General features: G+C 42.4%; 1 protein-coding gene across 1 annotated transcript; it reads right to left on the bottom strand.

The window, feature by feature from the left end:
• Positions 1–69666: 69666 nt before the first annotated feature.
• LOC147455422 (putative chromo domain-containing protein LHP1) lies at positions 69667–134239 on the bottom strand. The gene is made up of 6 exons (XM_086514200.1): positions 133795–134239; positions 105563–105588; positions 105388–105474; positions 104395–105309; positions 70153–70213; positions 69667–70025 (listed from the first exon to the last, which is right to left on the bottom strand). Exons 1-6 carry the CDS (start codon positions 134128–134130, stop codon positions 69966–69968), a joined length of 1485 nt encoding a protein of 494 aa, XP_086370326.1. The 5' UTR covers positions 134131–134239; the 3' UTR covers positions 69667–69965.
• Between the last annotated feature and the right edge of the window lie 9940 nt (positions 134240–144179).

Here is a 144179-nt window from a genome sequence, read left to right as displayed (position 1 = left end):
CACTTTGTATGTCAATTGTCAGGGTGATGTATTTCTCATAATGGTTCTATATGTAGATGATTTGCTGATTACTAGTCCGAATGTGACACGCATTGTTGAATTCAAGGGTGATTTGAGTGCTACTTTCAAGATAAAAGACGTGGGGCTTTTGCATCATTACTTGGGTATACAATTTGAGCAATGTAATGGAGGTATTTCCTTGTGTCAAACAAGCTACATAGTTACTATGTAAGTTTTGTCTTGAAGACTGCGAACCTATTGCTACTCAAATGGAAATTAAGTCTTCTTAAGCGTTGGTAGGCTGTTAAGAGGATCTTTCGCTACTTGAGTGGCGCTTTACATCTTGGTTGTTATACCCCAAGGGGAGATCATTGCCACTAGATTCACATTCTTTTTCAGACTCAGATTGGGTTGATTATTATGACACGCATAACAAGCGGTTGTTATAACATGCGAGTGTCCACAAGTGGTTTTTGTTACATGCTCTATAGTTCATGTATATCATGGTTGAGCAAGAAGCAACATATTGTGGCCACTTCCAATTGTGAAGCTGAGTATATGGTAGTCTTCATAGCTGCGGTTGATTGTGTATGGCTCAGATGCCTTATGGTTGATTTGGGTGTTGGATAGGACATTGGCAACATCATCTACACTGACAGTCAGAGCGCATTGGCAGTTGCAAGAAACTCACTTTCTCATGCTCGCACAAAGCACATTGAGGTGCATTATCACTATGTTAGAGAGAGACTCTCAGCAAGAGAGGTCAGCTTGGCTTATGTGCCAACACAGGACAACCTTGTAGACCTATTCACAAAGGCATTGCCTCATGAGAAGTGAGAAACTTTCTACAAAGTTTTGGTCTTGCTTCCCTTTGTGGATTGATCATGTCCTTAGGGCATGGCACTTCCCTATACACTATGTGCCAACTCTCCTTCACCACAACACTCCCAGGGGGGACTTGTTACAATATATGTGGTAGTGTTTGTGAGGGGAACACACTTAGGACCACCATTGCATTTTTCCCCTCAATAGGAGGTTTTTTTCCGTGTGCATTGTATATACGCCCATCATTCTAGGGCTAACTTATCTTTTTTATTGTGCACTAAGCAATACACTCTTTGTTGTGTGCCTTGAGCTTCTTCATCTTCGCCAAGCTATGTGTGTTTCCTTGCAACCCCTAATTCCAACCTTTGTAGAAGGGACATGTAAGGCTTTACATGTAGGAAGCATAATGGGTCAAGTGTGATTGACTATATGATACTTTCAGAAACCATCATGGATACCATTGTGACTTTCACAGTTTCAATTTTGAACAATGAAAGCCAGAATCAAATCTCTCTACATTATGTATATTGACTTTGTTTGGGAAGAGAAGCATGTAAATTGCAACAATAATGTGAAAAATCTTTTTTGTTTTGATTTTAAACAAGCATCTACCTATGATTTGTAACAATTAATGCACTAGTAACTTGTGTGGAGCGGAAATTGATAACATAGTGAGCATTTCATTAAGAACAAGTTCCTAATGAGCATAGAGAGAGTACTTAATTTGAGAAAGCAACATAGCAATTTACACCTAGCTAATTTGGCATTGAAAATACTTGAAAAGAGAGAGAAATAGAACAATTGACAACAATTGATGACCGAATTTACATGGAGACGGTCCCCCCTCCATAAACGCTTTGTATTATAGCTTCTCCCATCAAAGGAGACTTTTGTACAATACACAAAACTAGTTGGTACAATGAAGATGGAAGCTTCATGTACCAAATTATACTTGAAAAACACACCTAGTATCCCTAGCCTCAGTCCCAACACCTCACACACCTTCAAAAATGGTGAGAGCTAGCAGGGAATGAGGATAGGTTGAGAGGATGAAAATGTATCTTACAAGAAAGACGTATTCTCCTCACATAATCACTCTAATAGCATAGCTTAGCTTAGTAATTACAATGGTAGAGGAGATGAGCATGCCATTGAAGCTTGGCTCTTGGTTGGATTTGCATTCCATAGCCAAGAGTTGTTGGTGTAGGCCTAAACTTCTCAATGTTTGGAGAAGGAGATGCAGTTTTTCTTGCACACATGAGTTGTGTGTGTGTGTAGCATTGCGTTAGACTAAAATGCAGCCCTCTCTCTCATCTTGGTTGACCCCTCTTGCTATTTTCTCATGCTTGATTAGACTAAAGTTACTCTAGCCTAATTCTCATTGGTCTACCTCTATGGCCATCCAATAAGATTTGAGGGGAGATTGGGAGCAACTGGGCTAGGAGACTGACATGTGTCTAGTATTCCCTTTGTGCAAAGGTGGAGCTTTGGAGCGTGTGTGTGTGTGTGTGTGTGTGTGTGTGTGTGTGTGTGTTTCTCTCTCATCCCCTACAATAAGGGCTCGCCCCCTCCTTCCTAGGGATGTGGGAAGACTTTTAGTCTTCGCATGACCATCCAATATTTCCCCTACTTTGGCCTTTGGACAATACAATTAAAATTAGGAACTTTAGCCTATGCTTAATGGGGTTGAACCTTAGGTCTTTTAAGTCCCATTGAAGCACATTGATCTTTTGCAAATTGTGCCCCTTTGGATCCCTATTTTTGCTCCTTTGGATCTTTGACAAATGGCAGCCTTACCAATATTCTAGCTTTTACTTCCTTGGTACTTCCCCATATTAAATGATCACTTTAACATGAGAAAATCATTTGGGAGTATTAGATATTAGTTTTTATGACATATTTTATGGTTGCACAAATGTTATAGAAGACAACCGTCACCATGATGCACGAGTAGGTTGGTTAAATTTTGGACATGGCTTGATTAATGGGTACCTAACAAGATGCCCCTTCAATTACATTCGAAATGAAAAGGAAAGAGAAATGCAAGGTGTTCCAAGTGGAAACGTTGTGGACACTTGGCAAAGAAGCAAGAGACGGTAGTGCCAAGCAACACATGAAGTAATAGGTGCCGTCGCGTGGTGCACAAGTGGGAGGGAAAGATCTGTACAATTATGGGAGAGCGTGCAATCAAGACCAGCAAGGGCACATGGAGCAACTCTTTTATGGGAGAACTTCCCAAGGAGCAGGCAATCGCATGCACTGAACCAACTAATGCCAATGCACACTCTCTCATAATCATGGGGCAAATGAAGATCATGGGTAGCTAGCCAGTGCAAGAGCTCTAGACTGTCATGGTTGTCACACTACAACTATAGACCACATTGGTCACCGGCACCATGTTGAACCATGGGTTGTTGATCGTGAAAAAAATGACACCTATTTGAAAAAAAACATGCTAAATTCAATCCTATGTGATATTTGAAAAAATATAAATGCACCCCTATTTTGGCTATGTAAGGCATGGGTTGCCCCCCTAAAATAGATCTACCGACTTTGTGAGCTTGATTGATGCTAAGGTGATGGATGGAGGGTAGAAAGTAGAAATCCTAGCAACTTAGACTAATAGAATAGAAACAAGTGATGGTAATTTAGAAGTGGGACAAGCCTATCCTCTTCTCTCTTGATAGTCCCTAAGAGAAAATCACAAGTATCTGTGAAAATACTAGATCTCATTCTCATTCCCAAGCTTTCCTTATTTTGACTATAACAACATTTCCAAACTTTAAATGTGTAGCTGCTTTGTGCTTGTGTCCACTATTTTATCACCAAGGTAACAGGGTGTCGTGTATTCCTCTTTATGAGATGTAATCCAATGGTCTAGGTTTTCCACCCATCATCCGTACAAAAAATGTTTGTTAATGCACCCTAAATAAAAATCACTGAAAGCATAGTCAATGTGGAGCTTTAATAGCCTATAAAAATGCGCATCAATGCACATAATGTACAAAAATGTACATTTGATAGAGGAAAGGGAAAGATTGGACTCCGAGCCTTGTTCCTTTGTGCAAGAACCGGGGCATTGAGCATGGGACATCTCAAAACAGATGCTTCCTATTCTCTGCCTTCATCTCTGACATCAAGATTGTCCAATCCTTCGTCTCCATCCTCTTGCCATGGAAGCATTGAACCGCCCTTTGCAGAGTTTTTGTCTGCTATAATTGTACCCGCAAATGCAAAATGGACAAGGAAAGAGAGAAGAAGCCCCTTGTTTGAAGCCAAGCAAACACTTTACGGTCTTCAAGTCCCCGCCTAGGTGCCACTCCATATCAAAGCTACCAAAACCCTCAACCTCCAACTTCTCACTTGCAAGTTGGGAGTGTATTACTTCTATGATCTATGGAGTTCTCTCAAAAATCCACGAAAGTAATCCATGAATTTCTTTAGACATGAACAAACTAAAGACTTTATAGAACATTTTGTCTATGAGGGCACCTCAATAGCACCCAGCCACCAAATGTCTTTTTCTGATTGCACACTAAAATACGGGGTTGGAGATGGCTTGACTGAATCCCTTTGCTTGGTGTGCAACATGGATTCATTCATTAGAGTGACACTTAGCCTCTCTAACCTTTGACATTTCACTATTTGACACTCATCAAGTTTTAGCACAAAAGCAACCTTTGTGCCAAGCACTACAAAACAAGTAGAGGCAAGACCTTAGACTTCAAAGTCTATGATAAGAACACAACCAGAAGAAAGAAGTATATTGTGTCACCTTCTTGAGGTAACTCGTAGAATCTAAGCATAGCTTGTTGAAGCCTTCTGAGGTCCACAAAAATATTGTTCCACATTGTGTAAGGGAAGCCCTTCTCCAAAGGTCTTATGGAATTTTGTCTACCTTTTTCCGTTGCCTTTGGTGTTGTAACGTCTCCAAACCCGCCGACACCAAAAGCGGGATGGAACCGTTGACAGGTCTCTAAGCCTACTAAAGTCGAAGTCTTTAACAAGAAAAATTCCAGGGAATTCACCCTTACCATTGGCAATGGTTTAGGTTTATAGCCCTAGAAGAGACCTAGTCCTGTCTCGCAATGGAAACGGGACCCAAAACAAAAATTTCCGGCCCTAAATCTTCATCCTTTAGATTAAGGTCTCCTTAGTCAACGCTTTTTTCCCTCTAACATATGTGAGGGCACAGCCGCTGGTGGATTCCTCATCCAAGTGAAGTTTCTACACGTTTTAGTGCACGGGAATGGATAGTTACCTGACTAATCAGGTCCACCCGTCCATGATTGACAACCCGAGTCAATCCCCACTTACCACCCCGCACTCACACATGATTTTTTTTTGTTGTTTACTTACTACCACATTCTTTCCACACTTAAAATAATGATTCCTTTTTAAATTTTTTTTTTCAACTGCATTTCCTTAAATCAACCCTTTTAAAACAGCATTGAAGACATTCTTTCAGAAAACAGACATCTTTATACGTAAGACAAGGTACTGTCATTTTAAGGTATCACTGACCAGTACTAACTTGTCTCAAGACCACCTATACAAGGGTGAAAAACGGCACCCATTCCTTATTTATATAACCGGGGTGGAAAAAGTCTTCACCCAAAGTCCGGGCACCCATACGCCAAAACCAGTTGCCCATACAACCGGGCGGTTCCTCTAGGATAAACTTAAAAGTACTATCCATAAACATAAACAAGCACGGGGTAAAGACTCCACACGTGCAGAGGTAACCGACTCCTCCATGATGGTATCTCCATCGTTACTCATTACCTGGAGTAAAAATATTTCCAAGGAATCAGAGGTGTCTTGAGACAAGCTGTCTTAAGGATGGTCAAACATTTCCTTCCTATTTCAACCAGTAATAACCCAATCATTTCTTTCCTAATTACAATCATTGATCGTGGTTTTCGTGGAAGTTACCTTCCTTTTTCAGCCAGTGTTTTCCTTCCTAACCCTTCGTATGCAGTGCTTAACTTAAAATGAAATCTAAAAGCTTATTAATGGCATAATTGAAAACCACCTGGGACTGGTCGTCCATCTGTTGTGGGCCAGGTGCCCGTAAACTCTCCTCTGTGGGCCTATGGCTAGGCCCTGCTTCATGGTCGTTAGTGGCTTTGTTGCGTTTGTTACTAGTGAGGCGGTCCGGGGCGGGCAACAAGAAGAGCAACCTCTAGACACCCTTCAAGGCTCCCGTGCCGCTCAATGGGGCTGGGGCACAACACAACACAAACCAAAACAACGAACCCACAGCCAAATCCCAACTACACAAGGGGCACCACCTAGTTTAAGAGCGAACTAGGACGCAAAAGAGGAGAATCGTTAGAGCAACCCACAAACAAGCAAGGAATTTACACTAACCCTAACACCAATGGAACACTCTCACACACTAAAACACGAGAGAGAGAGAGAGAGAGAGAGAGAGAGAGAGAGAGAGAGAGAGAGAGAGAGAGAGAGAGAGAGAGAGAGATGGTGTACAACTTAGCTTCAACTTTATATTTTGCACAAAAAGGAACTTAGAGCTTGCGGAATCAAGTGACAAGATTTGGTTATAGCATCACTAGCACATTGTCTTAGGGTTATGGGAGCCCTCTCACCATCCACCCTCTTACAATGGTAGCCAAACAATAGCCAATGAATCACAAGCAACAAAACAAAAACCTTCAATGAAACAAGTCACCTTATGAAGCTGAATGAGTTTGCCAAGCCAAATTGGAGGAGAAGCGTGAGCCTTTGGACATGAATTGCACCAAAAACTACCAATTCATTGATGTTGGGGTAGATACAACAATGGTAGGAAGAATATCTTCTACTCGCACTCACTCAAACTAGCTCAAGCTTTTCTATGCACCAAGGTGATGGTGTATAGAAAGCTTACTCTCTCTTTACAACCAAGATAGAACTGGCGTGTGGTACGCTCAATCTAGTGTGCAATGGTATAGTGCTGTCTTTTACAAGGAGGAATGGGTTCTATTTATAGGTTTTAGAAGCCTTGATTAGGATTAAGCCTAATCAATTTTATTAGGAAAGATCAAGGATTATGAATTTTTATGAATTTCAAATGAGAATGGGGTCTCTCTTTTCTCTTGAGTCACATGGATGTGGGCTCAAGTAAGAGAATTATTGATGTGGTGAAAGGAGAGAAACTTCCATGGGAGTGAGTGAATTTGTTTTACTTGTGCGGTTGCCTACTCCATATGTTGATAGTGTGGGTGCATTTTTACAAGAGAAGTTAGTTGTTAGTGGTAATAATCACTAGAATTGTTAGTGATACATTTACAATGGGTAGGATGAGTTGATTTGATGAAAGAAGAGGGGTGAATTAAAAGAGAATCATTGAGATGGTGAAGCTTTGAAGAAGCTTGAACTCACCCTTGTGTAGATTGTGGAAAAAATGACCGCTGGTCTTCTTCTTCTTCTTCGCTTCTTTACGCCGCCGCCACGGTTGACCACCACGATGAAAAGAGGATTTGTTGATGAAAAATCCTCAATTTGCAGAAGTTATCATGGTTAAGATGCTGAATTTTAGATATTTTTAGGAGAGGTAAATGAAATTGTAACATAGAAGCAATAGAGAGAGACATGGAGAGGGTGTATGTATGTAGAGGTTCATAAAAGAACTATAGGGATGAGAGAGAAGGGTAATGGTGAAGAGGGTGGGAGAAGCCATGGAAATTGCAGGTTTGAGTGAGGGAAGGAGAGGGAGGGATGTGTAAGAGTGAGTAGGTGTGTGGAAGGGTGAGAGAAGACTAAGGGCTACTTGTGAGAAAAGTGGGCAGATTGGGGTCCACTCAAAAAATCATAGCTCACCGCTGGTAGCTCCAAAAATCATGAAAAAATTTGAGGTGATTATTCAAAGCGTGGGCTACATTTTCTCTTTTGACCACTGCTCCAAATTCGGAGTGGAGATAGGTGCCAAAATTCTCACCAAAAAGCCTGTTTTTTATGCCTGCAAAAGTCTTTTAGTGGCCCCCTCCTTTGTTGAATTCGTACAATGCATCCAAGAGTGAGCCCCTCCTTTGTCATATTATAATACAAAGCATCCAAGTTGCCCTTGACCCATGCATGGAGGAGGATTATTGGTGAATAAAGAAATATATACATGGTGGGACTAGTTTATGGACTATTCATAGACTTTAGCTCAATGAGCACATGGTGTTAGAATAATGAGTAAAAATAATAATAAAAATATGGAGGAGTTATGGATATGGAAAGATATTGGAATCATATGATATGGTCCCTCCTTGAATTATTTTGGGTGAAAGAGGAAAAGGTATGCAAGTAAATAATATAATAAAAGTAACCAATGAGTAGAAATCAATTTTTTGTTTTCACGAGGGTGAGGGTGAAAATGTGGGAGTGATTTGTATAAAGGAAAAATATGAGGTTAGAGTATGTACATATTGACAAAAAATATAATTATGGTGTAAGAGAATGAAAGAAGGTGTACATAGGTTTAATAAAACACACACCTAAGTAGAAATATTTACATAAAATACCAAAATAATTATAAAAAATCCCTATATTTAGGCCATATATACAATGAAATATTTACACACAAAGAGGTCATAATATACTTTTATTTTTTTGATTTTATTTATTTTTTTGGCTCAACTAACCCAGTGACTAGCTAGCTGAGGGTTTTTAAGAAGATATGGGAAAAGTCCCCTAACTCACACACGCCTATGTACAGTGAAATGGTAGGGATAGCCATAGCGTTTGGGTGAATTTGGTAGGGTGAGGTAGCTTACTATGGCAATTATGGAAAGCCGGAAAACGGCTATCACTAGTATCTTCATCTTCCGTCATAGGGTTTCCCCTGGTTCTCTTGGGGGCCATTTCGACAGCCTTATAAAAAGACTTAATCCATTAGAGGATTTATTGAATAAAATTTATTTTTCCTTGTTTACCCAAAAATAAGGGTTTTGGACCTCGGTTAATTCTTTGGTACTTAGATAATTTTATTTCTTCAGTTTTCTTATCCATTATATACAAAATTGGTTACTTTTGACCAAAATATGTACCTAAACTATTTCTCTAAGGTTAGGATAATTATAATAGATTTTCCAAGGTCTATTCCTTCTCTGATATTGATATCAAAGGTTTTCTATTTACTTTACTATATTTCCCTTTTTTATTTTTTCCAAAATTGGAGTAATTTTACTGGGCTATATAATTAAACTAATTTCCTAGAGCTAGCATAATTATCACAGGTTCCTTGAGGTCTAATAAACCTTTGACAAAGTTCTCAATTCAATTTAAATCTATTTACTAATTTCCCCTATTTAAATTTCTCAAAAAATAGGGTATTTTAGCTAAAATAATTAGCTAAATTAACTTCATGAACTTCTCCTAATTATCACGGGTTATGGAACACTTTATTAACCACTGATAAGCATTTGAATTCTATTTACTAATTTCTCCTATTAAAATTATTCAAAAAACAGAGTAATTTAGCTAAATTAATTATCTAACTTAACTTTCTGAACTTCTCTTATTTATCACAGGTACTTAAATACTTAATTGATCACTGATAATTATATGGACGCATTTGTATTTCATTTACTAATTTCCCCTATTAAAATTACTCAAAAAATAGGGTATTTTAGCTAAGATAATTAGCTAAATTAACTTTATGAACTTCTCCTAATTATCATGGTTTTTTGATCATCTAATTGACCACTAATAATTATGTGGAAGCATTTGTATTTCATATACTAATTTCCCCTATTAAAATTACTCAAAAAACAGGGTATTTTAGCTAAGATAATTAGCTAAATTAATTTTTTGGACTTCTCCTAATTATCACGGGTTATGGATAATCCAGTTAACCACTGATAATTATATGGAAGTATTTTTATTTCATTTACTAATTTCCCCTATTAACATTACTCAACAAGTAGGGTATTATAGCTAAGATAAATAGCTAAATTACCTTTCTGAACTTCTCCTAATTATCACGGGTTATTGACCATCTAATCAACCATTGATAATTATATGGAAGCATTTAAATTTCATTTACTAATTTCCCCTATTAAAATTACTCAAAAAATAGGGTATTTTAGCTAAGATAATTAGCTAAACTATCTTTCTGAACTTCTCCTAATTATCACGGGGTACTGATCATCTAATTAACCACTGATAATTATATGGAAGCATTTGTATTTCATTTACTAATTTCCCCTATTAAAATTACTCCAAAAACAGGGAATTTTAGCTAAAATAATTAGCTAAATTATCTTTCTAAACTTATCCTAATTATCACGGGTCGTTGATCACCTAATTAACCACTGATAATTATATGGAAGCATTTAATTTACTAATTTTCCCTATTAAAATTTCTCAAAAAACAGAGTAATTAGGCTTAATTAATTAGAAAAACTTCTCAAAAAATTATAGGATAATTTTCTTAGATTAATAACTGTCTAAAGTATCTCTGATAAATAATTCAACTTGATCTAATCCTAATTAATATTTTTACCATTAATTCATGGCTAAATTGGCTAATTCCAGCCCTAATATGAGAGGATAAATAATTAGCTTAGTATTTCTAAGCTTAATTATAATAATCAGCAGAGATTTTTTAATTTAAAGAGGTTTAAGAAGCATATATAGGCCTAATCTTTGATTAATTCATCATTTATCCTAATCTAACCTTACTAATTGAGAAGGATTAGGTTAATTACCGTTAGGATTAATCAATTAGAGGTTTAACTCTAATGATTTCTGCGTAGTGTTTCTCCCTAGATGAGAGAGAAATTCTCAAGGCTCCGAGTCTAACAAGATATGAAGAGAATGGTCCTATTTATAGGTTTTTCTGAGCATCTGGCAGCTTTTGGCAGCTTTCCACTAGTCCAAGCAGCCCCCCAGCTTAAAATTGGCACATTTTTCAGCCATCACTACTTCTGGCCAGTTTCCACAGCTTCCATACTCACCCCATACCTTCCAGAATTTGCCTGTTTGATTTTTGCAGATTTTCCATGATGAAATTTGGAATTTCCTATTTAACTCTAGAACCTTAGTGTAAAGAAGTCTTTTGCTAATGATTAAAATGAAACCATTCAATTTTTGTTATTAATTAAATTTCCATGGTAATTTTCTAGGTCCCGTAACTGTTCCTGTTTTTATCGAAATCAGATTCTGAAAATTTCTAGACATAGTAAAGCTCTGCTTATAAATCCAAAAATACCAAAGTAATTAGTGTTTGGAGTCCTGCAATAGCATTTTCCATTAAGTTTTTCAAGCTTAGTACAGTTTTGAAGGTTTCAGAAACTGGAAACCTTACAGGTGTGCATGAAGCATAAAGAGAAGCTGGCATTGTGTCCTCCATGTGTAGGTATGCACCAATGCGAGAGAATACATCTTTGTTTGCCTTCTTTGCAAGGTTGACCTTGTGCGAAACGGAAAATAGGTTCTCCACAATGCCACGCTCTTTGAGGACATCCTTTAGGAGTTGAAAATAGCATTGTAGGCTTTGGTGATGATCCCAACCTTATCACAAGCTTGTTGCACGTCACCTTCACTAACCACATTTCTCAATTTGTGCATAAGGTCCTTGGTGACTGCATCCCTAATGTGCTTCCCCCCAGGTGATTGTAAAATAGAATTCACATCATGGGTAGTGAGATAACTAGCGAGAAGGTTGACTCAGTCATCTTGGCTTGTTCCATCGCATGCCTCCTGGATGAAGTTTCTAGCAACCAATAAAATAAATGTTAGCAAATAGTGTGAAGTAAAAATGTATCTTGTAAGTGAAGAACAAATCACCTTGTGGCTGTCACTCTTCATTTGCGTGCTCCACCTGAATGTGCAAGGGTTTCAATGGATGAAAACATGTGCTTGTGCTCCCTTGCACCAAGGGGTGTTTCTTTCAAATATGTGATGGTGTTAGCAAGCTTCAATTATGTGGACATCCTTTTTCTCCATTTGTTGTTGGAGAGTTTCAACCTCCCCCTTGAAGTACCTGCACCCATACACAACCGCTTGCAGTCTAACAAGCCTACTTCTCCCCTCCCAAGATATTGAAGAAACGTTGAAAGGCTAGTAAAGGATGGATGGAAGTGGCTTATAGGATCGTAAAGGTACAAATGGCCATCCACCCAAATGTTAACATTCGTCTCACCGGTGGCACGACGTTCTTGTGATGACCTTTGCTCACCCTTACGTGCGTTCTTCGGTGCAAACTCCGTGGGCAATCAAATATATACACTTTTGGTGTGCGGAGTATGTGGTGGTGGAGGCACACAATTTGTGATGTCCATGAGCACCATGGCAGCTGTTGCGTGAGGAAGCAAAGGATGAAAAGAGAGAGGGGGGGAGGGAGATGGGAGGAGAGAAGGGGGCAGGGGGGAGAGGGAGAGAGAGAGGAGGAGGAGGAGAGAAGGGGGTAGGGAGGGAGAGAGAGGAGGGAAGAGGAGGAGAGAACAAAGGTATTTTTTTTGGTACGGAGAGATTTGAAATAGTGGACTTTCATTGCTTGTAGGTAAAAAGGTCAAAAAAATGATTTTTTAATATGTCAAAAATAAGTAAAAACGATTTTTTTTTGAAAAAAGTCAAATTTTGGCCCTTAGTGACCCACGTTTTTGCTAATGTGGTCACTCCCCTTTACTCCCTTCACTTTCAAAAAGCTAGAGAGAGAAAGTGACCTCCTAGGTCCACATCCTACATGTGCCTTAAAAAAAGGCTAGAAAAGACTACTTAAAACTAACTTCTTGAATACCCTTGTCCCCTTAACCCTACACAAAATTAGCCTTAATCCCTAAAAATTAAGATTCCTTATTACAAGGCCCATGCAAAGCCATATCTTTCCTAACGATACAGGATTCTGCGCTGGCATCCTACAATGGTGCTAGGAGTCCAAGGTGACAATAGTCTAGCCTTGTTGGACGATGTATTGCTATCATGGAGAGACCTGGAAAATGGACTAGAGGGAGCATTTGCTACCACATGGCAATGCGCTCTTGTCATTTGGGTGAGCATTTTGACAATCTACCTGTTTACACACTCAACCAAACCATTGCACTGTGGATGATAAGGAGAAGAAAACCTATGTTGAATGCCCAACTTCGCCACTAATGCACGTACGAACTTGCTCCAAAATCCTTGACCACGATCATAAATGAGCACCCAAGGCACTCCAAACCGGCAAAAAATACTATCAAAGACAAACTGAGCAACCGTGTGAGCATTTACCTCTTTGGCTGCTTTAGCTTCAACCCACATGGTCAGATAATCAATGGCCACCACTATGTACTTCTTATCGCTTTCCAACTTGGGTAACCGATTGATAGCATCCAAACTCCACCTTTTGAATGCATCTTTAGCTATGATATCCCCTTGTGGCTTGGCTACGAGTTTTCTTTCACCCATGGTTTGACACTCATGGCATGTCTTGCACTGATAGTGTACATCTCATACAATAGAAGGTTACCAAAACCCAACTCTAAACACCCAAAAAAGTACCTAATTTTTTCCTTGATGTCCACTCTCTTCATGACACTGTTGCAAAACCATGCCAATGTCTTCTTTGTAGAGGACCCTCTGTAGCACTCCACCTCGACCATAAGTCATCAAGTCCTTGCACACTAAAGTGAACTTGCAAGCCTTTTGAACAATTCTTCCTTTTTGAAGCTTTGCAAGCCTTTCGAACATTGACATGTTCTCAAAAAATCATCAATCTTTTTTAAGGTTTCTCTACCTACATACGTGGTGGGTTCCACATATAATTTTGATAGATTTTCAACCCTGAAATTGTAACAACCGATATCATCCATTAAAAACTCTGATGAACTTACCCAGTTATGGCCCGAACACCTTATTCATCTAATCTTGAAACATCGCATACACATTCACCAATCCAAAAGGCATATTGCGGTAGGAAAAGCATCCCCATGGTGAAATAAAGTAATCTTCAATGTATCCTCTAAAGCAATACCAATTAGGAAATGCACTAAAAAGGCATCGATAATTGAACACCACTCATGCCCTGCTACCTGGTTCAAGATCTCATCCTAAAATGACAGAGGATAATGATTCCGATTTTTAGCAGTATTCAATGGCTTATAATCTATGCATAATTTCCACTTACCATTCTTCTTGGGTGTGGGCCGCTTGGGCCCCGTGTGAACATATCCTTACGGGCCACAACGAGTCATCACAGTGTGCCATTAACGCTGCCGCCGATGGTCAAAATTCGCCACCACCAACAAGACAACCATGCTACCATCGAACCACCATGCACAATGCCACAAATGTCCGTGGGCAATGGGAGGGGAGAGAGGTCATTGAAGCTCTCTCTGTCTCTGATTATGGGAGGGCCACGATGCTATATAAAAAGTCCGCCTGCCTAGGTACTACTTCCCCATGTGGGACAAACTTAAACCACGTGGTAGGCTCACAAGCCTTGCCACCTTTGAGCCACCAAACTTTCCCTCCTCATGCCACCCAGAAACTGCCTTGAGTATCGATTTTTATCTGTCATATCTTTGCTCCGGAGTTGGATGCCCCTCTTGTAAAGCCCATGCAGTAGCTCACCTTGCCATATCCGAATTCAGAGAACCCTGCTGAATTTTAACTCCCCCAAGACTACAAACCGACAACCCCAAATTGGGAGAAAACCACCTGACACCGCCCCCATGGCAACTGTTCCAAACTTCAATCGATCCTATCTTGCCTCTTTGAACTCCAATTGATGTCATGTAACCTCTTTTGCCTTCTCATGCCACATAGTACCTATGAAAACCCTTGAAAGCTTCAAAAGACCCTGATATCACACCTACCAAGGCGACCAACCTAGCACATAATTGGCCGCCGGTGAAAATTTCACTGTCCATAACTTGGCCTTTGAACTCTTGTTAACCCTCACGGCTCACAGACACCCCATCACCTACGACGGACGTGTATTATGTATTTGGTAGAGTCAAGAACCGGGCTTGTCGGACCAATAGGAAAAGGGTAAGAGTGATCGCCGATGAGAGGCGCACTCTAACTGGGACATTCAAGGGATTAGTTGGCTAAGCATGGGCGCCCAAGTGTGAATGGGGTGAGCTCATATAAAAGCCAACTAAACCTAAAATTCATTCATTCTCTCATTTGTGCAATAGAAGAGTGCTCTTGCTCCATCTCCATCTCCATCTCCATCTTCTTCTTCTTCACCTCCTTGTGTGTGTGTGTGTATGTGTGTGTGTGTGTGTGTGTGTGTGTGTGTGTGTGTGTGTGTGTGTGTGTGTGTGTGAGAGAGAGAGAGAGAGAGAGAGAGAGAGAGTGCGATCGAGCATTGTGGCAGCACGATGGCGATGAAGCGGTTGAGCGCGACGTAGCGGCGTCTCCTTCTTCTTCGCGGCGAGGAATCCTCCACGGCAGGAGCATAGAGCGGTGAGTGACACACCATGGCCCTCTTTTGAGCTTACTAGCTAAGCTAGTTGTGTGCTTGGAGCTGTCTATGGCTCGCACACAGTGTTAGGCAAGGCCCTTGCTTCGACAGTGCGGCAAGGAGTGCACATTTTTAGCGCCGCTGCCGGGGAATTGCCCTGCACTAAGCCCAAGAGGCACTTTGTGCTTCTTCTATGAGTTGTTTGTAGTAGGAAAGAAGAGGAAGAGGAAGAGGAAGAGGATGAATAAGTCTTTGCACAATTAGTAGTTGTTAGCTTGTTTGCAGTGAATGAATAAGTAGGAAGGCAGTTAGCAATTTCTGTTTGCACACAGTCTGTACAAAGTTTTCTGTCAAGGTTTGCCTGCACACAGTCTTTGCACAGTAAGGTAGTGAGAGAGGAAGTAGGTGGACAGTTAGCTCACTGTCAGTAAGCAGTTAACAGATTAGTTAGCAGTTAGCAGCACTGTTAGTAAGTAGATAAGGTAGTGAGATGTCTGTGAGCTGTTGACTGAGAGGTTAGGTAGGTGTGGACAGTGTGTGTGGCCAAGAAAGGGTCACCTAAACCGCGCGCGGTCGTCGCCTCAAAAAAAAAAAAAACCGAAAATATTTAAGCGTGAGTGACTGGGGGGCTACACTAAAATTTTGATCGGGATCATTTCCCCAGGCCCAGGCCCAAGCCCAAGCCCAGGCCCATGCCCATGCCTCAGTCCTCAGTCTTATGATATAGACTAAACTCACTCTTATATATATACCCTACCCCCTCAAGAGGGAATGAGAGCATGTGGGGCAAGTCCTCCACTCTCCTCCTTTCTCTTCCCACTTACACCCTTAGACTTTCTAATTTGGGCCTAGTTCCCTACTAGAAATTGACGGTTTTAGGGATTTCGAGGGCATAAAGTGACCAAACGGAGGGCTGTAAAGCACGGCACGTCCCTCTGACCGAGACGCTCGTTTTGAGCTATCATACGTTCTATTCTATAGCTGGGTCAGAAAAAAAGGACCAAAAAATCAAAAAATAAATAAATAAGAAAAGATGTGGGTTGCAAAACACCCAAAATTACTAGGTGAGCAGCCTTCACGGGCACTCACTGACACTTCTAGGGGATCCAAGTCATATAAACCTACACTCTGGACGAGTGTTAGAGCACGAGCATATTGGTAGTGCCTCCATTTACGTGGGCACCCATTATTCCTCCACCCTAGGTTCTGGACCTTCGGCCGGGACTCAAGGTAGCGCAACCCAAGATCCTCATATCGCGTCTAGTGATTCTTCCTCTGACTACGAAGTCATGGAGGGGTATCCTACACCAAACCCTGATAGTTCAAGTCAAGACATGCATGCCATGGGCCCACGGCCCGGGTCCAGCATGTTTAGCCGCTTAAAAGAGACCCTTAGTAGAGCTACTCGCTCCGAACATGCGGTTAATGAAATAAATGAAGGGAGTGGGGAAGTAAATTTGTAATTCATGCCTAAAATAGACCCTATGCTTCTTGAGAGTGTGCATGTGAATGTTCCATCCACTGCACCTCCTGATCCTTTAGGACTATCTCCCTCTGAGGTTTTACTACCCGATGGTAGGAGTCTTGCCGAAGTACAAGAGATCGAACGCTATATGCAAGCAACAAGGGAGAGGGAAATTGAGAACCTACGAAGGCTAGAACAAAGTTGAGCACTGAAAGCAAAGACAACAATCATGCCAGCCAAGCAACCGAGTGCTCCCAAGGTAGCAGTCACGGAGGGGCAAGCGATGGGGAGCAATAATGCTTCCACTTCGAGGGAAACCTCTAGCATGCCAGGCCTAGATGGGATATTCCTAAACGAAAATTGGGAGTATGACCTACAAGCAGAAGCTTTAACTGATCGGTACACAGGACACACCTATCATGTGGGTTGGTTAGATGTTCTACAATCCACGTCGGGTGCTACTAGCATAGATGAGCAACAACAGAAAGTCTGTGATGTCCTCCATAGGATTGTCGAGTTAGAAAGAGAGAACACAGGGATCAATATGCCTTCAACATGCCTAATGAGATTCTTGGATATATGAAAGGCCAACCAACCAACCCTATCACAAATGGAGACTCCCTCAGTGAGCCCCATTGATCCTCCATATGTTGTTTCGCCAGGAGCCTCAGTACAATCTGAGCCCACAAGTGGCAGCTTTACCTTCCCATATCTAGCTCATCTTTCTCTTAATGACACTACGGCTACCATGCATATCCCAGTGGTGAGCATGACAAGAAGTACACCATGGAGTTCATTTGTTAACACTGCGCCGATGCCTAGTAGCACAGTGCCCCCAACTATACCTACATGTATGTATCAATCGTGTGCACCTGTCGTACCTCAGCCTCATGTAGCTCCTACACCTCCGATTATTCCAAGAGCTTACAATCCACAATGGAATTATCCAAGCTCTTATACAAGTGGAGCCATGCCATTTAATAATAACATGCCATATCAGGCACCCCCTATGCCTAGGGCCACGCCTGTAAACTTTGGACCACCGTCTGGTACACCACCATAAGAAATATGGGACCCAAGAGCCGCGCGTATGCCAAGGCCAAGGCCAAGGCCAACTCCCATCTCACATGTGGTTCCAGGAGCACATCCACCCATTATACCTGCTCAAATAGGAGATTTGGCAGCATTTTCTCAAACTATCGGTCGCTCTATTGCGGAAAACATGCGTAGTGCACGTGATAGAGAGCCTAGGAGCAAGGCAGTTCAAGTAGCTAAGCTCACACAGAAATTCAGTGGAGACGGAGATGCTAGAAAGCATATGGAAGTCTTTGAACATGTGTGCGATTCCTTGGAAGAGCACAATGAGCTACATAAGTGTAAGGCTTTGAGTTTGACCCTAAGCGGAAAGGCAAGAGATTGGTATAGAACCTTAAGATTAGAAGAGAAAACGATCTACTCTACTCTTAGGAGATTGTTCTTAAAAGAATACATACGAGAGGGAGTACTTTGGGGCGTAGCCTCTCAGCTCCAGAAAGCCCAACGAGAAGAAGGTGAATCCGTGAGAGACTTCATTAGTCGCCTAAAGAATTTGAATTCTCGATGCAATCCAAATGAGCGATTCAACAACAACCAATTGCTCGATAGATTCATTAGGGGACTACGACATGAAAGTATTTATAATGGCCTAGTCATTAGAGGTATCACTACTTGGGAAGCAGTCACCATGAATGCAATCCAATTGGAGGATAATTTAATGATTGCAGGAGAAAGAGGGTCTCCCGAGCCGAAGTCTAGTAGCTCGCAAGCATCAGGGCATGAGCCAATGAAGATAAAGCCAATCGTGAAAGAGCAAACGATATCTGAGATGACTTTGGCAGATCTCACCAAGGCCATCCAAGAAAGCCTTAGGGGTAATCGTGCTCCACAAAACACTCATATGTATCCAAGAAGGGAGCAACAATGGTGCTCAATCTGCTTGGGCCCACATACTACGAGTGAATGCCCTACTTTCAGAGTAAAGTTTAACGGGACTTGTAACGCGTGTGGTAGGTATGGCCATCAAGTGAAGGATTGCCTAATGCTTAAACGCATCATGGAAAATAGACCGCCTATAGCTTGGGCAAACTCACCTCGAGTTCCTGCATTGATGCCTACCCCACCCATGGAGCAACAGTTGCCATTACAGCACATGGTCCCTAGAACCCAAAATGTTGTTCAAACCACACCGTTGCCACCTCCAGTGCTAGGACCGCAACCCCCTCATCCAAGAGTTACACCTATGAACCAAATAGGTTGCGAGTCATCTAGCACTTATGTAGATTGCGAAGAGGACATAGACTCTAGTATCACCTATGGAGTCGACATGCTTGAGGAGTGTCCCATGTACTATATGGAAGACCATTGGGGACAAATCAAACCGGTATATCAAGCTACTGCGCTAGCAGCAAGAGGCCAAAACATTAATAGTTTTGCCAGGAGACCACCTCTTCAGTGCTACGAATGTGGTGGACCACATCGAGTAGCTGAGTGCCCCATCAGAATGCAAAAGAATGTTGCACTAATGCAAACAAGTCAAGGGAGTGCATTGGCAATGCCAATACTCACTTGTAATCATTGTGGCATAGATCATTTGATCGCACAGTGTCCTAACAATCCAAACGCATAGAAAATCACACCATTGAACATAATAGAGATTGTTAATGGGACACCACCAACTATAAACATAGCACCAGTGAATGCACTCACATGGTCGATGCTCCAAAAACAAAATTACATCCTCGAAGAGAGAGATGCTGCATCCATTGGCCGAGCGAGAAAGAAGAAAACACGAAGAAAGAAATCCCTTAATGCTTCTAGCTCAAAACCTAGTTCAAAGACTAACATAGGGACAGGAGAGGATCCCGTGTATATGAATGACCCTGAGGATGACTCAGATTCGATAGAGACCACGGAGACCAAAACTATTACTACAAAGGAAAAAGCCAGTGAGGAGGATCACGAGAGGGAATTACGACGAACACCAAAAGAGTATTCAAAGTTAAACCACCCAGTTGCAAATCCCCAAGATAAGCCACGAGAGACAAAAAATGAGGATTGCAAGAGAAAGATTGGAACCTATCCAAACCCAACAGTGGAAATTGAACGAGTCCAACAACTAAGGGGTTTGGTGGAAGAAACTCAACGAACATTAGAACCTGAACCCAAACATATCCAGATGTCGGACACAGTGTTTCCCACACAAGTTCAACCTCACAAGAACTACAGGCCGTTAGCTATACCCAGTATCATTCGGGAAGAGAGTGAGGGTAGGACATCTGAAAGTGGACACACACCTTTTCTACTAGAGAGAATGTTCAATGAGGGAATGCCCGACCCCCTTGAGGAAGTGGAGATTCCATCTTCACCATTCTCTTGTCAGGGTCCTACGTCCCACAAGATGCCATTAAATGTTGCCAAATTGATGGATTTCATGTCTTCAGAAGTTAGAACCACCATCATGTCCAAACTATATAAAGACCCCGAGCTAGTCTCAGCTCTTCGAGCCTTCCTCAATGGAGAATTACAGGCCGGATTACCACAGTTTGCACATATGAACAAACCTGACTCGGTAATGAATGATGAGGAACATTTAGCACCACCATCTGACCTAGCGGGACATGAATGTGTAATTGAAGTACCCGTTAACAAGTTGGGGCAATACTTTGAAGGTGATGAATCTAATGCTACTCTACCAATCACTACTAAAGGATTAACTGTAAAGGGGGTCCTTGACGATGGTGCGGGAGTCAGCATGGTGACAAAGAGTTGTTGGGAGTCTATGGGGCAACCTCACCTTGAAGCCACAAGCGTAGTGGTAAAAATGGCTAATGGATTTATTGTTACGCCTATTGGAATGCTAAAGGATCTCAGGATCAAGGTCTTGGGACACAAGGTAAGGCAGACTTTCATTGTTATGGATTTTTCCAAGCATCCTATGTCATTTGAGATGATCTTAGGGCGTCCATTCATGAGGGAAGCAAAAATGGTGCATGACTGGTCCAAAAACCACGTCTACTTATAGTTCCAAGACTCTGTCATTCGAGTTGATCTTTTAAGTGGTCGAACGCATCCTCTAGGAAATAAATTCATCATTGATAATCGATCAGACACAACAATTCACTCAGCTCCATTACAATATTGTTACACGTGTAACGAAGACACGGATATTGGGGAGAACTCTCCTTATATGGATATCCTACCCGGAATGGCTGAGTCAGACAATGTCGATTGGGTACACCTAGCGGCAACTATAGATACATGGGGAGCTAGAGGAACAACCTGGGTAACACCAGATGGGGAAGAGATACCACACATTGCACCAGTAAACATGTTAGGTGTAGCGCATGTAACATCTGATGATAAGAAAGAGGGCACACCTTCCTGAGAGTAAAACCGTGGATTCCCCAAAGGCTTAAGCCAAATACAATCCGGAAACGGAATCCAGGGAAGAAATGGATTCAGAACCTGAGGAACATCGAGTGAACCAAGTATAGAAACTGAACACTCAAGGCCTAGTACGACCATCTATGGTAATTTATATGAGAGTGAAGAAGATACAAGCGAAGACCTACCAGGCGAGTCGAGTTCAAACATTTACCAAAATCAAAACCTTAACAAGAAACAAAGGTCATATAAAAGACGACGATATCGAGCAAATGTGAGAGCTAGGATAAACAAGGAAAGATCTACTGCAGAATGGCTTAGCTATCTAGGGTCATGTGATGCTCATCAAAAGCTAGTAGACAATTGGGGTGAACATTTCCGGAGTGTCATGTGGTGCAGTCCGTGACCCATTGACATCGCTCAATTGGAGGTTACAGAGCCAAAATTGAGTCGAACTATAAGAAGACGTCAAAACCGAGAGTTAGCACAACAACAAAAGGAGGCATAACTAAAAGAAAGGTCTCTGTCAGGACAAGAGCCTGCTGACTTACATACGGCTCCTGAACATTTTAAATCTTATACCACGGGGGAGCGAAAGGTTGTGTATGCCAAAGCCCAACGAATACCTACCAATGGAAGCAGTGGAGTCTATGATGGTCCAGCGGTAGTTAAAGAGATAGAATTAGCAGAACCAGGTGAGGAGTCTAAACTAGTCTTTATTGCTCAAGACCTTACCGAAATTGAAGACGATGTACTTAAGGAGCTCCTCAAGGAATACAAGGATATCTTTGCTTGGACATATCATGACATGAAGGGCGTTCCACCTTCTATGGTGCAACATACAATTCCCATGATCAACACTACTAAACCCATCCAGCAACGACCCTATCTAATGAATCCTAAGTACGCCAAAATTGTACAAGAGGAGATTGAAAAACTTATCCAATGTGGATTCATATACCCTATTGAGCACTCAAAATGGGTTTCTCCAATAGTCATTGTGCCAAAAAAGAATGGGAAACTAAGAGTGTGCGTGGACCTCAAGAAAGTTAATGCAGCTACTAGGAGAGATCGTTATCCCTTGCCATATTCAGAACATGTGCTTGAAAGAGTTGCGGGCAAGGAAGCTTATAGCTTTTTAGATGGGTACTCTGGTTACAATCAAATCACAATTGCATTAGAGGACCAAGCTAAAACTACTTTTATCACAGAGTTTGGAGTGTTTGCATTTCGTGTTATGGCTTTTGGCTTAACAAATGCCTCTGCTACATTCCAACGATTAATAAACACTGCGTTTAAAGAATTTCTAAGGGATTTTTGTGAAGCTTTCCTAGACGACCTTTGTGTTTATTCTTCTTGGGAGAAGCATTTGTTATATCTACGAAAAATATTTGAAAGGTGCAGATTTTATCGCATCTCATTGAACCCTTTCAAATGCCAATTTTGGGTTAAGCATGGAGTCATTCTAGGGCATATAGTGTCCAAGAACGGGATATCCACAGATGAGAGTAAGATTAAAGCCATTGCCGATTTGCCACCACCTACGAACTATAAAGGAGTTCAAAGATTTATGGGCCATGTTGGTTATTATCGAAGGTTTATTTTAAACTTTGCCGAGATAGCGCGTCCATTGTACGAGCTTCTTATCGAGTTTCACTGGACGGAAGAATGTCATCAATCTTATGAGTTATTAAAGAAGGCCCTAACAAGTGCTCCAATCCTGCGAACACCTGATTGGAATGTACCTTTTCATGTGTATATTGATGCATCAAATTTTGCTATTGGGTGTGTTCTAACTCAACCAGGAGAACATAAATTGGACTACCCTATTAGCTTTGCAAGTCGCCAATTAATTGATGCCGAGATGAACTACACTACTATAGAGCGCGAAGGTCTAGCTATGATTTACGCAGTAAAGAAATTTCGCTATTACCTTCTTGCTACCAAGTTTGTGTTTTATGTTGATCATCAAGCATTGCTATATTTGGTAAACAAGCCGTGTTCCACAGGTCGAATTACATGATGGTTGTTAATTCTTCTTGAGTTTGACTTCACCGTTGTTGTGAGGTCTGGGAGGAAACATGTCATGGTGGATCATTTATCTCGTATCCCTAATGGCGAAGCTCCTACGGGGGTTGATGATGAATTGCCTGATACTCCTTTGTTCATTGTTGAGACAATGCCTGAACGGAGTGAAAAGATTGTTAACTTCTTAGTTAATGTTTTTCCACCCAAAGAGCTGCGAAAAGATATAGCTTGAAAATTAATCAAGGAATGCGAACCCTATTGCTTACTGGCTGGAACTCTCTATAAGAGAGGAAAAGATGATGTTCTTAGATGCTGTGCCCGCGAGGATGAGTATTTATATATTCTACAAGAGGCACACATGGGCGTAGCTGGTGGTCACTCTGTTTAAGGATGCATCACTTTTTGCAAAGGGATGTGATGAATGCCAACGCTTCAACAAGCCACAAAGAAGGGATAGGATGCCTCTACATCCCATCAAGGTAACCCAACCATTTGAAAAGTGGGACTTAGACTTTGTAGGACCGATTAGTCCGGCTGCACGTAACACGCAATCACGATATATCATTGTGGCTACCGACTATGTAACCAAATGGGCTGAAGCAAAAGAAACACGAAAGGCGGATGCAAAAACAACAACTAAGTTCCTCTTTGAGAACATTATCACACGTTTTGGATGCCCCTTTGAACTTGTGAGTGACAATGGAACTCATTTTATAAATGAAGTAATAAAAGAACTCACATCAAACTTCATGATATCTCACCACAAATCTACACCCTATTATCCCCAAGCAAATGGCCAAGCTGAGAGTACCAACAAAACTCTCATCTCCATTTTGACAAAGACAATTGAGGCTCATCGCACTGATTGGGACCTAAAGCTTACATCAGCTTTATGGGCTTATCATACTGCGTATAAAGTTGCTATTAATTGCACACCGTTTAAGATGGTGTATGGCCAAGAAGCAGTTATGCCATGGGAGTTTGTCATTCCTAGTCTTCGAGTAGCTTCTCAAGAAGGTTGGGATGGTAACCCCTTAGTGAAGCGATTATATATCCTGGAAAGGCTAGATGAAGAGAGGCAATTAGCTATGCGAAATGCTCTAGTGGAGAAGGATAGGAGAAAGAAGTGGTTTGATAGCCATTTAAAGGATAAAGACATCAAGGTTGGTGATAAAGTTCTTATGTACGGGGTACGTAATGAAAAGAAGAAATTGAAATACGCTGGTAAGGGACCATATCGAGTGTGTGAAATTACCCCGCAAGGTACCATTCGTGTGGAGACTCTAGATGGAGTTGAAACCATTGGATTCCTTAATGGGAGTAAATTCAAAAGATATTATGATCCTCTAAGCCAGGAAGATTTGCAAGCCATCCATCAAAAGAAGGCTGCCAAGGAACAAGCAGAGCTTAAAAAAATCCAAGCAAGAGTTGAGGCTCGAGAACGACAACAACGTCTTAGACGCCAACGAGAGGCTAATCTAGGAATCACGCAAGCATTTTTCGAGGACACAGATGACAACTCATTAGAATCTGAGCCACCCCTACGATACCCAATTGAGCTAAATAGCCCCTATGGGAAAGTACTATACAATGCCTTATTAGATACGGGAGCTAAACACAATTTGTTATCCTATGGAGTTTGGTGTCAATTAGGGAAACCGACCCTATCCCCGAGTACGATGCAAGTCAAGGGCATTAATAAAAAGAAAACTGCTATTCTTGGAGTCCTTCAGACCCCTGTTGTCTATGACAATGGAAGCATAGTGCAGAGGTTTCTAGTCATGCCCGCGGGAGCTATGGAAGGCAACGTAAACCTGGGACGCACGTGGATGTTAGCAACCAAATGCCCTATTGATTGGGATACTGGTAGTGTCACGAGGCGACCACCGACTCTTACCCCTATCATTCAAGCAAAGTCACCTACGTTGCAAACTCTAGCAAAGTTGAAGGATAGCCAACATTCACAAGCCAAGGTGGTTAACTCGTCTTTGCCGGCTACCCATGAACATAGCACTTCAACACTTCTAGTTGTAGCAAGCAGTAATATTGCAAGTACTCAACCTACACGACCTAAGAGTACATATCAATGGGTCCCCAAGGCCTTACTTCCAACTACCTCAACCCTCCCATCCATTCCAAGAAAAAATTTCCCTGGAAAACCAAGAGCGCGTCCTAGGAGAGTCAAGACCAAATCACGATGGATTCCAAAACAACTATTAGAAGCCCAAGGCTACTATGATGGAAATGAGCAAATTTGGGTACCTAAACGTAAAATGTGTCCTTCCCTATCGACAACAAACCCATATGAGTCAAACAGTGTAACGCTAAAGCCAATGGCAGACCGTGGGAAGGGAAAGATCACAGAATGCTACACACCTAGTCCAGAGCTAGTTTGGGCTCCAAGGCAAAACCAATTTATTCCACCTATCTCAAGAAGGGGGGAGTTCCATGAAGCTTCTAGCTCCTCATGTAATACATCCATAGAGGTAAAAGCTTCTACGCAGCCTCCATCTATATTAGTGGACCTCCATGAAGCTACAAAAGAATCCACACCTCCCAGTGTTCAAGAATCACCTGATGAACCACTTCAAGTTCGATCCTGGGAGAGTACCTTACCACCCTTGCAACTTGACGAGGCACCTAAGGTAATAGAAAACTACTGGAAAAAATCCTCACCTATTACCAACTGGAACAATTGGTTTCAAAGGGTGACGAGCTCATTTTAAACGGTATGATCTACCCAAGGAAGGGGGGAGTGTTTGCTGACAATCATCACTCACTCACTTTCCTCTCAACCTTTCCCCCTGACCCCTTAATCTCCAATCTTAGGGAATGTATATATAAAGCCTTATACTCACAAAAACAAGATAAAAAAGTAAAAGAGCAAGAGCCATAACACAAAATCATAAAAACAAATTATGCACAAGAACACGACCCTTGTAATATTTGCACTCTAACCATCATCTATTTGCGTGTACAGATATGGCTAGTACGCTAGAGTCATCCACTCTTGCCTTGGGTGAGAGGTACCCTCGTTACTTTTCACAAATATTTCACATGGTCTTTCCAGTGCTTGCATGTGAATGGGATTTGATAGGTACGCTAGCATGTGAGAGGAATTTTGAGGAGTTAGAATGGTTGGTACGTCTCTTGACCACGTCTGATCCATACTTAGTAGAGAGCGTTTCTCCCATTGCACAAGCCTACCCTTTTGACCAAGATGACTATAGGCGTCTAGTGACCTTCTTAGTAAACATGGGCATCTATGATGAAGAAGAAAATTTACAGGACTACACGGATGGCACATATGGTCTCATGGATGATGACTTTGTTTATCTCGACGACGAGGATAGGGGTTTAGCCTTAGGGTTTCCCCCCAACCTCTACAATATCCTATTCCCTTGATTCTCTAGAGGAGTGCAAATAATTAGGTTAGGGTTCCTTATGTTTTTTGTTGTGTTCAATAAGTGTTGGTACCTTTTCCCACTAATGTGTCTCCTGGAGGTATTCCTTTTGTTTCCTAGTGTGTACAGGAGCGTGTTGCTATTGATAGGATTTGGACCTTCATGGAATCTTTATCTCGACTCACTCTTCAAATCAAGCGCAACCATCGACACAAACAGGTGTTTCTTGTCCATTAGCATTGCCCCTTATCTTTTTTGCATCTATGATTGTCTGCTTTAATTGTGATTGGTAGCCTAATATTCACCGCATTTGCTTAGTATCAAACATTTAATTCAATGTAATTTTTTGTCATAATCACTTGTCTAGGTTTAAAAATCAAGCAGTCCGACTAAGCTAGTTTGACCAAGTTAGGTGTTAGAGATCTTCTCTTAATACCATGGGGAATGCCTTCCTAATAATCAATGGTTACTTAAGTTCTTAATCCGATTTAGGCAGCATTGTGTGAAATGTACTAGGGCTTTCTAGTGGGCTTGACCCTATTGACCTTTAGCTTAAGTATTATAAAGGGAGTTTACTAGTGTGATGAGCCTGAAGAGGTGTATCAGTGTTATATGACCCCCCAAAGTTACAAAATTAAAATGCTGAAAATGAACAAACAAAAAATCAAAGTGCCACACTGTAAATCTTAAGCTGGAAGAGAAATCTTAGCTTGATTTGGTACTTCACTCACATGTATTGCCTATGGTACTAGAGCCCTAGAGGTTCCCAATATGGAAAAGCAAAAAACCCAAGGCATACAAAATAAGCACACACATCAAAATTGAATCACTGTGAAAAGAATTTGGGGGGTCAAAGAAAAAGTAATCAGTCAGGCGATGATTTCATGAGCAATTCCTTTTATGATAGCTTAACTACAAGGTCTTCTCTTTATAGCCTCTAGTCAGCCCTCGAACATGAATACTTGGCTCTCGCGATTAAACAACTTAATTGACCACAGAAAATTAAGAAGCTTACCCATGGTATTAATATTCGATCTCTAGTGCCTTTCGACCGTCAAATTAGCGACCCCAGACTTGTTTAATTTTTTACCTTTAGATCTGTTTATGCATTTGATTACATTGCAATTTAATGTTCACTGCTGACAAATTGTTTGAAATTCTTTTACCAATCAATTTGTCTACCTAAAACTGCATATGCTTTTTAATCACTTATGAGAATGCAATTACTGTGCCAATGTTGTTTGATTTTGCAGTGACTGAAGAAGGCTAAGGACATTCATCTCAAATGCTCTTCCACCTCGACGAACGAGCTTCAACTCAATAGCTTCCGAGGACGGAATCTACATCAGGAAGGGGGGCATGTTAACCCTCACGACTCACGGACACCCCATCACCTACGACGGACGTGTATTATGTATTTGGTAGATTCAGGTACCGGGCTTGTCGGACCAATAGGAAAAGGGTAAGAGTGATCGCCGATGAGAGGTGCACTCTAACTGGGACATTCAAGGGATTAGTTGGCTAAGCATGGGCGCCCAAGTGTGAATGGGGTGAGCTCATATAAAAGCCAACTAAACCTAAAATTCATTCATTCTCTCATTTGTGCAATAGAAGAGTGCTCTTGCTCCATCTCCATCTCCATCTTCTTCTTCTTCACCTCCTTGTGTGTGTGTGTATGTGTGTGTGTGTGTGTGTGTGTGTGTGTGTGTGTGTGTGTGTGTGTGTGAGAGAGAGAGAGAGAGAGAGAGAGAGAGTGTGCGATCGAGCATTGCGGCGGCACGACGGCGGTGAAGCGGTTGAGCGCAATGTAGCGGCGTCTCCTTCTTCTTCGCGGCGAGGAATCCTCCACGGCAGGATCATAGAGCGGTGAGTGACACACCATTGCCCTCTTTTGAGCTTACTAGTTAAGCTAGTTGTGTGCTTGGAACCGTCTATGGCTCGCACACAGTGTTAGGCAAGGCCCTTGCTTCGACAGTGCGGCAAGGAGTGCATAACTCTGATTGCCGATTTGGAAAGACCAACATGCACCATAAGTTGAGCATGTCAGGTCCAAGCATTGATATCTAGCTTGACCGACTATGTGCTACTGCTCAGTCCGGCAATGATCTGCAAATCACCATAATTTTCAAGCCGCCATAACTTGCACTCTGTGGCTCCGATTGAGGAACCGTCTGGATCGGCTTGTAAATCACATTGAGTGCCACCTTTGGCACTTCTATTCGTGCACTTTTCACGCTTTAACGAGCCACATGTGATAAGTACCTTGACAAGGAATACTGCCCCAAAAAACCTCATGAAGCATACACATCTAGTGCCCTTTGTTTTCCCTTAATCTTAACATCTGCTTGACTGCTTTGTCATGCCCCTGTGAGCACACCTAGCCCTACATTGGACTCCTCATAGCATCGCCCAACTTCAGATGCACCAACGTTACACACTTATCCTATCCAAAACCACCCGTTAAAAAATAACAAAAGTATATACTCCTTTTCAACACACACATACATTTATTCTCACAATGAAGGTGAATAAAGGGTCAATTGTTAACATTGCGTGTGTGTGTGTGTGTGTGTGTTTTGTGGAAGAATAAAAGAACCAAGATTTGAAATGTAGTTCTTAAAGATGCCCATGATAACATTGTCTCCTATATCCATTCTATTCTACTTTGTGCATGTGCACGCGCACGTGTGTGTGTGTGTGTGTGTGTGTGTGTGTGTGAGAGAGAGAGAGAGAGAGAGAGAGTTTTTCTATGATATTCACAAAATAGCTATGCATGTCAAAAGAGATGAATCACGTATGTTTTATAATTATAATGTTGCAATTTTATTATTTAGTGTTGCTCAAACTTTTGATTTGCTCAAGAAAGCTTGTTCGATTTTTGGGAATCCTCCTAGATGATTGCGTCTTTCCCACATAAGTGGATGGTGTAATTGTTAGAGGCGATGCAGAGAGAACTGATCTTTATTATTGGTGAGTGATCTTTCTTAGCAAACTCTTTTCTTGGTGGACACTCGTCCACTGCTTTTTGCATGCTCGCATAGAAACCACTCCTTTTTGGACAGACCCCCCCCCCCCCCCCCTCTCTCTCTCTCTCTCTCTCTCTCTCTCTCTCTCTCTCTCTCTCTCTCTCTCTCATAGACATGAAACCACCCTTGCCAAGGCAATGTTGGCACCGTCGTTGGGGGGGTGTGAACCCTCTCTCAAAAAATATATGGGGGCCGCTTGGGCCCCGTGTGAATATATCCTTTTGGACCACAACAAGTCATCACCGCATGCCATCAACGCTACCACCGACTGGCAAAATCTGCCACCACCAACAAGACAACCAGGCTGCCATCAGACCGTCATACATAGCACCACGAATGCTGGAATGCAATAGGAGGGGAGAGAGGTCATTGAATCTCTCTCTGTCTCTCCTTTCCTTTGCTTATGGGAGGGCTGCAATTCTATATAAATAGTCCACCCCCTTGTTACTACTTCCCCATGTGGTAGGCTCACAAGCCTTGCCACCTTTGAGCCACCAAAATTTCCCTCCTCATCCCACCCAAAAGACTCCCTCAAGTACCGATTTTGATTTGTCATATCTTTGTGCTCCAAAGTTGGATGCCCATCTTGTAAAGCCCATGCCGACAACCCCAAATTGGGAGAAACCACATGACACCACCCCCATGCCAATTGTTTCAAACTTCAATCGGTGGTATCTCACCACTCTAAACTCCGATAGATACCGTGTAACTTCCTTTCACCTTCTCATGCCACGTAGTACCCATGCAAACCGTTGAAGGCTTCAAAAAAACCATGATGACACACCTACCAAGGCGATCAAACCAGCACATAATTGGTCCCTGGTGAAACTTTCACTGCCCATAAGTTGGCCCTTTGAACTTTGATTGCCAATTTGGAAAGACCTACCTGCACCATAAGTTGAGCACATCAGGTCCAGGCATTGATATCTAGCTTGACGAACTATCTGCTACTACTACTCATTCCGACAAAGATCTACAAATCACCTTAATTTTCAAGCCTCCATAAGTTCCACTCATGGCTCCGATTGAGGAACCGTTTGGATCGGCTTGTAAAACACGTTGAGTGCCGCCTTTGGAACTTCCAGATGTGCAATTTTCACGCTTTAACCAACCACATTTGATGAGTAACTTGACAAGGAATACCGACCCAAAAAACCTCATGAAGCATACACATCCCATGCCCTTTGCTTGCCCTTTACGTTAAGATCTTCTTGACTACTTTGGCATGCCCCTCTGAGCACACATAGCCCTACATTGCACTCCTCATAGCATCGACCAACGTTACACACTTATTCTATCCAAAACCATGTGTTAAAAAGAACAAAAGTATATACTACTTTTTGACACACACATAAATTTATTCTCACAATGTAGTTGAAGTAAAGGGTCAATTGTGTATGTGTGTGTGTGTGTGTGTGAGAGAGAGAGAGAGAGAGAGAGAGAGAGAGAGAGAGAGAGAGAGAGAGAGAGAGAGTTTCTATGACATTCACAAAATAGCTATGCATGTTAAAAGAGATGAATCACCTAGTGTTTTGTAATTATGATGTTACAATTTTACTATTTAGTGTTGTTCAAACTCTTGATTTGCTCAAGAAATCTTGTTTGGTTTTTGGAAATCCTACTGGATGATTGTGTCTTTCCCACAGAAATGGATGGTGTAATTGTTAGAGGTGATGCAGAGAGAAGTGATATTTTTTGTCGATAACTGATCTTTTTTAGCAATCTCTTTTCTTGGTGGATACTTGTCCACTTGTTTTTTTCATGCTCCCATAGAAACCACTCCTTTTTGGACCGACCCCCCCCCCCCCCCCCCCCCCCCCTCTCTCTCTCTCTCTCTCTCTCTCTCACACACACACACACACACACACACACACACACACACACACATTCATAGACATGAAACCATCCTTGCCAAGGCAAAAATGGCACCATCGTTGGGAGGTGTGAACCCTCTCTCAATAAAATATATGGGGGTCGCTTGGACCGCCTGTGAACATATCCTTACGGGCCACAACGAGTCATCACCGCGTGCCAACTTCCATTGCCCATAACTTGGTCATTTGAACTTTGATTGCCAATTTGGAACAACCAAAATTCACCATAAGTTGAGCAATTCAGGTCCATGCATTGATATCTAGCTTGACCAACTATATGCTATTGCTCAGTCCAACAAGATCTACAAATTACCTTGATTTCAAGATGCCATAACTTGCACTCTATGGCTTCGATTGAGGAACCATCTAGACCGACTTGGAAAACACATTGAGAACCACCTTTGGCACTTCCATTCATGTAGTTTTCACGCTTTGACCAACCATGATTGATGAGTACCTTGACAAGGAGTATTGGCCCAAAAAACCTCATGAAGCATACACATCCGGTGCCCTTTGCCTACCCTTGACCTTCAGATCTACTTAACTGCTTTGGCATGCCCTTGTGAGCACACATAGCCCTACATTGCAATCCTCATAGCATTGCCCAACTTTAGTTTCAACAACATTACACACTTATTCTATCCAAAACCACATGTTACAAATAACAAAAATATATACTACTTTTCAACACACACATACATTTATTCTCACAATGCAGTTGAAGTAAAGGGTCAATTGTTAACATTGTGTGTGTGTTTTCACATGATAATTTCTAGATACTTCATCCTTGATTGTATTGGCTTCACCTAGCAATGGCCATCATACTTTTGTTCCATTCCAAGTATTATTTGAAACACCATCTCGTACTAGATTCATCTCGTAGATGCAATTACCATTATATTCTTGTGGAACTTCGACCACCCTTTTCTTGATTGAGCAACTTAAAAGAATTATTCTCAAATTGGGGAATTGATGGCTATTTAGCACTATGCACTCGAGAGTACTTTGTGTTTTCAACCTAGAATGTGAACTTACAGGAATGCTGCTATCATTTTTTCTTTCTTTGATCCAAACTTCTTCCACAAAAGTTTCACGTACTGAAGTAGAATCCCTTTTTTTTTTGGTCAAAAAGACCAACAAAACCTTCTTTTTCTTCAAACAAACTATAGGATAACTCTACCATAGCTATGTTTGGACTTGTGGACATATCTCTATCCACAGTGCTAGTTGATCCCTTATTTAAAACCAAGAAAAATCTTGTAGACAAGGATGATTCCAATATGAAATGGAACTGATACCCAAATGACACACCATCTTTCACTTGGGTTTGAATATCTCCATTTGGGTAGACAAAATCGCATACATTTTGCTATTACTACAACCCCTAAAATGTATAGGATTGACCAACTACAAACATTGCAAAACAATAAAGGAATATTGGTTCAACACAAACAATATCCAAAAACAAACCAACCTTTCAGGATGAGGAAGAAGCCATGGCTCCAAGAGAGATGGTTAGGGTAAAGTTTTGTATGGCTAGATGAAATTTGAATTCTATGAAGGTATATTTATAGACAATTCAGAAAGCTATTATCTCCCTTAGGCCTATCTTTGTCCATCTATCTCTCTCTCTCCCGCTCTGTCTCTCACTAACTCTCCCTACCTCTCTCCAATCTCATTTTAGTTTTAAGTCTCTCTCTCTCTCTCTCTCTCTCTCTCTCTCTCTCTCTCTCTCTCTCTCTCTCTCTACCACTTTGGTTCTTTCGTGTAGTAATCTTTGAGAATATTTTTTGAATGTAATTTACTTTTTAGTCTATCTATCAAACGAGAGTGAAGGCAATATCGAAGCTCAGCTAGACTTAGTGCATTCAAAAACTTGTCTAAAAATCTAGAGTGAATTCGACAACTTCGTCACTCTTTAATCTCCAAGGAAGTCTACGTGGAAAAAAAATTCTTTGATGAAGATTCTAACAAGCTAAAAGTGACTCCTTCACTCAAATTAAGTGTGCCAATTTGATTGTTCTATCTAGCACCATGTATATGTGTGACAAAGTCTATATTAATACATTTGCACTTCATTTTTGAGATGTCTAGAGATTGCAACTTCCCAAGGAAGTTTAGTCTTTGTGCTTTAGTCTATCAAAAAACTAAGAAATAGGTTTCATGTGTGAATATGGATCATTAAAGTGTTGGCCAAAAGAAACTCTTTTTTGGACAGATTTAGCATCTACTCTAAGGATGTAGAGCATGAGCGTGCTAGAAAAGTCTATAAACTTCTTTGAGAGCATTAAATAGCTGTCAAAAAGAGTAACTACACCACCTTTGAAAAGTAGATTGACTATCTTGGATTCATTGTCTCTAATGAGGGAATATATGTGGATTGAGCTAAGGTTGAAATATATAGTGAATTGGCCATAAGCAAAGAATGTTAGGGAAATTCGTGAATTTCTTGAGATCATTGAATGACATGATGTCTTCATCAAGGACTATGCCAAGATTGCTACACTCCTATCTAAGTTTCTTGAAAAGAGCAACAAGATACTTTGGGTAAAGAGAAAAGCCATAGCTTTAAGAAGCTTGTGGTAACCTCAACAACTTCAGTCACTTTGAATTGGAAATTACGATGTTCATAAATGCAACTTGCTTAGTAATTGGAGGTGTACTCTAGCAAGAAGAAATATCTATAGATTATACCTTTGAAAATCTAGAAAATTTGTTACCATGTATTTGTTAGTAATATGTATGAACACACTTAGGACCATCATGGCATTTTGTCCCTCATTAGGAGGTTTTTCCCCCTGTGCATTGCATATATGACCATCACTCTAGAGCTAAATTATCTTTCCATTTGCACACTAAGTAATACACTCTCAATTGTGTGACTTGATCTTCTTCATCTTCTCCAAGTTGTGTGTGCATCCCTTCAAGCTTAATTCTAATAATGGGTATCAAAGAAGGTTGTGTCCTCCCAAGCATAGTCGCAAGCATCCCCAACACCCCCTATTAACTTTCTTTGAATTGAGTGGGATTTGGTGAGCATCAGTAGGTTGATTAATACTTCAAGACAACTCATAGAGGCAATGTGCTCATAATTTTGATTCAAAATCATTTTGACCTCAATTTCCACTATAGGCAGTACTTTAGAAGTCTTTTTGTGCAAATTTTTTATCAATGCAATTTTTTGCAAAAGAGGTCATTTATAATTCTATTCAGGTTTTTCTATTTAGAATTTGTTAGTTCTACTTCATTTTTCCTCTTTTGGAGCAGTTTTCACATCAAGTGTAGTCACTTGCGATGGCTCACAACAATAATATAATTTTTTTCAAGATGTTTGCTGCTGAGGAAAAACTAGATGGGGATAACTACCTAATGTGGGATTACATGATGAAAAATTTCTTGTGTCAAAGGAGATTTGGAATGTTATATAGGGCATTGTTGTACAATGAATACAGACTCTATTGAGGATGTTGTAGGTTTTGTTGGTAGAGTTGTTTGCCCTATAGCTGCGCAATCTTGTTGGGATGTTAGAGATATGCAAGGTCACACATTAATTGCATTATCTATGAAGCGCACTATTACTCCTCACATTTTCTCAATAATATCAACAAAACATGGTTGGGATACTCTGTCTAGTCTTTATGCAAGTTGCAATGAATCAAAGATTGCATTTCTACGTAAAGATCTAGAGTTGAAGATTATGCAAGAGGGAGATGACATGGACACCATTTTTTGTTGGCATCAAGGATATGAATGAAAAACTCATCTCTACAGGTGAAGTTATTTATAATAGCTCACTTGTGCAAAGTGCTCTCGATGCATTGCCAGACTCTTATCAAACTTTTAGTAATACTTAAATACTTATGACCCAAGGAAACTCTCAAGCTATCAAGTTTGATGCATTATGCACATTGCTATTACATGTGTCACTTTCAAGAAAGAACAGGGCTAGAAAGCATACAGTTGAATACGCTTTTCTTGCTACTCAAATAAAAGGTGGTAATAGCAAGTAGCCACTTCTCACAGCTTTTCAGTGAGTAGCACATTGCCTATGTCTATTGCTTCTACTAGTAGTAACTCACCTGGGAATTCTGGTGAAAAAGGCAAGAAGAAGTTCGTTTCCATTATTGCAAGGCTAATGATAACTTGCTAAAGCAATATCCAAAGTTCTAGACAAAAGATACATTGCCATTATTGCAAGGCTAATGATCACTTGCTAACGCAATGTTCAAAGTTGAAGGCAAAATAATCCAAGAAGAAAGAGTTTGATCTACCACTAGTGCATCTAGTGATGTTGATGTAGATGTAGAGTGGGAATTTAGTGTGCAAAGTGTACTTATGATCCTTCAGTCCATGATGCATGTATGTCAATTGTTGCACAATCATGTGTTTGATACTTTGATAGTGGTGCTACAAAGCACATTACTTCATATCGTGACTTGTTTCCATCTCTCAAGATTGTCCCTCATGGGAATACGGTCACTTGTGCCAACAATACCTCTTATTTGGTCAAGAGAGCTGGAAAGATTCTGCTAACTACTTTGAATGGAAGTTATTTCACACTTGTTGATGCATTGTATGTATGAGGGATTGAAAAAAACCTTTTCTTTTTGTATTTGCACTTGCAAGACTTGTTCTTGTTGTCAAATTTGTGGATAATAGATGTAGATTTCATGATCTCAGTTTTGGTGATGAAATTGTTGCATTTGACATTTTATGTTGTGGTATGTATAAGCTCACTTTGTAGTGTGGGGAAAATTTTGCAAATCCAATTGTGGATTGAAAGACTATTTCAGATACCAAATTTTGGCATGTATGTTTTGGGAATCTTAATTTTGCCAGTTTGCTGCGTTTACAAAAATCTAATATGGTTGGTTCTTTGTGGCCTCTACAAGAGGGTGCTAAGCATGTTTATGAAGGTTGTATTTTGGGTAAGATGTAGCGTTCAAAGTTTCCAAAGGGTGGTTCAATAAGAGCTACATGTAGGTTTCTTTTTGTGCATAGTGATGTTTGTGAGCCTATGCAAACACCATTCTTGGGTAACTACTTATACTTCATGACTTTCATTGATGATTAATCCAGGCATGCATGGGTGTATCCAGTTAAAGCTAAGTCCAAAGTGTTCATGTGTCTCAAGAAATTTTTGGTTATGGTTTAAAATGTTTTTAAATGTACTATGGGCACCCTCTTTTTGATCAAGGGAGGGAGTATACGTCTCATAAATTTAATGCATTTCTGGCTAGTTATGGAATAAAACACCAATATACACCATCATATACACCTCAACAAAATGGTGCTATTGAAAGAAAAAATAGGCTTTATGATGTATGGTCAAGAATCAAGATTTGTCACATTTGTTTTGGCTTGAGGCTTATATACTTAACATTTGTCCTACCAAAGTCTTGAAGTCTACTGTTGGAATTAGGGTTGCAGAGAAACACACACAACTTGGAGAAGACAAAGGAAGATCAAGGCACAAAATAGAGTGTGTGTTACTTAGTGTGCAATGGAAAGATAGGTAGCCCTAGAGTGATGGGCGTATATACAATGCACGGGGGAAAAAACCTCCTAAAGAGGGAAAAAATGCCCCAGTGGTCCTAGTGTGCTCACACACATCACTACCACATGTATATGGTAACAAATCCCCCCTAAAGTGATGCGGTGAACGAGAGCTGGCACATGAGTAAAGGGAAGTGCCATGCCCTGAGGACAGGATCAGTCCACAACGGGGAGTAAGCCCAAAGCTTTGCCGAAAGCTTCAAGCTTCTCATGAGACAATGCCTTTGTGAAAAGATCTGCAAGGTTGTCCTGTGTTGGCACATAAGCCAAGCTGATCTCTCCTGCTAAGAGCCTCTCCCTGACATAGTGGTAATGCACCTCAATGTGCTTTGTGCGAGCATGAAAAACTGGGTTCCTCGCAACTGCCAATGCGCTCTGACTGTCAGTGTAGATAGTGTTGGCAGTGTCCTGTCCAACACCCAAATCAGCCATAAGGCGTCTGAGCCATACACACTCAACCGTAGCTGTGAAGACTGCCCTGTACTCAGCCTCACAACTCGAAGTGGCCACAGTAGGTTGCTTCTTGCTCAACCATGATATACATGAACTGCCAAGCATGAAACAAAAACCACTTGTGGACACTCGTGTGTCAAAACAACCAGCCCAATTTGAGTCCGAAAAAGCATGTAAGTCTGGCGGCAATGATCCCCCCTTGGGATAAAACAAGCCAAGATGTAAAGTGCCACTAAGGTAGCGAAAAATCCTCTTGACAGCCTGCCAATTCTTAGACCCTAGGCTATGCATAAATCTGCTGACTTGTGAGACTGCAAACTGAATATCCGGCCTCGTGTTGCATACATAAATGAGGCAGCCAGCAGCAGTTTGGTAAAGAGTGACATCAACAAGATCACTAGCATCATATAGACTCAACTTCAAACCTATTTCCATGGGAGTGGCAATAGGTTTGCAATCCTCAAGTCCAAACTTACATAACAAATTCTCTATGTAACTTTTCTGACACAAGGCAATACCACCATCACACTGCTTAAATTGTATACCCAAATAATGATGCAACAGCCCCAAATCTTTCATCTTGAAAGTAGCATTCAAATCAGCCTTAAATTCAGCAATATGTCTCTCATTTGGTCCAGTGATCAGCAAATCATCAACATAAAGAACCACAATGAAAACTACATCACCCTCACGCTTTACATACAATGTGCTTTCTGTTGGACTATTACGAAAGCCTTGTTTGACCAAATGAGTGTTAGCTTTCTCATACCAAGCACGAGGAGATTGCTTCAACCCATACAAAGCCTTGTTAGATTTGCACACTTTGTCCTCTTGTCCTTTTATGACAAAACCGCGAGGCTGGGTTACATTAACTTCCTCAAATATGTCACCATTCAAGAAAGAAGTAACAATGTCTGATTGATGTACATCCCAACCAAAATGAGCTACCAATGCACATAGAAAACGCACAGTAGTCATACGACAAGTGGGAGCAAAAGTCTCTTCATAATCTATGCCTTTTTGCTGTGCATAACCCTTTGCAACAAGTCGAGCCTTATGGCGATCGATCTCACCATTTGGCTTGCGTTTCAACTTGTAAACCCATTTCGTACCAATGGCCTTTTTGCCAGGAGGCAAATCACATAAAGTCCATGTGTCATTTTCTATAAGTGCATCATATTCTGATTGCATGGCAGCCATCCAATTTTTTGAATTTTGTGCTTCATCAAAAGAAAGAGGCTCCTCAACATCATGTAAGCTAGACACAGCCAAAGCATAACAATCTGATGCATAAGATGCATGGCGAGAGCCTGAACGAGTACGACTAGACAAAGGTGCATCCAATTTACTGTCACGCAAAGTGTGCACCAGCCATTTTGGCATACCTCTAGCCTGCTCATTTTCAGCCCTTTCCTCATCAAGTACATCATGTACATCTACATCAGTAATAGGCTGATCTAGAAGATTTTCAGAACCCCCATAGGCTGTACATTTGCCTCATTGGAACTTACATTCGTATTTCCACCACTGAAAAGAGGCAACAAAGTGTCATAAATGTCCTGTGAGCTTACATTACTGTCTCTAGTACATGACAACAAGGGCTGAACAAAATCTTCCACAAACACTACATCCCGAGAAACCAGAATACGTTTTGTTTGAGGATGATACAACCTGTAACCTTTGCTTTCAGCACTATAACCAACAAAAATACATTTGACAGCCTTATCATCCAATTTTCTGCGCTGCACTTGTGGCACCAAAGCATATGCCAAACAACCAAAAATACGCATGTGCTCAATAGAAGGTTTTCTATCATGCCATGCTTCATATGGAGTAATAGACTGCAAAGCTTTCGTAGGACACCTGTTAAGTACATAAATGGCACACATAATGGCCTCAAGCCAAAAAGAATGCGGCAAAGCTTGACTTTTGACCATACATCGTGCCATTTTCGTCAGTGACCTGTTTTTCCTCTCCGCAACACCATTTTGCTGAGGCGTATAAGGCACTGTACATTGGTGTTTTATCCCACGACTAGCCGGAAATGCATTAAATTCATGAGACATATACTCCCCCCCTCGATCGGAACGGAGGGTGCCCATAGTACATTTCGAGACATTTTCAGCCATAGCTAGAAATTGTTTGAAGCACATAAAATCTTCGGACTTCGCTTTAAGCGGAAATACCCATGCATGCCTGGAGTAATCATCTATGAAAGTCACGAAGTATAGGTAATTGCCCAAGGATAGAGTTTGCATGGGCCCACAAACATCACTATGTACAAGCTGCAACCTGCATGTGGCCCGAACTGAACCATCCTTTGGAAATTTAGAATGCTGCATCTTACCCAAAATACAGCCTTCACAAACATGTTTGATAGGTGCTTCAAGAGGCGGAAAAGAAGCAACCATATCAGATTTCTGGAAACGCAGCAAACTGGCAAAATTCAGATGACCAAAACGTGCATGCCAAAGTTTTGCATTTGAAATAGCCCTTGAATTTGCAATAGCATTTGCAAAATTTTGTCCACACTTGTCATACAAAGTGAGCTTATACAGCCCACGGCACAAAAGGCCAGATGCAACAATTTCATCACCAAAACTGAGATCATGAACTGTACATCTGTCATCCACAAATTTGACTACAAGTCCAAGTCTAGCAACTGCGGATACAGACAAGAGATTCTTCTTGATCCCAGGTACATAAAGTGCATCAACAAGTGTGAAAGAACTGCCATTAGCAGCAGTAATCACAATCTTTCCAACTCCCTGAACTGAATAAGAGGCGTTGTTGGCACAAGTGATTGAATTCCCATGAGGGACAGACTCGAGAGAGGTAAACAATTCACGATGTGAGGTAATGTGCTTTGTAGCACCACTGTCGAAATACCACACATGTGAATCTGCAGCAACTGACAAGCATGCATCATGGACAGCAGGATTGTAAGTGCACTCTGCACTAAAGGCCCATTCTGCATCAACATCAACAAATTTTTTCCACTCGCAGCAAAACCATAAGAATTTTTTGCATTACTGTTACCACCCTTTCTTTGAGAAGCAATAAAAGCCTGTTCAACTGCACGCTGCCTAGTCCTGTTTTTTCTGGAAAGTCACTCTTGCAACAGCAATGTGCATAATGCATCAAACTTGACAACTTCAGGATTTCCTTGGGTCATAAGTCTCCAAGTACTAGCAAAAGTCTGGTAGGAATCTGGTAAGGCATCAAGAACAGTCTGCACAAGGGAACTATCTGAAATGACTTCACTTGCAGAAATAAGCTGCTCATTGATATCCTTGACACTAGCAAGGAAAGTGTCCATATCATCTTCCTCATGCATAATCTTCGACTCCAGCTCTTTACGCAGCAAAGCAATTTTAGCCTCATTGTGGCTTGCATAAAGACCTGCTAAAATATCCCAAGCCTGTTTTGCAGATTTTGCTGAACGGATGTGAGGAACAATGGTGCGCTTCACAGACAATGCAATCAATGCATGAGCCTACGCATCCTTTACATCCCAACGAGCTTGTTCCGCCAAAGGCAAAACAACTCTAACAGCTCCAATCCTTGCAGCAAGACCTGGAACATCCTCAACATCGCCTACATCCTCAGAACCGGGACGTACATCAATGCCCTGCACAATGTTCCAGACACCCTTTGACACAAGAACATGTTGCATCATATAAGCCCACATAGGGTAGTTGTCCCCATCCAACGTGTCCTCAGCAGCAAACATCTTGAACACATCTGTGTTGTTGTTGTCAGCCATGGTAAATGTTGCACCTGATGTGAAAACTGCCCGAAAATAGGAGAAATGGAGCAGGAACAACCTGTGCTATATAGCACAAACCGTAGAAGAGTATAAGGCACCTGTTATGCAGAAAACAGCACTGACATAAATTCAGCACAAAATGACGAAATAGCCTGTGCAGTACTGTCTGTAGTGGAAACAGAGGCCGAAATGAGCCGAAATCGAAAATCTGAGCAGACCAAGCTCTTCGAGCTTACCCAAAATTTTTGTTGACCTGTGAACGCTCGCCAAAGCTCACTGAAATCGGAGAAAGTGAGCAGGCGTGTGCTGGAGCAGCTGGCGACTAAGCCCGGGAGGACATGACCTGCTATGATACCAATTGTTGGAATTAGGGTTGCAGAGAAACACACACAGCTTGGAGAAGACGAAGGAAGCTCAAGGCACACAATAGAGAGTGTGTTACTTAGTGTGCAATGGAAAGATAGGTAGCCCTAGAGTGATGGGCGTATATACAATGCACGGGGGGAAAAACCTCCCAAAGAGGGAAAAAATGCCCCGGCGGTCCTAGTGTGTTCACACACATCACTACCACATGTATATGGTAACATCTATGAGTCCTTATGAAGCATGGCATGATAAGGAGCCGTCTATTGATCACATGTATGTTATTTGTTGTTTAGCTCATGCTTTGGTGCTGCAAATGCAACAAAAAAAATTGGATGATAAGGCTATCAAATGCATTTTTTTGTTGTTACAATTTGAAAGCAAAGGTTATAGGTTATACCATCTTCAAACTAAAAATATCTTGATATCACAAGATGTTGTATTTGTAGAAGATTATGTTTAGCCTTTAATATCATGTACCGCAAATAGTAATGTAAGATCATAAGACATTAATGACACTTTGTTCCCTCTTTTTGCTGGTGAAAACTTGAATCTAAGTTTTGATGAGGTACATATACAACCTATGGGGGTTTCTGCAAATGTTACAGATCACCCTATTACTAATGCAGATGTACATGATATACTTGATGTGGAAAGGGATGAGAAAAAAGAGGCTAGGGGTATGCCAAAATGGTTGGTGCATACTTTGGATGAGAAGAAATTGGATGCACCTATGTCTAGTCGTACTCATTTAGTTTCTCACCATGCGTCATATGCATCAAGTTGTTATGCTTTGGTTGTTTCTAGTTTATGTGATGAGGAGGAACCTCTTTCTTTTGATGAAGCACAAAATTTAAGAAAATCGGATGGTCGCAATGCAATCAAAATATGATGCACTTATGGAGAATGAAACATGGACTTTATGTGACAATGCTAGACTTGTTGCAAAAGGTTATGCACAACAGAAAGGCATTGACTTATGAAGAGACTTTTGCTTCCACTTGTCATATGACTATTGTGTTGGAATTAGGGTTGCAAAGAAACACACACAGCTTGGAGAAGACGAAGGAAGCTCAAGGCACACAGTAGAGAGTGTATTACTTAGTGTGCAATGGAAAGATAGATAGCCCTAGAGTGATGGGCGTATATATAATGCACGGGGGGAAAAACCTCCTAAAGAGGGGAAAAATGCCTCGACGGTCCTAGTGTGTTCACACACATCACTACCACGTGTATATGGTAACAAATCCCCCCTGGAGTGATGCGATGAACGAGAGCTGGCACATGAGTAAAGGGAAGTGCCATGCCCTGAGGACATGATCAGTCCACAAAGGGGAGTAAGCCCAAAGCTTTGCGGAAATCTTCGAGCTTCTCACGAGACAAAGCCTTTGTGAAAAGATCTGCAAGGTTGTCCTGTGTTGGAACATAAGCCAAGCTGATCTCTCCTGCTGAGAGCCTCTCCCTGACATAGTGGTAATGCACCTCAATGTGCTTTCTGTGAGAATGAAAAACTGGGTTCCTTGCAACTGCCAATGCGCTCTGACTGTCAGTGTAGATAGTGTTGGCAGTGTCCTATCCAACACGCAAATCAGCCATAAGGCATCTGAGCCATACACACTCAACCGTAGCTGTGAAGACTGCCCCGTACTCAGCCTCACAACTCACAGTGGCCACAATAGGTTTCTTCTTTCTCAACCATGATATATATGAACTACCAAGCATGAAACAAAAACCACTTGTGGACACTCACATGTCAAAACAACCATCCCAATCTGAGTCCCAAAAATCATGTAAGTATGGCGGCAATGATTCCCCCTTGGGATAAAACAAGCCAAGATGTAAAGTGCTACTAAGGTAGCAAAAAATCCTCTTGACAGCCTGCCAATGCTTAGACCCTGGGCTATGCCTAAATTTGCTGACCTGTGAGACTGCAAACTGAATATCCGGCCTCGTGTTGCATACATAAATAAGGTAGCCAACAGCAGTTTGGTAAAGAGTGACATCAACAGGATCACCAGCATCATGTAGACTCAACTTCAAACCTGTTTCCATGGGAGTGGCAATAGGTTTGCAATCCTCAAGTCCAAACTTACATAACAATGTCTCTATGTAACTTTTCTGACACAAGGCAATACCACCATCACACTGCTTAAACTGTATGCCCAAGTAATGATGCAACAGTCCCAAATCTTTCATCTTGAAAGTAGCATTCAAATCAGCCTTAAATTCAGCAATATGTCTCTCATTTGGTCCAATGATCAGCAAATCATCGACATAAAGAACCACGATGAGAAGTACATCACCCTCACGCCATACAATGTGCTTTCTGTTGGACTGTTACGAAAGCCTTGTTTGACCAAATTAGTGTCAACTTTCTCATACCAAGCACGAGGAGATTGCTTCGACCCATACAAAGCCTTCTGACATTTGCACACTTTGTCCTCTTGTCCTTTCTTAACAAATCCGCGAGGCTGCATTACATAAACTTCCTCAAATATGTCACCATTCAAGAAAGCAGTAACAATGTTTGATTAATGTGCATCCCAATCAAAATGAGCTGGTGGGAACAAAAATCTCTTCATAATCTATGCCTTTTTGTTGTGCATAATCCTTTGCAACAAGTCGAGCCTTATGGTGATCGATCTCACCATCCGGCTTGCGTTTCAACTTGTAAACCCACTTCGTACCAATGGACTTTTTTCTAGGAGGCAAATCACATAAAGTCCATGTGTCATTTTGTTTTGTTACCATATACATGTTGTAGTGATGTGTGTGAACACACTAGGACCGCCGGGCCATTTTTTCCCTCTTTACGAGGTTTTTTCCCCTGAGCATTGTATATACGCCCATCACTCTAGGGCTATCTTTCCATTGCACACTAAGTAACACACTCCCTATTGTGTGCCTTGATCTTCCTTCGTCTTCTCCAAGCTGTGTGCATTTCTCTGCAACCCTAATTCCAACAATTGGTATCAGAGCAGGTTATGTCCTCTCGGGCTTAGTCGCCAGCTGCCCCAGCACACGCAAGCTCACTTTCTCCGATTACAGTGAGGTTTGGCGAGCGTTCGCAGGTCGAAAAATATTTTGGGTAAGCTCGTAAAGCTTAGTCTGCTCATATTTCTGATTGGGACTCATTTCGCCCACCGTTTCTACTACAAGCAGGTCTGCACATGCAGTTTTGTCATTTTGTGCAGAATTTCTATTAGTGCCGATTTTTGCATAACAGGTGCCTTACAGTCTTCTACGGTTTGTGCTATATAGCACTATTGTTCCCGCTCCGTTACTCCTATTTTCGGGTAGTTTTCACATCAGGTGCAACATTTACCATGGCTGACAACAACACAGATGTCTTCAAGATGTTTGCTGCTGAGGACAGGTTGGATGGGGACAATTACGCTCAGTGGGCTCATATGATGCAACACATTCTTGTGTCAAAGGGCGTCTAGAATATTGTGCAGGGCATTGATGTACGTCTTGGTACTGAGGATGTAGGCGATGTTGAGGATGTTGCAGGTCTTGCTGCAAGGATTGCTGCTATTAGAGTTGTTTTGCCTACGACACAACAAGCTCGTTGGGATGTAAAGGATGTGTAGGCTCATGCATTGATTGCATTGTCTATGAAGCGCACCATTGTTCCTCACATCCTTTCTGCAAAATCTGCAAAACAGGCTTGGGATATTTTTGGTTAGTCTTTATGCAAATCGCAATGAGGCTAAAATTGCTTTGCTGCGTAAAGAGCTGGACTCGAAGATTATGCATGAGGAAGATGATATGGAAACTTTCCTTGCGAGTGTCAAGGATATCAATGAGCAACTTATTTCTGCAGGTGAAGTCATTTTAGATAGTTCCCTTGTGCAGACTGTTCTTGATGCCTTACCAGATTCCTACCAGACTTTTGCTAGTACTTGGAGACTTATGACCCAAGGAAATCCTGAAGTTGTCAAGTTTGATGCATTATGCACATTGCTGTTGCAAGAGTGACTTTCCAGAAAAAACAGGACTAGGCAGCGTGTGCAGTTGAACAGGCTTTTATTGCTTCTCAAGAAAAGGGTGGTAACAGTAATGCAACCACTTCTTATGGTTCTGCTGCGAGTGGCAAAAATTTTGTTCCTAATGCTTCTGCTGGCAGCACTTTGTCTGGCAATACTGGTGATAAGGGCAAAAAGAAGATGCGTTGCCATTATTGTAAAGCCAATGATCACTTGATCAAGTCGTGTCCTAAGTTGAAGGCCAAAGAGGCTAAGAAGAAAGAGGGTGGTTCCACTGCAAATGCTGGTCCCACTACAAATGCAGCCATTGTTGAGTCTTCTGTGAAAGGAGACTGTGTTGCTGATGTTGATGCAGAGTGGGCCTTTAGCGCAGAGTGCACTTACAATCCTGCTGTCCATGATGCATGCTTGTCAGTTGCTGCAGATTCACATGTGTGGTATTTCGACAGTGGTGCTACAAAGCACATTACCTCACATCGTGAATTGTTTACCTCTCTCGAGTCTATCCCTGATGGGAATTCAATCACTTGTGCCAACAACACCTCTTATCCAGTTCAGGGAGTTGGAAAGATTGTGCTTACTGCTGCTAATGGCAGTTCTTTCACACTTGTTGATGCACTTTATGTACCTGGGATCAAGAAGAATCTCTTGTCTGTATCCACAGTTGCTAGACTTGGACTTGTAGTCGAATTTGTGGATGACATATGTCCAGTTCATGATCTCAGTTTTGGTGATGAAATTGTTGCATCTGGCCTTTTGTGCCGTGGGTTGTATAAGCTCACTTTGTATGACAAGTGTGGACAAAATTTTGCAAATGCTATTGCAAATTCAAGGGCTATTTCAGATGCAAAACTTTGGCATGCACGTTTTGGTCATCTGAATTTTGCCAGTTTGCTTCGTTTGAAGAAATCTGATATTGTTGCTTCTTTGCCGCCTCTTGAAGCACTTGTCAAACATTTTTGTGAAGGCTGTATTATGGGTAAGATGTAGCCTTATACACCTCAGCAAAATGTTGTTGCTGAGAGGAAAAACAGGTAACTTACGGAAATGGCAAGATGCATGGTGAAAAGTCAAGCTTTGCCGCATTCTTTTTGGCTTGAGGCCATCATGTGTGCCACTTATGTACTAAATAGGTGTCCTACAAAAGCTTTGCAGTCTATTAGTCCATATGAAGCATGGCATGATAGAAAGCCTTCTATTAGCACATGCATGTTTTTGGTTGTTTTGCATATGCTTTGGTGCCACAAACATAGCGCAAAAAATTGGATGATAAGGCTGTCAAATGTATTTCTGTTGGTTATAGTACTGAAAGCAAAGGTTACAGTTGTATCATCCGCAAACAAAACGTATTGTGGTTTCATGGGATGTAGTTTTTGTGGAAGATTCTGTTTAGCACTTGCTGTCATGTACTAGAGACAGTAATGTAAGCTCACAGGACATTTATGACACTTTGTTGCCTCTTTTCAGTGGTGGAAATACGAATGTAAGTTCCAATGAGGAAAATACACAACATATGGGGGTTTCTGAAAATGTTACAGATTAGCCTATTACTGATGGAGATGTACATGATGTACTTGATGAGGAAAGGGCTGAAAATGAGCAGGCTAGAGGTATGCCAAAATGGCTGGTGCACACTTTGCGTGACAGTAAATTGGATGCACCTTTGTCTAGTCGAACTCATTCAAGCTCTTGCTATGCATCTTATGCATCAGATTGTTATGCTTTGGCTGTGTCTAGCTTACATGATGTTGAGGAGCCTCTGTCTTTTGATGAAGCACAAAATTCAAAAAATTGGATGGCTGCCATGCAATCAGAATATGATGCACTTATAAAAAATGACACATGGACTTTATGTGATTTGCCTCCTGGCAAAAAGGCCACTGGTACGAAGTGGGTTTACAAGTTGAAACGCAAGCCAGATGGTGAGATCGATCAACATATGACTCGACTTGTTGCAAAGGGTTATGCACAGCAAAAAGGCATAAATTATGAAGAGACTTTTGCTCCCACTTGTTGTATGACTACTGTGCGTTTTCTATGTGCATTGGCAACTCATTTTGGTTGGGATGTACATCAATCAGACATTGTTACTGCTTCTTGAATGGTGACATATTTGAGGAAGTTTATGTAACGCAGCCTCGTGGTTTTGTCAAAATAGGACAAGAGGACAAAGTGCACACATGTAAGAAGGCTTTGTATGGGTTGAAGCAATATCCTCGTGCTTGGTATGAGAAAGTTGACACTCATTTGGCCAAACTAGACTTTTGTAACAGTCCAACAAAAAGCACATTGTATGTAAAGCGTGAGGGTGATGTACTTCTCATCGTGGTTCTCTATGTCGATGTTTGCTAATTCACTGGACCAAATGAGAGACATATTGCTGAATTTAAAGCTAATTTGAATGCTACTTTCAAGATGAAAGAGTTGGGACTGTTGCATCATTACTTGGGTATACAGCTTAAGCAGTGTGATGGTGGTATTGCCTTGTGTCAAAAAAGTTACATAGAGACATTGCTATGTAAGTTTGGACTTGAGGATTGCAAACCTATTGCCACTCCCATGGAAACAGGTTTGAAGTTGAGTCTACATGATAATGGCAATCCTGCTGATGTCACTCTTTATCAAACTGTTGTTGGATGCCTCATTTATGTATGCAACACGAGGCTGGATATTCAGTTTGCAGTCTCACAGGTCAGCAGATTTATGCATAGCCCAGGGTCTAAGCATTGGCAAGCTGTCAAGAGGATTTTTTGCTACCTTAGTGGCACTTTACATCTTGGCTTATTTTATTCCAAGGGGGGATCATTGCTGCCAGACTTACATGCTTTTTCGGACTCAGATTGAGCTGGTTGTTTTGACACACGAGTGTCCACAAGTGGTCTTTGTTTCATGCTTGGCAGTTCATGTATATCATAGTTGAGCAAGAAGCAACCTACTGTGGCCACTTTGAGTTGTGAGGCTGAGTACATGGCAATCTTCATAGCTACGGTTAAGTGTGTATGGCTCAGACACCTTATGGCTGATTTGGCTGTTGCAGAGGACATTGCCAACACTATCTACACTAAGAGTTAAAGTGCATTGGTAGTTGCGAGGAACCCAGTTTTTCATGCTCGCACAAAGCACATTGAGGTGCATTACCACTATGTCAAGGAGAGGCTCTCAGTAGGAGAGATCAGCTTGGCTTATGTGCCAACACAGGACAACCTTGCAGATCTTTTCACAAAGGCATTGTCTTGTGAGAAGCTTGAAGCTTTTTGCAAAGCTTTGGGCTTACTCCCCTTTGGGGACTGATCATGTCCTCAGGGCATGGCACTTTCCTTTACTCATGTGCCAGCTCTCATCCACTGCATCACTCACGGGGGGCGTTTGTTACCATATACATGTGGTAGTGATGTGTGTGAACACACTAGGACCGCCGGGGAAGTTTTTCCTCTTTAGGAGGTTTTTTCCCCCGAGCATTGTATATACGTCCATCACTCTAGGGCTATCTATCTTTCCATTGCACACTAAGTAACACACTCTCTATTTTGTGCCTTGATCTTCCTTCGTCTTCTCCAAGCTGTGTGCGTTTCTCTGCAACCCTAATTCCAACATCTTTAAGTGCATCATATTCTGATTGCATGGCAACCATCCAATTTTCTGAATTATGTGCTTCATCAAAGGACAAAGGTTCTTCAACATCATGTAAGCTAGACACTGCCAAAGCATAACAATCTGATGCATAAGATGCATGGCAAGAGCCTGAACAAGTTTGAATAGATAAAGGTGCATCCAATTAACTATCACGCAATGTATGCACCAACCATTTTGGCATGCCTCTAGCTTGCTCATTTTCAGACCTTTCCTCATCAAGTACATTATGTACATCTGCATCAATAATAGGCTGTTTTGTAACATTTTCACAAACCCCCATAGGTTGTACATTTGCCTCATTGGAATTTACATTCGAACTTCCACCACTGAAAAGAGGCAACAAAGTGTCGTAAATGTCACGGAAGCTTACATTATTGTCTCTAGTACATGACAGCAAGGACTGAACAGAATCTTCCACAAACATTACATCCCATGAAACCAAAATACGCTTTGTTTGCGGATGATGCAACCTGTAATCTTTGCTTTCAACACTATAACCAACAAAAATACATTTGACAGCCTTATCATCCAATTTTCTGCACTGCACTTGTGGCACTAAATCATAAGCCAAACAGCCAAAAACACGCATGTGCTCAATAGATGGCTTTCTATCATGCCATGCTTCATATGGAGTCATAGACTGCAACATTTCCTAGGACACCTGTTGAGTACATAAGTGGCACACATGACAACCTCGAGCCAAAACGAATGTGGTAAAGCTTGAGTCTTGACCATACATCTTGCCATTTCCATAAGAGACCTATTTTTCCTCTCAGCAACACCATTTTGCTGAGGCGTATACGGCACTGTACATTGGTGTTTTACCCCATGACTAGCCAGAAATGCATTAAATTCATGAGACATATACTCCCCCCCTCGATCGGAACGGAGGGTGCCCATAGTACATTTCGATACTTTTTTAGCCATAGCCAGAAATTATTTGAAGCACATAAAAACTTCAGACTTCGCTTTAAGCGGAAATACCAATTCATGCCTGGAGTAATCATCAATGAAAGTCACGAAGTACAGGTAATTGCCCAAGGACGGAGTTTGCATGGGCCCATAAACATCACTATGCACAAACTGCAACCTGCATGTGGCCCTAACTGAACCGTCCTTTGGAAACTTTGGACACTGCATCTTCCTCAAAATACAGCCTTCACAAACATGTTTGACAGGTGCTTCAAGAGGCGGCAAAGAAGCAACCATATCAGATTTTTGCAAACGCAGCAAACTAGCAAAATTCAGATGACCAAAATGTGCATGCCAAAGTTTTGCATCTGAAATAGCCCTTGAATCTGCAACTGCATTTGCAAAAGTTTGTCCACACTTGTCATACAAAGTAAGCTTATACAGCCCATGGCACAAAAGCCCAGATGCAACAATTTTATCACCAAAACTAAGATCATGAACTGTGCATCTGTCATCCACAAATTTGACTACAATCCAAGTCTAGCAAGTGCAGATACAGACAAAAGATTCTTCTTGATCCCAGATACATAAAGTGCATCAACAAGTGTGAAAGAACTACCATTTGCAACAGTAAGCACAATCTTTCCAACTCCCTGAACCGGATAAGAGGCATTATTGGCACAAGTGACTAAATTCCCATGAGGGACAGACTCAAGAGAGGTAAATAATTCACGATGTGAGGTAATGTGCTTTGTAGCACCACTGTCGAAATACACGGTAATGTGCTTTGTAGCACCACTATCGAAATACCACACATGTGAATCTGCAGCAACAACTGACATGCATGCATCATGGACAAGAGGATTGTAAGTGCACTCTCCACTAAAAACCCATTCTGCATCAACATCAGCATCACAGTCTCCTTTCATAGAAGACGCAACAATGGCAGTGGAACAGCATTTGCAGTGGAACCACCCTCTTTCTTCTTAGCCTCTTTGGACTTCAACTTAGGACACTGCTTGATCAAGTGATCATTAGCTTTACAATAATGGCAATGCATCTTCTTTTTGCCCTTATCACCAAAATTGCCAGACGAAGTGCTGCTAGCAGAAGCATTGAGAACATAAGTTTTGCCACTCGCACAACAGAACCATAAGAAGTGGCTGCATTGTTGTTACCACCCTTTCTTTGAGAAGCAATAAAAGCCTGTTCAACTGCACGTTGTCTAGTCCCGTTTTTCTGGAAAGTGACTCTTGCAATAGCTATGTGCATAATGCATCAAACTTGACAACTTCAGGATTTCCTTGGGTCACAAGTCTCCAAGCACTAGCGAAAGTCTGGTAAGAATCTGGTAAGGCATCAAGAACAATCTGAAATGACTTCACCTGCAAAAATAAGTTGCTCATTGTTATCCTTGACACCAGCAAGGAAAGTGTCCATATCATCTTCCTCATGCATAATCCTCGACTCCAATTCTTTACGCAGCAAAGAAATTTTAGCCTCATTGCGACTTGCATAAAGACAAGCCAAAATATCCCAAGCCTGGTTTGCAGATTTTGCTGAACGAATGTGAGGAACAATGGTGCGCTTCATAGACAACACAATCAATGCATGAGCGTGCGCATCCTTTATATCCCAACGAGATTGTTCTGCCGTAGGCAAAACAACTCTAATAGCAGTAGTTCTTGCAACAAGACCTGCAACATCCTCAACATCGCCTGCATCCTCAGAACCAGGATGTACATCAATGCCCTACATAATATTCCAGACACCCTTTGACACAATAACATGTTGCATCATGTAAGCCCACATAGGGTAATCGTCCCCATCCAATCTGTCCTCAGCAGCAAAAATCTTGAACACATCTGTGTTGTTGTCAACCATGGTAAATGCTGCACCTGATGTGGAAACTGCACCTGAAATTTTCTCGTCAAAATGTCCGACAAGCACAACAAAATATGCCGATGAGCAATGTCGACAAGTCCCTTTCACAAAAAGTCAAGAAGAGGTATTCTTACGTGTTTTATAACCTTCAAAAAGTCTGAAAATTCATCCATCTAGTTAGCTCTTTGATGTTGTGGCCCATTCAAAATACACAAGTGAGTTGGCAATATGGTCTACACACTCATATTGATCCAGGTTTTCATGTAAGCAGTGTACGCAAAATGTTTACAAGGGTTTTATTCGATGAATATGTTCTTGTTGATTTTATTGAACCTCCCACTCAACCGCATGAACCTAAATGTAATCTTGACTATCATGGTATAGGTCAAGTGTAAAGATAGACCTGAGGAAGGGGGCACTAGGAAAAACATTAGTGTCCTTAAGAAGAAATAGCCCACTTTTGTTTTTGAGGACAAAAACACTTCTCCAAGGGGAGTATGAACAAGGCAATGGTATGACCATATGGGCACGATCCTTAATTTAGCATGAAATGTTTAAGGGATTTGTAAAGATGTGCTACAAGTCTATAAAAGGATGGAGGTTGGGTGGAGAATAGCATACAGAGTTCCTTGTGGTTTTTCACAACTAGACCTCAACATAAGGCAAAGCATATGGATAGTCACCTTCGCAAAATACAACTTTGAGATCAAATATGCAAAAAGGAAGAAAACGTGGTAGCAAATTCCTTAAGATGAACATCCTTTCTCAAATTTCAATCAGTTTTGATACCTATTTTTTTAGTTACATCCTAAAGAGAGCTTGCATTATACAAATAAAAGTAAATGTACATTTTTTTACCCCATAAAATCTCAAGATAAACTTTTAAAGTCCATATATAGATTTGAATGCTATTTTGGATATGTCTTCTTCTTTTAGGCTTTTTGGTAATGTGTAGTCTGTTTAATTTTGGTAAAGATCTTAGACCCATGCATGTGGTCTAATAGCTCCTCAATCCTTGGAATGGGGTACTTGGTTTTTATTGTGAGCTTGTTTAGGCCTCTGATTCATAACCTAAGAGCCCCATCCGTTTTCTTTTCAAAATGTTTCAATCTCTTACTAGCGAAACATTGACTCAAATGAGTCCTTGCTCGTGCAGCAACCAAAGCTATCCTTTAAGATCACTAGCTTCTCAAATTGACATCTTGTGATATTAGCTCTATCTCATGGTGAACTTCTTTGTTTGGCAGCAATGGGGTCTTTTCTCATCTTTTGGTGTATTATTAGCTCAAGCCAAAGAGTTGTCATAGCACTCATACTGGACAAGAGGAGCATAAGATTTGAAGTCTAGTGTAAGCTAAAAGTATAGAACCATACACTGTGACTAGCCTTTGTTTGTTTCTTCTCTCTTGAATAACCCTCTCAAGCAACCAGCTTATGTCTTGGCATTTTATTCCTAAGAACTATTCCCTATGCTTACTCAATTCACATTGGGCACCCTATACAATGGAGAGTGCAAGGATATCTACTTATTAGACAGAGGGGGAATTATGCACCCCCAAGAACTAGTTAGGATTACACTTGCTACTTAGGATTTTGCTTAAGATTCAATAAGGAGGTCAAAGTAGAGTATCAAGGCCAAATATGGATATTTGGGGTCTGAATGTACCTCTTGGAGGCTATGGGGTGGCCTATTATTAAAGTATTTTGGAAAGGTTGCAGGAAGCTTAAAGACCAGGTCATAATTTTTGGAACAAGGATAAGAAGAAGAGCAAGAATACAAGTGTATACCTTCATTGGAGCTACCAATGCACATCCAAAGATAAAAGGCGTTAGTTGGGACTCCTCCAACATTGAATATATTCAGTGTAATATGAATGGAACTGCAAGATGATGTAATGATTCTATAATAGCTCAGGCTCATAAGAGTTTCAATTTGTATTTCCTAAGCACCTACTTTATGCCTAGGCTAGTTATTTTAGATATTGCATGACCGAACAACTAGTATTGAAGCCCAAGGTATAAATATCAACTTTGACGTAATTTTTGAGCAAGAGAGCTCTCCTCTCTTTGGCAACAAGATAAAACTCCAATAACTTTCAAGCTTGGTTTTATGCTCTATATTGATGCAATGGAGAGTTTCTCTCATCTTCCACTCTCTTATGCCTTCTATTGCATGTATATGGTCTTTATGTCTATCATTTCAAGTGTGTCTATAGCACTTTTTACATGCTTGTGAGTGCATAGATAGAAGCGATCTCTCCAATACTTTTATGTGTGCTCTCTTCAGTGTGTGCATGTGCGTATTTGTGCATTCCATTCTTTACACTTCAACTTGATCGATGAGAATGCATGCTTGTTTTGTTGATTGTAAACTAAATGTTTGATTGAGAAGTATTGAGAAGAGGTATCTTCACCATGTCTACACCCTTCATGAGTTGTGTAGCTAGGTAGAGTAGGTTGAGCACTTGTTGCACTATACATGTAGTGTAGATTTCCATATGCAAGTATGGTAGCCTCAAAGAACTAGTCACGTAAGAGCTTATCAGATTGACACATTGTTGTGTTTATCTTGTGAACGTAGTTCATTGAATACACTATGATTGGCTACATAATTGTGATCAGTGTCAAAGAGCACTAGCCTCAGATATAGAGTGTGCACATTATCATCTTCAATTTAGGAGATTTTCCATGAGATTAAGATTAGTTTGTTGCAAAACTGTGTTGCAAAACTGACAGACTTAAATTAGAGTGTAAGGTTGTGTGAGCAAATTTGAGTAGAAATTAGAGTGCAAGCTCTATTTTCAAATGTCTTGCAAAACCCTCTCATGGTTGAGATTAATCTTGCCAATTAGGAGAAGGAGAAGTAGAAAATTAGTTTAAGATTAGTTTTGGGCTTGTTCAAGCTTTATGCATGACCTAATACTCTTTTATTTTGACCCTCCATCATAAATTTTAGGTGGCATTTTATCTTCATCGGCGCTGCATAGCCCTATTCCAAAAATTAGCATACATTACTACTAGAAACGTGAGCAATTTTTGGAGACACACTACTCACGTTGAATACTTAAAAAAGGTGCTCATTTAGAAACAATTTGAGCTAAGACTCTTTCTAATATGGGCCCAATCCTTCAACTTTTAGTGGACCAAGGACTCCTAGAAGTCTTGGGGACATGTAGATTTGAAAAAAAAGTGCAAATTCACTCCATTTTAGAAAAACTAATTTGAGCCCATGGGGGGTGATAGAAACAAAATTTGCAAAATTCGACATCACCAACACAGGTGAATTCTCCCTTGGGGCCGTATCATCCCCAGGGCTACTTTGGAGCTATTTTTGACCTAAATTCTACTTTTTTCGCGACAATTTGAACTCAGATTCATTCTAAAGCAATTATATTTTAAGCACTTTTTCACTTTCAAGAATCACTTGAACCCCTCTCTAGGCCTAACACCTCAACCTTGATTAAAATTAACCTATAATCTCTAAATTTGGAGTGATATGAGAGTCAAGGCATTAATGTTTGCACTCCTTGCCTCGTGCCATTTAGCCTCACCCATGCAATGGTTGATGAAAATTTTATGGGTGTGACAAAAGACCTCAGCATCTAGAAACAATATGAGGGTATATCTCTCACTTAAGCGAGTATGACTTTTACATGGAGAGTTTGATTAATACATTATTCTTATCAAAACAAAAGCATGAGAGGCTCTACAAATCATAGGAAGAAGTGTTCTAAACGTAGCTATGCTCCCAATTCATAAACTTTTACAATCTAGCAAGGACTTTTTTCTGAAATGTCGTTTTAGGGGTTAGATTTTGTATGAAGTTGGGGCTCTCTAAACCATCTTTTTGGAAATTTTGCATAAATATCCATTGTTTATTTAAAGGCACACTTGTCTTTAAGTGGGAGGTTATTGGGTCAGCCACACATTGACCTCGATATTGTATCATTCGCATTCTTTTATCCATTACACAACAAGGAGCTCTATCTATGTTGCAACATAGATAGAGTTCAAATTGCAATGTTGGCGACAAAAGTAGAGCATGAAGAAGGTGTGAGAGAAAGGACATCAACACATCCACCAAAGACTATGTCTGATGTACTTTCTCTCACACCTTCTTCATGCTCCACTTTTGTCGCCAACATTGCCTTTTTATCATTGCACGCGTTATCCTCCTGTTAAAATTGGATTGTTGTTATTGGTAGATTCATTGGAGTTTCCACAAGAAGAAAAGCAAGAGTGAGGTTGGAGTAGCTGCACAAGTCTTATCGAGTCAAAAAGTCTAGAGTGCCGAGCTTAAAAGTTTAAAAAGAAAACCTTAACACAACCTAAGCAATGATTTAATGATGGGTGATAAATTTTTTTCTACAGAAGAGGTTTGCCAGCCATCTTATTGAGGCCTTGTAATTGTCCTACATGTGTAGAGTGTATTTCTTCATGACCTCAATCCAACGAGCTTTGGATCATTGTTTCTTCCATTGTTTGTTCAAAGGGGCGAGCCAATCAACCTCAGCATTAGCGCTAGATAGATGCCCTTGCTACGAAAAATACCTCAATACTTTAGTGTACTACATTTTTCATTAGGCAACATTGTCAAAAGAGCTAGAAAATTCAATAGCCACTATGCCAAGGAATTATTTAGAAAGTCCCATCATTCTACTTCTTGATTCGTAGTGTGATGAGAGCGTCAACCACATTTTTTATGGCCCTTCTCTTGTGACCACAATGGTGTGGCTTTGGCTCAAGTTGTCATGCTAGATTTCATGGGCATTGAGAACACACTTATGGTATACCTAATGGCTTAAAAATAAATGTATTGTATTCACTACTGCTTACATAGCACATAGTGAAAGACACTCTAAAGAGAAGAAACCTAAAAGGAAACTGCGCAAATGAAAACACAAATGTAGTAATGTGCAATCCACCATCTCTCCTTATATAAACAAAAAAAATATTTTGAGTTCCACTCCCATGGATCTTTTCATTTTCTAAACTCACCCTTCACTTATTTCCTCTATGTTTCTAAAAGCTTTTTAATTTTTCTAGATTGGGGAGACCTAATATGCTCTCTAGAATTCAAATTTCTTCCATTCTAATGAAATGTGTATAAAACAAAACAAAACAAACAAATGAAACAATTGGTTTAAAGTACTTTTAAGTCTTTGTGTGCATCTCTTTTACATAGAAGGCATGTGGCTTTTTGGCTTTTTAAAAGAAACCCTTAGTCTTAAGTTGGGTTAGGGAGACTTTCATTATTTTTGGTGTGCATGATGGAGACTTATCTTTCATTTCACATCCTACATGTATTTACTTTCTTACAATCTATTGTTTTAGAATGCTAAAGTGAAGCTTCTCCATGCATAATTTTAGTAAATTTTACACACACACATATGTTTGTTTTGCACTCTATTGTTTTAGAATGCTAAAGTGAAGCTTCGCCTTGCATAATTCTAATAAATTCTATACACGCACACACATATATTAATTAGTTCTTTTTATTTCACCTTTCATTTCACAACTTCACATGGCTTTACATTTCTTGCATTCTATAGCTTGATTCCAATGAGTGTTAATGTTCGAGAAAGTCTCTTTTATTAAGCGGTTGTTGCTCGAGTTTCCTCCTCACAAAGAAGAAAACTGAAAATACTAGGAAAAATTTTGAGATCTGCAAAAATTTTGGACTACTTTCTCACATATTTCATCGGTTTTTCTTCCGTTTACCATGGCTTACAGCTAGCTAGTGTCGATTTTCAATTGGCTCAAGATTAAGCTGAGCCAATCCTTTCCCAAACACTGATACCAGTTTAATTCAACCTAACAATTTTCTCACTTTCTTATTGTTTTTGAAAGCCGTCGTGACCCTTTCACTTGTTATACCAGTGATATTCAAACTTCATTTTTAGATTGGATATTGGTAATACGAGTTCTTGATGTGACAATATATATTGGGGAGAATCTTGTTGTCTTGCTAAACACATACTTCATGAAATCCCTCTATCGTAACATGTGTGTTTTATCAATGAACAAAGAGCGTTCTATGTTTTCTTTACACTAGGTTAGTAAGTCTACAAGAAACAAAGAAATTAAAAGGTATTCCTAATGGCTTCAAAAAAATTAAAAGGTGCTCCTAATTCAAAGATTCCACTCAAAAACAAGAAAAACGATGCGTTAATATATAACACATAACGACAGGCAATGCCGAAGCACATAGAATTGCAACAATATTATCTAACAAAGACGAATATAACATTGCGAGAGAGAGAGAGAGAGAGAGAGAGAGAGAGAGAGAGAGAGAGAGAGGGGGGGGGGGGGGGGGGGGGGGGAGGGGGCAAGGAAAACGCTAAAGAGAACTAAGAAGAAAACGCTAAAAAAAGAAGAAGAAAAAGAAACACTTATTTAGATAGACACAAATGTCTTTTGACTTTCCATCTTTATTTGTCTTTTGACTTTTCACCTTCATTCTGCTTTTCACTTTACACCTGTTGTACTCAAGCTTAGAGAAGAAAACGGAGCTCACCCTTTTGGTCCTTGTTGGCAATCCCCCCCCCCCCCCCCCCCCGCCCCCCCCCCCCCCCCCCCCCCCCCCCCCCCTCTTCTCTGCTTTGTCGTGTTTTGCTCCTTGTTGTGCGGTGTCGGTGTGTGCGCGTGTTGCCCCCCGAACCATGATTTGCATTTTACTTCCTTTGTTTCCTCTCTTCCCTTTCAGAGTGACGAGGAGAAGGACTATAGGATGATCTTTTCCTCTTGGGAGGAGTTGAGGATCGTCGAGACCGTCGTCTTCATGGAACCATATCTTCATAGAAATTTGGAGATTCACTTCTTGCTCGTTCTTTGGATTCCTCCTCTTCTCTTATCGCAGAGAGTCTTCTTTTGAAAGTATCAACAAGAGGCTTCCTAAGCTCTTTCTCTTCTTAGAGAGGTACGGAAATCCCATAAGCACAAAGTTGTTGAGTGACTTTGGCTTGCAAGGCAGGGTTGCCCACAACTTGTTGCAACCTAGTAATAACAAGATAGTTTACAAACATTGGGGCATCATCAATAGCACCTTCATGTGCAAAATCAAAGTTGTCAATATTCATTTTACTCTCTTTATTATTGTCAGCCATGCTAACTAAGCTTATGTATATCCTACTTTGTGCTTTGGTACCCTCAAAAATCCTAGTTGCTACTCTTTTTTCCTTTGAAAATTAGCTCTCAAGCAGCCAAACCCGTCGTTTAGAGACTGTTGATTGCAAAGAGTAGTGGAGAGGGTCTAACATTGCCTAGTTGATTATGGTTCCTGTTGAGCTTGCTAGTAGCTCAATAATGGTTAAGCCAAAGGAAAGCCCCGAAAGACTCCATTATTAAATCTATAGTTCCCAATGGTGTACCTCCAACTAAGTCCTTTTCAACCAAGATAATAGATCCTTGTCCCACTTACCCTCTTGCAATGAACAGGTCCAACATTTCATGAACAACTTAAGGACCTCTCTTCTTAAGCAAGAAAAGAGAAACTAATAGCTATGATACCAACGTAATGGAATATGACTATGACATGGATAGTAGCGGAATTTAAATAACCATAGTGAACATTTCCTTTAAGAGGGTACTTTAAGGAGCATAAGAAGAGTACTTGATTAAAAGTAGTAAAATGAACATTACACCTAATTAGCTTGCATGAACAATACTTGTAAAAGAGAGAGAGAAAGGATTAGACAAATTGACAACAATTGAGGACAGGATTTACTTGGAGCCGGTGCCCCCTCTAAAAGACTTTTGTATTATAGATTCTCCCATGTAGAGAGACTTGGTACAATACAAGATTTGTGTTCCTTGAGACCTCGTTGGTGCAATGAATATAGAAAGCTTCATGCACCAAGACTATGCCCTTAACACTTTTACCAAAACATTAACTTGTCCCCGGCCTCAATCCCAATACCTCAAATACCTCCGAAGGTGGAGAGAGCTAGCACGGAATGAGGGTAGGGAAGAGGAAGAAGAAATAACTTACGAGAAAGACATAGACTCCTCACTTGATATTACTCTTGTTGCTTAGCATAGAATAATAGCATAGTAATGGAGATGAAGGAGATGGCAAGCATGCACTTTGGAGCATCGCTCTTGGTTGGATTTGCATTCCATAGCCAAGAGTTGTTTGTGTAGGCTCTCAACCATGTCCTTCTCAAGCTTGGAGAAGGATATGGTGTTCTTGCACAACACACTTTGAGAATGCATGTGTGTGTGAGTGAATGAGAGAGGGTATATGGGCAAGCACACCCCCTCCTTGCTTGGGTCGAACCCCTCTTCTAGATATTCCTTGATGGTGATTGGACCTCCTCAAGCCTAGCCAATCACATGCTTTGTGCATATCAAGCAACAAGGGTAGCGTTAGGCCAAGAGAGGGCTTGCATAATGCTTAAACAATTGATTAAATAAACTAAATTCTCATTGGATGCCTTTAGAGGTCAACCAATAGGATTTAGGCACCACATGAGGGAAGCATGTGTAGGTGTTTGACATGTTTCCTTGTTGCCTCTTAGGTCTTGGGCCCACCTTGAGTGAGTGTGTATGTGTGTGTTCTCTCTCATGCCCCTAGATTTAGGGCTCACCCCCCTTCTTGTAGGGATCATGTTGACTTTGGAACACCTCACCCCTTGTGCACTTTAGTCATGAAGCCCCTCAAGCACCTTAGTCATCAAGCATGACAAGCACCTCAAGCACCTTAGTCAACAAGCACCTCAAGCACCTAGTCAGCAAGTACGACAAGCACCTCAAGCACCTTAGTCAGCAAGCACGACAAGCACCTCAAGCTTGGGTTGGGTTCCCACCTCAAGATCAGCCCTAGCTTGCCTAAGGTCCTAGGTCTAAGAAATTTTAATACTAACCTTTGGATATATTTAATGAAGCTTGCCCTAAGGTCTTTCAAGCTCCATTAGCTAGCATTTCTCTTTGATAAACCATTTCTCATTTGGACCATTGACTTTGGTCCCGTGCTGAGATAGATCCATAAGCACATGTCTATATTCTAGCTCTTGTTCTCCTTTATTATCCCAGATTAAACGATTAGTTTAATATGAGAAAATCATTTGGATTAGTTAGATATTAGATTTTATGACATTACCTCTCTCTTGAATCATAGTCGTCCTCGACCTATGAGGTAGAGGAGATAAAGCCTTAGTCATTAGTCTATGTTTCTTAGCGGGTAGAGGATCCCTTTTACCCTACGATATCTTTCCAGAATGGATGACTAATCCATGTGGTGCTTGGGAGACTTAGCTACCGCAAGCATGTCTGCTCTTGAGTCCATATCATAATCCCAAAGTAGAGTGACAATTCTACTTGGTGTTTGAGAGACGTCGTCATCACAAACATGATTCTAAGCATGCATATTACTTAAAATTTTGCATAATAAAAAGAGAGACCTAGCCTTATAAGACAAAAACATTGATCATTTAAAAGAAACATTTACATTTGCTTACTCTAGTGTAGCATCATAGCATTGACAAGGTTTACACTATCCTTGAGGATCTCTATTTGACACAATGGATGTTCGCAATCCATGGTGCTTGAAAATATGAGATATGAAGAGGGTTGCCATTTGGTGTGCCTTAATATCTTTTTTACGGGAATAAAGTGTGCTCGCTTGCTAAACCCGTTGACTATTGTCCATATTCCCTTATTCCCATGGATAGACTTGGGTAATCCAAAGATAAAATCCATGGATATACTCTCCCATGGAAAATTAGGGATTGGTAAGGGTTGGAGTAATCCAGGTTTCTTCCCTCTATCATACTTGGTCTTTTGGCATACCACACATTTTGAAACATACTCTTGTATGTCCACTTTCATGGTGGGCCAATAAAAATATGTCTCTACTCATCCAAGAGTAGGTTTAATCCCTCTATGCCCCGCATAGGGAGGAGCATGGAATTCATACATCACTTTCTCACGAAGGGAGTGAGTAACACATAGCCTGTTGCCATGGAGAAGATAACCACCCTGCAAGGTGAATGGTTCCTCTTTCTTTCCTAAGGCATGGGCTAACATTATGTCTTTAAAATCAGGGTCAGTAGCGTACTCATCTATCATGGAAGATAGATCATTGTGAGTTGCTATAGACATCGCATTTTCCCTCAATGATCATGATAGTGCATCGGCCACTTGATTATGCCTACCAAAAATATGAGCAATATGAAAATTGAATTGCAAAAGAAAGTTTGCCCACCTTATTTGTTTGTCGAAGAGCTCGGTTTGCGTCATGAAGTACTTGAGACTTTGGTAGTCCGTGCGTAAGATGAATGGAGTCCCCAATAGATAGCGTTTCCAATTGTTGAGGGCATGTAGGGCAGCTAGTAGCTTCTTTTCATAGATGCCCAATACTCGATTGTCGAAATTGAGTCTTTGACTCTCATATGCTATGGCATGCCCTTCTTGAAGCAAAACTGCTCCAAGGCAATCTCCACAAGCATCACATTGAACCTCAAATGGTTTTGAGAGATTCGATAGTGTAAGTATGGGTTGAGAGGTAAGCCTTTCTTTAAGCTGCTCAAAAGCATTTTTCTCTTTAGCAATCTATAGGCACTTTAACATTTTTCTTGGTCGTCATATAGTGGTCTTGCTATTTGGGAGAATTTAGCTATGAAACATCTATAGTATGCACACATACCAATAAAGCTTCCTAGCTCATGTAGATTCCTTGGATTAGACCATGCTTTTATTACCTCAAGCTTGGTTGGATCCATACGGATACCATCTTGAGAGATAATATGACCTAGGTATCGAATCTCTTGGAGGAAAAATTCACTCTTCTTTTGGTTAATGAAAATTTGAAAAACTACCTGGAGATGTTGCTTATGCTCCTCCAAATATTTCGAGTAGATAATAATGTCGTCAAAGAACACTCCAATGAACTTGCGGTAGGGTCTAAAGATTTTCTCCATTAGGCGGTTGATGGTGGTTGGAGAATTTTTCGAACCAAAAGACATGGCAAGATAATGACCAATCGTTGTACGGAACGCGGTCTTTACGATATCTTCATTCACTGTCCTTATTTGATGATAACCACTTTTAAGGTCAATCCTACTAAAGTAGGTCAAACCTTGTAGCTTATCAAACAAATCTTCTACCCACAGGACGGGAAATCTGTTTTTGATAGTGATACGATTTAGTGCTTGATAGTCTACACACATGCGGTATGTGCCATCTTTCTTTTGCACTAAAAGGACTGGTGAACAAAAGGGAGAGGAGCTAGGCCTCAACATCCCCTTAACTAATGCACTTGCCTCATAATCTCCTCTTGTTGAGCTTGAGAAACCCTATAAGGATTTTTATTACGCGGTGACCTCCCAGGTAGAAGCTCTATCTTGTGGTCATCATCCCCTTGTTTTGGAGGTAACTCCATAGGGATGTCATCGATAAATACATTTTGGAATACATTTAGAAAATTAGACAAGTTTAATTCTTCTTCATTCCTACCACTTTGTTTTGTTAAAACATTAGCATCATTTAAAGACTCTTTGACAAAATTCATGTACGAGGAAACTGAGCTTTTCATTGACTTATCAAAAGCAAGATAATTTACAAGTGGTATAGTATGACCGGACTTATTAGCATCTATATACATGCTCTTTTCCATGTAGGTGAAGTAGATTCTCCTTTGAGGGAACTTCATGTTGGCAGCCATGCGGTTGAACCATGGTACCCCTAGGGTAACATCCTCATGTTGGAGAGGAGAGATGAAAAAGTCTTATTTGTTAGCGTAGCTTTGGACATGAAGCCTCAACTTCCCAATCAAGGGAGTAATGGAGGCTTGCTATCCCTTGAAAGCCTCATCGGCAGTTACAGTATCTCCCATCTCGAAAGCTTGTATGGACAGCTTTGTGGCCAACTTCGTTGATATGAAGTTGTGAGTAGAGCCAGGATCAAATAGGATGAAGGCATTATGCTCCCTCACCTTCCCCCAAACATATGAAAGGGATGATCCTTTGCAAATGAGAATCCTCTTCTGGAGTTTTGACCGTGGAAGCTCTAAGAGTCTCATTGCGGAAATTTATTTTGGGGCAAGAACGATATCCATGTCCTTGCTCCCCTCACTTAATACATTTGTGATCTTTGTGAAAAGCCTCTAGCTCTTCAGGAGAGAGTTTATTTTTACCTTTGTAAACTCCTTTCTCCTTGGTCTTGTTGTTGTTGCTGTTGGAATTGCCTTGGGAAGAACTTTAAGTATTGTTTTTCCCTCTCGAATCATTCCAATCTTTGTTTTCCATGGGCTTGGAATTTCGTTTAGCCCCTTGTTTGAAATCAATGCAAGAAGCAACCACAATGTGGTGGATGAATTTGGTGATAGAACCCAGGCCATTGTTAGTTGACATACTCGGCCATTTCTTCAGGTAATCCTACACAAAATTTTTGATTTTTCTCGATGAAGTCTATCTTTTGAAAGACTGTAGCTTTGAGATGTAAATCCCAAAACTTGTCTACATATTTGTGGATATACTCGTGGGAGAGTAGCTTCAAGCTTCTCCATTCAATAAGCACTTTGTCACTGGTAGCGCTTGCAAGGAATTGCATCATTAAGGAAACTCATATAGTTTTCCATGTCCTTGGGGCTTCGCCATTCCCATGGAGACTAGCCCACCATTGACGAGTAGATTTTTGAAAGTGCATAGCTACATGGAGTAGCTTGGAGGATTCTGTGAAGCTCTCATCTCCAAAGGCCGCATCGAATTGTTGAATGAAGGCCAATACTTTGTCAGTAGCACCAAAGGTGTCATCATAGGTGAGAAAAGAGATACTCTTTACTCCCTCTTAAAACTTCTTAAGCTTTTGGGACCTTTGCCAAGCAGGGTAGGATTTGTGATGTCCTCTCCTCTTGTATTCTCTATGAGAATAACCGCTGCTTTCGTCACAAGACGAGGAAGGTGAAGAAGCAGGAGAAGAGGGTGACCTCATTCTTGCCTTTTTCTTCCTTTGTTTCCTCTCTTCCTTTTTGGAGTGACGAGGAGAAGGACTATAGGATGATCTTTTCCTCTTGGGAGGAGTTGGGGATCATCGAGACCGCCGTCTTTGTGGAGCCACATCTTTAGAGGAATTTGGAGATTCAATTCTTTCTCATTCGTTGGATTCCTCCTCTTCTCTTATCGGAGAGAGGCTTGCTTGTTCCTCAGTGTAGTTGCCCGATAACTCCACTATTGCCACATTTGATCTCAAAGACATATCTACACTCTTGTTTGTGACCAACAAAAACATTGTAGACAAGGTTGAATCCAAAACAAATTGAAATTGATGACTCTAGGAGAATAGCCGCTGCTTTCGTTGGAAGTTGATGACTCTAGGAGAATAGCCGCTGCTTTCGTTGGAAGATGAAGAATAAGGAGAAGAGGGTGATCTTCTTTTTTTCCTCTCTTCCCTTTTGGAGTGATAAGGAGAATCACTATAGGATGATGTTTTTCTTTTGGGAGGAGTTGGGGATCGTTGAGACCGCCGTCTTTGTGGAGCCACATCTTCAAAGGAATTTGGAGATTCGCTTCTTTCTTGTTCATTGGATTCCTCCTCTTCTCTTATCGGAGAGAGTCTTCTTTTGGAAGTCTCAACAAGAGGCTTCCTAAGCTCTCTCTTCTTGGAGGGGTAGGGAAATCCCATGAGCATGAAGTTGTTAACTTTGGCTTGCAAGGCAGGGTTTCCCATAACTTGTTGCAACCTAGCTAGTAACAAGATAGTTAACAAACATTGGGGCATCATTAGTAGCACCTTCATGTGCAAAATCAAAGTTGTCAATATTCATTCTACTCTCTTTATTATTGTCGGCCATGCTAACTAAACTTATGTATATGCTACTTTGTGCTTTGGTATCGTCAAAAACCTTAGTTTCTACTCTTCTTTACCCTTGAAAATTAGCTCTCAAGCAGCCACACCCATGGTTTAGAGACTGTTGATTGCAAAGAGTAGTGGAGAGGGTCTAACATTGCTCGGTTGATTATGATTCCTATTGAGCTTGCTAGTAGCTCAATAATGGTTAAGATGAAGGCAAGCCCCGAAAGACTCCATTATTACGTCTATACTTCCCAACGGTGTACCTCAAACTAAGTCCTTTTCAACCAAGACAATAGATCCCTGTCCCACTTACCCTCTTGCAATGAACAGGTCCAACCTTTCATCGACAACTTAAAGACCTCTCTTCTTAAGCAAGAAAAGAGAAACCAATAGTTCTTATACCAATGTAATGGAATATGACTATGACATGGATAGTACCGGAATTTAAATAACCATATGAACATTTCCTTTAAGAGGGTTCTTTAAGGAGAATAAGAAGAGTACTTGATTGAAAGTAGTAAAATGAACATTACACCTAATTATCTTGGCATGAACAATACTTGTAAAAGAGAGAGAAAGGGTTAGAGAAATTGACAACAGTTGAGGACCGGATTTACTTGGAGCCGGTCCCCCCTCTAAAAGGCTTTTGTACTATAGATTCTCCCATGTAGAGAGACTTGGTATGATACAAGATTTGTGTTCCTTGAGACCTCATTGGTGCAATGAATATGGAAAGTTTCATGCACCAAGACTATGTCCTTAACTTTCTTACCAAAACATTGCCTTGTCCCCGGCATCAGTCCTAAGAGCTCAAACACCTTTGAAGGTGGAGAGAGCTAGTAGGGGATGAGGTAGGGAAGAGGAAGAAGAAGTAGCATATGAGAAAGACATAGACTCCTCACTTGATATTACTTTTGTTGCTTAGCATAGAATAATAGCATACGATAATAGCATAGTAATGGAGATAAAGGAGATGGCAAGCATGCATTTTGGAGCATGGCTCTTGGTTGGATTTGCATTCCATATCCAAGAGTTGTTTATGTAGGCTCTCAACTTCTCGAGCTTGGAGAAGGAGATGGTGTTCTTGCACACCACACTATGAGAATGTGTGTGTGGGGGGGTGAATGAGAGAGGGTATATGGGCAAGCACACTCCCTCCTTGCTTGGGTTTAACCCCTCTTCTAGCTCTTCCTTGATGGTGATTGGACCTCCTCAAGCCTAGCTAATCACATGATTTGTGCATATCAAGCAACAAGGGTAGCATTAGGACGAGAGAGGGCTTAAATAATGCTTAAACAATTGATTAAATAAACTAAATTTTCATTGGATTCCTTTAGAGGGATCATGTTGACTTTGGAACACCTCACCCCTTGAGCACCTTAGTCCTGAAGCCCCTCAAGCACCTTAGTCAGCAAGCACGACAAGCACGTTTAGTCAGCAAGCTCGACAAGCACCTCAAGCTTGGGCTGGGTATCCATCTCAAGCTCAGTCCTAGCTTGCCTAAGTTCCTAGGTCTAAGGACTTTTAACATTAACCTTTGGAGGTCTTTAATGAAGATAACCCTAACGTCTTTCAAGCTCCATTAGCTAACATTGCTCTTGGACATACCATCTCTCATTTGGACCCATTTGACTTCGGTCCTGTGTTGAGATAGATCCACAAGCACATGTCTATATTCTAACTCTTGTTCCCGTTTATTTTCCCACATTAAATGATCAATTTAATATGAGAAAAGCATTTGGGTTAGTTAGATATTATATTTTATGACACTTGACACGAAGCAATACCTCTATCACATTGCTTAAACTGCATGCCCAAGTAATGATGCAAAACCCCCAAGTCTTTCATCTTGAAAGTAGCAATCAATTCAATCATGAACTCAACAATGTTCGTCTCATTTGAACCATTAAATCGTCTACATACACAATGACGATGAGATACTCACGTTTGATATACAAAATGCTTTTATTTGGACTAGTATAAAAGCTCAACCAAGCGCAAGGAGACTGCTTTAACCCATATAAAGCTTTCTTGATTTTTCACACTTGTTTCTTGTCCTTTCTTGACAAAATCCTGGGGTTATGTTACATATCATTCCTAAAATATATCATCATTCAAAAAAGGAGAATTTTGATTCGAGTTCATTTTTGAGTCCCAAAATATTACTCAACCCCAAAGCTCACCCAATTCGGAGAAAGTGAGCAGGGGGGTACTGGCGACATTGGCGACTATGTCCAAAAGATACAACTTGCTCTAATAGCAATTGTTGAAATTAGGATTGCAGGGCTGCACAAACAACTTGGAGGCATTGGCGACTGCGCGGGATGACGCAACTTGTAGAAGATGAAGGAGCTCAAAGCACACAACAGACAGCGTACTGGTTAGTGCCCTGATAGAAAGATAAGCTAGCCGTAGAGAGCGATGGACGTATATACAATGCATGGGAGGAAAAACATCTTAATGAGGGAAAAAATACCCTGACGGTCTTAAGGGTGTTCACACACATCACTACCACATATATGGTAACACTTTAAGAGATTTTGAGGGCAAAATGAAGTGAGAACCTTCAAAAAGGTTTGCGTCATTCTAGTTTTTAAAATTTGAAAATTTTGACCACATTGTTGCATTTGGAAGACACAAAAACCCTCGAAACAATTGTCTACATGTCTCATTCTTACACCCAAAGACGGAATTTTGGACCACCAAAACCTCCAAAAAGTGACCCCATGCTGATGTAAACACTTTCAGAAAATTTTAAGATGAAATTTGACAATTTTAGCCACATGGTCGTGTTTCGAACGACTTCTATTTATGATAGTCATGTTTTGGGTTTTGACCAGTTTCAAATGTAATTGCACGGCCAAAATTGTATGTTGAAACCTTCCAAAAGTATTATGTATCGGTTTGAAACCCATCTCTAGGTAGCAAAATGAGATATATGGGCAATGGTTTCTAGAGTTTTAGGACGTTTCGGAAGAAATGGGGTGGTCAAAATTATCAAATTCCAACAATTATGAAAATTTAGATTGGTGGGAAACATTTTTTAAGCTTTTAATTCATTATAAAACATGGATAATTGCTTTCCAAGGTTTTTGAGACATTTCAACGCGATGGTTGTTTTTAGGGTTTATGAGATTTTGAATGCAACGACGAATCAAAATTATCAATATTCCTCTCAATATAATGGTGAAGATTTGGGGTACTACTACTGATATCTATTTTCTTCTGGCTCGGCACCTCTGTTAGTTTCCATCATGCATTGTACGGTTGAAAATATAACTCAACTTAGCAATAGGGCATGCCTATGCTATCAAAAAAACTTGCTCTTTTTAGAAAATAAAAAATAAAATAATAAGAATAATACTTCACATGGAAATATAATTGCTAGCAATAGAGTAATAGCATTAAAAATAGAATAAAATTTGGGATGCAAGGGACGCTACTTTTTTGTCCACCCACTTATGCTTTCACCCTGAAAGATTTGTGTATGGGCACCGAGTTACATATGAAAGGGAGGCCATTTCTTTTTGTCGGTGCTTGTGTGCTATAGTATGGAGGCTAGAATGACTACTCATGTGTCTTCAAACAATGAGAGACCTACGTGAGAGACTCGGTAACAAAGAAGCAAAAAGAACAGAAGTGGAAAGCAGAGACATTTTCTGCAGGTGGTGCTTGAAAAACATGATTTCAACTTCAACCACGCAAAAACACAACTTTGCCCAAACACGGAAGAGAACTGAAAAAGAAGCCAGACTCTTCAAATCAACCCAGTATGGAAATGACCTAAAACTCCCTGATAAAACCAATTTCACTTTGAACGGCCTACAACACTTCCAAAGTTTTACAAACCTTTTGCAAAACACTATTCAATAGAATATGCACTTAACAGTCAAAGGCATCAAGACAGCATTTATAGACTAATTTCACAAATTAGCAATCAAAGCTACCCTACATTTCACTACCTTGACCATTGAACAAGGCCATGTACCAGAGGTTACACCAAACGTAAAATGGATGTGTTGATCTCAATAAAAGCCAACGGTTTCTAAGAAGCCCACAAGGAAGAGAGTTAATAGATATACAACAGTTTCCCTGTGGTTGCTGATCCTAAAGTAAAGGGGAAAAAAAGGAAGTATTCTCTCCAAAGAAGGGACCAGGTGGCTGTTGGTGGCTTATATTGGTATGACGTCAATTTATGCTGTTGTTTGTGGAGCTATAACGCAAGTGCTTCTCATAGAACTCTATCAACTGAAAAGAGCATTCCCACTGTGAGCGTACGAAGAAAAATCAAACAGGAACTGAGATTTTAAAAATAAGTTGACACAGGATATCGAGCAGTTTTTACACGCAAACATGTTTTGATTATTCTGCTTACCAGTACTGGATAATTTGCCTTCATGTACTTATTGTCCACAAAAATTTCCTCCCCATCAGCCCTGCACAAAGGTCAAGGGTGCTCAGACGATTGAATGAACATTCATTGAACAAGGGTTCCATAGTCTATATTTGACTATAAATCCATGCATGTGTTAAAAACAAACTAATTTATGTGACATGAAGTCCAGTCACTAAGTCTATAAATCATGATGCATGTGTGAAAAAACGTATTAGTCACGACACACACATGACATCAGGTACCAAAACTAAGTTCATATAGCATTTGTTTTTACTAAGCAATTCAACAGTTAAACTCATATAATTTCCAAAGGTTATGTCGTACGCTAAAGTTTGTATAAATCATGATGCACAAGTAAGATTCAAAGGAAAGAAGAGGCTTTACCAGCAGGCTTCTGCATAAACAAACTTAAGTCCCACTGGAAAACCGACGTAGAAAGTGATATTCAACAACCCAAATGAGGGAGCAGACCAAAATCTGATACATAACATCAGCTACATCTGAGAGATCATACAAGGATAGCTCCTACTTGGGATCCATAGGAGTAGAGATAGGCTTGCGGTTGGTCATGCTGAAACCCTCCAGCGGTTCCTGGACATCACGCTGCTAAAGAAGAAGAAGAGAATTTTAACGTCGTAGGAAACTATCCCAAGAAACCTTAAAGATGCCCCCCTCTCTCTACCAAATCTCAAGTCCAAGGAGATGATGAAGCAAGCCAAGATGTCATCTCACACTCCTTGACCAAGCTCTCCATCGTCCAACGGATATGCTTGACATGGCTACCTGTGATAACAATATGATTCACATAGAGAATAACAAGTGTCATCAATCCTCCCTCTCTCGAAAGGTATAGGTCTGGGTCTGCAGAAGAGCGACAAAAGGAATGTCGCAAGAAGAAAGCATCTATCTTCTGGTACCAAGCACAAGGAGCTAACTTCAAGCCATAGAGAGCCTTATGCAATCTTAAACCGTGTCACTCAATCCTAGAACTAAGGAACCCCAAGGTTGCTCCACATACACCTGCAATGGCTGTTGAGAAACCCGTCATCATCTTTCCACTTGGGTTGTGAAAGTGCCTCCTAAGCTGAAAGAGGTTCTCTGTCCTTTGAAATTGAGGATATCAAGGCATAGTTCACCTATCAAAGAGCTCCATCTATCTCAAATATTTGCAACCATCGAGACTGTGTAATAGTGAGCGGAGCATGCCCATTTGGTGGAAAGTCTGACATTGTAGCAACTCCCAACGTATCCAGCAACCACCTTAGTAACTTGACGGGTGTGCCCCCAATATCAGGGGCAATTGGTATCTCCTCCTCATCATCCACACTATGATAAGTGTCACAGCCTTATGCTTGCTTCCAGATGCTTTCATTCCTACTCACTGCTTTTCTCTCACGTGCATTGACGTTTCCAAACATTGAAGCGACTTGTTACTATTGCACCGATGTTGCAGATTGTGGATCCAAACAAGCCCTTTGCGGTGGAATCAGATGTCAATGACTATGCAATGGCCGTTCTTCTATATCAAGATATCCGGCCTGTAGCATTCGAGTCACAAGCTCACAGACATACAAACATGTCACAAAGTGATGACGTGGCGGACAGCAGAAACCCTAATTTCTGCCAGAAACCCTAAAATTCTTGCAAACCCTAATTTCCGGAAATCGCGGAGGCTAAAAAAAAAAAAGAAATGATGAGCGACGCGAATTTTGCTTTTTTTTTATATAAAAAAAGAAAAGACTCTCTAAAGAGAGAGAGAGGACTACTGCTTTTGATTTTAAAAGCTTTTGGGGCAGTGCTTTTGGGCATCCCTTGTAACCTTTAAATAAGTAGTGAGGGTCTCACTTCTGAGAGCATCTGGACGCACAGTCTGAGAGTGAAACCCTAACCGCTCTCTTGTACTTTGATGATTGATTAATACAAAAAGAAATGCCGAAAGGGGCGCCAGTCTTTGGGGCCAATATCTCTAGGCACGGAACTCCGCCGGGCCAGTGCAAATCTATTGTGATCTATGAATTGTTTTGAAGTGGTTATTTCGTGCTGTCGCGGTTCATTCTTAACTTGGAGTGTCCAAGTCTGTTACAGTGGTATCAGAGCACGGCCGATTTCTCTTCTACGGGACAACGCTTCAGAAAGGGCAAGAAAAAGGCAAAGAAGGCTACATCTCGCCCAGTGAGTGACAGTTCTACTGAGGACTCGTCTACAGACAGCTCAGATTCTAATGATGAAAACTTTTATGCGAACAAGAAGAATTTTTACAAAGCAATCCACTATGACTTTCTCTTAGATGAAAGCAAGAAAGTTCGAGAGTTTAAGGAAGGTGGCCACTCGATCAAGTTTGATACTTTTTCAGGATACTCAGATGCTTCGAAGGCTTTGTCTTTTATACAGCAGTTTGACATCGCTTTCGCGGGAGGACGCTATTCAGAGCACTCCAAGATTCGGAGAGCTACCTCTTACCTTAAGGGGAATGCTCGTACTTGGTGGTCCGCGCTTCTTTTAAACAACACTGCGCCAGTTAAATGGCTGAAATTTAAGAGACTTTTTATTTCTTCTTGGTTGACTCAAGAGTTTGAGCGAGATATACGAGCTGCTTGGAACCATCTTCGGATGACCAAGAAAGATACAATCAATGCTTATTGTGAAAGATTCTGGAGCTCTTTTCTACCCGCCTCTTCATTCAAGAAGATCTCGTTCAGAGAACAGATTGAGCGGTTTACCTTGGGTCTACCTACAGAGATCCGAGATCACTTCTTGGAACAGAAGTCAGCTTCTATTCAGGAGCTGATGAGTCATGCGAAGCGGGGCTTTGCCATTCACTCTGGCAATCTGACCTACCCCACAGATGAGGCTATGACACAACGAGCCGAACAGACTTCTGGGAATGAAAGTAGAAAGAAAAAAGAGCAACCACGAGAAAAATGATGCACTACCCAAGCTTACTCCTGAGGAGAGAGCTCGCTTCATCAGAGAGGGGAAGTGCTTTGGATGCGGGGAACATGGACATATCTCCGCGAAGTGTCCTGAAAAGGCACAGAAAGAACAGAATGATAAAGACGACGACAGGTCTGAGAGTTCAAGAGCAGCTGAGGAATGTGGCAGAAAAGGCAGATAGAAAAGCAGAACTGGTACCACATGGCGTGGGACCTATACCGAATCTAATGAATGAAAGTACAAACTTTGCCGCTTTTGGGGCAAAGTGAACGATCAGGAAGCTCTTTTAAAGGAGCCAAGGCCAACTTCTTTTCACTTGGAATTGGTAGCTCGATTTGGAATTATGCGTGACAGACTGATGCCACAGGCGGAGGTAGTTCGGCTGGCACCCGGATGGGATGTTGCCATTACACCGAGCATTGGCAAACTTCATTTGCAATGATAGGGGTGTCCAGGGCACGCGAGTGACGTTCTACTCAGGATCCCTTGGTACCACAAGAACTACGCCGTGGTTGACTACCGAGCCGAGAAAGCGACTTTGATAAATGAAGGGCTTAGAGATTGTACTTGATAAACTTCAGTTTCTTACTCATTCTTTTGGGAGAGAACTGAACGCTGGATAAAGGTTGAATATGTTTTCACCTGATCAAAAGAACACCAAGATTTTTCTCCACACTCATGCCGATTGCTTTTCAGAGGGCCTGAAGATCAAACGATTGATCTGAAACCTGGAAGCACGCCACCGATTCGGCCACCTTACCGTGTGAGCCGAGTACAGAATGAAAAGATTATGAACCCAGTAAAGGACCTCTTGGAAAAGGGTCTTGTCCAGCCTAGTACTTCACCGTATTGCTCTCCAGTGTTGTTGGTTTTGAAGAAAGACGGATCTTGGAGAATGTGCATGGATTATAGCACTCTCAACGAAATCACCATCAAGAACAGATTTCCGATTCCTAGGATCGATGATATACTTGACAGGTTACAGGGATCCTCATGCTTTAGCAGGATTGACTTGAAGAGTGGATATCATCAGATCAGGATAGCGCCAGGAGATGTCTACAACAGAGCTTTTCGGACGACTTTTGGGTTATTTGAGTTTCTGGTGATGCCTTTTGGCTTAACCAATGCTCCTGCGACATTTAACCGGATGATGGACAGGATTTTTCAAGAGTACAGGCTATTTGTTGGCACTTTCTTTGACGACATCATTGTTTTCTCCAAGAATGAGGCAGAACACAGAGATCATCTGCTTCAAGTCTTTCAGGCATTACGAGATCACACGTTAGTGATTAATGCAAAGAAAAGTGAATTTTTCCTACCAGAGATGCAGTTTTTGGGACACATTGTGTCAGCAACAGGAGTGCAAATGGACCCGGCCAAGATAGAGACTATCCGTGATTGGCCCGATTTGAGGAATGTCCATTAAGTTAGAAGCTTCTTTGGACTGTGTTCGTACTACAGGCGGTTCATACGAAAGTTTGTAGAAGTTGCTTTCCCTTTGCATACCTTGACACAGAAAGGAGTACCTTTTTCGTGGGGACCCACAGAGGTGACTGCCTTTCAGACATTGAAAGAGAAATTGACTACAGGACCAGATTTGACTTTGCCGGACTTGCAGAAGTCATTTGAAGTATTTTGTGATGCTTGTGGTCGTAGTCTGGGTGCGGTCTTGATGCAAGAAGGCCATGTCATAGCTTACGAGAGCCGTTTGTTCTCTAGGCCGGAGATGACAGCACAGATCTATGAGAAAGAGCTTTTGGCGGTTATCCATGCTCTTACTCAGTGGCGGCATTACCTACTCGGAGCAGATTTTACTGTCTTTAAAGACCATCAGAGTTTGCGCTACTTCTTGTCACAGAAGCAGCTTTCGGAAAAGCAGATGCGGTGGACGAACATCTTGTCATAGTTCCACTTCCAGATTGTCCATGTGCAGGGAGAGAAGAATGTGGTGGCAGATGCTTTGTCTCGGAAACCGTTGGTTCTGGCTATTTCCGCGATACATCATAGGAGCTTCGAGGATATGGTCGATCAGTATGCCACAGATACAAATTTTGCAGATATTTTCACACGGATACGAGATGGGGAGACAGTAGCGGGATACTCCCTTCGGGAAGGCTACTTGATGAAAAAGACTATGTTGTGCGTTACACAGCCGTTGAGGGATAAGGTTATTACTGAATGCCACTATCCACCTTTTACGGGTCACCGCGGCATTGCTACCACCATGAAGGGGGTAGACAGATACTTCTTTGGGCCCATACTCAAAAAGGATGTGGAAGAGTTTGTGCGCAGTTGCTTGGTATGCCAGAAGGTCAAGTTTCACAGGCATAAGGCACAGGGATTGTTACAGCCTTTACCCATACCCACCCACCCCTGGGAAAGTATTGCAATGGATTTCATTTTTGATCTCCCGAGAACACAGAAAGATCACTATGATTTTCCGATTACATGGCACGTCTGAGACGATTGTCTCCGACAAAGACCCCAAATTTATGATTTTGTTTTGGAAGGCAATTTGGGAGAACATTGGCACGCGGTTGCAGTTCTCGTCATCGTTCCACTTGCAGACTGACGGGCAATTTGAGATTGCCAATTCAGTGGTTTTAGATTTATTGAAGTCTTGTATCTCGGATACGAAGCCTCAATGGGAAAAGAACTTACCTTTGGTAGAATTTGCCTACAATAACACGATACACTCTTCGACGGGGAAGACGCCATGTGAGATTGTTGAAAGTGCTGCGAAGGTTCCATCCTTCCTGAGCACGAAAGATTAGATATTTGAAGCAGATGAATATTCGCGAGATTTGAATACTGCTTTTGCCAAGGTTCGCGAGACTTTGCCGGAGTCTCAAGAACGACAGAAAAAGGCAGCAGATCGTTATCGTCGCGACTTGAAACTGAAGGAGGATGATTGGGTGCTCTTACTTTTGAGAAGGCACACCTACGAAAGAAAAAGGGAAAGGAGAGGTTTTTTCCAAAGCTTAGTATGCGATACTACGGACCTTTCCAGATCACTGACAAGATAAATGATGTCTCCTTTAGATTGAAACTGCCATATACTTGGAGGATTCACAATGCATTGCATGTGAGTCTCTTGAAACCTGTTAAGGGTCATGTGCCTGATGATAGGGAGCCTGATGAGCAACCCGGAGTGGAAGAAAACGAAGAGATCCTTGTTCCTAAACAGATTTTGGCACATAACGATACGAAGAAAGGTAAAGTCCGAAGGTGGTTCTTGGTTAAATTCAAGAACTTTCCTGCATTTGATGCGAAGTGGATGGAGGAGGAGGACCTAGCAGATACTCCTCAGATTGTGAAACTTTACCTCGATGTTTTGGTTTAGCATAGTCTACTCCAAACGGAACCCAGAAACTCAACTTGGCCGAAGATCTGGTGCGGTGGGATGCACAAGAGGGGAGTTACTCCGCTTCCTTGTCAACAGATGCCTCGATTTTGATACTAAAGTCACTGATGTCTCTCTGAGCTTCAGGGATACTGAGAGCTGACAGTATTCTGCTGGATGACTTTATGAAATGGAATTCCTGATAATGATACTGATTTGTTCTTGACTTCTTGTGAGTGCAGGAACTGATAGCCGAAATGACTGCAGCATTTTGGTCTGATTGATCTCGAATAGACATGGTTGCAATAGGGGTTAGTCAATTGGACATCGATGAGGTCCCGATTGGACCTAGATGTGATTGCTAGCTACAATGCCGATAAATCATGGTCTAAGATCCGAATGAATGTTGAATGTCATGTGATGTCTGGTGATGTCCTGTGATGTCGTGTGATGTGACTGTCGATTTTGTACATGTGCTAGATGTGTGTTCCTAGTACGTAGGTAGTAACAATCAGTGTCTGCTAAGACGGTTTATGGCTTTTGTCGGTTTTGCAAGCGTAATCGCGGTCGATTACAATGCTTTCAAGAGGAGGGTATGTCACAAAGTGATGACGTGGCGGACAGCAGAAACCCTAATTTCTGCCAAAAACCCTAAAATTCCTGCAAACTCTAATTTCTACCAAAAACCCTAATTTCCGAAAATCGCGGAGGCTAAAAAAATAATAATAATAAATAATAAATTTTGAAATGATGAGCGACGCGAATTTTGCTTTTTTTTTATATAAAAAAAGAAAAGACTCTCTAAAGAGAGAGAGAGGACTACTGCTTTTCATTTTAAAAGCTTTTGGGGCTCTGCTTTTGGGCATCCCTTGTAACCTTTAAATAAGTGGTGAGGGTCTCACTTCTGAGAGCATCTGGACGCTGAGTCTGAGAGTGAAACCCTAACCGCTCTCTTGTACTTTGATGATTGATTAATACAAAAAGAAATACCGAAAGGGGCGCCAGTCTTTGGGGCCAATATCTTTAGGCACGGAACTCCGCCGGGCCAGTGCAAATCTATTGTGATCTGTGAATTGTTTTGAAGTGGTTATTTGGTGCTGTCGCGGTTGATTCTTGACTTGGAGTGCCCAAGTCTGTTACACAAGCTCATTTCATTCCGATGAAGAAAACAGTCAAGCCGGATTACTTAGCAAAACTGTTTGTGGCCCAGATCTTCAGATTACATTGCATGCCTGAGACGATTGTCTTCGACAGGGACCCCAAACTCACGAGTTTGTTTTGGAAGGCTATTTGGGAGAACATTGGCACGCGGTTGCAGTTCTTGTCATCTTTCTACCCGCAGACTGACGGGCAATCTGAGATTGCCAATTCAGTTGTACTAGATTTATTGATGTCTTACATCTCGGATGAATAGTAAAAGTATTTACCTTTGGTGGAATTTGCCTACGATACACTCTTCGACGAGGAAGACGCCATTTGAGATTATTGAAGGTGCTACAAAGGTTCCACCCTTCCTAAGCATGAAAGATAAGATTCTTGAAGCCGATGAGTACATGCGTGACTTGGACACGGGTTTTGCCAAGGTCCGCGAGGCTTTGCAGAAATCTCAAGAAAGACAGGAAAAGGCAGCAGATCGCCATCGTCGCGATTCGAAGTTGAAGGAGAACAACTCGGTGCTCGTATGTTTTGAGAAGGCACGCTTGAGAAAGAAAAAGGGAAAGGAGAGGCTCTTTCCAAAGCTTAGTATGCAATACTACGGACCTTTCCAGATCTCGGAAAAGATAAATGATGTCTCCTTTAGACTGAAGCTGCTCGATACTTGGGAGGATTCACAATGCTTTTCATGTGAGTCTTATGAAGCCTTCTAAAGGCGATGTGCCCGACGATGCAAAGTGGAAGAAAACGAGGAGATCCTTGTTTCAGAACAAATATTGGCACATAAAGACAGAAAGATTAGAGGTAAAGGAAGAAGGCGGTTCTTGGTTAAATTCAAGAACTATCCTGCATTGGATGCGAAGTGGATGGAGGAGGAGGACCTAGTAGATACTCCTCAGATTGTGAATCTTTACCTTGGACGCAGAGTCTGAGAGTGAGACCCAACCACTCCGTGTACTTTGTGCAACTGATTATTACAAAAAGAAATACCGAAAGGGGTGCCAGTCTTTGGGGCAATATCTCTAGGCACGGAACTCCGCCAGGCAATGTCGAATAAATTGTGAACTGTGAACTGTTTTGAAGTGAATTCTTGTTGTGTCGCAGTAGAATCTTGACTTGGAGTGTCCTAGTCTTATAGGGAGATGAATCATGGTACCAGGCACATGGGTTCAACATAGACATGTTGCCCCCCTTCTAGTACTCATTGGATGCACCCTCTTTGACTCTTACACAGTCCGAGATCACCAGGCTCATCCGCCAGGACCTGATTCAGCTAGACACCAGGAGGACATGGATACATCCAGCACAGGAGCCGGGCACAAAGATGGCTTTCTACAAGAGTACTGTCACGTGACACATCCAACCCTATGTGTCCGTGGACAAGCTACAGCACGACAAGGGTTCAGTCAGTCCAGTCAGTCTAGATTTAGAGTAATCTGACACTTTTGTGAGTCTATTCGTAGACCGTGCATGCCCAGTCACTTAGTGTAGATGCATATCCTCTGGTTGCACACACCATGATCATCAGTATTCCCATCAGAATCCATCAGATTCCATTCGGGGAATTTTCTAGTGCATTTAGCCTATTTGACCTATTTTTGGCATTTTTCACTTATTAATTTAAGTGACTTTCCAACAAAAGTAAGTAGGGCAATTTTGCTAAGTTTGTATATAAGCAAACTAGAGCAAGCACTATTTGGCAGAAGAGGCAGCAGGAGCACCTTGCTCAACAGGCAACTTCTCAGCAAGGACACCCCCCCCCCCCCCCCCCCCCCCCCCCAGGAGACTTAGCGTTTTCAGCCAAGGACAGCCAACGTTTTTCTCCATTGCAGATCAGCCCCAACGTTTTGCATTGCAGACCAACCCGGCGACATCAAAACACAACAGAAGCCTAGCGTTTTTCCAGAAGCACAGAATTCAGCCCTAGCGTTTTGATTTGCAGATCAGCCCCAGCGTTTTGCAGATTCACCGCGACGGAACATCAAGAACCATCAGCGTTTTCAGTTTTCAGCCTTTAGACATCGCAGAAGAACCCCCGAACCTCGCAGATCTCACCTTCCCGCAGCAATTCCTCGCGGCACGGTCAGTTTCCGCAAGGTTTACAGTTTCAGCCCGGAAAACGCAGATTTCAGCATCTGTGTTTTCAGCGCGTCGTCGTGCATCGTCGCCATCGACATCAAACCGACATAGAGTCAGAATTCAGCAGATAAAGATTTGCAGATTTCAGCCATTAGAGTTTTCAGATTTCAGCACGTCTCGTCGTCGTCCTCATCGTCATCGACATCGTCGACAAGTCCAAGCAGCGTAGAGATTTGTGCAATCATAAGTAAACCGCTCTCTCCATAGAGAGTGGGGCCTTCGGAGGAGGGTTTTACAACGTCTCTGGTGTCGTGTTCTCTTCGCTATCTCTAAGTCTCATGCATTTCCATTCAGTGTCCATTCACTTCGTCACCGTCGTGAATTGCTGTTATCACCTGGTGATTGGGTTCTGTTAAGGTTTGCAAAGGCAAGGTTAAAGAAGATGAAGGGCAAGGAACGGCTGTTTCCTAAGCTCAGCAGCGTTACTATGGGCCTTTTCAAGTGCTTGACAAGATCAGCGATGTGGCTTACAGGCTGAAATTGCCTCATGCGTGGAAGATTCATAATGCGTTTCATGTGAGTCTTCTAAGACCCTTCGTGGGTGATGTGCCAAAAGATATGCCAGATGAGGATCAGCCAGAAGTTGAGGAACTTGATGAGATCCTGGTACCTGAGCAAGGACAGAAAAGTTAAAGGACAAGTTGCAAGACGCTATTTGGTGAAGTTCAAGAACTATCCGCCTATGGATGCAAAGTGGATGGAAGAGCATGAACTATCAGAGTCACCAAATGTATTGCAGCTTTACCTTGAAGCCTTTGGGTTACAACCTACTTATGCCCCAACCCAACATGTGCAAAGGAGGGCTAGTACATCAAATGTACATATGAATTCAGTGTAATAGATGGAAATGATAAAAGTATGAAGGTCTCATTAAGTCATTTGTATCTATGTGTTATGACCTTTCTTGCGGACACATGCGATGATAAAAGAGTGTTAATAGCACAAGATCATCAGTGGCGTGTATTTATGGTATGCAATCGAGGACGTTTGCGATTTCAAGAGGGGGGTATGTCACAAGGACGTGGCAACTGTTAACTATGTCACGAGGACGTGGCAACAGCTAACTTTAGTTGTTGGTTTCTTTCCAATGGGTTTTGTTTTATTTTTGAGACCCTCTTCTTGAAGTAGCAAACGGTCGGACATTGTATGGCCAATGTGAACGGTAGTTTCACCCGCAAATGGGTAGTGGTCGGCACTGGAATTCGTATGGTAAGAGGATGTCTAGGCTCAGAGCAGATCATATAGGTCCCCCCATCGCACTTAGGAAGTTGGTGGATACTAGGAAGTGAACTCAATAAAGGCCTAAAGTCAAGGTGTGACTACCAACAGAACGTATCCGACAGTTGGGCCACATTGCACTTTTGGATGCGGTCCCAATGAGGATAGATGGTCAGATGACCACAGGGAGCCCAACGGAATCATTTCCTAAAATTTAGGGAACTGCTATTTTGGGCCATGAAATGTGTTCGCGTCATTACCTCCGGTATGACTAGGGAAACACTTTACAACTCTGCCGCGAAGTAAACTGGGCAACCGGTCGGGAGATTTTTAGGCGGCAACCGCGAAACGGGAAATGGCTTGTAAACGCGCCAAGTGGCACATTTCTGTGCACTTTCCTCATGCAAGAAGAAGTGGCACTGAATTTGATACTGGGAGAGGCCTCATTTGCAAACCGTTACAGGTTACCTTTGCTAAGTGCTTTGTGTGTGTCTAAAGTAAAGAATTTCGGGTGAAAGCCAGCGCCTACCGCCCCGCGCCAATTTTGGGACCTACAGGTTGTCGGCGTCTGCTCGGAGCATTCTAGCTTCCAAGCCGTGTGTGTATTTAGGTGTTAATCCCCGTTACAGGTTACCTCTGCAAAGTGCTCTGTGTGTGTCTAAAGTAAAGAATTTCGGGTGAAAGCCAACGCCTACCGCCCCACGGGCCGGTTTCATTCACAATCATGACATTTGAAGCTTCTTAGGCTTATGTTCCTACTATAGGAGGTTCATCCGAAATTTTGCTGAGATTGCGTCTCCACTCCATGCACTGCAAGAAAAAGGAGTTACTTTCAAGTGGACAACCAAGGAAATTTTAGCCTTTAAACACTTAAAAAAGAGAAGCCAACTTCAGATCTCCTAATCATTTTGCCAATTATTTCGAAACCTTTTGTGGTTCAGTGTGATGCGTGTGGCCATAGTCTTGGTGCAGTTCTAATGCAGAATGGCCGAGTAGTCGCATATGAGAGCATAATTATTTTGAAGACTGAAAGGAACTTGCAAGTCTATGAGAAAGAATTGCTAGTAGTAACCCATGCTCTCACTAGTTGGAAATACTATCTGGTAGGGACTGATTTTGTTGTCCAAAAAATTATCAAACCTTGCGATATTTTCTGACACAAACAAAGTTGTCTGAGAAGCATATGCGATGGGCAAACACCTTGTCAATGTTCCATTTTCAGATTGTGCATGTGCAAGGGAAAAAGAACGTGCTGGCTGATGCATTGTCAAGAAAGCCCCAAATTTCAGCAGTGTCAATTCCGTACCATTGTGAACTACACGAAATGAAGACACAATATGTTGAAGATTCAGATTTTGCAAGGATCTATGACCAGCTTGTTGATGGGCAACATCATGAGCACTATATGCTTAAGAATGACTTTCTCATGATGCATGGAAAGTTATGCGTTACTAAACAGATACGGCCAAAGGTTTTGATGGAAAGTCATGCTCCACCTTATGTTGGGCATCGTGGAATTGATGCAACAGTGAAAGGGGTTGAGGCATTCTTCTATTGGGAAGCTTTGCGTCAAGATGTTGACACATTTGTAAGATCATGCTTAGTTTGCCAAAAAGTCAAATTTGACAGGCAAAAGCAACCGGGATTGTTGCAGCCATTGCCGATCCCTGATAGGCCATGGGAAAGCATAGCGATGGACTTTTTGTCACAAACGGGAGCACATAACAATATAAAATACATTCGGATAAATAGGATTTATCACTTATTACTGAAGCCAGAGGATATAGACAGAAATAGATAGAGAGAGAGAGAGAGAGAGAGAGAGAGAGAGAGAGAGATAAAGTGAGAAGATCGACACAATACTGGGGACTAGAAGATGGGCTGGTCCCCCCCCGTAATAGTATCTTTATTACTGAGGAGAAGTCTATACAAGCACTTGAATCGAACGTATTACCACGTTTGTTCTAGAATAAGACTTGATGGTTCCTGGAAGCCTTAGCTTCCGATTCCTAGGGCAAAACCCTATTCCAAGGAACTTCCGTTCCTTATTCCAAATCCTTGAGAACCAAGGTTCTCGCCTCTGGATCACACCTTCCAGACTCGGGGCATGGCATCCCTACAACTCTTTCTCTGTTTCCAGAGTCTTGTTCCTGCAGAATAACTCCGCTTTCTTGGACACGAAGTCCTTCCCTTGGGATTTTCAACTTCCGGATCACATCTCGAGAGTCTACCTCTCTTCAATCCGTAGATCTGCTTTCCAAACTTGGGTACGAAACCCTTGGGCTGATCTGGCTCTAGTTCCTCAGAGCGCTTTTATCCTGCAGAGGCTCATGCCTTCCTCTGCTCCTACTCCCTCACGAAGAGGAAGTACACCTGCAATCAAATACTTAGAGATCATAACATAAAAATCGTACCTTCAAAGTCGCGACGCTCGTAACGCAACTCGGTTCTCGAAAAAGCAATTCCCCAGAAGAGATCTCTGCATAGAAAATCCTCTCTTCCAATCCTACACACAAAAGAGGTGTGTTCTCGGGTTCCTTCTCGTAAATCAGCCCCGTCTACGACGTTTATGGGCTGAAAACAGAGAAAAACAGCAGCTTGTCGCGATGGAAACACGCTCCGTAGGCACTTCTTCGCGAGAAAACTCGCGCACTGGGTCTTGGCGACATCTCGTACACTTGGGGCAGCCATGGGCATCACCGGCAAACGTCTTCATTGCGGGTGAAATCTGCAGCAGCATCTCCTCCTTGCAAAGATTGGTCCTCCTCTCTGAGTAAGGGCATGTGATGCTTTTATAGCTCCTAGCCACGGGCACAAATAGCTGCTCGCGTAGAGATCGCGGTCGTTTTATTTTTTATTTTAATTTTTTTTATTTTTTTTTGAATTTCTTTTTTCTGTTCTGCCAAAAAAAGAGAGAGAGAAAACGTTGGCTGATCTGTTGCCTTATTTATCAGATGACTGCCCACTTATTAAGTGGGCGGCCGGCGTATTTTAAAAATAGTCTGAACCTGCCCAAAAACTCAATAAAACCTTATAAGTTAAAAACAATGCTTTCACAGCACTTCCCGGGCTTCCCTGGATGCAATTACATGCACAGTTGCAATGCACACATAGACTTCCTCGCGAGAAAGCATCTGCTTTCCCGAAAGGCAATCCCGCTTTCTCAAAAAGCATCTGTTTTTCCTCAAAGTTTCCTCTGAACCCATCTTCATTCAAGTGCTTGCTTTTTCTTTGTGCACAATTCTAACACGGTTCGGAATTTCCTCCCGACTATGGATATTCCCTTTCCGATGCACTCGTCACCCACCTTGTGACGCATCAGGAATACCCATCACCTAGTCCTTTCCTACCAAACTTACGATACAATCTCCTTCACGATGCTCTATGTCACCCATCCTATGACGCATCAGAGATGTCCGTTCCCGGATGGTCGGATACTTCTTTCCTATGCTCCCTGTCACCCATCCGATGTGACGCATCAAAAGTACCCGTTCCTGGTGGCCTTACAGATATTCCCGTTCTCGGTGCTCCCATCATTACTTTGAATGACGCACTAGGAATACTCTGTACTCGGATGTTTCCGGTGAGAAAAGCCCTCTCACTTAAAATTTCAATAATTCATTTAGAATTATTTTTCCTTGGTGTTCCAAGCGAGAAAACCCTCTCACTTATAAATCCAATAATTCATTTAGAATTATTTTTCTGTAAGATAAAGCCAATTTAGCAACATCCCTCTCACTTATAAACAGTTTTCCTCAACTGTAGAGGTCCAATTGAACTGCCGGGAAAAACCGGAAAATTTCAAATCTTGCTCAATGGTGAGTTGAGCTAGTCCTTTCTCAAAAGAGAACTTACAAATTAAATTAAACAAAAATTCAATAATTCAATACTTACCTTACCGGTTCATGTCCTTCCTCTAGTACCTCGAGGATATCCTTCACCATCATCAAAGTTACGAGCCGTGGAAGAACTCGTCATTCGCGTCTTTCCAACAGATCGAACGTTTTCTCATTCGAGAGTCTGTTAACTCAATTCCACCTACTCAATCCGAGAAGAATAATCCTCCTAGAAATCAATCTAGGTATCATCCTTGCGCATAATCCTGCGCTGTTAGTCTAGAGGGTATTAAACCTCTTGTGTCCTCCCACATAGGGCATGTCGAGAGCATTAAGCTCATGTGAATCTTCCTATGGCAGAACAAGTGTGTCATCTTACCAAAGTAAGTTCTTATTCCGGGCCTTTGCTTTGGGTAGGCCAAATGTTCTGATCCAAAGTTTCCTTATCTAAGACTCTCTTAACTTGATTCTATCTTCTCAAATTCGAGAAGAATAATCTTCTTAGAAATCAATCTAGGTATTTGTCCTTGCGCATAATCCTACGCTGTTATAGTCCAGAGGGTATTAAACCTCTTGTGTCCTCCCACATAGGGAATGCTCAAGTCATAGAGCATTAAGCTCGATGTCTTTCTTTCACAAACAAAGTTTGCGATCACCTTAAAGAAGGTTCTTGTTTCGGGTTGTCGCTCAACGTAGGCGGATGGTTCCAATCCGAAGATTCTTTGTGCACGGCGGCACTTCCTTCCAATCTTTTCCTCCTACGCGAGTTATTACCACCAACAGTGATTTCCCGACGCCCATTAGCGTCTCTTCCTTACAAAATCATAAAAAATGATTCACCTTGCGAGCATCAATGACGATTTGCAAAATCTCAGCCAGATAGGATTCTAGCCATAGCATTTTCTCAACGTACGTTCAAACCCGGTTCACAATAGAGCGAACCCTCTTTGATTCTCAGGGATATTCTCCCATTTGTAATTCTTACCATTTTGAAACGGTTGGCGAATTATATTCTTACGAACACAATAGTTCAAATTTATTCCAGCAGCGTGTAAATGCTACTTGACCTGCTCATGGAGAAATATATACCACAACCAAAAGTTGCTACTGTAATGGTAAAAGCACATAGCGTACTCAATGATCAACGACCATCGGAAAACCTCTTCTCCGTAGAGAAACTCAAATTCCTTCTACCAAACACATCTCAAATAGAGATTCTCGTGTCGGAATATTCTTGAGCGCAAAAAGGCGCTCAAGAGAGTATAACAAACTCTCGTCCAGTTCCTTGGCATAGGTCTGCATCTTCGTGTGTTATCCATGTACTCAAAAGTGTACATAATTCTTAAGCTGTGTTAGAGTTTTGCTGAACCTGGGAAATTTCCTTCCCTTCGTAAGATCCTTAAGAGCGAAGACGCTCAACTTGACGATCCCTTGGCTCGATCTTAGAGCAAAACCCGCTCATCAAATAATTCTTGGATTCCTCGAGCACAGGCCGTAGTCGTCGTTGGTTCCTTCCCTCCTAAAGAGAGTGTTCATTCACTTGTGCAAAAAGCACTACCATATCTTCCCTTACCGTGTAGGGGGTGTGGGCTTAAAGAGTACTCAAGCTTCATGAAAGCTTTTCTTTGCTTGAAAGCTCAGAATGGTTCCTTCATAATTTCCTACCCGCAGTAGCAGGTAATCTGTTCGAGAATTACCGGATACCAGATCAATTATGGACCTTCCGGATGGTTAAGCAAAGTAGTTCATCGTATAAAACAATGTTCTAACTCAACCCTACTCTCATAAGCACTCAAGAGTGATCGGTCTTGGCTAGACTTATGCAATCCTCGTGCGAAAAAGAAAACGCGCTTTGTAACTTCCTCAAAGACGTAACTTTGATCAGACCTGCCCTCTCACTTGAAGTTTGAGGGTCTTCTATTCAAAAAACTCAGGAGTTAGATTGAATTCCTTACTCCAAACTTTCTCCGGATAGCAACGTATCCTTCGAGGAGAGGTAACAAAAATTCATTGTTTCTGTGTTCAATGGTTCCCGTCCCACTGTGGGGATTAGATTCTATGTACATTGAGGTGTACACTTTCAGCTTGTATTGCTGTCTCCACCATCTGCTGCAAAGTATCTTGCAGATGCGTTTACAAAAATTCGGGCAAAAGTCCTTCGTTAAATTTGTTCATCTTTCCTTCCTCAGAGAGGATCAAGAATGGAGCTACCTCGGCAAGAGTGAACCACTGCTTGCTTTGACTCGCTCGTGTTCCTATTGGGCAAACCGATCCCAATCTTCTTGGATGCCTTCTTCAAAGCATAGAGGAAAAAAATTTGTCAAAAAATTCAGCCTTGATTTGAATCCAAGTCTGGTTGTAAGTTCCTTGTAGAGCTTTGGTATACCACCAAGTACTTGCAATCCCCTTGAGGTGTTTGGTCACATGCCTCACCTTCGACACTTCTCAAAAATTGCCGTTTGCAAAGGCAACTTCAAACTGTCGAATAAAAGCAGTAGCTTTCAGGACATCTTCCCTTCCGTCAAAAGTATCAAACTTGACTGGAGTGTTCCTAGGACTAGAGACCTTCTTCATATCCTTCCCGATATGACGGGATTTCTTGGCTATGGTTCTGGATTGATGTTCATGGATATCTTCTGGGTTCTGAAGTATCTTGAGCATTCCGCTCCTTGGATTCTCTAGGTTCTTGAGCATCATGCTCTTGTCACCTTCTCAGAGAATCCCAAGCCTTGTGTCGACTCAAAGAAAAAAAAAAATTCCAACTCTGCGAGCTTTTCCTTGCAGGACTTAGGGTTCCGCTTGCTTACTTCTCTCTTGGCTTGTCATGGCTTCTTTCTGTATCTTCCCAGAGTCGTCCTCCTTTACAAAGAAAGAGAAGAGACCATGCTCTGATACCACTGTCACAAACGAGAGCGCATAACAATATAAAATACATTCGGATAAATAGGATTTTTCACTTATTACTGAAGCCAGAGGATATAGAGAGAAATAGAGAGAGAGAGAGAGAGAGAGATAAAGTGAGAAGATCGACACAATACTGGGGACTAGAAGATGGGCTGGTCCCCCCCCGTAATAGTATCTTTATTACTGAGGAGAAGTCTATACAAGCACTTGAACCGAACGTATTACCACGTTCGTTCTAGAATAAGACTTGATGGTTCCTGGAAGCCTTAGCTTCCGATTCCTAGGGCAAAACCCTATTCCAAGGAACTTCCGTTCCTTATTCCAAATCCTTGAGAACCAAGGTTCTCGCCTCTGGATCACACCTTCCAGACTCGGGGCATGGCATCCCTACAACTCTTTCTCTGTTTCCAGAGTCTTGTTCCTGCAGAATAACTCCGCTTTCTTGGACACGAAGTCCTTCCCTTGGGATTTTCAACTTCCGGATCACATCTCGAGAGTCTACCTCTCTTCAATCCGTGGATCTGCTTTCCAAACTTGGGTACGAAACCCTTGGGCTGATCTGGCTCTAGTTCCTCAGAGCGCTTTTATCCTGCAGAGGCTCATGCCTTCCTCTGCTCCTACTCCCTCACGAAGAGGAAGTACACCTGCAATCAAATACTTAGAGAACATAACATAAAAATCGTACCTTCAAAGTCGCGACGCTCGTAACGCAACTCGGTTCTCGAAAAAGCAATTCCCCGGAAGAGATCTCTGCATAGAAAATCCTCTCTTCCAATCCTACACACAAAAGAGGTGTGTTCTCGGGTTCCTTCTCGTAAATCAGCCCCGTCTACGACGTTTATGGGCTGAAAACAGAGAAAAACAGCAGCTTGTCACGATGGAAACACGCTCCGTAGGCACTTATTCGCGAGAAAACTCGCGCACTGGGTCTTGGCGACATCTCGTACACTTGGGGCAGCCATGGGCATCACCGGCAAACGTCTTCATTGCGGGTGAAATCTGCAGCAGCATCTCCTCCTTGCAAAGATTGGTCCTCCTCTCTGAGTAAGGGCATATGATGATTTTATAGCTCCTAGCCACGGGCACAAATAGCTGCTCGCGTAGAGATCGCGGTCGTTTTATTTTTTTATTTTATTTTATTTTTTTTTTTTGAATTTCTTTTTTCTGTTCTGCCAAAAAAAGAGAGAGAGAAAACGTTGGCTGATCTGTTGCCTTATTTATCAGATGGCTGCCCACTTATTAAGTGGGCGGCCGGCGTATTTTAAAAATAGTCTGAACCTGCCCAAAAACTCAATAAAACCTTATAAGTTAAAAACAATGCTTTCACAGCACTTCCCAGGCTTCCCTGGATGCAATTACATGCACAGTTGCAATGCACACATAGACTTCCTCGCGAGAAAGCATCTGCTTTCCCGAAAGGCAATCCCGCTTTCTCAAAAAGCATCTGTTTTTCCTCAAAGTTTCCCCTGAACCCATCTTCATTCAAGTGCTTGCTTTTTCTTTGTGCACAATTCTAACACGGTTCGGAATTTCCTCCCGACTATGGATATTCCCTTTCCGATGCACCCGTCACCCACCTTGTGACGCATCAGGAATACCCATCACCTAGTCCTTTCCTACCAAACTTACGGTACAATCTCCTTCACGATGCTCTATGTCACCCATCCTATGACGCATCAGAGATGTCCGTTCCCGGATGGTCGGATACTTCTTTCCTATGCTCCCTGTCACCCATCCGATGTGACGCATCAGAAGTACCCATTCCTGGTGGCCTTACAGATATTCCCGTTCTCGGTGCTCCCATCATTACTTTGAATGACGCACTAAGAATACTCTGTACTCGGATGTTTCCGGTGAGAAAAGCCCTCTCACTTAAAATTCCAATAATTCATTTAGAATTATTTTTCCTTGGTGTTCCAAGCGAGAAAACCCTCTCACTTATAAATCCAATAATTCATTTAGAATTATTTTTCTGTAAGATAAAGCCAATTTAGCAACATCCCTCTCACTTATAAACAGTTTTCCTCAACTGTAGAGGTCCAATTGAACTGCCGGGAAAAACCGGAAAATTTCAAATCTTGCTCAATGGTGAGTTGAGCTAGTCCTTTCTCAAAAGAGAACTTACAAATTAAATTAAACAAAAATTCAATAATTCAATACTTACCTTACCGGTTCATGTCCTTCCTCTAGTACCTCGAGGATATCCTTCACCATCATCAAAGTTACGAGCCGTGGAAGAACTCGTCATTCGCGTCTTTCCAACAGATCGAACGTTTTCTCATTCGAGAGTCTGTTAACTCAATTCCACCTACTCAATCCGAGAAGAATAATCCTCCTAGAAATCAATCTAGGTATCATCCTTGCGCATAATCCTGCGCTGTTAGTCTAGAGGGTATTAAACCTCTTGTGTCCTCCCACATAGGGCATGTCGAGAGCATTAAGCTCATGTGAATCTTCCTATGGCAGAACAAGTGTGTCATCTTACCAAAGTAAGTTCTTATTCCGGGCCTTTGCTTTGGGTAGGCCAAATGTTCTGATCCAAAGTTTCCTTATCTAAGACTCTCTTAACTTGATTCTATCTTCTCAAATTCGAGAAGAATAATCTTCTTAGAAATCAATCTAGGTATTTGTCCTTGCGCATAATCCTACGCTGTTATAGTCCAGAGGGTATTAAACCTCTTGTGTCCTCCCACATAGGGAATGCTCAAGTCATAGAGCATTAAGCTCGATGTCTTTCTTTCACAAACAAAGTTTGCGATCACCTTAAAGAAGGTTCTTGTTTCGGGTTGTCGCTCAACGTAGGCGGATGGTTCCAATCCGAAGATTCTTTGTGCACGGCGGCACTTCCTTCCAATCTTTTCCTCCTACGCGAGTTATTACCACCAACAGTGATTTCCCGACGCCCATTAGCGTCTCTTCCTTACAAAATCATAAAAAATGATTCACCTTGCGAGCATCAATGACGATTTGCAAAATCTCAGCCAGATAGGATTCTAGCCATAGCATTTTCTCAACGTACGTTCAAACCCGGTTCACAATAGAGCGAACCCTCTTTGATTCTCAGGGATATTCTCCCATTTGTAATTCTTACCATTTTGAAACGGTTGGCGAATTATATTCTTACGAACACAATAGTTCAAATTTATTCCAGCAGCGTGTAAATGCTACTTGACCTGCTCATGGAGAAATATATACCACAACCAAAAGTTGCTACTGTAATGGTAAAAGCACATAGCGTACTCAATGATCAACGACCATCGGAAAACCTCTTCTCCGTAGAGAAACTCAAATTCCTTCTACCAAACACATCTCAAATAGAGATTCTCGTGTCGGAATATTCTTGAGCGCAAAAAGGCGCTCAAGAGAGTATAACAAACTCTCGTCCAGTTCCTTGGCATAGGTCTGCATCTTCGTGTGTTATCCATGTACTCAAAAGTGTACATAATTCTTAAGCTGTGTTAGAGTTTTGCTGAACCTGGGAAATTTCCTTCCCTTCGTAAGATCCTTAAGAGCGAAGACGCTCAACTTGACGATCCCTTGGCTCGATCTTAGAGCAAAACCCGCTCATCAAATAATTCTTGGATTCCTCGAGCACAGGCCGTAGTCGTCGTTGGTTCCTTCCCTCCTAAAGAGAGTGTTCATTCACTTGTGCAAAAAGCACTACCATATCTTCCCTTACCGTGTAGGGGGTGTGGGCTTAAAGAGTACTCAAGCTTCATGAAAGCTTTTCTTTGCTTGAAAGCTCAGAATGGTTCCTTCATAATTTCCTACCCGCAGTAGCAGGTAATCTGTTCGAGAATTACCGGATACCAGATCAATTATGGACCTTCCGGATGGTTAAGCAAAGTAGTTCATCGTATAAAACAATGTTCTAACTCAACCCTACTCTCATAAGCACTCAAGAGTGATCGGTCTTGGCTAGACTTATGCAATCCTCGTGCGAAAAAGAAAACGCGCTTTGTAACTTCCTCAAAGACGTAACTTTGATCAGACCTGCCCTCTCACTTGAAGTTTGAGGGTCTTCTATTCAAAAAACTCAGGAGTTAGATTGAATTCCTTACTCCAAACTTTCTCCGGATAGCAACGTATCCTTCGAGGAGAGGTAACAAAAATTCATTGTTTCTGTGTTCAATGGTTCCCGTCCCACTGTGGGGATTAGATTCTATGTACATTGAGGTGTACACTTTCAGCTTGTATTGCTGTCTCCACCATCTGCTGCAAAGTATCTTGCAGATGCGTTTACAAAAATTCGGGCAAAAGTCCTTCGTTAAATTTGTTCATCTTTCCTTCCTCAGAGAGGATCAAGAATGGAGCTACCTCGGCAAGAGTGAACCACTGCTTGCTTTGACTCGCTCGTGTTCCTATTGGGCAAACCGATCCCAATCTTCTTGGATGCCTTCTTCAAAGCATAGAGGAAAAAAATTTGTCAAAAAATTCAGCCTTGATTTGAATCCAAGTCTGGTTGTAAGTTCCTTGTAGAGCTTTGGTATACCACCAAGTACTTGCAATCCCCTTGAGGTGTTTGGTCACATGCCTCACCTTCGACACTTCTCAAAAATTGCCGTTTGCAAAGGCAACTTCAAACTGTCGAATAAAAGCAGTAGCTTTCAGGACATCTTCCCTTCCGTCAAAAGTATCAAACTTGACTGGAGTGTTCCTAGGACTAGAGACCTTCTTCATATCCTTCCCGATATGACGGGATTTCTTGGCTATGGTTCTGGATTGATGTTCATGGATATCTTCTGGGTTCTGAAGTATCTTGAGCATTCCGCTCCTTGGATTCTCTAGGTTCTTGAGCATCATGCTCTTGTCACCTTCTCAGAGAATCCCAAGCCTTGTGTCGACTCAAAGAAAAAAAAAATTCCAACTCTGCGAGCTTTTCCTTGCAGGACTTAGGGTTCCGCTTGCTTACTTCTCTCTTGGCTTGTCATGGCTTCTTTCTGTATCTTCCCAGAGTCGTCCTCCTTTACAAAGAAAGAGAAGAGACCATGCTCTGATACCACTGTCACAAACGAGAGCGCATAACAATATAAAATACATTCGGATAAATAGGATTTTTCACTTATTACTGAAGCCAGAGGATATAGAGAGAAATAGAGAGAGAGAGAGAGAGAGAGATAAAGTGAGAAGATCGACACAATACTGGGGACTAGAAGATGGGCTGGTCCCCCCCCGTAATAGTATCTTTATTACTGAGGAGAAGTCTATACAAGCACTTGAACCGAACGTATTACCACGTTCGTTCTAGAATAAGACTTGATGGTTCCTGGAAGCCTTAGCTTCCGATTCCTAGGGCAAAACCCTATTCCAAGGAACTTCCGTTCCTTATTCCAAATCCTTGAGAACCAAGGTTCTCGCCTCTGGATCACACCTTCCAGACTCGGGGCATGGCATCCCTACAACTCTTTCTCTGTTTCCAGAGTCTTGTTCCTGCAGAATAACTCCGCTTTCTTGGACACGAAGTCCTTCCCTTGGGATTTTCAACTTCCGGATCACATCTCGAGAGTCTACCTCTCTTCAATCCGTGGATCTGCTTTCCAAACTTGGGTACGAAACCCTTGGGCTGATCTGGCTCTAGTTCCTCAGAGCGCTTTTATCCTGCAGAGGCTCATGCCTTCCTCTGCTCCTACTCCCTCACGAAGAGGAAGTACACCTGCAATCAAATACTTAGAGAACATAACATAAAAATCGTACCTTCAAAGTCGCGACGCTCGTAACGCAACTCGGTTCTCGAAAAAGCAATTCCCCGGAAGAGATCTCTGCATAGAAAATCCTCTCTTCCAATCCTACACACAAAAGAGGTGTGTTCTCGGGTTCCTTCTCGTAAATCAGCCCCGTCTACGACGTTTATGGGCTGAAAACAGAGAAAAACAGCAGCTTGTCACGATGGAAACACGCTCCGTAGGCACTTCTTCGCGAGAAAACTCGCGCACTGGGTCTTGGCGACATCTCGTACACTTGGGGCAGCCATGGGCATCACCGGCAAACGTCTTCTTTGCGGGTGAAATCTGCAGCAGCATCTCCTCCTTGCAAAGATTGGTCCTCCTCTCTGAGTAAGGGCATGTGATGCTTTTATAGCTCCTAGCCACGGGCACAAATAGCTGCTCGCGTAGAGATCGCGGTCGTTTTATTTTTTATTTTATTTTTTTTCAAATTTTTTTTGAATTTCTTTTTTCTGTTCTGCCAGAAAAAGAGACAGAGAAAACGCTGGCTGATCTGTTGCCTTATTTATCAGATGGCTGCCCACTTATTAAGTGGGCGGCCGGCGTATTTTAAAAATAGTCTGAACCTGCCCAAAAACTCAATAAAACCTTATAAGTTAAAAACAATGCTTTCACAGCACTTCCCAAGCGTCCCTGGATGCAATCACATGCACAGTTGCAATGCACACATACACTTCCTCGCGAGAAAGCATCTGCTTTCCCGAAAGGCAATCCCGCTTTCTCAAAAAGCATCTGTTTTTCCTCAAAGTTTCCTCTGAACCCATCTTCATTCAAGTGCTTGCTTTTTCTTTGTGCACAATTCTAACACGGTTCGGAATTTCCTCCCGACTATGGATATTCCCTTTCCGATGCACCCGTCACCCACCTTGTGACGCATCAGGAATACCCATCACCTAGTCCTTTCCTACCAAACTTACGGTACAATCTCCTTCACGATGCTCTATGTCACCCATCCTATGACGCATCAGAGATGTCCGTTCCCGGATGGTCGGATACTTCTTTCCTATGCTCCCTGTCACCCATCCGATGTGACGCATCAGAAGTACCCGTTCCTGGTGGCCTTACAGATATTCCCGTTCTCAGTGCTCCCGTCATTACTTTGAATGACGCACTAGGAATACTCTGTACTCGGATGTCTCCGGTGAGAAAAGCCCTCTCACTTAAAATTCCAATAATTCATTTAGAATTATTTTTCCTTGGTGTTCCAAGCGAGAAAACCCTCTCACTTATAAATCCAATAATTCATTTACAATTATTTTTCAGTAAGTGTAACAGGGCGGTAGGCGTTGGCTTTCACCCGAAATTCTTTACTTTAAACACACACACAGAGCACTTTGCAAAGAGAACCTGCGACGGGAGTTAACACTTGAATACACACACGGCTCGGAAGCTAGAATGCTCCGAGCAGACACCGACAACCTGTAGGCCCCAAAATTGGCGCCCCTTTCGGTATTTCTTTATTCTTTAGGAGGGTAAATTACAAGGTAAGGACCTGGGAATCCTTCACGTGTATCCACCTAGATACCATTTGATTTGGCCAAATTTCGGCAGCATAACAGCCCCAAAACTTGCGCGAAACCAATTCCCCTGCTGGAACTCGCTTGCACTATCGTATACCCTCTGATTCCTGTCCAAAAACAGTAAATTCAGCACGCTGTATTTACTGGTTTTTGCCCTGTTTTCAGCCCCAAACAGTCCCCTAACTGTCCTTTGCCAGTGGGGCACGATTCCCAATGATCCTGGCGTCCGTATGCCTGAAAAACAGTCAAATTACAGCGCATACACAGCGCTGATTTTGCACCTGTACGGTGAGGTTATGACCCTCACCAGTGCCTGCTTTGGAGCAGCAGTTAGCTACCCCTGTTCCTGCTCAAGGAGGCTCTTGCCTCAGCACAAAAGCATGAACCCACACAACTGTACATCAGTCAAATGAGTAGCCCTCTTGTGGGGCATCACATAACTGCACGTAGGGGAGAAAGAGAGCAGTATGTAGCGTGCGGGGCATCACTCCCGTCACCATACTGTGCATAGAGGGCAAGGTAAGCATTCCATAGCTTCTGTACCTGTTGCAATCCGCCTGTGGCTGAAAATGGCGCCCCCTTTGATGATATGCAGCTCGTTTTTGCCTCCCAGAGTGGCAGAATCGCTCACAAGCTGACACGTCGCCCAGTTTCCGAGTTTGGGCTTTCCCTGCTAAAAATATCTCAACTGGTGCGTCAGTTGACTTCGCGGTAGAGTTGTAAAGTGTTCCCCTAGTCATACCGAAGGTAATGACGCGAACACATTTCGTGGCCCAAAATAGCAGTTCCCTAAATTTTAGGAGATGCTTCCGTTGGGCTCCCACTGGTCTTCTGACCATCTATCCTCATTGGGACCGCATCCAAAAATGCAATGTGGCCCAACTGTCGGATACTTTTTGTTGGAAGTCCCACCTTGACTTTACGCCTTAATTGAGTTCACTTCCTAGTATCCACCAACTTGCTAAGTGCGACGGGGGGACCTATATGATCTTGCTCTGAGCCTAGACATCCTCTTACCATACGAATTCCAGTGCCGACCACTTCCCGTCTGCGGGTGAATCTACCGTTCACATTGGCCATACAATGTCCGACCGTTTGCTACTTCAAAAAGAGGGTCTCAAAATAAATAAAATAAACCCCATTGGAAAGAAACCAACAACCAAGGTTAGCAGTTGCCACATCTCTGTGACATGGTTAATAACTGCCACGTCCTCGTGACAGTAAGATAAAGCCAATTTAGCAACACTTTTTCTTTGATCTTCCAAGGACGCAAACAGGCAATAATGGGATTTAAAATATCATTTGTAGGTTCAGTAAGCAGGCCCATTTCATTCCTATTAGGAAGAAGATAAAGCTTGAACACATGGTCAAGATATTCAGGAGCAATATGTTTAAATATCACGGGATGCCTCAGTCAATTGTCAGTGACAGGGATCCACGTATGACGAGTCTTTTCTGGAAGGCATTGTTTGAGAATATGGGCACTACGCTAAAATTCTCATCTTCGGTTCATCCGCAAACTTATGGACGATCAGAAGAGTAAAATTCTACTGTCTGGATCTGCTCAAATGTTATGTGTCAGAGGACAAGGCAACTTGGGAACACCATCTTCCATTGGTTGCATATGCTTACAATAACACTGTGCATACGTCAACAACTAAGGCACCATTTGAGATAGTGGAAGGAGGGAGGAAAGTCCCACCTATTTTGCAGACTAAGGACAAGATATTTGAGGCAGACAAGTATGTGCAAGATATGGATGAAACATACAGGAAGATAAAGATTGCTCTTGAGAAGACTCAGGCTTATCATGGATGCTTGAGAGTCAATCGTTGCCTGCATCATCGCCTATGTCATCGCCTACATCATCACGAGAAGGCTCTAGAAGGATCTAGAAGATTCTAGAAGTTTCTAGAAACATGGAGAAGATTCCCGAAGAATCTAGAAGTTTCTGGAAAGCTCTAGAAAGTTGAAGAAGGATCTAAAAGGTTCTAAAAGGATCAAGAAGGTTCTAGAAGATTCTAACCTCCTCAAGAAGAACCTAGAAAGTTCTAACCTCCTCAAGCACTAGTATAAATAGGGGTCTTGGGCCATAAGCCCCTCAGTCTTGCCAACACCAGTTGTGAGGCTCCATGAGGAAATTCCTCTTCTAGTTCTTATGTTCAAGTCTTGTCCTTGCAATCAAGCCTTGTCTTGTACTCAAGTCATGTAATCCAAGCTTGTATCTAGCTCTCTTAATAAAGTATTAAGTCTTATAATCAATATTAAGCTTATCATCAAGTCCAAGTTCTTGTACATTGTGAGCACCTCCTCTTGCTCTCTTCTATCTCTATACGCGCTCATAACAGTTTGGCAAGACTACCATCTCTTAATCTTCTCAAGCCATCATGGAGCCGACGATGGAAGGTGTCATCAACGCATTGCAAAGCATCCAAGCTCAGTTATAAGAACTTCGAGAGAGTAACGCTCAACTTCAAGCAGGGCAACCCCTAATCTTGGGACCGGCGTTGCAAAATCTTCAACGTCAAATTCAAGAGCTTCAAGAGACAAGCACACATCAAGCACAAGCTGCAAGATCTAGCTATTCTCAACAACATAAGAAGGAGCCGCAGGTCAGCATGCCTGAAAAATTTGATGGGACTAGATCAAAGTTTAGAGGTTTTCTCCAACAAGTGCGCCTCTTCATTCGAATGCAACGAGAGCGTTATCTAGATGATGCCTATCAAGTAGGCCTTATTGGGACTCTCCTCTCGGGTACGGCTCTCTCTTGGTTTGCTCCCTTACTTGAAAAAGAATCTTCTCTTCTTCTGACTTTGAAGCTTTTGTGCGGGAGTTCTCTGCAACCTTTGGGGATACTGATAGAGCAAGGGTTGTTGAAACCAAACTTAGGAATCTCCGCCAAGGATCGAGACCTGCATCCGTCTATGCATCTAAATTTCAACGGCTCACTTGTGATCTGACTTGGCATGAGGAATATTTCATTAGCCAATTTCGGTGGGGATTAAAGGATGACGTAAAAGATCTTTTATTGACTATGCCAAAGGTTCACACACTAAGCGAGTTCATCTCTCAGGCAATAGAATGTGATAATCGACTATTTGAGAGGAGACAAGAGAGGCGTCTTGAGGCACCATTGCGACCCCAAACAGAAGTGACAAATAATGGCTACACACCTCAACAGGGCCATGAATCAAGCATTGAGCCCATGCAAAATGATTCAGCACGGTTTCAACCTCTCTCAGCCCAGGAGAAGCAAAGGCGACGCATTAATGGCTTATGTGTGTATTGTGGAGAGCAGGGGCACATGGCTCAACAGTGTCCAAGGAAGAGAAGGATGAAGGTTCATGGTGCAATGGCCTCAACGTGTTCGGAAAACATGGACGTCCAACCCCAATAGAGACCGATCGGTTGGACAAAAGACAAGTAAAAAAAAGGTCTCTTTCTTCCCGCTGATTCCACTTCAAGTTTTATGCTACCAGTCAAGATCCATATGCCGGGTAGGCACATGGATTGTGAAGCATTACTAGAATCAGGCGCACCGGCGTGCTTCATGGACAAAGAATTTGCAAAAGAACAAGGCATACCACTTGTGCAGAGGTCTAATCCAACAACTGTAGAATTCATTGATGGTCGTCCCCTCACTTCAGGGGATGTTAGGTATGAAACTCCACATAAAAGTAACATTGCAGGAGCATGTTTCAAGAATAGCATTCAATATTATACAAAGCCCAAGCAGTCCAATTGTTATTGGGCTACCGTGGCTTGAATTACATAATCCTGACATCGATTGGAGGGTTCGGAGAATTGAACCACGAAAAGTCCAAAAGAAGAAGGGAAGGCATAATAGGCCTACATATCTTGGAGCCTAGTTCTTCATGCGTGCAACCAAAAAGTATCCAACTTTCCTGATATTTGCAACACCAACCGACACGTCGACAACAAAAATCATGGAGGCATTGCCATGTCAATATCAAGATTACAATGATGTTTTTGAGAAGAAGAATGCAGACCTCTTACCGGAGCATCGACCCTATGATTGTGCTATAGAGCTTCAGGAGGGAACCCAACCCCCTTTTGGCCCAATATACAAGCTATCTCAAGATGAATTGGTAGAATTACGGAAAAATATTGATGAGAATCTTGCTAAGGGATTCATACGGTATTCAAAGTCCCCAGCAGGAGCTCCAATACTCTTTGTAAAGAAGAAGAACGGAACTCTCCGGATGTACGTGGATTATAGGGGCCTAAACAAGATCACTGTCAAGAATCGCTATCCCCTTCCCTTGATCCCAGAGCTTCTTGAGCACCTTGGCAAAGCAAGAATATTTACAAAAATAGATCTTCGTGGTGCTTACAACAACCTAGTCAGAATCAAAGAAGGTGATGAATGGAAAACAGCCTTTTGGACAAGGTATGGCCACTTTGAATATACCGTCATGCCATTTGGTCTCGCAAATGCCCCAGCTGTTTTTCAACATTTAATGAACGATATCTTTCGGGAGTATTTGGATTATTTTGTGGTAATATATTTGGATGATATCTTGATATTTTCCAAGGATCAAGAAGAGCATGAGCACCATGTACGATTAGTGCTTGAAAAGCTTCGTGCATCAGGGTTATATGTAAAGTTGCAGAAGTGCTCTTTTCATTAATCTAAGGTGGAATTTCTTGGTTATGTAATTTCTGAAAAGGGAATCTCCATGGATCCAAAAAAGGTTCAAACCATCCTCGATTGGGACACACCCACCTCGGTAAGAGATGTTCAATGTTTCCTCGGATTTGCAAATTTTTATCATATCTTTATACAGGGATACTCCAAGGTGGTTACGGCACTCACAAGGTTGACAGGCCATAATAAGTTTGTCTGAGACTCAGAGACCACGAAAGCATTTCAGACTCTCAAGCAAGCTTTCACGACCGCACCCATTCTAATTCACGCAGATCCTACAAAGCCTTTCATCCTAGAAACAGACGCTTCAAATTTTGCCCTTGGCGCTATTCTATCCTAAGTAGGAGAGGATGGTCGAGTACATCCAGTGGCTTTTCATTCCCGCAAGTTCTCAGCTACAGAAATCAATTATGAAATCCATGACAAAGAGCTCTTAGCAATCATCGACTCCTTCGACACTTGGCGTCACCTACTTGAAGGAGCTCCTCATAAGATCACTGTCTATACAGATTACAAGAATTTGGAATACTTCATGACATCCCGCGTCTTGAATCGTCGCCAAGCCAGGTGGAGTGGTATCCTATCAAGGTTTGATTTTCTTCTCTCTTATAGACCTGGCCGTCAACAAGCTAAGCCAGATGCGTTATCAAGAAGATCCTACCTTGCACCTAGAGAAGGCGACGCAACATTTGATCAACAAGAGTCAGTGATTTTGAAACCTGAGCGGCTTAAGCTAAACGCCACCATGAGCCAAGCTCCTGAAGATTCTACTTTTCTTTCTAAGGTGAAGACGCAAATTGCCAAAGACCCACTTGCTCAAAATATTAAACAACAACTACAAGGACAAGAGGTTAATGAGGACTTTCAAGAAATTGATGGACTAATTTACAATAAGGGTCTTCTCTATATTCCGCCAGGACCAACACGCTTGGAGGTACTTCAGCAACGACATGATCTTCCATCAGCAGCAGGGCATTTTGGGGTTAATAAGACAATTGAGCTTCTCTCCCGCGACTTTTGGTGCCTCAAATGTGGAAGCTTGTCAAGGAGTATGTAGGCACTTGTGACACTTGCAATAGATCAAAGGCCCCTCGTCATCGTCCTCATGGGTTACTCCATCCCTTGCCCATTCCAACCAAACCATGGTCATCCATCTCCATGGATTTCATTGTAGAGCTACCCTTGTCACAAGGATTTGATTCCATTTTAGTAGTCGTGGATCGGTTTACAAAAATGGCACACTTCATTCCAACCACTAAAACCGTCACCACCGAAGGTACGGCCAAACTCTTTCTACATCATATCTATCGTTATCACGGATTACCGGATGACATAGTTTCTGATCGAGGCCCACAATTCATCTCTAGCTTTTGGAAAAGCTTATTCAAGCTACTCGGAGAACAAATCAACCTCTCCTCAACCAATCACCCACAAAGTGATGGACAAACAGAGAGAGTAAATCAAGTTTTGGAACAGTATCTCTGCTATACTATCAATTATCACCAGGATAATTGGGTCGAGCTCCTACCGCTAGCAGGATTCTCCTATAATAACAGTTTTCATGCCTCCACCCGTCACACTCCATTCTTTGCTAATTATGGTCAACATCCCAAACAGGATATTCACACACTATCAAGTCGAGAATCCAGCTGCCATTCATCTTACACAACAATTATCTGCAATTCACAAAGAACTTACAATTCATATCAAAGAAGCTCAATCCAAGTATAAGGAAAGTGCAAATCTCCATCGCATGCAGTATCCAAAATACAAAGAAGGGGATAAAGTGTGGCTTCGACGTGATCTGCGTTAATCTCGTCCCTGTCAAAAGCTTGATTATCGAAGGCTTGGCCCATTTAAAATTATCCATCAAGTCAATCCAGTCACCTATCGACTCCGATTGCCCTCATCCATGAAAATCCATCTGGTCTTTCATGTCTCAGTCCTAGAACCTTGTCACACATCTAAGATCCCAGGAAGAGCCCTACAACCACCTCCTCCGGTTGAGATTCAAGGACATGACGAATATGAGGTCGAGAAAGTCCTAGATTCTTGAGTTTCGCGTGGCAGGTTACAGTACTTGGTGCATTGGAAAGGCTATGATGTTAGTGAACGAACCTGGGAACCAGCACACAATCTACAGCATGCATCTCTCAAAGTCCAAGAGTTCCATCAACAACATCCATGGAAGCCCAACTCAAGGAACACCACAGCTCCTCGTGGAACTCGTCGCTAAAGGAGGGGGTAATGTCATGGATGCTTGAGAGTCAGTTGTTGCCTGTATCATCGCCTACATCATCACTAGAAGGCTCTAGAAGAATCTAGAAGGATCTAGAAGATTCTAGAAACATGGAGAAGATTCTGGAAGAATCTAGAAGTTTCTGGAAAGCTCTAGAAAGTTGAAGAAGGATCTAGAAGGTTCTAGAAGGATCAAGAAGGTTCTAGAAGATTCTAACCTCCTCAAGAAGAACCTACAAAGTTCTAACCTTCTCAAGTAACCTCCTCAAGCACTAGTATAAATAAGGGTCTTGGGCCACAAGCCCCTCAGTCTTGCCAACACCAGTTGTGAGGCTCCTATGAGGAAATCCCTCTTCTAGTTCAAGTCTTCTCCTTGCAATCAAGCCTTGTCTTGTACTCAAGTCACGTAAATCCAAGTCTTGTATCTAGCTCTCTTAATAAAGTATTAAGTCTTATAATCAATATTAAGCTTATCATCAAGTCCAAGTTCTTGTACATTGTGAGCACCTCCTCTTGCTCTCTTCTAGCTCTATACGCGCTCATAACAAGGCTAAGAAAAAGAAAGCTACTGATTGTCACTGTCTTGAACTTGTATTTTCACTTGGTGATTGGGTGCTTTTGCGCTTTGAAAAGGCCAGGTTAAGGAAAAGGAAAGGCAAGGAATGTTTGTTTCCTAAGCTCAGTATGCGATATTATGGTCCTTTTTAGATTTTAGAAAAGATCAACGATGTAGCTTATAGGTTGAAGCTACCAGAAGGCTGGAAAATACATAATGCTTTTCATGTCAGCCTTCTAAGACCTTTTATTAATGATGTGCCAGACAATATGCTTGATGAGGAACAGCCCAAAGTGGAAGACTTGGATGAGATTCTTGTTCTTGAACAGATATTGACACATAAAGAAAGAAAGGTTAGAGGAAAGGTTGCAAGACGCTATTTGGTGAAGTTCAAGAACTATCCATCGTTGGATGCCAAATGGATGGAAGAGTCTAAATTGGTTGATTCACCTCAGCTATTGCAATTGTATCTTGAAGCTTTTCAGATGGAACCTACAGTGACTTGATGTAGTCTTTTTGGAGCAAGGCAAGAGCATGGTTCATGATGCTCAAGAGAGTAGTTAAGCAATTGTATCTACTCTTTCCATACAGAATTTAGCTAGAGAGTTTGTGCCTGAGAGTACACTAGAAGACTTCTATGCTTGATATATGTGTCGTAGCTAGGTTGGTGGGATTGTTTAATCATCCAATGCTACATTTTCCGAAGCATGTATATCTTGGATTCCCATCATAGAATATATGTGATATAAGGAGATACCGCATGTATTATTGGCATGCAAGCTTGCAGTATTTCAAGGGTGGGGTGTGTCACCAGGAGGTGTATTGTTGCCTTCCGTAAATAAATATTAGATATTTTATTTATTTTTACTTTTACTTATTTTCCCCGGAACCCTTGAAAAGGTGCAAGTGGACATTGCATGGCCAATGTGAAACGGCTGCGGCCGAACAGGTTTCTCGCATCGGGAGTTTAGGTCGGTCTGTCTGGGACTGGTTGGGCCAGTTAGCACTGAATTCTAATGAGTATGGAAGCTTGTGGGCACCAAATGAAGTTTGGGCCACTCGGAAAGTCACTTACACCATGGTCCAAGGTGTGATCAGATGGCACTACCGTCCACCTGTGCGCCTTTTCCCTACTGATTTAGCCCTCATTGTACATATGCTGTTTTTTTTCATTGGGAGAGTCTCCCCGTTTGATTCGTGTAGCCCTCTCTAGCAGAGGTGGTTGTAGCCCCATGGGCAATTTCATTAACTAATAGAAGGATCCTTCTTTTTCTTGGAAAAAAACACTTCCAATGTACACACACCTATATACAACATAGATTTATTCATAGAACTGTACAAAAACAGTAGTTGTGCGTTTCCCTTTGGGAGCGAAAGCCAGAGCAGCACTGACGGAGGGCTATGCGAGTTTAGTCATGTTAGAGAGATGGGACGAGGCCACTTAGGTCACTCCGGCACTGACGTAGCAGCGGTTGTATGGGCACCAGGTTTAGCTGCTCACTAGCGGACTCAGATAGACCAACCACCACAAGTCATTGACTCATTAGGATGAGGAGGATGATACGCAACAACCCCTCGCCGCCTATGCTACTGGAGGCATAGCTCGCTAAGGCTGGAGACAGAGGATCACAGGATGCACAGGTCACAAAGCGGTTCACCCTAGAACAAAAAAAAAAAACAAGGGAAATCAAACAGAAAGAAGAAAGCAAAGCAAAAACAAGCGACAAACAAATACACCCACACAACGCAATCCGCCAAAACAATGGAACAACCAGAAACAAGAGAAAATGAAAAACAGGCAAAAGAAAGCAAATTTAGCCTAAAGAAAAAAAGAAAGGACAAACAGAGAGCAACACACACGCACACGTTAAACACAGAGCAGCTGGAGAAACGGGGCAAGAGAGGTGGAAGGGAAGGGGGGGGGGGGGGAATTAAAGTGGACAAAAAGCAACCAACTCTAATAAATTAAAAAAAGCAAATGCACACCTGGAGACTTTAAAAACCACAGTTACATCTTGTTTTCCATCTACAGATAGACTATTGTAGTTCACAGCCTTCAGGATCTTTGTAAGTGGTGGGTCTGCTGCTTGTGCGGAAAGTGATGACGACTTTGGCTCTTGAGTTTGCAATACATTTGGCTGACTGAGATCTGTTGCAGGGCCAGGTACCTGCAAAGCACTTACAGGCTCCTTAACATCTTCTGACCTATCCTCAGTAGCCCCTGCCTTCTCATCTGAATCATGTGAATCCAAACCTTGGCGAACCCGCCTAACAAAGCCTTGTTTCCTTTTCTTGGCTCCTACACACTTGTCACTGCCCAAAACCTTCCCAGGCTCTTCAGTGGTTGCCTTTTTTTCATAAGACAGGTTGTTTGAATCATTCTCTTTCATAGAAACATGATGATCCTGAGAAGACTTCGTGGATGTCACATTCATTTGCTGCTCAGAAGAGCCAGTTCCTTTCTGTGACCTAGCTTCATGAAGACCATTTGGCAACTTCTCTTTGTTCTCATCCCCACCCTCACTTGTCTCTCCGCCACATGGCAATGAAGAGCAGGTTTCTTCACCACCAGAAGGAGAAGGTTTCTCAAATGACAATGGAGTATGTAAGGAGTCTTTGAGGCCAGTTGTCGAATCAGGTAAAGTAAACTCTTTCCTGACTTCAGGCACAACATGTTGCTGAGAGTCATTGTCGTCACTCTCTTTCTGCACAGTAGCAACCTCCATTTTCCCAGAAATAGGCTTGTTATTGTCATTACTAGCTGCAACAATGGCTTCCTCTAGGTTCACAGCACTTCCCTCCTCCTCATTTTCTGGTGAGTTCCATTTCTTCTTCAGAGGCAAACTATTTGTTCCACTTTTCTTTTTGCTGCGCCCTCTTTTACCTGGCTTGGCTGCAGAACTAAAAATCAAAACCCTGACAATGAGAACAGCCCTTATCACCTTAAAAATCAAAGAGCTTCCACACAAATTTTCTCACCTTTGCTCAAATTCTTCTATGATGTCTGCACAAGCCTTAACATTGTCGAAGGGTTCCCAAGTATTTGCCGACTCTGGCCATCCTCGCCTGAAAAATTTTATAGTGGCTCTGAATAAAATCCAACTCTAAGGAAGACATTCTGAAGGCATTCCAGTAAACTAGGATGTATACTCACCACTTTATAAGGTACTGCACCTGACCCTGCAAACCATCAAGCATAATCAAGCAACATTTAGTTAAATTCAATAAACATCATAATGATGGTGAATGCTTACAGAAAATATTAACAGCCATGATATCACCCAACATAAGCTTTTAAGAGGAACATATGCACGCACTACAGCCTCTTTTTCGCCCCACCCCCCAAGTTCAAAAATCTGATGTGCCTTTAACATAGGCTCTATTGAGAATAGCCATAGAAGAGAATTTCTTTGGCAGTTTAACCATACATGATATCGACTACTGACAAAGGAGTGCAGTGCACTCGTACACACTGCCTCCACATAGAGTTTCCCTTTCCAAATGTTGCTTGCTTCCTCCTGGATTTTGATTCCAACCGTCCTAAAAAAGTAGGGTTTGCAACAGAAAATTTCAACATATTCTGACGTCCTCTTATTTTAAGCCTTCACTTGTACCTTATCATAGCACAGATTCTTGAAGATTTTTACCTAAGGCTACTACTACTCCCTCCTCTGAGTTGGCAAAGAAGCCAAAGACTCACTGCAAAGTTGATTGTTCACATGAACCCACGCATGCTGTCACAAACCGTGACGTGGCATGGCTGGCAGTACACACACACACAGTCCCGGAATTCCGCTGTCTTGCTGATGTGGCATCACCGTACGGACCCCTGCGAATTGCGGCGCAGATTGCGGCAGAAAAAGCGCTGGCCGTACGGAACTGCTGATTTGGCAAAAGCTTGCGGAAGTTCCAGCTTTTGGCTATGCAAATTCTTACGCCATGCTTGAGAGAGAGAGAGAGAGTTCTTGAGAATGCTTTTAATTGGCAGCTTTTGGGGCTCTGCTTTTGGCATCCCTTGTAATGAGTAAATAAGTGGGCAGGGCTCCCACTCTGTAGAGCATCTGGACGCATAGTCTGAGAGTGAGACCCTCCCACTCCCTTGTACTTTGAGTTGCAGATTAATACAAAAAGAAATACCGAAAGGGGCGCCAATCTTTGGGGCCAATATCTCTAGGCACGGAACTCCGCCGGGCCATGTCGAATCAATTGTGAACTGTGGACTGTTTTGAAGTGAATTCCTGTCGTGTCGCGGTAGAATCTTGACTCGGAGCGTCCAAGTTTGTTACAGTGGTATCAGAGCACGCCCGATTTCTCTTCTACCGGGAAATCCGAATTTACGCGGCACTTATGGATTCAGACAGAGATCAGTCAACTTCCTCTGCATCTAGAGATGCAGAAAGAGATCACAAAGAAGATTCACGTGAGGAGTACGGCCCGCCTCGGCCTACTCAGGCGGAGCTTGAACAGATGGAGCGTCGACGATTGACCGACGATGAAACAAAGATGATGCTAAATTTTGCGAAGGACCCGAAATTTGCAAAAATTATGACCCAAACCTCCTTCGACGAGGTGCACTCACAGTAACGGCAAACCACAGAACCACCCCCTCAAACCGGCACTCAAGAAACCTCCTACTCCAAGGATGTTTACAGAGCAAGAATTAGAAGAGGTGGTTGATACACGGATTTCTCAGCTTTTTGACGCGCAGAACAAAGCTGAAAAGCACAACAAAAAGCAAAAAAAAGGAACTGACTTCCCTGGTTATTTGGGTCGTCAATCTGCTTTTGCCTTGGCAAGAAAGCAAAAAAAGCATGTCAGATTTGACGGAGTACCCAATTCTTCTTCTTCTTCTTCTTACAGTTCTTCTAGCTCTTCTGGTTCGAGCGAAGAAGACAAAAAAGGGAAAAAGCGAAGCAAAAAGCAAAGCTTCGAAAAGGGCAAGAAAAAGGCAAAGAAGCCTAGATTTCGCCCAATTTCTGACATTTCTAAAGAGGACTCGTCTTCAGACAGTTCGGACTATGATGATCACATATTCTATGCAAAGAAGAAGAATTTTTATAAAGCCAACCAGTATGACTTTCTGGAAGATAAAAACAAGAAAGTCCAAGAGTTTAAAGAAGGTGGACAGTCAATTAAATTTGACACGTTTTCTAGATTTCGATACGCTTCGAAGACTTTGGCTTTCATACAGCAGTTTGACATAGCTTTCTCTGGAGAACATTACTCAGAGCACTCCAAGATTAGGAGGGCTACCTCTTACTTCAGGAGAAATACTCGAACTTGGTGGTCCACGCTTCTATTGAACAAGAAAGCGCTAGTCAAATGGCTGAAATTTAAAACGCTTTTATTTCTTCTTGGTTGACTCGGGAGTACGAACGCGACATACGAACTGCTTGGAACCATCTACGGATAACCAAGAAAGATTCATTGGACACATATTGCGAGAGATTCTGGAGCTCTTTTCTACCAGCCTCTTCATTTAAGAAGATCTCCTTCAAAGAACAGATTGAGCGGTTTACCTTGGGACTTCCTACAGAGATCCAAGATCATTGCTTAGAGCAAAAGTCAGATTCCGTTCAGGAACTGATGAGTCATGGGAAACGGGGATTTGCCATTCATTCAGGCAATTTGAGCTACCACATAGATGAGATCATGACGCAAAGGACCAAACAGACTTCGAACAATAAAAGTAGAAAGAAGAAGAGCAGCCCAGAAAAGAAAGAAAAGGATGCACAACCCAAGCTCACTCTTCAAGAAGAGCAAACTACATCAAAGAGGGGAAGTGCTTTGGATGCAGGGAAGCTGGGCATATCTCCACGAAGTGCCCTGAAAAGGCACCGAAAGAACAGAACAACAAAGATGAAGACAGGCCTGAGGGTTCGAAAGCAGCTGAGGAACGTGGACGAAAAGGCAAGATGAAAGCAGGACTGGTTCCAGATTGCATGCGTACTGACCCAAGCACGATTGACGAGAGTACATAACTTTTTCGAGCTTAGGGCAAAGTGGAAGACCAAGAAGCCCTGATCTTCTTTGATGGAGGAGCCAAGGCCAACTTCATTTCACCTAAATTGGCGGCGCCGCTGGAGATCACACCTGATCAGATGGGACCACTAGCAGAGGTAGTTCTAGCGGCACCCGACAGGGACGTAGCCATTACACCTGTCATTGGCAAACTTCGGTTGCATTGTCACGGGTATTTGGGGCACGAGGACTTCTACATAATTCCCTTGGAAGGTTGTGATGTCCTCTTGGGAATTCCATGGTACCATAAGAACAACACCGTGGTCAACTATCGGGCGAGAAAAGCAACTTTGACTACAGAGAAGGGCCGAACTATTGTACTTGATGTAAAAGTTAAAGACAAGTCTGTCCCTACTGTATCGGATTCAACCGTTTCAAAATTAATGAAATCCAGTCTGTTTGTTTACTCGATCTTTTTGAACGAGCTGAATGATGAGAATAGGACAAATATGTCTGAACTTGATAAAGAACGCCAAGATTTTTTCCACACTCATGCTGATTTCTTTTCAGAGGGCCTACCAGGCGAGTTACCACCCGCTCGTCCTGAGGATCATACCATTGTTCTCATACCTAGAAGCAAGCACACCACCGAACCGACCACCTTACCGTGTGAGCCGAGCCCAGAATGAAGAGATTATGAACCAAGTGAAAGACCTTTTCGAAAAGGGTCTTGTCCAACCTAGTACTTCACCGTACTCCTCTCCAGTGTTGTTGGTTTTGAAGAAAGACGGATCTTGGAGAATGTCCATCGATTATAGAGCTCTCAACAGAATCACCATCAAGAATAGATTTCCGATTTCTAGGATCGATGGTATTCTTGACCGACTAAAGGGATCCTCGTGTTTTAGCAAGATCGATTTGAAGAGCGGATATCGTCAGATCCAAATCGCGTCGGGAGATGTCTACAAGCCAGCTTTTTGGACGACTTTTGGGTTATTTGAGTTTTTGGTGATGCCTTTTGGCCTAACCAATGCTCCTGCGGCATTTAACCGGATGATGGACAGGATTTTTCGAGAGTACAGACTATTTGTTGGCACTTTCTTTCACGACATCATTGTTTTCTCTAAGGACAAGGCAAAACGCAGAGAAGGTCTGCTATAGGTCTTCAGGTATTACGAGATCACAAGTTGGTCATTAATGCAAAGAAAAGTGAATTTTTCCTACCCGAGATACACTTTTTGGGACACATTGTCTCAGCAGCAGGAGTGCAGATCGACCCAACCAAGATAGAGACTATCCGTGATTGGCCCAATTTGAAGAATGTCCATGAAGTTAGAAGCTTCTTCGGCTTGTGTTTGTGCTACAGGCGGTTCATTAGAAAGTTTGTAGAGGTTGCTTCCCCTTTGCATATCTTGACACAGAAAGGAGTCCCTTCTCGTGGGGACCCACAAAGGTGACTACCTTTCAGACATTGAAAGAGAAATTAACTACAGGACCAGTTTTGACTTTGCCGGATTTGCAGAAGTCATTTGAAGTATATTGAGATGCTTGTGGTCGTAGTCTGGGTGCGGGTGCGGTCTTAATGCAAGAAGGCCATGTCATTGCCTACGAGAGCCGATTGTTCTCAACGTCGGAATTGACAGTACAGATATATGAGAGTTTTTTGGCGGTTATCCATGCTCTTATTTAGTGGCGATATTACCTACTCGGAGCGGATTTTACTGTCTTCACAGACCATCAAAGTTTACGCTACTTCTTGTCACAGAAGCAACTATCGAAAAAGCAGATGCGGTGGGCGAATATCTTGTCATAGTTTCACTTCCAGATTGTCCATGTGCAAGGACAGAAGAACTTGGTGGCAGATGCTTTGTCCCGCAAGTCGATAATTCTGGCTATTTCCGCGATCCATCATAGATGCTTCGAGGATATGGTCGATCAGTATGCCACAGATACAAAGTTTGTAGATATTTTCACTCGGATACGGAATGGGGAGATAGTAGCGGGATATTCCATTTGGGGTGGCTACTTGATGAGGGAAACGATGTTGTGCATTACACAGCCGTTGAGGGAAAAGGTTTTAACCGAATGCCACTGTCCACCTTTTACGGGTCACTACGGCATAGCTACCACCTTGAAAGGTGTTGTCACGTGACACATCCAACCCTATGTGTCCGTGGACAAGCTACAGCATAACAAGGTTCAGTCAGTCCAATAAGTCTAGATTAGAAGTGATCTGGCATTTTTGTGAGTCTATTCGTAGACCGTGCATGCCCAGTCACTTAGTGTGGATGCATATCCTCTGGTTGCACACAGCATGATCATCACTATTCCCATCAGAATCCATTAGAATCAGTTAGAAGATTTTTCCAATGCATTTAGCCTATTTTCCCTATTTTTAACATTTTTCACTGATTATTTTTAAGTGACTCTCCAACAAAAGTAGGTAGGGCAATTTTGCTAAGAAAATATATAAGCAAACCAAAGCTAGCACTCTTTGGCACATGAGCAAGGAGTACAACAGGCCCCCAGGCAGCAGGTACTACCTCTCTCTCTCAGCAAGAACCCCGCAGCACCCCCAACCTTGGCGTTTTCCATCCCCTAAGCCTAGCGTTTTTGGTCATCGCTCACACCTCCCCCAAGCTGGCGTTTTCAGCCTTGCAACCATCGCCAACAATCCCAGATGCCCAACATTTTTACTAACGCTACCAAGATCTGCCAGCGTTTTCATTTTCAGCCTTCGGTGAAGCCATTGTACCAGCGTTTTCAACATTCATTAACAGCAGCAGATTCAGCCCTAGACATTGCAGAAGATCGCCATTTTCAGCCTCTCAAAACGCAGCCAAAACCAGCGTTTTCAGCAGCCCGAAACAGTCCTAGATTTTCAGCCATAGCGTTTTTATGGACAGCAGATAGAAGACCACAGATTTCAGCCCTTAAGTCGATATCGTCGTCCCCGTCGTCCTCACCGACATAGTCCCAAGTTGCATCAGTTCCATGCATCGTGATTGTACCATTTTGTGCAATCAATAGTAGACCACTCTCGCCCACGAGAGTGGGGCCTTCGGAGGAGGGTTTTACAACGTCTCTGGTGTTGTATCTCTCTTCTCTCTCTATCTCTCAATCTCATACACTTGCACACACAGTGTCCATTCACTTTGTTTGTGATCATAGCATTCTCTCACTAAGAACGGAAGGCTCTACCTTCCATAAGAACAAAAGGAACCTTGAGCACAGTTCGGAGCACTCATCTTGAGCAAAGTGCAAACATTCATTCCGTTGCACCTAACATTGGTATCAGAGCTTTGGCAGTGTTCTGTATCACTCAAGGAAAGAACCCCAAGAATCACAAGGATTTTTTTTGCTTGTTGCGGTCGCACGAACCCAAGTTCGCTTGGGCGTGTCAATTCCAAATCTTGTTTTTGAAGAGTGACAGGAATCCCAAGAAAGAAGGGCTTGTCCAGCCTCCCCTTGTATCTCTTTTCACTCATTGCGGTCGCACGAACCCAAGTTCGCTTGGGCGTGTCGATTCGTAATCTTGTTTTTGAAGAGTGACAGGAATCCCAAGAAAGAAGGGCTTGTCCAGCCTTCCCTTGTATCTCTTTTCACTCATTGAGAGCGGACCGTGCACTTAGCAGCCGGCCAATCAACGTGAGGTGGGAAAAAGCAACCTTGGTGTGAGCGCAAGACCGCCAAGGGGTGCGCCCGCAAAAAGGAGTAGATCTCGGGTGAAGAGAAGATCCTTCTCAAACACGGTTAGCAAGCGAAAGAAAACGTCAAGAACCCAAGAACCCAAGACCCTCAAGAACCCAAGTTCCTCGTGAACTTAAGAACCAAAGATCATAGTGCATGGTCGTCACCCGAAGCGGAATGGATACTTCGCATACAAGTGATGAGCATGAGAGAGGCGACGAAGAATTTTCCCCACCAGGAGATTTTTCCGACCCTCCCCCTTCGCCATCTACGCCACGAGTTGTACTAACTCCTACGGAGATGATGGTCAAGTCAATGATGGACATGATGCTGGCACAACAAGAAGCGACTCGCATTACTTTGGAACGCAATGAAAGAAATGCAATACAACAACAAGAAGCGACTCGCATTACTTTGGAACGAAATGAAAGAAATGCAATACAACAACAAGAAGCCTTGCTTTCGAACGCGAGCGCGATGAACGAAATGAACGGAAAGCAGAAAGGGAGGCAGAGCATGAAGCTCAAAGAGAGCTACGCACTCAAGAATTGCTTCGACAAGTGCTAGCCTCGAAGACCGAACCACCCAAAGATCGTGGGAGTTCCTCAAGTAGCGCAAGCCACGATGCGGATTCCAACCATCCCGTCACAGAGAAGTTGACTTTCAGTAAGTATGATGGTAAGATGGATGCTACAGTTATTCATTCTTGGTTGCATCAATTTAATGTTTATTTTGCGACAACTAAGAAGACAGGAAATAGCAAAGTTTTGACGGCAACTATGTACCTTACCGGTGATGCCATCAATTGGTACCACGCATGGCAAGAGGCACAGCTAGCCACGCACCTAGAGGAAGCCGACGAATTCACGTCCCTTTCCTTCAATTGGGCTGATTTCCAAGACAAGCTCAAGGCGCGGTTTATGCCACCTCAGTACCTCGCACGATTGAAGGACGATTGGCGCGCTCTCAAGCAAAATGGTATGCCGGTTATATCTTTTTCTAATCGGGTTTTGCAGCTAGGTACCCACTTACGCAAGTCGGATGATGAGCGCAAAGAGGCATTCCTTTTTTGGGTTAGACGACTATATCAAGTTTGATGTAGAAGTCTTCGATCCAGTTGATCTCAACAAGGCGGTAGCGATTGCTCTCGCACAGGAGATGAAGCACAACAAGGGAAAGCCTAAGGAAAACAAGACTTTCACAAGTACCTCGCAGACTTCTCAAAACCCTCAAAACGGTAAGAACGGTAAGAATGGTAAGAATGGTAACTCTTCTAACCAATCTTCCACCAGTCTCTCAGAAAAGAATTCTTCTAATGAATCTTAGGGTAAGGCTGACACAATTTCTAAACCAAGCTTACTCTAGATGAAAAGGTAGCACAAGGAATTGTAGGAGGATACATCACGTCGGAAGAGCAAAGCACTTATTCTAAGGAAGGTCGTTGTTTTCATTGTCACATTAAGGGTCACATAAAAAGAACATGTCCTAAGCTTGAATCGAATGAATCTAAAGAATCCACAGAACCCACTTCCTCTGTCAATGCAATTAATGATAACACGAGTGTGCCCCAAGTTTCTCATGACCCTCCCATTGATGATTCTCTCATTCAATGTTATGGTCGTACGTCGGGGCAACGTTTTGTCATATTGTTTGACCCAGGTAGTATGCATGATGTGATCAGTCCCTCTCTTGTTGAGGGAGCCCGCCTCGAAGTTAGTCAGAGATCTCCTATCGAGGTCTCTGGCTTTCTTCCCGGTATGGACGCTCTCATCACGGAGGAGTGCCTTGATGTGTTGTTTGCAATTCAAAAAGCTCCCTTCACGAGAAGATTTGTTGTCTCTCCTCTCTCAGGATGTGATATGATTTTGGGCATTCGATGGTTTCATGATACTAACCCTCTCATTGATTGGGAGGCTAACACTTTCACTCTCAATGCCAAAAGTGATTCTCCCATTGTCATTCATGGAGAGTACATTGTTCATTCTCCATCTCTCATTGCTAATATGCAGGACAAGATTGAACGGATTCATGAGAAGGAGACTCTCTCATTCTCTTTTTCTCCAAAGCATGACACACAGGATTTGCATGATTGTGAGCAGCATGATGATGATTTGATTGAAAATGATGAGCATGATGATTTGGATGTCAATGACAAGCATGATAATTTGCATGATCAAGATGCAATTTCTCCCAAGCATGATGAGTTGCATGAAGATGATGTGATTGTTCACAAGGATTATGTGTTAGTGGATGCTTTTTCTAACGAAGCTAACCTCGTTGCAGATTCGATCAATCACGAAGAACCGATCTTGGCTTTCGAGTCGAGGTCCAAAGAACCCCCACAGGACGATTCGATCATTCAGGAAGAACCGATCTTGGCTCTCGAGCCTAGGTCTAAAGAACCTGCACAGGAAGTATTGTGTTCGCATGATTGATACGCACTCATTGTTCGAATGTTTCATTCGTGATCGTTTCCAGTATTTTAGTCAGCATCGTTATGTGATCCCTTTTCCTCAGCATGACATATTGTATGTTGAGCACGTTTCACTCATGGATGGGCACGAATGTATGCGGATTTTTCATGAAAAGCTGAAAAGTATGTATGTAAGGAAGTCACATTCCATGTCTCTTCCTCGGCATGACACAGTTTCCGAACGAGCACATGAAAGTATGAGCACGAAGCATGGGCATTTCCGTTGTGAATTGCCAAATTTGATTGCTCTAGATCAAAAGAGAAGGATTCGTTCTCATTGTTTGCATGTGTTTCATGAACAGTTTGGCACCCCGTCTCTTTGTTCATCTACCACAACACAATACACTCTTCAACAGGGAAGGCGCCATTTTTGAGATTATTCAAGCTGCTGTGAAGGTTCCACCCTTCCTAAGAAGGAAGGAAAAGATTTTTGAAGCGGATGAGTATACGCGCGACTTAGACACGGCTTTTGCCAAGGTCCGCGAGGCTTTGCAGAAATCTCAAGAAAGACAGAAAAGGCAGAGGACTGAGAAAGAAAAAGGGAAAGGAGAGGCTTTTTCCAAAGCTTAGTGTGAGATACTATGGACCTTTCCAGATCTCCGAAAAGATCAATGATGTCTCCTTCCGATTGAAACTGCCTAACACTTGGAGGATTCACAATGCATTTCATGTGAGTCTCTTGAAACCTTTTATAGGTGATGTGCCCGGAGATGGGGAGCCTGATGAGCAACCCGAAGTGGAGGAAAACGAAAAGATCCTTGTTCCTGAACAGATTTTGGCACATAAGGACAGAAAGAATAAGGGTAAAGTAAGATGACGGTTCTTCGTTAAATTCAAGAACTATCCTGCATTGGATGCGAAGTGGATGGAGGAGGAGGACCTAGCAGATACTCCTCGGATTGTGAAACGTTACCTTGAAGCTTTTGGTTTAGCATAGTCTATTCCAAATAAAACCCTCAATTCAGCTTGGCCGGAGATCTGGGGGAGTGGGTTGCACAAGAGGGAGAGTTACTCCGCTCCTTTGTCAACAGATGCCTCGATTCGAATACTAGAGTCATTGATGTCTCTTTGAGCTTCAGGGATACTGCGAGCTGACAGTATTCTGCTGTATGACTTTATGAAATGGAATTCCTGAACATGAAATTGATTTGTTCATGACTTGTTTTTAAGTGCAAGAACTAATAGACGAAATGACTGCACCATTTTGGTCTAAATGATCTCGAATAGACATGGTTGCAATAGGGGTTAGTCAATCGGGCATCTATGAGGTCCTGAGTGGATCTAGATGCGATTGCTAACTGCATTGCCGATAAAGCATGGTCTAAGATCCGAATGAATGTTGAATGTGATTTGTCATCTGATGTCCTGTTGAAACCGGGCCGTAGGGTGGTAGGCGTTGGCTTTCACCCGAAATTCTTTACTTTAGACACACACAGAGAGCACTTTGCAAATGAAACCTGCGACAGGAATTTAACACTTGAATACACACAGCTCGGAAGCTAGAATGCTCCGAGCAGACACCGGCAACCTGTAGGCCCCAAAATTGGAGCCCCTTTCGGTATTTCTTTATTCTTTATCAAAGGGAATAAAACCTGTGATCTCCCACAAGCTGCCCCGCACAATCTAGGCTAAGAAACACCTGTTCTGGCCCGATTTCGGCAACATAACTGTACTAGGACGCTTCACAGTCAGTATCCCCACGCAATAGGTGACGTTCCCGACGCATACGGACACTTTGCAAAACCTGGCAAGAATCTGCAGCACGCTGAATTCTCTGTTTTCTGCCCTGAACATGCGCCAGTTCACCTGTACAGCGGTCCCCTTGCGTCCCCGAACCTCCTGGGGGTATTAGGGTCCGTTTAGGGCCGAAACCCTAAACCTGCAAAAGTACACAGCAGGCTGTAATTCCCTGTTTTGGGCTCCGTTTCGCGTGCCGGTCACATCAGTAGCAAGACCTCAAGCTCCCGCACCAGTGGATACTCCAATTCATACAAAAATTTTCTTCACCTTACCTACCTGTAGGGCTACTTGCCCTTTGAATCGGACGAGATTTCTGGCGTGAAACCTCTCCGAATTCACCTCTACCTGCGGGAGATTGGCCGCTAGCTAATCCAATACCTGTGCAAGAGGCTCTTGCCTCGGCAATCGCGCATGAACCCACATAACTGTACATTGGTCAAATGAAAAGCCCACTAGTGGGGCATAACATACTGCTCGTAGGGGAGAGAGAGGGCAGTGCGTAGCATGCAGGGCATCACTCCTGGCACCGCACTGTACATAAGAGGGAAAGGAAGCACTCCATAGCTCTTAACCTGTGACAGATTGCAAATGAAGCCTCTCCCTTCTCTAAATTCAGCGCCAATTCTTCTGCAAGAGGAAAGTCCATGAAAATATGACACTTGGCGCATTTACAAGCATTTTCCCGTTTCTGGTTCGCCGCTTAAAAATATCCTGACCGGTTGCCCAGTTGACTTCGCGGCAAAGTTGTAAAATATTCCCCTAGTCATACCAGAGGTAATGACGAGAACACATTTCACGGCCCAAAATAGCAGTTCCCTAAATTTTAGGAGATGCTTCCGTTGGGCTCCCACTGGTCTTCTGACCATCTATCCTCATTGGGACCGCATCCAAAAGTGCAATGTGGCCCAAATGTCGGATACTTTTTGTTGGTAGTCCCAGATTGACTTTACGCCTTAATTGAGTTCGCTTCCTAGTATCCACCAACTTGCTAAGTGCCACGGGGGGACGTATATGATCTTGCTCTCAGCCTCGACATTCTCTTACCATACGAATTCCAGTGCCGACCACTTCCCGTCTGCGGGTGAAACTACCGTTCACATTGGCCATACAATGTCCGACCGTTTGCTACTTCAAAAAGAGGGTCTCAAAACAAATAAAATAAACCCCATTGGAAAGAAACCAACAACCAAGGTTAGCAGATGCCACATCTTTGTGACATGGTTAATAACTGCCACGTCCTCGTGACACCTGTGATGTCAAGTGATGTGATTGTCGATTGGTACATGTGCTAGATGTGTGTTCCTAATGCGTCGGTACTAACAGTCGGTGTCTGCTAAGGCAGTTTATGGCTTCTATCTGTTTTGCAGGCATAATCGAGGGCGATTACAATGCCTTCAAGAGGGGGGTATGTCACAAACTGATGACGTGGCTGCTTAGTGCACACACACACCCCCCTGGCAAGGACCCCTGTGGCGGGCTGAAATGCTGACTTGGCTGCAGAAGAAGAAATGTTGATCTGGCTGGCAACGGCAGTGCTGACGTGGTAGCATCGTACGAACAGGCCCGCATTTTGCGGTGCAGTTCACCAAAAAAAAAAAAAAAGCACTGATGATGTGGTAGGCAACGTATGGAAACTGGCTATTTTTCTCTATGCAAAGCTGGCTACATTGAAAGCTTTTGGGGATTGCTTTTATTTCCCCAGGAGGGCTTGTGAGAGAAAAAACTTTATTGAATTGCTTTATTATTGAAGAGCTTTTGCTTTCAGCTTTTGGGGCTCTGCTTTTAGCATCCCTTGTATTCTTTAAATAAGCAAGCAGGGCCTCATAACTCATGTAAGGATTCTAGTCGCTAATCCTTAATTAAGTACTTAAACTCATGATTAAGACTTAAGAAACTGAACTTAGAACAAGACTTAGAAGACTCTGTGTTTGATTGATTGACTTGTTCAAAACTGAGTACAATAGGCTCCTTATATAGGAGACGAAGAGACACAAATGAAAAGACACGTCTCATGGTGAAGAGACGCGACTTTAGACGTAAAGACACATCCTTTCGGCGAAGAGCTGCAACCATTGGGCGAAGAGTCGCACCCGTAGAGCGAAGGGGTGTGACCAGTCGTCGAAGGAGTGTGGCTTTTGGCGAAGAGACACGCCCTTTGAGCGAAGGGGTGTGACCATCCAAGCGCAGGGGTCCTCCTTGGCATGGCACTTCGCGTATCTGCAACTAGGAGTAGATGTATTGTTGTTAACATAGTCACAATCGTGACATTCCCTCCCTCTTTAAATAAAACCCAGGGTAGTTGTAGAAACTCCGGGAGAAAGAAATGTATTGTTGTTGTGCTTCTGCATCCAAAGCTCTTTCTGTTAAGTCCCACATCATGGCACTGTTATTGACCTTGACTATTTTGTCAAACTGAGAACTGATCATATCTGCAACTTGATAAGTGCCTTTGTCAAAGTTATTTGTAACTTCGAGCTTTGTCCAAGAAAAGATTGGATCTTTATCTGCTTCGAGTGAAATTATTGGTAAACTGACTTGAGTTTTTTGTTGAGTGATGACCACTGGTTGAAAATTTGCAAAGTATTCCATTGGTTTGTTTGGAACATTAAAATCCTTTTGAAGGGATGTCGTAGACTGAGACAGAGTAGTTTTTGGAGGTATTTCCATCTGTAAAGGTTTATCAACAAAACAAGTTGTGTCCAAAGATTCAATTGCAGCGACTGAAGTCGTGCTGCAAGAGTTTGTATCCGCTTTATCCTTTGCACCACTGAAGGCAAGGACTGGAGTCTTCAAGTTTGAAGAATTATCATTCACCATAGCATCTGGTATCTGTTTAGAGACAAAGACTTTATTCTGCAAGGCCAGTGACGAGGCGAATTTTCCTGCCTGGATCACGGCCAAAGAAGGGGTTATGTGTTCGTTGGTTGTCACATAAGAACTGGAATCTTCTGAATCTTCAGCTTTCTCAGCGGGTATTAAGGCTTCCAATTGAGAAGGGGGAGGTCGGGGGAGCTGTTGCCTCTTAGACCTCTGAAGGATCCTCTTACACAAGGAAAGGATCAATAAATCACCATCAGATAAGAAAGACTTAAATGTAGGGGCATGGCTCGCGAGGGGGAACTTGTCCAGCGTCGCGGCATTCACGACCGAGTACTCGACTAGGGTCAGATATATGTGCCACTAAGTAAGCCCATCTTCATATTGCTGATGATCTGTTGCAAGCTTCATATTGCTGCTTTTGTTGCTGATGATTCCAATAAGAAGTTTGCTGCTTAGAATTGTAACTTTTCCAAGAATATTCACGCTGAGACTTTTGCTGCTCGCACGATGATACTTTGCGTCTAGTTGTCTCTGAGAAACCATGCTTTGGGTGAGAAAATTTCGGTTCCGAAGGCTTATGTTTGAGTGGTTCTTCCTGGTTGACCACTGAAGCGTCGGAAGAAGATGCATGTATTTTCCGAAAAGTTGTTGGGTGACTCTGAGAAGAGGTTTGTATTTGCATATGATCCAAGCGAGTGTGAATCGATGCGAGGCTTGATGAAATTGCTGTCATCTGCTTTTTGATAACTGCTATTGGATCCTCGGGTAAAATATTGTCATCGTCATTGTGTGATTCGGCCATGTCGACTGTTCACCGGAAACTGATACTTCGGGAGCAGAAACTGCGTATGGAACGGTTTCGGCTTTGGAATTAGGGAATCGGGAATTATGACGACTTCTGGTTCGGGTGCTGGTTCCGCTTTCGGCTCCGGGTATCGGGAATGATTATGAGTTTGGGTGCCGAGAGAGAGTACACCGGCAACTTGGGGTCAGGAAGCTCGTCTATGTACGAGATGCAACGGAAATCTGCCCACTGGTGCTCGTCGGCCATAGCAAGTGTGTGGACCTGCCGCGAGAATGCAGTTGCAAGAGGCCAAAACTGCCAGCACTTGTGTTGGGTGGGAGAGTGGCGAAAGGTAGTTTGTTGCGTTGAAATGTCATGCTGGGGATTGTTTTTAAGCAAGTAATACTTTGTCCAAGGGTGCATTCATATTGGTTAGTAATAATCTGGGGTTGGCCGGTCAAGTTTGGCACGCACTTGGAGGTTTTTTAAGTGGCCACTTACTTGAGATATAGCTTCCGTTAAAAAAAATGAAACGCTGCTGGTCGTTTTTTTACGTAACCAAAACAGCCAGCGTAAGAATTTCTGTGAGTTGCCGCTTGAGGAAAAAAAACGTTGCCTGCTTGGGGCGTGTGTGATTTGATACCCCAAGGGGTGAGTCTCTCCACTAGCAAGGGGTGCGAGTGTTTGTGTGGCCACGAAGGGGTGCCAGCAAAAAAAATCAGAAGGGGCAGCCAGCAAAAGGCAAGGGCAGCCAGCAGATCATACGCCAAGGGGTGCGAGCACGTAGAGGCAAGCCGGCGGGAAAGGGTGCGAACACGAAGGGGCAGCCAAAGGGTACATCCCTCGAAAGGGCAACAGCAAGGCCACCAGCATCACCATTCACGGGTACGTGCACGCGCGCACACACATCTGTGTTCAGTTTTCTGTTTACAAAATTGAGAAATAAGGTTTAGGTTACCTCATATGCTCGTATGCACATGCCTACCACCTTTCTTCTGCTTCCATGTAACTCCGAGAAGGGGTAGAGTGTAGCGGCGAGGGTGAGAGGCTCACAACCTTCGGGTCCCGGAAAAAATTTGCTATGATACCACTGTAAGGATTCTAGTCGCTAATCCTTAATTAAGTACTTAAACTCATGATTAAGACTTAAGAAACTGAACTTAGAACAAGACTTAGAAGACTCTTTGTTTGATTGATTGACTTGTTGAAAACTGAGTACAATAGGCTCCTTATATAGGAGACGAAGAGACACAAATGAAAAGACACGTCTCATGGTGAAGAGACGCGACTTTAGACGTAAAGACACATCCTTTCAGCGAAGAGCTGCAACCATTGGGCTAAGAGTCGCACCCGTAGAGCGAAGGGGTGTGACCAATCGTCTAAGGAGTGTGGCTTTTGGCGAAGAGACACGTCCTTTGGGCGAAGGGGTGTGACCATCCAAGCGCAGGGGTCCTCCTTGGCATGGCACTTCGCGTATCTGCAATTAGGAGTAGATGTATTGCTGTTAACATAGTCACAATCGTGACAACTCAGAGCATCTGGACGCAGAGTCTGAGTGTGAGTGCCTGCCGCACTCTTGTACTTTGAACACCGATTAATATAAAAAGAAATATCGAAAGGAGCGCAAGTCTATGGGGCCAATATCTCTAGGCACGAAACTCCGTCGGGCCAGTGTCGAATCAATTGTGAAATGTGAACTGTTTTGAAGTGGTTATTTGTGCTATCGCGGTAGATTCTCGACTTGGGAGTGTCCAAGTCTGTTACAGTTCCCATGTTTCATTCTTTTCAATCTAATGGACTCTTGCCTTGTTGAGGTGGATACTATCCTGTCCGTAAGATAAGTCAATGGAGTCGGCATGCTTTCCAAATCGTTCCTTAGCATGTTGCATAAGTCTCTGAATAGAGTCAGACTTTTGGTTTAGACAACAGTCTTGAATCTCTTTTAGCAAATCACAGCAAAACCGCTCAATCTGGTCTTTCAAAGTAATCGTCCGAAACGAAGACATTGGCAAAATAAGTATCCCAAAACCCTGGCAATAGTCATCCAATGTATGGTTCTCACTCATTTTCAAGTGATGCCAAGCCGTGATGACATTTGTTGCATATTCATCTGATATCCAATTTGACGTAAAAATTGTCTTGAATTTTAATCACGTGCAGATGCTTCTATGCGTAACAGAGTAGACCACCATGTCTATACAGTTTCTTTCAAGTAAGATGCCGCCTTTCGCACTCTGGAGTCTCCTGAGAACCGTCCTCAAGAGAAGGGGACATCAAATTCTCGTACAAACTCAAGGGCTCGATGGGTGTCATGGTAGCGTGAAAACGTCTCAAACCTGATAGCCTGACTCCCTTCCTTGAACTCCTTGGTTTTCTTGTTGATCTGGTCATTGTCAAAAGAGGACGAGCTCTCCTCCTTCGAACGGCTAGATGGCCTTCCATGCCTTCTAGACTTTTTTTTTTTCAAAAATCTACTTAGAAAAATCTTGTCGTAGGTGCTTAGGAATTGAGGAACCTTCTTAGCACCCTCGAATACTTCAAATGGCGCCTTCCCCATGTGTTGTTGTAGGCAAACTCCACCAAGGGCAAGTACTTTTCCCATTAAATCTTCTAATCCAAAAAACAAGACTTCAACAAATTAAAAACCATCGATTGGCTATCTCAAATTGCCAATCTGTCTTCGGGTGGAACGAGGATGAGAACTGCAAACGCGTGCCAATGTTCTCCCAGATTTCCCTCCAACACAACCTAGTAAATCAGGGATCTCTGTCCAAAACAATGGACTCGGGCATGCCATATATTCGGAAATCTATGAGACAAACACTTTTGCCAAATGATCGGTCTTAAAAGTCTTCTTTATCGTAAAGAAGTGAGCCCGCTTACTGAATGTGTTGATGACTGTCCAAATGCCATCATGTCCACTTTAAGTCTTGGGGAAATCAAAGATGAAATCCATAGCAATGCTTTCCCAGGGGCGGGTGGGACTGGATAAAGGTTGTAAGAGTCTGTGTGTCTCATACTAAACATCTGCGAACAAAGTCATCCACATCCTTTTTAAGCCTCAGCCCATAGAAGTAACGCTCCACACCCTTCAAGGTGGTATCTATACCACGGTGGCCTATAAAAAGGTGGACAATGGCACTCTGTCAAAACTTTTTCCCTCAAAAGGCTTTGTAACACAACATCAATTTCCGCGTCAAATAGCCATCCCGGATGGAATAGCCTAAAATTGTCTCCCCATCCTAAATTCTAGTAAAAAAATCAACAAAGTCAAGATCCATGTCACAAAGTGATGACGTGGCGGACAACAGAAACCCTAATTTCTGCCAAAAACCCTAAAATTCCTGCAAACCCTAAATTTTGCCAAAAACCCTAATTTCCGGAAATCGCGGAGGCGGATTATTTTTATTTAAAAAATTTTATTTTTTTTTTTGGAAAATGATGAGCGACGCGAATTTTGCTTTTGCTTTTTTTTAATAAAAAAAAAGAGAAAAGACTCTCTAAGAGAGAGGGAGAACTGCTGCTTTTGATTTTAAAAGCTTTTGGGGCTCTGCTTTTGGGCATCCCTTGTAACCTTTAAATTAGTGGTGAGGGCCTCACTTCTCAGAGCATCTGGACGCAGAGTCTGAGAGTGAAACCCTAACCGCTCTCTTGTACTTTGATGATTGATTAATATAAAAAGAAATACCGAAAGGGGCACCAGTCTTTGGGGCCAATATCTCTAGGCACGGAACTCCGCCGGGCCAGTGCAAATCTATTGTGATCTGTGAATTGTTTTGAAGTGGTTATTTGGTGCTGTCGCGGTTGATTCTTGACTTGGAGTGTCCAAGTCTGTTACAGTGGTATCAGAGCACAGCCAATTTCTCTTCTATGGGAAATCCGATCCCCGAAATTTTTTTCCCGCGGCACCTATGGCTTCAGGCAATGATCAGTCGACTCCCTCTGCATCTGGAGATGCGGGCTGGGATCACAACGAAGATTCAGGCAGAGTATGGCCCGCCTTGGCCTACTTAAGCGGAGCGGCAAGAGATAGAGCGTCACCAGTTGATCGGCGATGCAACAAAGATGATGCTCAATTTTGCCAAGGACCCGAAGATGGCAAAATATATGAACCAGACCTCTTTGGAAGAGGTACAGATGGAGTGGCAGAGAACCACAACACCACTCCCGAAACCCGCTCTCAAGAAACCTTCTGCCTCCAAGAAATATACGGAGAAGGAACTGGAGGACGTGGTTGATGCACAGATTGCTCAGCTTTTTGACACGCAAAAGAAAGCCAAAAAGCACGGCAAAAAGCAGAAGAAAGGCACTGACTTCCCGGGATATTTGGATCGTCGGTTGACATTTGACAAGGCAAAGAAACAGAAGAAGCGTGTTCGATTTGAAGGAGTACCCAGTTCTTCTTCTTCTTCTTCTGACAGTTCTTCTAGCTCCTCGGATTCGAGCGAAGAAGACAGAAAAGGTAAAAAGCGAAGCAAGAAGCAACGCTTTGGAAAGGGCAAGGCAAAGAAGGCTAAATCTCGCCCAGAGACTGACAGTTCTACTGAGGACTCGTCTACAGACAGCTCAGATTCCGATGACGGAAAGTTTTATGCGAACAAGAAGAATTTTTACAAAGCCAACCAGTATGACTTTCTCGAAGATAAAAGCAAGAAAGTCCGAGAGTTTAAGGAAGGTGGCCACTCGATCAAGTTTGATACTTTTCAGGAGACTCAGATGCTTCGAAGGTTGTCTTTGACATCGCTTTCGCAGGAGGACGCTATTCAGAGCACTCCAAGATTCGGAGAGCTGCCTCTTACTTTAAGGAGAATGCTCGTACTTGGTGGTCCACGCTTCTATTAAGCAAGACTGTGCCAGTTACATGGCTGAAATTCAAGAGGCTTTTTATTTCTTCTTGGTTGACTCAAGAGTTTGAGCGAGATATACGAGCTGCTTGGAACCATCTCCGGATGACCAAGAGCGATACAGTGAATTCTTATTGTGAAAGATTCTGGAGCTCTTTTCTACCCGCCTCTTCATTCAAGAAGATCTCATTCAGAGAACAGATTGAGCGGTTTACCTTGGGTCTACCTACAGAGATCCGAGATCACTGCTTGGAACAGAAGTCAGCTTCTATTCAGGAGTTGATGAGTCATGCGAAGCGGGGCTTTGCCATTCACTCTGGCAGTCTGACTTACCCCACAGATGAGGCCATGACACAACGAGCCGAACAGACTTCTGGGAATGAAAGTAGAATGAAAAAAGAGCAACCCAGAGAAAAAAAAAAAAGGATGCACGACCCAAGCTTACTCTTGAGGAGAGAGCTCGCTTCATCAGAGAGGGGAAGTGCTTTGGATGCGGGGAACATGGACATATTTCCGCGAAGTGCCCTGATACGGCACAGAAAGAACAGCATGATAAAAACGACGACAGGTCTGAGAGTTCGAGAGTAGCTGAGGAATGTGGCAGAAAAGGCAGATAGAAAAGCAGAACTGGTACCACATGGCGTGGGACCTGCACCGAATCTAATGAATGAAAGTACAAACTTTGCCGCTTTCGGGCCAAAGCGAAGGATCAGGAAGCTCTTTTGAAGGAGCCAAGGCCAACTTCTTTTCACTTGGAATTGGCGGCTCGATTTGGAACTACGCCCGACAGACTGATGCCACAGGCGGAGGTAGTTTGACTGGCACCCGGATGGGATGTTGCCATTACACCGAGCATTGGAAAACTTCGTTTGCAATGACAGGGGTGTTCAGGGCACGTGAGTGACGTTCTACTCGGGATCCCTTGGTACCACAAGAACTACGCCGTGGTTGACTACCGGGCCGAGAAAGTGACTTTGATAAATGAAGGGCTTAGAGATTGTACTTGATGAACTTCAGTTTTCTTACTCATTCTTTTGGGAGAACTGAACGATGGATATTGAATATGTTTTGACCTGAAGAAAAGAACGCCAAGATTTTTTTTTCTCCACGCTCATGCCGATTGCTTTTGAGAGGGCCTGAAGATCATACCATTGATCTGAGATCTGGAAGCACGCCACCGAATCGGCCACCTTATCGTGTGAGCCGAGTACAGAATGAAAAGATTATGAACTCAGTGAAAGACCTCTTGGAAAAGGGTCTTGTCCAGCCTAGTACTTCACCGTATTGCTCTCCAGTGTTGTTGGTTTTGAAGAAAGACGGATCTTGGAGAATGTGCATGGATTATAGCACTCTCAACGAAATCACCATCAAGAACAGATTTCCGATTCCTAGGATCGATGATATACTCGACAGGTTACAGGGATCCTCGTGCTTTAGCAGGATTGACTTGAATAGTGGATATCATCAGATCAGGATAGCGCCAGGAGATGTCTACAAGACAGCTTTTCGGACGACTTTTGGGTTATTTGAGTTTTTGGTGATGCCTTTTGGCTTAACCAATGCTCCTGCGACATTTAACCGGATGATGGACAGGATTTTTCGAGAGTACAGGCTATTTGTTGACACTTTCTTTCTTTGACGACATCATTGTTTTCTTCAAGAATGAGGCAGAACACAGAGATCATCTGCTTCAAGTCTTTCAGGCATTACGAGATCACACGTTAGTGATTAATGCAAAGAAAAGTGAATTTTTCCTACTAGAGATACACTTTTTGGGACACATTGTGTCAGCAGCAGGAGTGCGACTGGACCCGGCCAAGATAGAGACTATCCGTGATTGGCCCGATTTGAGGAATGTCCATGAAGTTAGAAGCTTCTTGGGACTGTGTTCGTACTACAGGCGGTTCATACGAAAGTTTGCAGAGGTTGCTTCCCCTTTGCATATCTTGACACAGAAAGGAGTACCTTTTTCGTGGGGACCCACAGAGGTGACTGCCTTTCAGACATTGAAAGAGAAATTGACTACAGGACCAGATTTGACTTTGCCGGACTTGCAGAAGTCATTTGAAGTATTTTGTGATGCTTGTGGTCGTAGTCTGGGTGCGGTCTTGATGCAAGAAGGCCATGTCATAGCTTACGAGAGCCGTTTGTTCTCTAGGCCGCAGATGACAGCACAGATCTATGGGAAAGAGCTTTTGGCGGTTATCCACGCTCTTACTCAGTGGCGGCATTACCTACTCGGAGCGGATTTCACTGTCTTTACAGACCATCAGAGTTTGCGCTACTTCTTGTCACAGAAGCAGCTTTCGGAAAAGCAGATGCGGTGGGTGAACATCTTGTCACAGTTCCACTTCCAGATTGTCCATGTGCAGGGACAGAAGAATGTGGTGGCAGATGCTTTGTCTCGGAAACCGTTGGTTCTGGCTATTTCCGCGATACATCATAGGAGCTTCGAGGATATGGTCGATCAGTGTGCCACAGATACAGATTTTGCAGATATTTTCACACGGATACGGGATGGGGAGACAGTAGCTGGATACTCCCTTCGGGAAGGCTACTTGATGAAAAAGACTATGTTGTGCGTTACACAGCCGTTGAGGGAAAAGGTTATGATTGATTGCCACTGTCCACCTTTTATGGGTCACCGCGGCATTGCTACCACCATGAAAGGGGTAGAGAGAGATTTCTTTTGGCGGAGACTGAAGAAGGATGTGGAAGAGTTTGTGGGCAGTTGCTTGGTATGCCAGAAGGTCAAGTTTGACAGGCATAAGGCACAGGGATTGTTACAGCCTTTACCCATACCCACCCGCCCCTCGGAAAATATTGAAATGGATTTCATTTTCTTTGATCTCCCGAGAATACAGAATGATCACGATGATTTTCCGATTACATGGCACGCCTGAGACGATTGTCTCCGACAGAGACCCCAGATTTATGAGTTTGTTTTGGAAGGCAATTTGGGAGAACATTGTCACGCGGTTGCAGTTCTCGTCATCGTTCCACTTGCAGACTGACGGGCAATCTGAGATTGCCAATTCAGTGATTTTAGATTTATTGAAGTCTTGTATCTCGCATCAGAAGACTCAATGGGAAAAGAACTTACCTTTGGTGGAATTTGCCTACAATAACATGATACACTCTTCGACGGGGAAGATGCCATGTGAGATTGTTGAAACTGCTGCGAAGGTTCCATCCTTCCTGAGCACGAAAGATTAGAAATTTGAAGCGGATGAATATTCGCGAGATTTGGATACGGCTTTTGCCAAGGTTCGCGAGACTTTGCAGGAGTCTCAAGAACGACAAAAAAAGGCAGCGGATCGCCATCGTCGCGACTGGAAACTGAAGGAGGATGATTGGGTGCTCTTACTTTTGAGAAGGCACGCCTAAGAAAGAAACAGGGAAAGGAGAGGCTTTTTCCAAAGCTTAGTATGTGATACTACGGACCTTTCCAGATTACTGACAAGATAAATGATGTCTCCTTCCGATTGAAACTGCCAGATACTTGGAGGATTCACAATGCATTGCATGTGAGTCTCTTGAACCCTGTTAAGGGTGATGTGCCTGATGATGGGGAGCCTGATGAGCAACCCAAAGTGGAAGAAAACGAGGAGATCCTTGTTCCTGAACAGATTTTGGCACATAATGATACGAAGAAAGGTAAAGTCTGAAGGCGGTTCTTGGTTAAGTTCAAGAACTTTCCTGCATTTGATGCGAAGTGGATGGAGGAGGAGGACCTAGCAGATACTCCTCGGATTGTGAAACTTTACCTCGATGTTTTGGTTTAGCATAGTCTACTCCAAACGGAACCCAGAAACTCAGCTTGGCCGAAGATCTGGTGCAGTGGGATGCACAAGAGGGGAGTTACTCCGCTCCTTTGTCAACAGATGCCTCGATTTTGATACTAAAGTCACTGATGTCTCTTTGAGCTTCAGGGATACTGAGAGCTGACAGTATTCTGCTGGATGACTTTATGAAATGGAATTCCTAATTATGATACTGATTTGTTCTTGACTTCTTGTGAGTGCAGGAACTGGTAGACGAAATGACTGCAGCATTTTGGTCTACTTGATCTCGAATAGACATGGTTGCAATAGGGGTTAGTCAATCGGACATCGATGAGGTCCCGATTGGACCTAGATGTGATTGCTAGCTACATTGCCGATAAATCATGGTCTAAGATCCGAATAAAGGTTGAATGTCATGTGATGTCCTGTGATGTCTGGTGATGTCCTGTGATGTCGTGTGATGTGACTGTCGATTTTGTACATGTGCTAGATGTGTGTTCCTAGTACGTAGGTACTAACAGTCAGTGTCTGCTAAGACGGTTTATGGCTTTTGTCGGTTTTGCAGGCGTAATCGTGGTCGATTACAATGCTTTCAAGAGGGGGGTATGTCACTAAGTGATGACGTGGCGGACAATAGAAACCCTAATTTTTGCCAGAAACCCTATAATTCCTGCAAACCCTAAATTTTGCCAAAAACCCTAATTTCCGGAAATCGCGGAGGTGGAATTTTTATTTTTATTTTTTTGGAAAATGATGAGCGACGCGAATTTTGCTTTTGCTTTTTTTTTATAAAAAAAAGAGAAAAGACTCTCTAAGAGAGAGGGAGAACTGATGCTTTTGATTTTAAAAGCTTTTGGGGCTCTGCTTTTGGGCATCCCTTGTAACCTTTAAATTAGTGGTGAGTGCCTCACTTCTCAGAGCATCTGGACGCAGAGTCTGAGAGTGAAACCCTAACCGCTCTCTTGTACTTTGATGATTGATTAATATAAAAAGAAATACCGAAAGGGGCGCCAGTCTTTGGGGCCAATATCTCTAGGCACGGAACTCCGCCGGGCCAGTGCAAATCTATTGTGATCTGTGAATTGTTTTGAAGTGGTTATTTGGTGCTGTCGCGGTTGATTCTTGACTTGGAGTGTCCAAGTCTGTTACAATCCATGACGTATTGATCAACCATATCCTCAGCTTTTGTGATGAATGGCGGAAATAGCCAGAACCAAAGGCTTCCTAGACAATGCATCTGCCACTAACTTCTTTTACCCCTGAACATGGACAATCTGGTAGTGAAACTGTGACAGGATGGTAGCCCATCACATCTGCTTTTTCCAAAAGCTGCTTCTGTGACAAGAAGTAGTGTAAACTTTGATGATCTGTAAAGACTGTATAATAGGCTCCGAGTAAAAAGTGTCGCCACTGAGTAAGAGCATGGATCATTGTCAATAGCTCTTTTCATAAATATGTGCAACCATTTCAGGACGTAAAAACTTCTTACTCTCATAAGCAATTACATGGCCTTCTTGCATCAAGACTGCTCCGAAACTGCGACCATAAGCATCACAGTAAACTTCGAATGGCTTTTACAAGTCTGATAAGGCCAACACGAGTCCAATAGTCAACTTTTCTTTGAGAGTCTGAAAGGCTGCATCTCTATCGGTGCCAAGTAAAAGGAACTCCTTTCTGAGTCAGCATATCCAAAGAAGAAACTATCTCTGCAAATTTCCGAATGAACCACCGATAATATGAGCACAAGCCCAAATAAGCTTCGAACCTCATGAACATTCTTCAAATTAGGCCAATGACGAATAGTCTCAATTCTGGTCGGGTCCATCTTTACCCCTACTGCTGAGACGATGTGTCCCAAGAAGTGTATCTAAGGGAAGAAAAATTCGCTTTTTTCACATTTATAACCAATTTATGCTTCCGCAGTGCCTTGAAAACTCTCTGAAAATCCCAAAAGTCGTCTTGAAAGGTGTCTTGTAGACGTCTCCAGGAGTAATTCAGATCTAATGATAACCAGTCTTCATATCAATTCGGCAAGTAGAACCTTGAAGTCTGTCGAGTATATCATCGATCCTCGTTATGTGGAAATATGTTCTGGTTCATTGTTAATTTATTTTGGCCTCTGCTAACTCTGTAGGGTGGTTAGTTCGGTGGTGTACTAACGGGAATCCAATCATGTGATCTTCAAGACGTGAAGGAGGCAACTCGCCTGGTACGCCCTTAGAGAAACAGTCAGCCTGAGCTTGCTGAGAAATCTTGTCTTTCCTGGTTTGAGGTCTGACATATTCAACCTTTAATCATCATTTAGTTCTCTCAAGAAAATTGGATACACAAAAAAAAACTGGAGTTCATTAAGTGGAACGAACTCGCCTTTCAATTTTTTTGTCAAGTACAATCTCTTCGCCTTTCTCATTCTTCCATATGACTTTCCTTGCCCTATAATCGACCACGGCACTATCATGGGAGAACCAAGGGATTCCTCAGAGGACGTCACACCCTTTCCAAAGGCATGATGTACAAGTCCTTGTGCCCTAAATACGCCTGGCACTGAAAACGTATTGTGTCAATGATCAGTGTAATGGCAACATCCCAGCCCGGTTCTGCTAGAACAGCCTCAGCTTGTGGCCCCATTTCCTTGGACGTAATTCCAAATCTGGCCGCCAATTCGATTGAAGTTGGCCTTGGCTTTTCCATCAAGAAGATTAGGGTTTCTTGGTCTTGCACTTTGCCCCGTGCTATGCAAAGTTCGGTATTTCTGTTCATTTGATCACGGTCGAGAGTCCCCACAAAATCTGGTACTCGTCCAGCTTTCGTCTTTCCTTTTCTTCCACACTCAGCTGCTACTCTGTAACTCTTTGGCTTATCTTTTGGTGGTCCTCTGGTTCATCTTCTTTTCAAGAGTTCTTGTCCATCTCTTTCTGCGAGTACAGGTTCCGCATTTCTACACTCGTCTGTCCTTTCAGCTTTTCTTCCGTCTTAAGAGGAGAATCAATGGCCTCACACCATCTCGAGTAAATCTCATCAATCGGGTAATTCTCCAGGTGTCTCGCAAATCTCGGGTCTCTAGAGTACTTGATCAATCTTTTCATACATATGCCAACCTGCAGTTGACGTTTATACTCCGTTTTGGTAAACTTTTTTGCCAAAAAATTTGCCCAAATCTTCATTCTTTTCATCAGTCCCCGGGCAGTATTTCGACTTTTCTCTGCCTCCCCACCGAGAAGTGTTATCTCTCTCACATTCTCCGCAAGAACCCATGAATAATCTGGAGTTCTTTATGGCTTATGCCATGTAAGATAGAGCGATGAAGATGGGAGCACGCCCGATGCACGATGTATGAAGAGTGGGAGTAGCTAATAAGTCCAAGGTCGGGACACGAAGATTCTTTCACAAAAACCTACGTGTGTTGCAAAAAGGATTGGATCCTCCATAGAAGAATAATCTTCATGTGCTCTGATACCACTGTAGCAGGCTTGGACACTCCAAGCGAGAAATCAATAGCAACACGAACAAAAACTTCATAATCACTGAACTTTAATAGAGAGAGAGTCGAAACAGCCCAACGTAGTTTCGTGCCCAGAAGTATTGGCCCCAAAGTCTAGCACCCCTTTCGATATTTCTTTTTCATTAATCATTGCAATGTACAACTCCCGAGGGACCTCTGCTCTCAAACTCTACGTCGAGATGCCCTACAGAGTGAGGCCACAGGGGCTCTTATAAAGTTTACAAGGGATGCCAAAGCAAAGCCCCAAAAACAGTTAACTCAAAAGCATCTTGTCCAAAAACTGCCCAAAAAGTAATCAGCGCGATTAGCGAAAATCCGTACAGCCTGCCACGTCAACAACTATCCACGCAAAATGCGAAAAATCCATATAGTATCCACGTCAGCTTGTCCGTACAGCAAACACTTCCACGTCATCATTTTATGTCCGTGGGTAATCATGCCACGTCATCAGTTTGTGGCAACCTCTTGCACAGGTACTGGATTAGCTAATTGCTAATCCCCCGCAAGTACAGGTGAACTCCAAGAGATTTCACGCGAGAAATCTCGTCCGATTCAAAGGGCAAGTAGCCCTACACGTGCAGGAGCTCGAGGGCTTGCTACGGATGCAACCAGCACGTGAAATAGAGCCCGAAACAAAAATTACAACCTGCTATGTATTTTTTGCAGGTCTTGATGTCATGTCAGCACCCGTGTGGCTCCGCATTTCCCGCCATGATTCGCAGCACAAATCCTATCGTTTTTCACACTTCTCTCCTAGACCAGTTCCGATACGGCTTTTTCTCTCCTCTTACGATCTGTCAACTCGTCGCACGTTATCGCTTTGTGGCAGGCATAGCCCCATAGAGCTTGTCTCGACTCTCGCCATGAGTTTTCTTTCTATTTGCCTCCTCGTGCTTCCATCCTCCCATCTTATACTATACAATCTACAATTTTGTATTAAATAATTTGGCTTCTAGCCTGCCCATGACCTATGACATAGATGTATCTTTCAACTTTTTACTTCCCGTGGAGCAAGCTCCTAGAGCATCTATGAGGCTCTTTTAGGACTAGTAATGCAAGTTTATTTTTCTTGAAGAGAAAGGGGGGGGGGGGGGGGGGGGGGGGGGGGGAGACAAAGAAAGAGGTTATCATAGGTCAAAATTGTTGCAAGAGTTTATCATAAGTCAGGACTGTTATGCCTCATGATAGACTGTGATTGGTCCTAATGGAAAATTCCATGAATGAAAATAATAAAACAGTAAGAGCTAGCATCTCAAATATGCCATGGGTCTTCACGTTATAGCAAGTATGTTGTGACTTCCCTGTGCAAACAATTTAGCTTGTTTTCTTCCAGAAACTCGTTAGATAGAACCTATCTTCTTTCAGGACCTTAAATGGTTATTCTATCCCCTTATTCAGAACCCTTCAGGTGTTTCAAGTTTTACGTTACAAGTTTCATTTGACCATGATACACACTTTCCTTCCATCCTTATCATATACTGTACAGGCTTGCACCCACAATTTCTAGGTACACTCAAGTCCTACACCCTCTTCAAAGTAGCATTCAGACCCTGTTCCCCCTTCCTAGACTAAGTTGCACAGACCTTGCCTTAACCTGTTTAAACTCATTGCACTATACACATGATGGCTTTAAGCCTGTCACGACCCCACTGACATACAGAGAAACGAGTCTCTTCTAGAAGAGCAAAAAAATAAAATCAAAAAAATTGCAGGGAAGCAGGCACCATCGGAAAGATGCAAAGCATGAATATAGTCAGTGACAAAGAAGACTGGGGTAGGGCACTGACCTTACGAACACGTTTCTTGCACACGCTCTCTACCTCATAAAACCCTTCGCCTAAACCCTCGCCGCTTCCTTCATTATCCTCACCACTTTCATGTCCGTCTGAATCATCTGCTGCACCATTATCTTCAAGTTCACTGTCAGACTTCTCTGCAGCTCGTTTCAGCTTCTTCCCATCACCCTCAGACATTTCCTGCTTCGCAACACCCCTCCCTCTTTTTTTGGAGGATAAACTTTCTCCATCCTCCTTTGAAACCGCAGTGACACCTCTGCGTAAACGATGATGGGAAATCTCCATGTCCGCAGGAGCTGCTTCTGCAGTAGGAGCCCGTCGACGCATGAAAAATAGGGTTTAACGTACGCAGGAAAGGCCCGATTTCGCTCTCTGCGTTTGTTGTGCGCGGGAGCGAGAAAGAGACAGGGGGGGAAGAGAAACTTTCTGCTTTAACTGAGCTTAAGCTCAATTTAAGCTCAATTACATTTTGACTCTTTTAACGGAAACCACCAATTTTTGTATGATCACATTGATACAAAAGTGAGCTAGCCAGGGTTACTTGGACTGTGTGTGCATATCATGCCTACGTTATGTAAAAATCTTCTAAGACATGCATCTTTACTTCTATAGTGCACAATTGACTTTATCGACTCTACGCTCGCTCACCTAAACATTGTTACCCAAGCAATTTCTATAATTATTATTACGAGACTCTTTTAGCGAAAACCACCAATTTTTGTATCGATCACATTGATACAAAAGTGAGCGAGCCAGGGTTACTTGGATTGTGTGTGCATATCATGCCTACGTTATGTAAAACTCTTCTAAGACATGCATCTTTACTTCTATAGTGCACAATTGACTTTATCGACTCTACGCTCGCTCACCTAAACATTGTTAACCAAGCAATTTCTATAATTATTATTACGAGAAATGTGTAATGACTATGAATGTTTTAGAGTCATTATACAAACTTATAACATTGGCATTCTTGTAGGTTATGGATTCCACCTTCAAACTTATGCTTTCAAAATAATTTTCAATATAATCTATGTCACGAGACTTGTGTAAATCATTTTGGTGTTTATAATGTTGACCATTTGCTTCGATTGCTTTAGGTATGTCCCCATGCTTCCTGGTGAATTTTCAAACAAGATACCATTATTTTAGATGCCCATTTTCTTACACACACATCATATCACCATCCTTCCTTGATTTTTATCTACCTGATACCCTCGTTGTGACATTGGGATAGTTTCTAGGTTGTATCGAAAAATCATGCTCATTTCACGATAAGATTGTACTACCTTAATTATGTGTACTTTGAAAAGAGAAGCATGATAAACTTCTAGCTTCTATCAAAATGACATGATGACTTCATATTTGTCTATGTGAAGATAATTTTGAAGGGATGTAACTTTCAAATTGTTGATGCCATATCTTCTTGTGCGCAATTTTATTTTAGCACATCATAATAGTGTCCTTGCTTCTCCTTGCGAGTAGCTTTATATACATTTCATACAATCTTAAAATGTGAAGGACCCAATTCTATTCAATAAATTCCTAATGCCTCCTATGATCAATTAGAATAAAATAATGATAATATAATAATAAAATGAGAAAAATGGTGACTTTTTGGTATCCATTTCTATGTTTGGAAATTAAGTTTCAACAAAGATATTGGAAAAAGTATAACATGCTAGGACAAGGGTAAGACATGGGTCCTAAGCACCGCTAGCTAGGCATGCTATGTTAGGGGGGCTCCGAAAGATAGGTCAAGCGGCCCATAATATGAGGTGGTTGGGTAGATAAACATGCATAGTTCCCCTTGTGCTTTCAGTGGTATCAGAGCTAAGGCATAGGAAGTAGGAGAAGGTCTCTCTCTATACTCTGCAGATCCTCTCAAGATTCTAAACCATACGTTTTCTATTTTTGAAATATCTGCATACAAAAGATGATTCTAAATATTTTGCCCCATTGCCTTATTGAAATTATCGTGGTCTCCAATTTGGTATAACAAAGTTTTCTCATATTCATCACCAATGTTGAGTTATTTTATGTAAGCTGACAAAGTGGTCAAAAAATGTCGTTTTGGCCTTTCGGAGTTTTGGCAAAGATGATTGATGTTGTCATAGTGCATGCAAAGCCATGCAAGAGATCTCGAGTTCAAGGAGTAAGTCAAAGCCATTCACAGAAGAGAACCAGAGGACTGAGGTAGTCCAAAATGCCATTTTGGCCTTTCGAAGTTTTGGCAAAGATGATGGATGTTGTCATAGTTCATGCAAAGCCATGCAAGAGATCTTGAGTTCAAGGAGCAAGGCAAAGCCATGCACAGAGGAGAATCTGAGGACCGAGGTACTATCGCATGCTCGTCTCTACCCAACCTTGCCCTAAATAGACCACTTGGATTGATGATTGAGCTGTGGAGTGAGCTTTTTCACTCTTTTTGCTTACATTTCATAACTCACTCCATAAGCTATTGGGATTGATATCGAGTGAGCTTCTAGAGAGAGATTTTTGTTTCATTTTCACCCTCTCTCTCTCTCTCTCTCTCTCTCTCTCTCGTGTGTGTGTGCGGGTGTGTTTGTGCTAATAAAAAGAGGAAAATGGTATAACCTTTCTATCACCCAAGTGTGGTAGATTGGTTATGCCATTTCCCTCTTGAATGACAAGTCTTGAGTTCAACTCTCCTCGTCGGATAGCTCTTTAAGGTCTCTTGGGATAGTTTCCTACGACGTTAAAATTCTCTTCTTCTTCTTCTTCTCTTCTCTCTCTCTCCATATACACAAGTGGGACTATCGCTGCCTCCGACAATGGTGGTACCTATAATAGCATAAGAAGAGTTATACAAAGCCCATGACAAAAGTCTCATATGTATTGGTGCTACATGTCTTCAAGATGCACACACAAATGAAAGCATTAGAAAGTCTCTCGATCGAAACACATCTTGACAATGCTCCATCAAGCAATACCTTGCTTTCCACCAACGCCCTCTATCTCTTGATTTCATCATGAATGTTTATTTATGTATTGCATTTTGTCATGTGCCTCCAAAGTGTACCAACCATCAGTGCATTTGAAAGTAGTTGCCCTTATTGTGCATCACTAAAAACAATCAGAGCTTCCGAGCTCTATTGATGATGTACGTGTACCCTTTAATAAGTGCATTCCTAGCCCACACATCAATCTTGTCAAGATTATTGTTAAAAATAAATCTTGGCTCCAAACTAATTGAAAATGATCCAGAGCTTCTTGGTGTACCATGTTGGGTATATCTTTAAAGTTCCCTCGAGGGGACGACATCACACATGAAACTCATCAAAGCTACATAGCAATGATAACAGGAAGGGCCTAGATATACATTTTTCCTTGTGCTTGCTATTGCTTTTACCTCTAGGGAAAAGCTCCAAGAGGCATCCTCAAAAATCTTGCTTCGGGAAGAATATGTGAATGATGGAGGTATTTTCAACCATACTTAATATTTGTTTTAAGCGATAATGATTCTTTCAAAAAAAAAGACGTGAGAGAAAAATAGAAAATAAGGGCCTTCAACTAATGTCTTCTAATCACGATTTTGTTTTGGATAATTTTCCATTTGAATCTAGATAGACCCACTCCACAACCTTCGGTATTAGTTTTTAGACATGAGACCTAAGGTAGAACTTCCGTTTTCCTCCATCAAAGCATCGTATTTCATGGGAACACATCCCATTATCACATAAAGTTAAATGGTTCCATAAGGATTAAGAAAATGGGTCTAAAAAGAAATAGAATGAACACACACACACAAGATAATAGATGTGCTTGCCAAAGTGGTAAGTGATTGCAATCATATATGATATTGACAAAGGATCTTTGAAACACTATTCAGAATTAGGGCCACCCAAGCTCGGTTACGCCTTCAAATCACTCATTGGTGGCCCTGTTGTTAGTGGCTGGATCAGAAACCCCTTACCAATTTCATGAACGATGTCCGCGAGTAGAGCCACCTCCAGGTATTGTCTTTATTTGTCATCTTGGATGGCATTGCAACACAATTTGACGAGTTACTTACACGCGCACCCAGTGTTTGGGAAAAGTGTGCCTCAACTTAGTCTTGAGATGATTGAAAAATAAAAAAAACCGGTAGGAGGGAGGGGGAGAAGAAAAAAATCCACTTGGAAAATTCAAGAAAATACTCCTCTTTGAAATCTATCCAAAAAGAATTTTTGTATGTTTATGAAATTGATTTTTCCCTGACACTGTTGGCGCACACACACAAACTTCTTCAAGAGAATACTTCCCTTTATGGGTGCTCTTGCTTTTCATCTTCCAACTTTGCTGAATGATCGCTTTGCTCAATCCAAGAATGTTTCTTCACAAAATCAAGCGGGTGGCATTGCGTGTCTTAGAGGTGCAACTATTAAGTATGGAGCCTGATTTACCCCTTGTAATTTTATGTGTTAAAAACGCACATTTGTAAGGCCTCCATTATGAGGAGAAGCCATCGTGCATGAAGAAAATAACTCGCCGAAAAATAAAATCACTTGCCGGAAACCAATTTTTTTTGGAATATTACTTTCCGCTGGAGTATTATGGCCGGACGACGGCCGAAAAGTGGTCGAAAAACGACCGGTCGATTGGCTGGTTGGCCAGTGGTCGGTAGTAAATGGCCGGTGGTCAAAAGTCAATGGCCGGTGGCCGAATTCAACGGCCGGTGGACAAATTAAAAAGTGGAATTGTCTTCTCAAGGGCGGCCACACATGGGCAGATTGGAGGGTCCGATTTGGACTTATCTACACAAGGGCGGCTACACGTGGCTGCCTCTCATGAGAGAGGGCAGCCCTTTTGGCCTATAAAAGGAGGCCATTTCTACACACATTTCATAGTGTGAAGTTGATGCAACAAGGTGAGTGTGAGGTGGTGAGCGTGAAGCAAGGCGGGAGCTCCAAAAGGGTATAATCCCTTTGTAAACCACTTCTTGTTTTGAAGTACTAAAGCCATTGAGTGGCTGCTTTCCCATGGACGTAGCCCACATTGGGTGAACCACGTATATCGTGTGTATTCTCTCTCTCTCTCTCTCTCTCTCTCTCTCTCTCTCTCTCTCTCTCTCTCTACTCTATAATCTCTTGTGTGTGAAATCTACCTCTCTCCATTAAGTAATCTACTCAGATTATCTATTTAGCTACGTCCTATTTCCTAACAACTGGTATCAGAGCAAGGTTTGCTCGTAGCTAACAACTGGTATCATATTAATCTATTTAGCTACGTCCTATTTCCTAACAAACTGGTATCAAAGCAAGGTTTGCTAGTAGCTAAAGTATCTCAAGGAAAGGATTCCTTGAATTGAGTGAGAGTTATGGCGGAGGAAGGGAAGCTCAAGATTGAGAAGTTCATTGGCAAAAACTACCAACATTGGAAGATGCAGACTGAAGACTATCTCCACCAGAAGGACCTCTATTTGCCACTAGGCGTTCTTGTGAAGAAGCCCGCAACAATGGCAAACGAAGCATGGATTGTCCTTGATCGAAAGGCACTCGGTGTTAGAAAATAAAACGCAGCTAAATAGATTTTTGAGTAGATTACTTAAGGGAGAGAGATAGATTTCACACACAAGAGATTATAGAGTAGAGAGAGAGAGAGTACACACGATATACGTGGTTCACCCAATTTGGGCTACGTCCACGTGAAAGCAGCCACTCAATGGCTTTAGCACTTCAAAAGAAGAAGTAGTTTACAAAGGGATTAAACCCTTGATAGAGCTCCCGCCTTGCTTCACTCTCACCACCTCACACTCACCTTGTTGCATCAACTTCACACTATGAAATGTGTGTAGAAATGGCCTCCTTTTACAGGCCAAAAGGGCTGCCCTCTCTTATGAGAGACAGCCATGTGTAGCCGCCCTTGTGCGAATAAGTCCAAATCGGACCCTCCAATCCGCCCATGTGTGGCCGCCCTTGAGAAGACAAGTCCGCTTTTGAATTCGGCCACCGGCCACCGGCCATTGACTTCCGACCACCGGCCATTGTCCATTGACTTCCGGCCACCGGCCACCCGACCGGTTGTTTTCCGACCACTTTCCGACCGACGGCCGGCCATAATATTCCGGCGAAAAGGAATATTCTGATGATTCTTATCCGTGAAAATTTTGGTTTCCGGTAAGTGATTTTCCTTCACGCACGATGGCTTCTCCTTATAATGGGGGCCTTACAAATGTGCGCTTTTACCATAGAAAATTACAAGGGTAAATCAAGCTCCATACTTAACAATCTCCCACTTGGAGATTGATCTCCAAACCAAACCTGTGACTGCTTTCCATCCTGGCTTCTTATCCTTGAATGCCGATTGAAGATGAGCAAAAGCTCAACTTCTCCTTGTTGACCACCTTTGTAAACATGTCTACTGGATTTTCACTTCTATGCACCTTTCTTAGCTTTACTTGTCCCTCTTCCAAAAAAGTGCGTATGAAGTGATATTTCACCTCAATGTGCTTTGTCCTTGAATGAAAGGCTGAGTTCTTCGCAAGATGGATAGCGCTTTGGCTATCACTGTACAAGACACAATCGTCTTGTTTGAATCCAAGCTCTTCTAAGAATCTGTGAAGCCACAGAATTTCTTTGCTTGCCTCCGTCATTGCTACATACTCTGCTTCCGTGGTAGAAAGTGAAACCACTTTCTGCAGCTTTGAAGCCCAGCTTACTGCTGTGCCTCCAACCGTGAAGGCATAGCCAGTAGTGCTCCTTCGAGTATCTTTGTCACCTGCCATATCTGCATCAGCATACCCTTCTAGAAAAATATCAGTTCCTCCAAAATACAAAGCATTTGTTGTTGGCCCTTTTAGATACCTAAGTATCCACTTCACAGCTTGCCAATGCTCTTTACCTGGGTTGTCCATGAACCTACTCACAACTCCCATTGCATGTGCAATGTCTGGCCTTGTCCAGACCATAGCATACATTAGAGAACCTACCGCTGCAGCATATGGAACTTTAGACATATAGGCTATCTCCTCTTGTGTCTTTGGACACATATCCTTCGTTAGTTTAAAATGACCAGCCAAAGGTGTAGAAACTGGTTTTGCATTTTGCATTGCAAACCTTTCTAGTACCTTCTTGATGTAATCTTCTTGAGATAGCTTTATTGTCTTCTTCGTCCTGTCCCTTGATATTTTCATACCAAGTATCCTCTTTGTAGCACCTAAATCTTTCATTGAAAAAGATTTGGACAGCTCCTCTTTTAGGTCTTTGATGTCCTGCATGTTAGCACTTGCAATCAACATGTCATCAACATACAACATTAGGATGATGAATTTCCCATCTCCCAAATTCTTCGTGTAGATGCAATGATCCGAGTTGCATCTTGTGAATCCATGATCCAACATCCATCGATCAAACTTCAAGTACCATTGTCTTGATGCTTGCTTTAAACCATACAAGCTCTTCTTTAATCTGCAAACCATTTTCTCCTTACCTTTTACTTCATACCCCTTTGGTTGAAGCATGTAGATTTCCTCCTCTAAGTCACCGTGAGGGAATGCCGTATTTACATCCATTTGCTCGAGATTTAGATCATGAGCAGCCACAAGGCTTAAGACAAGCCTAATTGAGTTCATTTTTACAACAGGAGAAAATATTTCATTGAAGTCAATACCTTTCTTTTGAGAAAAACCTTTTACCACAAGCCTAGACTTGTACCTTTTCTTCCCACCTTCTTGTTCTTTCAGCTTATACACCCATTTGTTTTGAAGTGCCCGCTTACCTTTAGGCAACTCAACCAACTCCCATGTTTGGTTGCGATGTAGTGAGTCCATCTCCACTTGCATGCTCTTCGTCCATTCTTCTTTGGATTCATGTTGCATAGCTTCTTCGTATGATTTCGGCTCTCCAGAATCTGAGATCAAGAGATGGTTGAAGGAAGGAACAAACCTTTCTGGAGGTCTACTTGCTCTTGTAGATCTTCGGGGAATAGGTTGAGGCTCCTCATTTGGTTGAAGTTGTTGCACATTGTCACCGTTTGTAGTCCTTGAGTCTTCACCGTCCTCAAGCTCCATGTACTCATCACCTGTTTCTTTTGTTTGTTTTCTTTCCCAGTAATCTTTGTACATATTTTGTTCGTTAAAAATTACATCCCTACTTCTTAAGATTTTACCATCTTCAAGATTCCATAGGCGATACCCAAAGTCTCCTTCTCCATAGCCAATGAAGAAACACTTTTTGGACTTTGCATCTAGCTTTGATCTTAGGCTTCTATCTATGTGCATGAAAGCCTCACACCCAAACACTTTGAGAAATGCATAATTCACCGGTTTACTTGTCCATGCCTCTTCTGGAACTCCCCCATCCAATGCCGTTGAGGCTGACCGATTGATTAAGTACACAGACGTACTTACAGCTTCCGCCCAAAGCTCAAGCGGTAGGCCTGCATGTTGCCGCATGCTTCGTGCTCGTTCCATGATTGTTTTGTTCATCCTTTCTGAAATCCCATTTTGTTGAGGTGTCCTTGGGGTTGTCCTTTGCCTCTGAATGCCATTGCTAGCACAAAAGCTTTCAAAATCTTGGCTGTAATATTCGCCTCCATTGTCGGATCTGAGGAATTTAACCTTGGTACCTGTTTCATTCTCCACAAAGGCTTTCCACCTTTGAAATATGGAAAATACATCGGATTTATTCTTCATGACATAAACCCATGTTTTTCTAGTCGCATCGTCTATGAATGTTACATAGTACAATGAGCCACCAAGTGATGGAGTACTTACAGGACCCCAAACATCAGAATGAACCAACTCAAGTTTTCTAATTTTTTCTTTCATTTCCTGATTTTTGAAATTTTACCCTCTTTTGTTTACCATAAACACAATCTTCACAGAACTCTAAGTCCACTTCTTTCAAACCTGGTAGAAGCTTCTTTGTTTGAAGGATTTGCATTCTTTTGGCTCTCATATGCCCAAGCCGGTAGTGCCACACCGCACTGTCAACTTCTGTAGCTGCTGCACAAGCTGAAGGTTGCGTGCTAACAGTACACAAGTAAAGTGTACCGACTTTTTCTCCCTTGGCAACCACCAAAGATCCCTTTGAGATCTTCCACCGTTTGTTTCCGAATGCAATGTTGTGACCTTCATCGTCCAATTGTCCTGTAGAGATCAAATTTTTCTGAAGAGAAGGAACATGCCTAACATCTTTAAGCTTCCATTCATTTCCGTTAGCAGTTTTGACAGAAAATGTACCTTTGCCGACAATCTCACAAGCTTCATCATCTCCCAAGTATACAAACCCAAAATTACCTTTGGTGTAGTCTTGGAAATGTTGCTTGTGTGGTGTCGCATGGAATGAAGCCCCGGAATCTACTATCCAGGAATTAGACACATTGTCTAATGAGAGAATTAGAGCATCTTGCTCTACTTTACCTGCTACATTGGCCTCCAATTTTGGCTTGTTGTCTTGAGACTCTGTCTCCTTCTTCTTCTTGGACCAACAATCCTTCTTGACGTGGCCCTTCTTGCCGCAGTTCCAACATTCAAGAACTGACTTTGTGCGTGACTTGCTCCGCCTTGAGCGATCACGACCCTTTTGGTTTTTGAACCTCTCCTTAGGCCTTCCTCTTGTTTCCACTGATAGTGCAGCACTTGATGATTCTCGTGTGCTTCTCCTTCACATTTCCTTGCTTAATAGAACACCCACAACATCATCAAACTTAAGATTATTTGTGCCAGAGATAGAATTACTTACAACCATCACAAGGCTGTCCCAACTATTCAGTAGAGATGATAGTATAAGGAGAGCTCGCAGTTCATCATCGAAATTGATTTTCACTGATCGAAGTTGACTTATGTTTGTGTTAAAGTCATTTAGGTGTTCTGCAACTGAACCATTCTCTGCCATCTTTAGATTGAACAAGCGCTTCATAAGAAATACCTTATTAGATGCCGATGGTTTCTCGTAGAAGTCGTCAAGTGACTTCATCAAGTCCTCCGTGGTCTTCATCTCCGAAACATTGAAGGCCACCGTTGACGCCAAGCTTAACCGGATTGTTCCCAGTGCCTTTCGATCAAGGACAATCCATGCTTCATCTGCCATTGTTGCTGGCTTCTTCGCAAGACCGCCTAGTGGCAAATAGAGGTCCTTCTGGTAGAGATAGTCTTCAATCTGCATCTTCCAATGTTGGTAGTTTTTGCCGTTGAACTTCTCAATCTTGAGCTTCCCTTCCTCCGCCATAACTCCCACTCAATTCAAGGAATCCTTTCCTTGAGATAATTTAGCTACGAGCAAACCTTGCTCTGATACCAGTTGTTAGAAAATAAGACGTAGCTAAATGCATTTTTGAGTAGATTACTTAATGGAGAGAGATAGATTTCACACACAAGAGATTATAGAGTAGAGAGAGAGAGAGAGTACACACGATATACGTGGTTCACCCAA

The sequence above is a fragment of the Adiantum capillus-veneris genome, chromosome 6 (assembly GCF_014529385.1).
Source record: "Adiantum capillus-veneris isolate H3 chromosome 6, ASM1452938v2, whole genome shotgun sequence".
Classification (NCBI taxonomy): Eukaryota; Viridiplantae; Streptophyta; class Polypodiopsida; order Polypodiales; family Pteridaceae; genus Adiantum; species Adiantum capillus-veneris.
The sequence above is the reverse complement of the archived record's forward strand: the minus strand, read 5'-3'. Positions and strand labels throughout refer to the sequence as shown.

Bases quoted from the DNA above. Each gene is read 5' to 3' on its own strand.
- LOC147455422 (XM_086514200.1), bottom strand. From the start codon at position 134,130: ATGCGTCGACGGGCTCCTACTGCAGAAGCAGCTCCTGCGGACATGGAG. The intron at 105,475-105,562 runs GTGAGTATACAT...AAAATTTTTCAG, and splicing joins GTGCAGTACCTTATAAAGTG to GCGAGGATGGCCAGAGTCGG. The intron at 70,214-104,394 runs GTGTGCATTTGC...ACCTTTGTGCAG, and splicing joins GTGGTTTTTAAAGTCTCCAG to GGCTGATGGGGAGGAAATTT.